Source organism: Meriones unguiculatus, chromosome 11 (assembly GCF_030254825.1).
Source record: "Meriones unguiculatus strain TT.TT164.6M chromosome 11, Bangor_MerUng_6.1, whole genome shotgun sequence".
Classification (NCBI taxonomy): Eukaryota; Metazoa; Chordata; class Mammalia; order Rodentia; family Muridae; genus Meriones; species Meriones unguiculatus.
In genome coordinates this window covers 23,835,398-23,949,949 of record NC_083359.1, presented here as the reverse complement: position 1 = coordinate 23,949,949, position 114,552 = coordinate 23,835,398, and the positions used below count along the sequence as shown (strand labels likewise).

The following is a 114,552-nucleotide window of genomic DNA, read 5'->3' as shown; positions in this document are numbered from 1 at the left end:
GGATACTTCCTAGCTCTGTGCCTCTGTTCTTTGTAAAACAGTTTCCTTTTTCAAGATATCATTGAGGTCAGGTGTGACGGTATGTGCCTCTAATTCCAGAATGTGGGCAGATCAAAAGTACTTCGTTATAGATCAACGAACAATTTGTGGCTTCAGACGCCCTTAGATGTGACCACAGTGCAAAGGTTTCGGCTCTGAGACATGAACCTCCACCTCAGCGTGTGCAGGGACCCACTGAGAGTTTTTCTTATCACTTCCTTGGGTATCATGAAAGTCACGGCCACATGACTTTAGAGAAGCCATTACCCTCCTTGGAATGCCTCTTCACTGAAATGGGATCCCAATACCCACCTCACCATAGCTTTTCAGAAGGATCAAATAAGACATCATAAAGAAATGTTTATGTAAAAGGTTGAGGTCATCTGAAGACTTACCAGGACAGAGGGGGGAAAAATGCCTGAAGGAGGGCCACTGCTGGGTGAGTGGAGAAGGGAAACAGCTACCGGAAGCCCAAGGTCCATCTTACATCACTATCTGCTTACAGTCCTTGACTTTCTGCTTCCAGGCTGGCATGTAAGAGTTTAGGAGTGTCCACTTCATCCTTACAAGTGACCAGCAAGCTGAAAACTCACTCTTCTGTCCATCAGAGCAGTGATCTCATGTGATAAAGCGTAGAGAGAGCCAAGCAGATCTGATACACTGTCACAACATACTGGAGCAGAAACCTCCTGGATTGAGTGCTGGGGTTACAGAATGTGAACTGTAATTGATGAGTTCGGGAGCTCTGTGGGTACCTCTGACAGCTGAAAACTCACGAGGGCCCAGGTCATAGGGAGTCCCACATGCCTAGGACCTTTACTTCCAGGAACTATTCCAGGTTCTCCACAATGAGTGTCGGGGAAAAACCCTCTCGTGCTTTAGAAGGAGGGGAAGAAAAGAACTATTTTGGAATAGACCCAAATATTTGGTAATGAGGCCTGCCCCCGCAAAAAAAAATGCCTTTATCAGAAACTAACCTGCCAGGGTGTTAGTTATTAGAGCTTCTACTGGAAGAGGGAGGTAAGAACTCCTGCTCCCTCTAGTCTTCCACCCAGGGGAAGGGAAATACACAGTCCTGGCTCCCTGCTGCCATCCCGTTCTGCCTACAGGTGGACAGTGCACGGAGGCACCAGCAAAGGTCACACGGCCCACTGGCACAGGCACCTCTGAGATCGGGACTACTCAGGACAACAGAGTGCTTCCTGTGCCTCGCGTCTTGATTTGATGGAACTAAAGGTCTATTCCCTGCATCCCTGCAGGGTTCTGGTTTGTTTGTTTGTTTTTGTGGGGTTTTTGTTGTTGCTGTTTTGGTTTTTCAAGACAGGGTTTCTCTGTGTAATCTTGGCTGTCCTGGGACTCACAGAGATCTACCTGCCAGGTGCTAGGATTAAAGGCGTGTTCCAACACTGCCTGGCTGCCCGCAGTTCCTTTTATGTTGCATATCATGTTCTCCTTTCAATAAATCACAAGCTAAGGCCAGGTGTGTGGGTGCACATATGTGATGCTAACATGGGAAGGATGAAGATCAGAGTCCAAAATCATCCCTGATTATCCATCAGGTTTGATGCCAGCATGAGCTACACGAGACCTGTCTCAAAAAATAAAGTAAAACAAAAACATACTAAGAGAAAGCCCAGTTTGAAGAGACTAAAATCAAATGGGTAAGGATCTGGGTTTTTCATATCAGAATTTCAAAAGTCTGTTACCATGCAAGAGACTTTACAGGGAAAAGTAGGTAATAGACAAAAACAGATAGTCGATGTGAATATAAATATAGAAATCCAAAGAGTGAAAGACTGGGCACGGGATGTAATTCAATTGGTTCAGGGGTTCCCCAGAATGTGCTAAGCCCTGGGTTCCATCCCCAGCACCCCATAAGCCAGGTGTGGTGGTTTCCAGCTGTAATCGCAGCACTCAGGATGTGGAGGGGGAGGATGCAAAGTTCAAAGTCATCCTCCAATGGCTGAGTCCAGTGAAAGGCAGTGACGGACAGAATTTCAAAATAGAAAACTCAAGAACTGTGGGACAGTTAGAGAGAGAGAGAGAGAGAGAGAGAGAGAGAGAGAGAGAGAGACTTAAAAACAACAACAACCACAAAAGTTAAGGAGAGAGACAGCTCAGCGGTTAAGAACATGGGCTCCTCTTCCAGAGGTCCTGAGTTCAATTCCCAGCATGGTGGCTCACAACCATCTATAATGTGATCTGATTCCCCTTTCTGGTGTGCAGGTGTACATGTAGATAGAGCACTCATACATATAAAATTTAAAAACAAAACAACAAAGAACAGAACACTAGCTTCCACTTTCGCCACACGGGCTGCTGCCAACACCTGAGCACACTTCTTTCCGGCCTTTCGAAAAATGTTCTCTTGCATAGCTGAGATTCTGCTTGGATGTAATTTTGGATCTTTCATTTTCTCTTCCTGAACATCAGGGCGTAAAGCCTCAACATTTCAAGCAGCTGTGTAATGATCCATCATCTGGAAATTATGTAATTTATGACATCTTCCTTCACGGTTGGACCTTTAGGTTGTTTCCAATATTTTTGCTATTATAAATAACCCACTATGAGCATGTTAGCCTATAAATCTGTGAGGGAACTGCAGAGTATGTTGTTTTTAGGATCATTTCCCAGAAATATAATTACTAAATGTCACAAATATTTCAAAGATTACATGGAGAAGTGGTGTTCCTGATAAATAGCACATACATACATACATTCTCTCTCTCTCTCTCTCTCTCTCTCTCTCTCTCTCTCTCTTAATATAAAGAATATCCAGTTTTTAAATTTTATATTCTTATGTGCACTGGGTGTTTCGCCTGCAGTATGTATGCGAACCAGATGTATCTCATAATGCATGTATGAAACATCAGAAGCCCCGTGTACCTGGAGGCCAGAAGAGGGCGTAGGATCCCTTCCAACAGATGACTGTGAGCCGTAATGTGGGTGCTGGGCATTGAACCCAGGTCCTCTGCAAGAGCAGTCAATGCTCTTAACCCTCGGCCCTCTCTCCAGCTCCAGCCATACATTCTTCACAAATAGGTGGTCTTCCAGGCGCAGAAGTTTCAAGTCAATGGCTGTACCTGTGTCAGCGTGGCCCAGGATGCCTCTAAAAGGCACAACCCTGGCTCTGAGCTTCTACGCTAACCATTGCATTCTCTCCTTTGAGCTACTTCTCAGTTTAGCTTTTCTTTTTTAATTGAGCAATTGTTGTACGCAGATGGTGGGTGCAGTGGTGTTTGTGGTACTATTGTTTGTTTACTTATTTTGTGGTGTCTGCGTGTTTGTGTGTGTGCACATGCCCATGGGTAGACTAGAGGAGGGGGTCAACCATTTTCCTCTATTCTTTTAAGAGAGGGTTTCTCACTGAACTGTGACTGTGCTGGCTGGCCAGTGAGCTTCAGGAACCTACCTGTCTCCACGCTCCTGCTAACACCAGCACTGACATGTGCAGCTATGCCTGGCTTTTTTTTTTTTCTTTCTTTAAGAATTTAAAAATTGTTATGTATATGTGTTGGTGGGAAAATGGCAAGAATGGGCAGGTGCTTGTGGAGGCCACAAGAGGGCGTCAGATGCCCTGTAACTGGAGCTACAGTTAACAAGCCTGTAGAACTCAGGAATTGCACTCTGAAGAAGTGTTCTTAACTGGAGGTGGTCTCTCCAGTTCTCCTGCTCAGGGATTTGAACCCAGGTCCTCGTGCTCACAGAGCAAAGGCTTTTCCTCATTGAGCAGCTTCCCTAGCCCCTTATACTATTTTTTTTTTTCTTCAGCTCTTCTGTTTGTTTAAATATCTTTCATAACAAAGAGTTAAGAGGGAAATTAGGAATGCAGTTTAGGTAGGAGAGAGCTTGCCTAGCATACACGAAGTCCTGGGTTCAATCCCTGACACTAAATAAGCGCAGTAGTGGGGGTAGAGGGTTGAGGATCAGAAGTTTAAGGCCATCTTCAACTACTTAGCAAGTTTGAGGTCAGCCTGGGCTAATGAGACCCTGTTTCAGAAAATAAAACTTTTCCTTTCTAGGAACACTGTGTGTTTCTCCACATTTTTCATCTACTCTTTTGCATTTCTCAATACATTTCTTTTTCTAAACAGCAGCCATCGTGTTGACAATCTCATTGCTAACAGTAAATGAAAGAATCATATTTTGCTAACTCAGGCTATGTATTTTTTTTTGTTTGTTTTGATTAATCACTCATAACAGCACCTCAGAAACTAGAGAGAAAGTTTCTCCAAGGAACTCTGAGGTCTGTCTTGGGACTCAGATTCTTCAATTTATGCTGTGTCCAGCGAGAACTGCCTTAGATGTTGCAAAGGGAGAGAAAAAGTGACCTCATATTGTACTTGGCTTCAGTCTCTCAAGCACATATGATCTTAGGAACTTGGTACCAGGTTACTACTGTAAGAACCTGCCTGCTTGGCCAGTTCCTCACAGCCTTCTTCTCTCAATGTTTAATTCTTAAACAAATTATGTTTAAAAAACTTTATTAGTGTGTGTGTGTGCTATATATGCCACTGTTTGTGTGTGTGTAGGACAACATGACAGAGTCAGTTTTCTCCTTTTACTTTGTAGGTCCTTGGAAACTCAGCTCTCCAGGCTTGGAGGTCAGTGCCTTAACCTGCTGGACCACCTTGCACAACCCCTTCTGCTCTAAGTATCTAAAGGGCACGTGTTCATGAAATATGCAGCAAACCAGTGTCAGGAAATGGAATTTTCTCCATGTATGACAAGACTTATCTTCTTGTAAGAAGAGAAACATCAGAGTCCCCCTCCTTCACACCCCCCAACTCCCATGCCTGTTGGGAGATGAGGACATAAATACAAGACATTGAAAGATGGTTGCCATCCACAGGCTGAAGAGGTCTAACCAGAAACCAGCCCCGTTGGCATGTTGATAGAGACAGTAAATTGCGCTGCAAAAGGCACGGATCTATTTTGGTATAGCACCCTTCCAAAAGTAATGCAGATTTAGGTGCTGGTAAGCTGAGTGCCCCTTTAACAATGTGGTGCTGACTCTGGAGCCGAGAAATGGGTAGAGGCTTCGAGAGCTGCGAGGAACACATTTATAAAGAGCCGAGTATGCCTTGAGGCGTGCAGAAATGCAAAGGTTAGGCGATTCTAGCAAGGGCTCAGTCAGAAAAGAATGAGTCAAAAGTGTCTTAGTTTCAGAAACCGCTTATATTATCATGTACATGAGCTGATAAAAATATAAGCATTAATGGTAATAAGTGTGATAGCTCATGCCTATAATCCCAAGCATTCCAAAGACTGAGGCAGAGGGACTGTAGCTGTACAACTCTCTCTCAGTCAGTTTCACAGATGCTGAGAACACAGAAGGGATCTCAGGATCCAGTCAGGAGATAAAGAAAGGCAGTCAGCTACCTGCTCCTCCTTGAAAACATGGGAGAATGTTCCTAAAGACACTTCAGTCTTGATCAGGCCTTGCACCACAACCCCAGGGCAGTTGTGTTTTAGAAGACAGGGACCTCTTCTTCTGCATGAGTTTAAAGCCAACCTTGACTGTTTCCATCCATCCATCCATCCATCCATCCATCCATCCATCCATCCATCCATCCATCCAATCAGTGTTGGCAACCGGCAACATGTTATGAACTGGGCTGTAGTGTTCTGTGCAAAGTAGAGACTGCAAAGAACACACTTGGGTACTGTGCTAGCGTTGCGTTGCCATAAGAAAATTCCCTCAAAGAAACAACAAAAAGGAGGAAAGAATTATTTGGACCCCTGGTTTCTTTCCATGGTCACTTGGCTTCATTTCACTCAGCACTATAGCAGGACAGAATTATGGAGGGAGCGTGGGGGAACGAAGGAGGGTCTCGCCTTCTGGCAGCCAGAAAGTGGAGAGGGAGGTCAGGATGGAGAAGATAGCCTTCAAAGGCAGGTCCCCCTGGGCTTACTTCCTCTAAGAAGGGCGGACCTCCCATTCAGAAAGATGAACCCATAATGAGGTTAGTAGCCTCATGCTGCTAACCTCTAGAGGGTGCCAGACGCTGGGGACAAGCCTTCCAAACACATGGACCTTCAGTGGGGACATAGCAGGTATGTGCTTGGCTGTGGAGCCTCCTGGGTGGAGCATCCTGGTTTCCCTATGTTGCTTGTTTAAGTGCAAGATGGAGACACAGGAAGAGACATTTTCAGGAAGAGACAAAGGAAAGGAATTGTAGTAAGAACCTGAACTTGCTGCTCTGGCTCATTCTCAGCCTCTTCTTTGTATTATAATGAGCACCATGGTAGAGAGAACTTGAGGGACTGTAGCTGTACAACTCTCTCTCAGTCAGTTTCACAGATGCTGAGAACACAGAAGGGATCTCAGGATCCAGTCAGGAGATAAAGAAAGGCAGTCAGCTACCTGCTCCTCCTTGAAAACATGGGAGAATGTTCCTAAAGACACTTCAGTCTTGATCAGGCCTTGCACCACAACCCCAGGGCAGTTGTGTTTTAGAAGACAGGGACCTCTTCTTCTGCAGCCACACTCTGGCTCTGACAGAGAGCTGTGGAGTTGAAGGGTGACCCTGTTGTTCCAGCTGACCTGGAGGCCGGACTAAATTTCCCTCCTCCCACCCATTCATATGTTGGAACCCTAGCCCCGGTGTGACTGTATGTGGAGATGGTGCCCACAAGGAGATAATAAGGTTAAATGGGTCCGTGAGGATGGCTTCTCACATAGCTTTGGCATCCTCAGAAGAGAGAGACAGCAGAGCTTGCTCTCCCTGCATACAGGGATGGGGCCAGGTGGAGACACAGATGTTTACAAACGGCTGGAAAACTTATCAGGAGCTGACCCGGTGACATGTGGGGCTTGAAATTCCAGCTTCCAGGACAGATGACTCTCTAACGCCTCGCACTAGTCACACCACCTCTGAGCCGCTATCTGCTCTTCCATCACAGCAGATGGAGAGAGTTCTTTCCAGTTCCTGTCCGCGGCGGATGGTAAGGATGGTCTCATCCGCACCCCCTACAGCGACAGCCTTGCTCACCCACCCCTGCATCATCTAGAGAGTCCCAAGCCTGACGCCTTCAGTTATGCTATCTAGCTTGGCCCAGAGGTTGGGGGGGGGGGGCGGGGGGGAAGGAACTGACAAGTGCAGGCTCCAGGCTCAGCTTCCAGAACCTCCCATTGAAATGTTTGCTAAGCAATCTTATACAGATTACTCCTGATTGACACTGTTTCTGCTCATCGTTCGGCGAACAAGGCACGTTGGTTGCATCAGGCTTTGTAGAATTGCAGATGCGGACTGGAATTGAAACCCTGACATTAGCCGTGCGACTTCGGGTAACGGACTTAACTTTTTGCAGGTCTGGTGCCCTCCCGGGAGAGAAGATGACAGAGATAATGCTCATACAGACCCCTTCCAGATGGTCAGGCTAATGATCATTGTTATTCTACACGTTGTCTCGAAGCGCAGTCCAGACTGGCCTCAAAAGCACCATGTAGCAAAGAATAACCTTGAACTTTTGAACCTCGTGCTTCCACCCGCTGAATGCTGGGATTAGAGTGGTGCACCTCGCTACTGGAATTACAAGGTGCTGGGAATGGAACGGAGGGCTTCGTGAGTCGAGGACTAGTCACCAGCTGAGATCTATCTCCAGTCTGCAGCGGGATTCATTACAAGATCATGTATCAGGGGTCCTAACACCTGGGGAATGTCAATAAAAGGAAGTCCTAGGTGTTTGCTACTGTAATTGTCTTAGCGACATTCAATTATTCACAGTTTCCATCTTCCATTCCATCCCAAACCCTAAACCCATCCCAACTCCTGCTCCCTCCTGCCGCCCTCCCCCCGCCCCCATACAGCCCAGGGCTTCCCTCCTCTGTAACTATGTCGAGGCTGTTAGGCCTGGCATTCCGTTTCTGCTCTTCTGGAATACAGTCCTGTCCTCTTGGGATGCTGGATCCTCAACCACCCCTCCTCCCGCCCCTCCCCCCTAGTAAGAAGGACTGGACTAAAGGCCCAGATTGGAGTACTGATAAGAAAACAACTCCTTTTAGCACTTATTTCTTTGCCTTGGAATTAACTCTTTCAGAGCCTGACTCCAAGAGTGGCCAACCCTGGGAGGCAGCGCTGGAAGGTGTTGGTCGGAGTCGCCCAAAGCTCTTAGCACAAAGCGGGACAGAGTAAACTAGCAACAGAAGTGGGTCTGAATTAACCCTTTCAATCCCAACCCTGTAATCTCCCCAGGCCTCAAGTGTGGTAGATTACTCCAGAAATGAGGATCATCCCTTCCCCTGGATTCCCTTCACCTGAGTCAGTGGTGATCCCAGGGGTCTTAGCTTGCTCCTCCTACAGCTGTCCGGTCCCTCCACCCTCACCCCTCCGCGTGGCGCCTCCCCTCCTCCATCTCCAGGCTGAGCCCTGAGGGGCTGGGGGCGGAGCGTCTGGGCTGTAGGCTGGGTGGCTTTTAGGCCAGCGGTTGCTTGAAAACCTCCGCCGCCGCCGTTAGGCCGGGGGCAGGCGATGGCAGGGGACGTGTGACTGCGGACAGTGAGAGGGCCACCGCTATCATGCCCGGGCGCGCGGGCGCCGCCCGGTTCTGCTTGCTGGCTCTCGCTCTGCAGCTACGCTGGCCGCTGGCGGCGTGCGAGCCGGGATGGACCACAAGTAAGTGGCAGCGCGCAGCAGAGTCGTGGGGTGGCTGTGTGTGTTGGGGGGTGGCCCCGGGGGTCTGGGAGTCGCTCTTGCAGGCCTGGAGCTCTATGACCTCTATCCCTGCGCGCTCTGCCACTCCCCGGGGCGTGAGTACCTCCACCCTCAAGCCTAAGAGCCCAGGCTTTGTTCTCATCCTGTGAGCCCAGCCGTGGACCTGGTGCTCGCACTGAGCAGTCAAAGCAGTGGATCCTCTCGCTGCTTGCCTTCCTTTCTCCATCTCTTTCCAGTTTTCCTCCTTTGAGCTTCTCTTTCCGCTGCCCTCCCGGTCTTTGCTCTGTTTTCTCACGCTTGCTCATCTCCGCTATTTTGCGCCCGCTGCTCTAGCAACCTCAGAGCATCCCCAGAGGAGCACTCCAAGCATCCTATGCACAATCGATGGGGGTGCCACTCCCTGGATCTTGCCGGGGAGGGGGGAGTGTGAGGGCATGCCAGTGGGGTAGAAAACTCAAATGCCTCCAAGAGATTAAGGTAGGGTGGTTTACTGGGTGTCTCTGGCTGTACACTTAGCATCCCTGCGTTGGCAGCGACCCCACTGAAAGACGATAAAAGGACGACGCGCACCCATTATTATGAAGATAGTAAGTTGAAGTTTACTACCGAGAAAATTGATATGTATAGGTACACCCCACACTGAAGACCTCCTGACACTGGAAACAGGGGCTCTCTTTCCATCTCGCTCAATGCCTGCCTCCTTTTGGCCCCAGTTTCCCCATCTGCGAAGAAAATGGGATGGGCTCTCTGCAGTTCCAGTTTGGACACTGGATAATGTCTGTTTCTCACAACTCTTTTTCCCAGACACCACTCCCTCCTGGGCCGCATCCTTCAGAGGCTCTCATAGGATTTTGCGGAAGGGACGGTCCCGGAGGGGCAATGCCTGGCTTCTGTCATGTTGATCCGCCAGAGCTTTAGCTTTAGCTCTGCAGCGGCTGGAGGGCTGGGCTGACTCCAGAGGGGTGCTTGCTGTACCAACTGTCAGCGTTTTCAAATCAAGCCCTGAGTACGGGGCTGGGCAGGCTGTAAACCTCCACCCTTTCGAGAACCTGATCTGAAGGTCCTCCCCACCCTGTGCTCCAGCCAGCAGGTGAAGTCTTTTTTCAAAGCTCTTGTACCAAAAGGGAAACTGAGGCACACGGGACTTCACAGAGGAAGAAGGTGGTTCTTTCTTTTGTTGGGGCTTGGGGTTTCTTGAAGAAGAGGGAGCCAGGTCCTGTTCAAGTCTGATTTTTCCAGCCTAACATGCACACAGAAGAAAGGCAAGGAAAGCACGTTTCACTGGATCCTGGGACCCCTGAGACACTCAGTGAGGCAGAGTTGCTGTAGACCTGGAAGGAAATAAAAATCTACGAGTAGTGAAATGACCTTTGATCCCCAAATGAGCTGTTGCTATTAATATTTTGCTCCCCCCATTCCCGTCTTCTATGACTATATCCTGATGAATTTTGGAAACATACCACACACAACACATTCTAAAGGTACTTCCCAAACCATCACGTCTTCCAAAACTATGATTTCAATGACTATAAGTTCTACCAAGAGACCACAGAAATATATACTTTCCTCAGAGTCAATTCCTGGCTCTCACATAAATGAGACAAAGATTTTTTTCTTCAGTTAGGAGGTGGCAGAAGCAGCTGCTAAAGCTGGTTAAAAAGCCTTAGCAGAACCCTGGCCGATGGAGGGGATTGGTGCGGCGAAGTCCCTTGGCTGAGACAGAGAACTCACATAATTGTTGGTGATCTCTCCACTCTCCTGAGGTTGCTTGAAGCTTTGTCCGTCACAGGTCTAAAGTTAATGTTAAACTTCACGGAACAGAAGCCTTCCCCCACAGGCAAATAAGAAAGCCAGAGATACCATTGAAACCATCCCTTTGTTTCAGCTCCAGGTCTGACGCTGAAAAGATGATCCCACGTGCCTCTTGATTTTCCCCCCAAAGTTGTGAGCAACCCTTCTCAGGCTGCACTGGGTTCTTAAGCTTGTTTGAGTTTGTTTAGACTTGAGATTGCTTGCAGAACTGCTCCGGATCCTGAGACCTTTAGCCATTGTCTTAGACACCAGACAGACCCTTTTGTTTAACAGTCCAGGTTTATCAGCCCTTACAGCAGGGACCATGGCTGACTTGTTCTCTTTTGAATGTTAAGCAGCTAGCATAGTATCATAGGGTGAAGAGCTCGGACTGTATTGGGTAAATATGGCAATGCATCTCTCTCTTCTGATTTCTACCAGTGTAAGTGAAAACAATGAGATTTTTTTTTTAAAGAATACTTTTGAGTGCAAATAGTAGCCATTTAAAAAGAAGTTTAGCCAATAGTAATCCAACCACTCCAGCTACCTATAACTTTCTTCTTGGAGACAGGATGCTATGTAGCCCTGGGCTGTCTTCACACTCACTATATAGCCAAGATGGCCTCGGAATGCCTAGTCTTGCTGGAATTACTGATATGGGCCTCAATGTCCAGCACAGCCATCTTTTGTATCACTAATTCGAATACTGTGGTTGGGTTAGAAGGAACAGAACATTGGAGTCCTCTGAGACATCCCTGGGATTCTTTGGATGTACCCTATTTCAGAGACTGACTTTGCTTAGGAACCAGGAAGTTCTCAAATGTTGCGATCTCCCATTCTTGAACATGGCTGTGCTGTGGTTTCCAGCTTCTTTTCTTGGGAACTCAGTGCCTACCTCCAAGGGTAGTGAGGAAAAGGGAAACTGGAGGTGAGAAGGTTGGAGACTAGGAAGTGAAATACAGTGCAGACTCTCCAGTGAGAAGGTCAAGCAAAGGCTAAAGACTTGCAAGCTAATGCTGATGGTTTGCTGGTTAGTGTGAGTGTGTGTGTGTGTGGGGGGGGTTGGGGAATGGTCAACTTCACCTTTATTCTTAACCTGTGGCTCTGTAAGACCTCTCAGGGAGGTGAGTGTTATCTTCAAAGAGAAAAATTAAAGTTCAGTGGTGACAAACATGAGTCCAGCCTTCTGATTATAGCCAGGATCTCGGTACTTCATCCCTGTCCACGATGCTATCCAAGTCAGAGCCACCTTTGTCTCCCACCAGGGCTCCTGTGCACCTCCAGCCCTGCCCACCCTGCTGCTTCTGCTCTGTTCCCGAACCCTTCCCCCATTCTCCATTCTCCACCCAGCAGGCAGAGTCATTTTTCAAAACAAAACAAAACTCATACAGATCATATTGCTCTTGCATTTTCTTCAAGACACCCAGAACCTTCCGAGTCTAGTCATAATGAAATCCAGACCATCTTCCTGCCGTTGCGTTCTTGCACTCATGGGCGTCTAACACTTAGCACATTTCTTACCAACATCCCCTGATTTACTAGACTATTTACCCTTCCTTGCTTAGCACCTTTACCCATGTCCGCCGACTTCCTAGACTATTTCCTTTTCCTACTTGTTCTTTAGTGAGGCCAAGCCCATTTCTGCATATGGCACTCTATGCTTTTCCTGCAGATTTTTGCACAACCGTCTTCCTCTGGTGCCTTAGGTTTAAAACAGGCACCCTGCTAAGTGTCTTTTTATCCTGTGGCCTGATCTTATTTTTCTCCAGGGCAGTTAAGCGCCACCTGAGAATGTCTGTTCATTTCCTGTCTCTTGCCAGGGACACAGACCTTGTTTGCCTTGTCTTTATCACTTTGTCACCAAGGCACAGTAGAGCTCAGCAGGTCTTCTGACACCTCTGTTGGAACACTTTCCAGGCAGCAATGGTGGCCTCAGAAGCCTGAGGCAGCACTTCAGCTTCCAAGCAACACCCCTTCTCTTGAGTGCCTCGGGGTGTGGAGGTCTGGGATTCTTATGATTATTCCATCTTCTGTTGGCAGGAGGCAGTGAAGAAGAAGACCCCCAGCTACAGCATGAACTCATAATACCTCAGTGGCGGACTTCAGAAAGCCCTGAGAGGGGAAAGGTAAGATGCTTAAGCTCCTCCATTGGAGAAGCAAGAGTTCCCTTCCTGAGGCCTGGGGCTCCCAAGTGTCCCCACTGGTCCCCACTTCTGCTTCTGGCCCTAACCTCTTAATGTGCCAAACTTGGGATATTTTAGTGGGGACTTTCCTTCACTATATGACCAACTCATAGAGCATTCCCAAGTCCTTCTAGTTGAGGAAACGAAAACTCTCAGTATTAATACCGACACAAATTGGGGCTGGAGAGATGGCTCAGCAGTTAAGAGCCCTTGGTGTTCTTGAAGAGGACTGGGGTTCAGTTCCAAGCACCCACATGGTGGCTCACAACCATATGTAAATCCAGTTCTAGGAGATACCCGGCAGGCAAAATACTCATGTACACAAAAAACAATAAATCTTTAAAAAATATTAACACAGATTGAGTGCAAATGTGATTTTTGTCACAGATCTTGACTGGAACTTTTGTTTTGATTATGTTTCTGTCTTTTTGATTCCTAAAGGCAGGATCTCCTGTAGCCCTAGGTTGGCCTCTAACTCGCTGTATAGCTGAATGACGTCAAACTCCTGTCTCCATCACTGGGATCTAGGATTACAGGCATATACCAGGGCGCCATTAGGTGTCATGCCCCGTTCTCTTCTGAGACATTCTTTGGTTGTACCTTAGGCTGACCTGTAGTTTCTCTACCTTCCTGCCTCTGCTTCTCAAATGCCGAGATTACAGCGTGTGCCACTTCACCCGGTTGATTTTTGTTTTTAAGCAAGAGGCAAGATAGGGAGCTAGGATTAGGTTATATATCTCAAAATAGCCTACTGGTCCCTTGGGCCAGAACACTAGCCGAATGCACAGGTGTTACCAAGACAGTTGGGACATGGCGGAGAACGGTTTTCTCTTCCATAGAGAGAACCCATATTCGGGGTGTCCTTGATTCTCATTCTGAGTTAGGGATGATAGAAAGGGAAAGGGAAATAGGATTGTTGCGTGACGGCAACCTGCTCTATGACCTTCTGCTTTACTTTTGCTTCCTCATTTATAAAATCGGTTTTAGCGGGAATAAAGAGGAACAGAGTTGTGCTGACTTTCTTTTTTGTCAGGGTCGTGCTACATGTCCTGCTCTGGCCTCTAACTTGAGACCCCTCCTCCCCTTTGCCTTCCTAGTGCTGGGATTGCAGAGATATGCTACCATGCCCACTTTGAAGGACTGGTTTCTATGATCTCTTAAGAGCCAAATGGCCTGTGATTTATTGGGCAACAGATAGGAGCAAGATTAATGCAGGGAAAAGAAGGGTCAGGAAAGACTTCAGACAATTGTGGCCTTGGAATCTGGAAAGATAAACAGATGAGAAACGCCCAGAATTCCTTAAGTTACTGTGGAGTCATACAGACATGGCCCTCAGCTTGGAAGCTTGGGCTTAGTGAGGGAACTTACAGAGAAATTACAGGACATCTTACCCTAAAAGCAAAGACAAAAAAAAAAAGCATGAACTCATTTCATCCTAAACTTGGAAAGGCTGAAAATAGCTTTAGGAAAAGTTAGACAAATTAATGGATGGCCATTCTCAGGCAGGTCTTGGATATTTCATCCACCACCATTAGTGCAGAAGAATGGATGGATACTTTTTATAGAGGCTCCTTTGTTCCTTCCAGATGTTGGACGCTGGGCATCCTCAGGAAGGACCTGAGAAACAAAGTAGAGGACAAGATCCTGTCTTTGTTCTTAGCCATTGTCTGCCCAGAACGTGGCTTATTGTATTCTGTAGACATTGTCAGCCCAGTGCCTGGCACCATAAATATTTGTTGAATGAGAGACAGAGAGAGAGAGAAGAGATGATTGTATGTTACTTGCATTGACTAATTTGTTGGTTTGTTAGGCATTACTGAACTCTAATAGAGATTATGGACAGTGCATATATACAGGACAAGCTTGTCAGATGGTATGTAGCTGGAGATCTGTTTAATTTTCCTTTAGACAGAAAGGTCCTTCTTTGTTTGGGTCCTTCTTTCAAGAAAGTGCGAACAGTCGGCCACCTTCCCATGCTTCCCAGGAGGTGTAATGTTATCTCTTTCTCAGGCAGTGTTGGAGTTCCAGGAGGCAAGCCGTCTGTCGTAGAGCTGGACACAGAAGCTTCATAGAGCTGTGAAATGCAGTTTCATTGTTTTGCTTGAACTGTTCCCTGGAAACAGGGACCATCCGATTTTGAACCTCCAGAAACAGAAGTATTTTTGGATTACCTACATAAAAATAAAGTTTAGTTCTCATGTGGCAGGTTGTGCCTCCGTAGGGGGCACAGGGTATCACTTGCACCGTGCCAACATTCTTTTTGTGTTTGGGATGTCACATGGGTGCCTGCCTCTTGGGTAAGGACTTGCTGGAGTTCTGTTGCCATGCCCTCAGATGGCCACTGGGACCGTGTGTCCTTGATTCTCAATGTGACTGGGCAGGGCTGTCACTCCAGATGTCCCCAGGGCAAACCCACAAATGGGCAACAGTGAGCACCGGCCATGTGCTCAATCAGTGCTTTAGAATCTGGGAAATGAGTGTCTTAGTGAAAGTGCATGGTCACCCCATCTGTCTCCCTGCTGCCTGGGTTTCAAATGTCCGCTCTTAAGATGAGGCAACAGGATTAATTAGGCAATGCACAAGGTACTTGATTGGAATGTTCAGATCTCATCAGAGGCCTTTGTGGTCTGAGAGTCTGAAGCCTAGGTCCTACTTGGAAACTGGAGGAGCAGGAATTAAGAAGGGAATGTAATTGGGCTGGGGGTTCTCACACACACATGCATGCAGTATACACATACATGGTAAAAGATTTAAAAAAATGGAAGTAGTGAGTATTGTTGGTTCATTTTAGACAGTCTTTTTTATTTTAATTTTTTTGGCTTTTCAAGACATGGGTTTCTTTGTGTAGCTTTGGCTGTCCTGGACTCAGCTTCAGACAATCTTTTTTTTTCTTTAGTCATTTTTTTTTTTCTGAGACAGGGTTTCTCTGTGTAGCCCTGGCTGTCCTGGACTCACTTTTTAGACCAGGCTGGCCTCAAACTCACAGAGATCTGCCAGCTTCCGCCTCCTGAGTGCTGGGATTACAGGGGTGTGCCACCATGCCCGGCCCTTGAGAGTCACTTTGTGGGTGCTGGGAATAGAATCTGGGTCTTCTAGAGAAGAGCAGCCAGTGCTCTTAACCACCGAGCCATCTCTTCAGTCCCTCAGACAATCTTATATTGCTGTGTTAGTTTAAAGATTTAAAACTCTTAGTCCAAGCTGGGCGGTAGGGGTACATGCCTTTGATCCTAGAACTCTGAGTTTGAGGCCAGCTTGGTCTACAAAGTGAGTCTACAAAGTGAGTCTAGGACAGCCAAAGCTACACAAAGAAACCCTGTCTTGAAAGATCAACAAAACAAAATAAGAAAAACTCTTGGTCTATATTGTCAAATTATTTTTCAGACAGTTGGTTTCAGTTCAAATTCTCAGTCCTAGATTCCGAAGGTGCCCACTTCACAGCATTGTAATTTACTGTTTTAGATGATCTTCATGACTTTTGATTTTGTTTAGGATATCCTATTTCTTAATGTTGTTTTCTTCCTTCTCTTTTTCTTTCTTTCTTTCTTTCATGGGGAGAGGAGAGAGTTTACCCATGACGTTCAGCACATCCTCATGCCTGTTGGCCATTCCCATGTCTTAGGTGATCTGTGCTGGGTACATGGTGTGTTGGGCCATTGGCAAATTGTTAATGTGTGAAACACACCTGATCCTGGACTTATAAAACCCTAATTTGTAGTGCTTTTTGTTGTTGCCCCTGAGGTGATTAGGGTTTCCAAATTGAAGGCCAAATAAAATAAAACAAAATATAAAAGAACTCAGCCTTCTTTTCGAAGATGATAGCCACTTTAAGAGAGAGTGAGAGCTGCCTTTGAACTAGGCACCATTTACATTCATTTACATTCATTTTCTCATCTGGTCCCTAAGGCTCCTTGAAGGTTGGTTATTACCAGCCCACGTCAGGAAAGAGGAAACATGGTTGTAGGGAGGCTTGGTAACACAACCACAGCACCCCAATCCGAGGTCTGACTCTCCAAGGAATTTACTCCCGGTTGGGAGTGAATTCACAAGGCTGTACGCACCTGTTCAGCCTTGGGCCTCAGCTTGAGTTTCTCTCCTTTGCTTCTTGGGAGAAAGCAGATGGAGAAGAGTCACGTTGTTTTGAGGCTGAGGTCACTTCAAGGCTAATGACCTTTCCTCACTGGCTTCCGGAGGATCCCTGGGCTGGCGTTGTGTCAGGTCCACTGTGGAGCCCTGGGAGCCTGAGTCCCTGCTTCCAGGAACTGACATCCTTTTCATTGTTGTTTTTAGCATCCACTCACAGCGGAGCTCAGGGTCACGGCTGAAGGGCGAGAGCTGATCCTGGACCTGGAGAAGAATGAGTAAGTGGACTTCTCCCTTCTTTTGTCTGACACAGAACAGTTAACTCACTAACTCAGTGCCAGTATGATGCAGGTGTCACAGTTGGAAAGAAAGTGGCATGGCCCTTGTGCTCACTCACCATCCTTGGTCCCTTTGTGGGACGTCTTGTCAAGATAGAGCTTTTCCTTGGTCTCTTGGCTGCTGGGAGATGGCCAGGATGTTTCACATCCTGCTTGGATTTCCTTAGACTGTATTTCCGGTGCTTCGTGGAGTTCACTGCTGGCGTGTGTGTGTGTGTGTGTGTGTGTGTGTGTGTGTGTGTGTGTGGTGTGTGAGTGTGAGGGCGGGAAGGGACTGGAAGCAGCTGCAGTCCCAGCTCCAGCCCAGTGTATGGCAGGAAGTGAAGGCGATTAGAGGGAGACAGGGAAAAGTAGCAGGCTGGGCAGGGATCTGGCACCTTTGACCCTGATTCTTTCATCTACCCAAGATTCTGCTGAGAAGTGTGTTGCTTGAAGCCTCCTGCCTTCCATGGGTCCAGCTTTTCCCTAACCTCATTCAGGCTGGGCGGTGGCCTAGTTCAGAAAAAATCTGCACATTGATCTGCCTTCCGGCATAACTGTCTCGATTCATGGATGAAGGGATGAATAGAAAACACTGCCTGATGGTGTCCATCGATTGATTTGCCCATTCTGCCTTCAGCCCCACTCCACCTGGCTTCCCAGAGCTCTTCCTGCTTGGCCAGGGACTCTGAAAGCTTTTATAATTTCCCCACCAGTGGTCCCACTTTCATCGTCCACGTCCACGTTGTAGATAAGGATGCTTGGTTTGGAGAGCTGCCCGTGTGCTCTTGGCAGCCTCCGAAACACCCTGGAAGCTGATGAGTAATGAAAGCCTCCCTGCCAAGAAAGGGCTAGAGCAAGGCCTTCCACATCCCAAAGGGTGGGAATGGCTGCTTGGCTTGGGTCTAAAGGGAGAAGAAGGGTTTATTCCAAATTTGGGCTCTTTGGACCCTTGCAGAGAAGGATCCCCAGTGCGGTGAAATAGGAACATACCCACTTGTAGAGGGACAGGGTGTTTTGTGACACTATTCTTGGAGAGAGAAGAACAAACATCTGCTTACCAATGACAGACCAAAGCAAGGTGGTCCAACTTAGTGGACCAGTAATTTTTATTGGGGTTACTTACAGTAAGGGGGGCAAGGGTTACCTAGAGGCACGGAAGTGATACAAAAGACAGCAATATCACCAAGGCCCACCCATCTTGGGTAACAGCTCATGAAAATTGGAAGCCTGGAGTTCTCTGTATGGCTTGCAGGGAGCTCAGGCGGTCTGAGTCTGGTCCAGGTGGCTGGGCTGGGCTGAACTTCTGGGAGGGCGGTAGTCCTTACTGCTTATATACTGTTGAGGGGGGAGGGACCTAGTGATTCTGGTCATTTTCAGGAACTTCCTTGAAGCCTTGAGTTGCCTAATTCCCGAGTTTAACGAGCGTCCAGCAGAAGCTGTGACTTAAAGAGCTGGGGTTGATCGTGGAGGAAATTACTACATAACACAGAGCTCTGTCCCCCTCTTCCTTCTGCCTCTGGGACACTGGCTTTCAGCACACCAAAAAGATGAGTGTCACTGCCAGGTTGACTCCTTTCCCCCAGAGCAAAACCAGCCTTTTGCTGGTTTGCTGGAGTGTCTCTTTCCTTTTATAGTCTCCGGGCTAGGCCTACCCGGCTGGCTACCTATAGTGGGATGTGCCTCCTTGCCAGGGCTTCTCTCCTACAAGGCCCAGGCAGGGGTGGTTTGTGCTTGGCCTCTCTTAAGGATCTGCTTTGGTGCCTCGCTGGCTCTGCTGAGTAGCTGATTCAGTGCTCCTGATTGCCACCTGCATGAACCTCCTACCCTTAATCTCCCTCCAGTCAGCTGAACTGATGATACTGTCAGGAGCAAATCCTTAGCTGGATGAGCCAAGCAGGGACCCTTGGGTCCTTGTCCTTTTTCTTCTGTGTTGGAACTTCTGCAGAAATCACAAGAAGTTAGAATAGGAAGAGTTATTAGGGTGGTTCTCAATCTGTGGGTCGATACCTCTTTGGGGGTTGCCTGACCCTTTTATGCCTAAGACCATCAAAAAGCACAGTTATTTACTTTACAATTCATAACAGTAGTATGATTACATTTACAAAGTAGTAATAAAATAATTTTATGGTTGGGGGTCACCACAAAATGAGGTGCTTTAGAGACTACTGAATGCTGCAGCCTCCTGTCCAAGTCTAGAAATTTCAACTCAGAAAGAGAGAGGCATTTGCCTAAGTCACCTAGCAAGTATATGAGGAGGGAAAACAGAAATCGGTTGTATTCTTGACTTGGATCTGGAGTTGTAACACGTGACCCAGGCAAGCTGTTGAAATCTAAGAGGAGATTAGTAATGGCTGCCTCATGGGGTGGTTGTGAGGCATGGATGGAGTGGCCAAAGCATATAATGTGAGCACAAGAAGTTGTAAGGTACGGTGAGTTATTTTTTAATTAATTAATTAATTAACCAACTAATTAAATAATTTTTGAGACAGGGTTTCTCTGTGTAGCCCTGGCTGGCCTGGAACTCGATTTGTAGACCAGGCTGGCCTTGAGCTCACAAAGATCTGCCTGCCTCTGCTTCCCGAGTGCTGGAATTAAAGGCATGAACAACCACCTCCTAAAATTTGTATGTGTGTGTGTGAGCACATGTGAGCAAGCAGAGGTCAAGGGGCAGCCTTAGCTCTCATCCCTCAGGAATGCTGCCTACCTTATTCTGAAACAAACTCATTTGGCTAGTCTGGCTGGTTAAAGAGCCCCAGATGCCTGTCTGTCCTTCCTCATCCCTGAGATTACAAGTACCTGGCTTTTTTACTTAGGTTCTAGGATTGAACCCTGGAAGGCATGGATTTCCTGAGCAGGCCCTGCTGTGAGTTTTAATACTCCTGAAGTGCTTGGGGTTTCTTACGGGTGCAGTCTCTTGTTTGCGCCTGGCCTGCCACTCCCAGTGAGGCCTGTGGGTCTAGATATGGCTCCTGGCCTCCCTGAGTCCACCAGAGGGGCTGGAGACTTGACCAGAATGGAAACAGCAGAGCCAAGCACCATGATCTCACCAGGTGTCCCTGGGGAAGGACTTCCTGCTATTTTCATCCAAACCGGGCTTTTTGTTTTTGCGCACGTGTTAGAGCTGAATCCACTCCAACCGCACACAACTTCCTGGTGTGTTTAAACTCCCACCCCCCACCCCCCCAAGCCCTTTCATTCATAGTGCCAGCAAGCCCAGATTCAAAACAGCTCCGGGCTGAGGTTTTTGTTTTTTGTTTTTTGTTTTTCTTCCAAGTTTTCAGGTTGTTGCACTAACATTTCTTTCTTCCAGTGGTAGCTAAGAAATCTAGGCCTTGTGCTCAGACGCTTCCCAAGCCCTGTCCCTGCCCTATTTTGGTAGAGTCTTCCGCTTGCTGCCCACCTGTTTTCACCTGTGATGTTCTGTGCATTGGTGTAGGGACTTGGGTGATGGACTGTGGGAAAAAGAGTTCTGCCAGTGCGGAGCTCTTGTTGCGGTGAGAGGGAAAACAATTAAGTGAACAGTTGGTGTACAGTGTATCAGATAATAAGGACTGTATACAGGAAGCAAAACACTGGGCTCAGGAAGAGCAGGGGGAGGGAGCTCCTGTTGATGAACAGTGGTCAGGAATGACCTTGGGGAATTTGAGGGGAGACTTGAAGGGGTGAGGTGTGATGACAGCTGAGGGAGTGGTTGCCGGGGTGGGGGGGCAGTCAAGTTCAGAGGTCCTGTGGACTGTGAAAGATTCAGCATCCCTCTTCCACTTCTTTATGTCTGCCCAAACACTGAATCCTCTGGCCTCCCAGGAGCCATGAACGAGGCTTCTGGGACAAAGGTAAGGGGAAGGATATTGAAATTTGTTTTTCATCACTCTGAGGTGTCTGGCTTTTTCCCATCAAATCAAAGTCCTCAAGCTAAATCACAGCCCGAAATAGCAATGAGCGGGCCTTTAATGGAATTCACACATGGAGAGATCATCGCCAAGAATGGTGAGGACTGAGGAGCAGGGGGAGGGGCCAGGAGATGGGACGTGGCAGGCGGAGCTTCAGCAGAGTCAGCAGCCTGGGCAACATTTTCTCCACTTTGAAGCAGCTTAGGGTAAGCTAGTGCCAACCCTGTGTCTGGTCACAGCCTTCCGTTTTTGTTTTTGTTGTTGTTTTGTTTTTCTGTGGAGTGCTGGCAGAGAAAGAAATGACACCTGTGAAAAGATGAGCACGTGGCTTCACGTTGGGTCTTACACTGAGAAGCTGTCATCACCATTTAGCAGCTACATGTTCTCTTGAAGTCTCGGCCCGTTCTTCACCCAGGACTGTAATCACAGTCCTGCGTCACAGAACCACGAGGAGGCTGAGATGCTGCGGTGTGTGTCAAGGACCTAAACCCAGTGTCTCGCTCGTGTCACACACTCAGCAAAGGGCAGCTATTATTTCTTGCTCCAGTTTGCAAATTGCACAAGCGGGACATGTGCATTGTAAAACACATAGCAGTGCCAAGTAAACAGAGAGGTGAGGGTTTCTGACTCACAGGGAGCATTCACTGCTGACTGGTAGGGATTTTCTAGACCTTTCCTGTGCCTATGAGAACGTGGTGACTGTCACGTGCAGTCACAGGGAAGCTGATACAGACTTTTAGGGTAGCTGGGGAAGACAAAAAAAAAAAAGGAGATTCTAAAAAAATATTTCTTGTTGTTTTATGTGAGTGGGTGTTTTGTCTGCATGTATGTATGAGTACCGTGTGCATGCCTGGTACCCTCAGTGTTATCGGATCTCCTGGAATTGGAGTTACAGGTGGTTGTGAACTGCCGTGTGGGCGCTCCTGAGTTCTCTGGAAGAACCCAATGCTCTTAACCTCTGAGCCGTGTCTCCAGCCTCTAACTACTTACACTATACTGTTAAATTTTTTAATACACACCTGAATATCATGAAAACTGTCCTGCTGTGTCTCAGGAGAGTATTATGATGTTATTAACTGTAACATCTAACTTTCACACTCTGCACACTTTGGGAATGTTGCATCGTTGTCAGGAGACAGTCATCCGGTCTGGTGGACACAGCGCTGAGCTCAGAGAGATGACGTGGAGCTGATGGACACACCAGCCCACCCTCCTGAGCCTCGGCCTTTTCTTTGGCAAAATAAGGTTTTTGTTTGAGTTGGACTTCAAGAGTCTTCTTGTACTATCTATTGAAAGGACACTGTGTGAGTGGAAATGTGAAGTTCCTGCTTCAGGAGGTCCCCTGTCCCTCTCCCCCTCCCCCCAAACAGTGGGCAGGAGGATGATGAGAGGCCCTGGCTCAAACCATGTCCTTGAAGTTGGTCAGTTGTTAGCTTAGGTCTCACTGGTTCAGGCAGCAGAAAGAACAGGAGGGGAATTGCAGGGTGGAAATTACAGGTTGTTTCTCACAGCCTGTAATTTGGTGGCATATATCCATAATATTTTTTTCTCTGTGACTTACTCCCTGTTCTGAGGACTGCCATTAACCTAGGGGCTGTGTTCAACCTTATGTGTTGTACAATTACATGGACTTTCCTTGTGCCGAAGTTTGTCTCATAGGAGGCAGACTTCTCTAGGGAGCTGCGGGCCCTCGCTTTCTTCCCTCTGTGGTTCTCTGCTGACTTGTTCAACCTGATTCTAAGACCGAGCTTCTGAACCAACAGACAAACTTTTGAAGGGTCACCTTCAAAAACAAGGGAGGACTGGGGATGGCGTTCAGTTCAAGGACTTGCCTCGCAGGCTATAAACTGGCCATGGTGCTGCATCCCTGAAATCCCAGCATTCCAGAGGTGGAGGAGGGAGGGTCAGCAGTTCAATGTCATCCTCACCTACACTTTGAGTTTGAGGGCAACTGGAATATGAGACCCTCTCAAAAACAAACAAACAAACAAACAAATGAGAAACAGTGGACCTGTGGCCATGCTATTTTCTCCACTTATCCCTTGTCACAACCTGAGGCTCCTCTCTTGAGGGTACTCTCCCACCTTGACTCCAAACCATAGTGACATTTAGATGTGTGAAGCCGGTTTGGTGGTGCACACCTGTAATCCTAGAACTCGGGAGGCAGAGGCAGGCAGATCTCCATGAGTTCTAAGGCTAGCCAGGTCTACACAGAGAAATCCTATCTCAAAAAAAAAAAAAAAAAAGGTGTGTGATAGTCAGGCAGTGATGGCCCACACCTTTGCCTTTAATCCCTGCCAAGGCAGGAGGATCTTTGTGAGTTCAAGGCCATCTGGAAAAAAAAGAGTGACATCCTTTAATCTCCAGGTACAAGGCTCATCAATAGAAATGGATAAATGGACATTTGTGTTATTTTATGCTGTCATTATTAAGGTAAAACTTGGGCATTTTTGAGCTTTAGGGGTTTAAATACCCATTATAGCTTTCAATGGATTAGAGTTTTAGGATTCTTAATATCCACTATGACTTTTGACAATACGCTTTCTTCTTGGCTCAGGTATTATAGGAAAGGAGATTGACTTTATTGTCCTGAAACTTTAGAGTCAGCCTAGAAAATTGTCATTTGGCATTGTTTTGTTTTTCTGTGTCTTTTCTTTCTTTCTTTCCTTCCTTCCTTCCTTCCTGCCTGCCTGCCTTCTTTCCTTCCTTTCTTTTCTTAAAGACTACGTCTTACACTATAGCTCAGGATATTACCAAATTCATGTCAATCCTCTGTCGCTGCTTGATTAGAAGCGTGAGCCACCACCACACCAGCTAGCAGCCATTTGTTATCAGCTTTCTAACTCTCTCTCTTTTCCGGTTGGCCCTGGTTGGATTGTTTTATGATAGAGGAACAGAGCCTGCAGAATCATCAGGCAGAGGATTTTCTTCAACAGACAACTCGAATTACTTACTGCCTCTCATTCCCACATTTTTATTACATGGAGTTCTTGTAGAAATATTCAGATGGGGACAGATTTCAACATTTTAGGGTCGAGGACACCTCTCTTTGGCCTGTCTGGTCAGAAATTTCATTGGTAGTTGGAAAAAGTCAGTTTCCTGGGTCAAAGAGACACTGGGAAAAGCTTAGCTGGCGTCCCAGTGCCCTTAGCAGACCTTGCTTGGCTCAGTCACATTTAAATGAATCACAGGCATATGGATTGCATTTCACTTAAAATACACACGGCCCAAGAAATTAAAGGATATCATACTTTAACCAAGTATTTGGCAGATCTCAAGTATTCAAAATGTTTTTGCAAAGCCTGCATGCAGCTGGGCTCCTGGTTCCCTGCAGTTAATCCTGTGAGACTTGGTGCCAAGGTAGCAGCTGGATGGATGGGTGGGGGATGACAGAGTTTGATGAGAGATGCCTGTGGGTATCTGAAGATTTCTGCAGACTTTTATTTTGAGGGGGGGATGGAGGGTGGGAAATAGGAAGAGCAGAACCAGCCCTACTCCACCAAAGGCAGTGAATGAATGCATGAGGGCATATGAGTTCTGAGTGCTGTGTTAGGGGCCTTGCCCTAGCATGATCTGGAAGGTTCTGTTAGGGATGTGGTTTCCCACTGCAGCTTGGAGGCAGATTTATTTCACTTTACAGTTCCCCTGTTGTGCAGAAGGCCTGGCGTTGTAGAACAAATGGAGTACCAGGGTGTCTGATAGGATCTCCAAGCAAGTCACATTCTCAGCCACAGTTGTGCACAAGCAGGCTGTCTGATCGCCTGCTGTCTGGTCTAGATGGAGGTTTATGTCTCTTTCAAGTCCATGTATTGAAATCATAACCCCTTAAATGGCATGTTAGGCATGGTTTTGTGAGGTGATTGTGTCATGCCTTCATGACTTGAGGCATGCCTTCTAAGAGTCCCCAGGAAGCTAGAACACTCTTGCTACATGAAGATGCAGCCAGAATCAGGTTCTGTGAAACACAGTTTCATAGCTCTTGGCCAATGCCAGCTATCCTAGAATTGTGAGACATTAATTCCTGTTGTTTATAAGCCATTCTGCTTGTGGTATTTTGTTGCAGCAGCCTGAGCGGACTAAGGCAGCGTCTTTTCCAAATTTCTGGAAACAATGTCTTTTCATTGTCCAAAGCTGGTCTCTGTATTAATAGTTAGGAATGGTCTACTGAAAGCATGTGGCTGCACAATCACCCAGACTGTCGGGAAGCCTTCAAAATGGAAGTGACCAGGATGTGTTGATACTGAGCCCCAGAGGCTCTGCTTTTAAGAAATAGGCAGAGGGAGATTTGATCCCAGACAGGAGGTGGTGGTGGCATCATCACATAGACAGAGCATGGAGTGATGCATAAGGCAAGGAACAGCAGCAGGCAATAGTGCTGAAAGAGGCAGGTTCTCCTGTGAAGCCTTGGTTTTGGCACGGTAATACTGATTTTATACTGATTTTTATTTTTAGTCCAATATCTGGTGTATGTCACGTAGGTTTTCAATATGTGTTAACTTCATTTTTAAGTCATTTTGTTAATGCGGTTTATGTGTGTGGGTGTTTTGCCTGCATGCATGTCTGTGAACCACCTGAACACCTTGTGGGCATGGAAGCTGGAAGAGAGTGTCAGATCCCTTGGCAATGGAATTACAGTGTTGAACCACCATGTGGGCCCTGGAAAGGGAGCCTGGATCCTCAGGAAGAGCAGCCAGTGCTCTTTACTGATGGAGACATCTCTCCAGTCTCCTGCGTTATTTACAAATATAAAGATTTGTTTTTATTCACTCTCCCTCTGTCTCTGTCTTTGTCTCTGTGTATGTGTGTTTGTGTGTTACTGGGAATTTAACTGAGAGCCTCACCTGCCAGCCCAGCATTCAGCCACTGAATTGTGTCTTCAGACTTCATTTTACCTTTTTATTTTCAGGCAGGGTTCTCTGCCAAGCTGTCCAGACTGTCTTTGATCAGTTGATGCTCCCATACCAGCTTCTCAGGCAGCTGGGCTTCTAGGCCTGAACCTACCACTTCCTTCTAGAACATACTTTCTGAGAACCTTGATGATGCAAGGCATTACCGGTGAAGAAAATGGCAAGAACAAAACACATTGAGAAACCCGTGTGGTTGTTCCTTGTCCGTCTTACCTGAGTTCCGTAACCACCTCTCCGAGGTCCACTCTGCTAGGGAGCATAGGGCCGAGGATTACTGGGAATGATGGCCAGACGGTCGTAATGGCAACAGCAGTGATGCGGTTCACTACAATGCCCCAGGTGCCTGCATAACAGGCCTGGCCTGCAGCCTTTACGTAGCTGGTTGGTGTCATCATCACAGTCACTGGAGATTATGTTAGTCCGTTTGCAAAACGGGTCCCTGAAATATTATTTCCCCTGGTGGTCTGTTTGACCCAAGTCGGTCTAAGTCAGTCAGTCAGCCAGCCAGTTTAATCTGTCTGTCTGCTTGCCTGCCTGCCTGTTTCTGTCTGTCTGTCTCTCTCTCTATGAGTGTGTGTGTGTACTGATAACGTATTTGTACACATTCATACGGTGCATGGAGAAGCCACAGGCCAGCCGTTTGAGGAAAGGTCTGTGTTCTGGAGCTCACCAAGTAGGTCAGGTTAGCCAGAGAGCCCCAGGGATCCACCTGTCTCTACTTGCCAACTGGGACAGCAAACATGTGCCCCCATGTGTAGCTGCTAAAAGCATGGTTTCTGGGGACCGGTCTTCGTGCTTGCCCAGCAAACAGTTTACCCACTAAACTACTACCCTATCCCAACCCCCAGGCCTCTTAATCAAGGAATCACTTTGCCTTCCCCAGCTAACATCAGCACAGCACTTTCACCATATCCTTCGCCTTTCCTTCTGTCTTAGTTACTGTTGCATCACTGTGATGAAACACCAGGGCCAGGGAAACTTATGAAAGGAAGCATTTAATTGCTTACAGCGTCATCAGGGTTTCTCCATTGTCCTCACATTGGGGATTCGAGTTGGCAGGTGGGCAGGAAATGGCGCTGGAGCAGTAGCTGAGAGCTCCCATCTGAACCGAGGCAGCAGGCAGAGAGAGCAAGCTGTATCAACACAGGGCCTCGTGTGGGCTTCTGAAACCTCAAAGCCCACTCCAGTGACATGCTTCCTCCAGCAAGGCCACACCTCCCAAATCCTCGCCAATAGTTCTGCTAACTGGGGACCAAACATTCAAATATATGAGCCTGGGGAGGCCATTCACATTCAAAACACTACACCTCCTCTCTTCTAATCTTCCTAATTCTGATTGGAATTAGAAGGCCAGTGTAATGTAATAGGGTAATCCAGACTGGCATGGACCAAAATTTGCTTTCTTCTGTTTTCCGTAGATGGTGCGAAGGTTAGTGCTGTCAGCTTGACAGAGTCGAGAATCACCTAAAAGGCAGGACTCTGACCACATCTGTGGGGGATTATCTTGATTGTAATGGGGTGGAAAGATCCACCCACTATGGGTGGCACCATTCCCTATGAGCTATGTTAGCAGAGGAAGAGCTGAGCAGTGGCATGCTCAGCTCTTGGAGTTCTCATGATGGAGACAGTTTCTATGGACTCCAGCTTATTTCTTGAGTGTAATCTGACTAGTGGCTTCGAGCTTCCTGTGCCTTGATTTTCTGCCATGATGGATATACCTGGCCTTGTGAGCTAAAATAAAACCTTTTCTTCCTTAAGTTGCTTTTCAAAGGGTTTTTATTTATTTTTATTTTTATTGTTTTTATTACAGCAACAGGAAGAGAAAACAAGACAAGATCTAAGCTTTGCCAAGTCCCCTAACCTTTGCAAGTCTCAGTTTCCTTATCCATACCATAGAGCTAATCGCAGTAGCTGTGCATAGAATTCAGTAACACGATGACCTTAAGGAACTTTCAGGGCCTGGCGTGCTGTGAGAGTGCAATAAATAGCCACTATTATTTGTTTTTTGCAAGGTCAGAAAAACAGTGAAGAGTGATGTAAGAGGGAATTCCCCAGAGTTGATTCCCAAAGGTAATAAGAAAAGTTGACCTTAAAACCCACTGCTCCAGGGAGGAAAGTCACTTCTGCTCTCCAGCCATGCCCAGTTTGACCTAACTCTATCTCAAATATGCATCATAACAGCCATCTCCTGGATGGGCCCAACTGTACCTCTTTCTGGGCCTGTGGAGTCAGTCCCCAAGACTCTCATGGTGAAGCCTGAACCTTCCTGATAAGGCAGTTGGGATCGGCTTACTGGTTCCAGCCATCTCTCTTCCCTGGGCCTGCAGCCAGGCCGCCAGCACAGCCAGGAAGGATGTGCACCTTGTCTTTTGTCTCCAGCTTATTTCTTCAGGCTGCCCTTCATTGGGAGCCAGGGGAAAATGAATGGGAGGAAGCTGTCAGCTGCCCCGGTGGCCTCAGATGGACCCTTGCAGAGCTAAGGGAAACTGGGGACTTGGAAGAAATTGGGAACTGTTATGGACTGTGAGGATCCCTTAATCACCTTAAGATAACAACAACTGCCCAGGGAATGAGCACTTTTGCCATGAGCTTCGTGGTTTACATAGATTTGTTTGACTCTGTGTATTTACCCAAATGGAGTCTCACTAGGCCCTTGATTTTATGACCTACTTTACTTCATTTGGAAATATCACATGGGCATTATCAAAACACTTACTATTACTTTGGGGCCAAAACTATATAAATATTAAAGTTAGGTTGTTTTTTTTTTTTAAATGAGATCATGCTTACTATATAATTTTATACTTTAATCATCTTTGTCAGATTGGCCTGTGGAGCATTTTATTGATTAATAATTGACGTGAGAAGACCCAGCCCACAATGGGCAGTGTCACCCCAAGGGAGGTGGCCCTGGGTTGTCCCAGAAAGCAAGACAGTAAGCAGCATCCCTCCACGGTCTCTGCTTCAGTTCTTGCCTTAGGTTCCTGCTTGAATTGAAGTTCATGCCTTTTCTTCCCATCAAATGTAAGCTGAAATAAACCCTTTCCTTCCCAGGTTCCTTTATCACGGCATTATATAGCAGACTAAGACATTTGTCATTAGTATTTTTCCACATTAGCCAGTTTGTGGTGGTGTGTGCATGTGTGTGCGCACATGGCTGTGTATGTTGGATGTATCGGTGTGTGTCATGTGTGTAGTATGTACATATGAGTATATGGGAGATGAACCTATGTACACAAGCAGTATGTTGAGTGTCATTTTCTATGTCTTACACACTCTAGGGTCTTTTTGCTAAACTGGAAGCTTGCTGTTCATGCTAGGCTGGCTGGCCAGTGAACTCTCGGGGTCCTCCTGCAGGCATGCATGTCTATGCCTGGCTTTTCGCATGGGTGCTGGGAATTTGAACTCAGATTCTCATGCTTGCGGACTAAGTGCTGGAACCCACTACTATCTTCGCAGCCCTATTTTATTCTTTTTAATAGAGACATAGGAGTCCACAGTGATGATGATGCATCAAAGGTTACTGTTTTCCCATTAAGGGGAGTCAGGTTTCGGATTTATTGTCACTACAAATGACACTGTGCAGTAAATAGGTTAAGAGTCTCCCAGTGTTTGGCAGACGTTTCTACAGGATTGAAATCTATCAGCAGAGTTATAAGATCACGTGGTGGTTATATTTCAAATGCCTTGAAATTTTTTTAATAAATCCTACCTCTTCAGGTACCTCCCTGAAGGCTGTACCGTTTTGCTTGTGTTTGGCTGTATACATTTCCACATGCACGTATGATCCTTTAAAATGTTTATGTGATATTATATTGACCACATACATCACAGTTGTCTTGTAAAATTAAGTTTTTGAGAGTTTAGTTGTTTATTTTTATTTTATGTGTATGAGTGTTTACCTGAATGCATGTCTGTGTATCACAAGTATGCAACCGATGGAGGCCAGAAGGGGTCGTTAGGTTCCTTGGGACAAGCATTATAGATGGTTGTGAGCCACTGTGTGGGTGCTGGAAATTGAACATAGGACCTCTGGGAGAGCAGTCGGTGCTATTAACCACTGGGCCATCATTCTCACCTTCTCCCCAAATCACCTCTTAACATTTCTTAAACTGAGAAATGATCAGGTTCACAAGATGACACAATAGATTCTTAAATACTTGCTGTCTTTTTTTAATTTTTATTTTTATTAATTACAATTTATTTACTTTGTATCCCCCCTTGTAGCTCCCTCCCTCCTCTCCTCCCAGTCCCACTCTTCCTCCCCCTTCTCCACCCATGCCCCTCCCCCAGTCCACTGATAGGGGAAGTCTTCCTCCCTTTCCTTCTGATCCTAGTCTATCAGGTCTCATCAAGAGTGGATGCATTTTCTTCCTCTGTGTCCTGGTAAGGCTGCTCCCCCCTCTCGGGGGAGGGAGTCAAAGACCAAGCCAATCAGTTCATGTCAGAGACAGTCCCTGTTCCCATTACTATGGAACCCACTTGGACACTGAACTGCCATGGGCTACATCTGTGCAGGGGTTCTAGGTTATCTCCATGCATGGTCCTTGGTTGGAGTATCAGTCTCATAAAAGACCCCTGTGCCCAGATTTTTTGGTTCTGTTGCTCTCCTTGTGGAGCTCCTGCCTTCTCCATGTCTTACTATTTCCCACTTCTTCCATAAGAGTCCCTGTATTCTGCCCAAAGGTTGGCCATAAGTCTCAGCATCTGCTTTGATGCCCTGCAGGGCAGAGCCTTTCAGAATACTTGCTGTCTTTAATTGCTTTTCTCTTTGCTGTGATGAAATACCTGGTTAGAAGCAACATGATGGGGGAAGGGTTTCTTTTGCCTCTGTGTTATCATGGTGGGACGTCCTGAGGTGAGCATGTGGTGGTCACATTTGGATGCAGTCAGGAAGCAGAGAAAAATGAATGCTGATGGTTAGCTTCATTTCTTCCCCTCCTTCTACTTTTTCTTTTTCCTTTTTATTCAGTCCAGGACCCCAGCCCATGCATCCTTAGTTCCTTGGAACTTCCTAGAAACTTCTAGATATACAAGGGAGGTTTATCTCTTCTATGAGTCCAAATCCTGTCAAGTCGACCATAAAGAATAATCATCACGAGTCAGTGATAATTAAGATGCTTGGTTAACTTCATCTCCTCTTAGCAGGGGCCATTCAGGTTGTGCTGACCTTTTCTCTTTAAGATTTCATGAACAGCGCTGAACTGAGTGCTCTTGAACTCTTTGGAAGGCACTTCCCTAACAGATAAGAACCAAGCCCCGGGAGCTTTCAAGTAACCTGTGTCTGTATGAGGGCAAATTGCCTTTGCCTCTCTCTATACGTTTACATCCCTTTTTCATACACCCCCACCCATGGTGTCCTTTAAAGCCCAAGCACCCCTACTTTATTTCAGATAGCTTCATTGATACCTACTGCATATATCTGTTTACCTATTGAAAGCAACTAGTTCGGTGTTGGGCAACTACCAATATAATCTAACCTTGAGTCATTTCCATCATTTCAGGAAGAACCCATTAACAGTGTTACAGATTGAATTTTGTTGTCATCTGACTACACAGTTACTCAGTTACTTAGCTACTCAGAATAATCTTATTTGGAAATTGAGTCACAGATGTATTTTGCTAAGATGAATAAGGTGGACTCTTTAATGCCGTGCGGCTGGATTTCTTATAGAAACGGAGTCAGGATACAGTCATGCAAAGAACTTAGTTCCAGTGACATAAGCCAAGAAATCAGAAGCCAGGAAACAGGCTGGGAATGGCTCCCTCCCTTATGTCTGCCGCCATCAGAGGGAACATGGCCCTGTTCACAGCAGATTATGGTTATATAGGTTTTGAGCTATTTAATTTGGGATGCTTTGCTGAGACAGCCCTTCCCCTTTCTTCCCCTCATCAATATGTAAGTCATAGACCTCAACGTGCTGTTTCTAGATTTGCCTAATCTGGGAGATTTATATAAGATTATTAGGTAATATGTCCTTCTCTTCCTCTCTCTTTCCTCTGTTCCTCCTTCATGTTCTGCCTCCTTCCTTTTCCCTTATCCTTCTGTCTATTCCCTCACCTTTTGACACAGTTTCTCATGCAGCTCAGGCTGTACTCACTATGTAGCCAAAGCCAGCTGTGAGCTCCAGATCCTCCTTGTCTCCACTCACAAGTGCCAGAACTATAGGCTGTACCATCACATCTGCCCTCTGTGCTGTTTCCTAATTGGGTGTTTCACTAAGATTAATGTTTTTGAGGTTTATCCATGGCGTGGTATATTTTGTTTAGTATTTTAAAAGTTTCTGTACAGTGTTCTATCCTATGGATATTCCACCTTATAGTGGCTCATTTATTTACTGGTGGATAGACTTCCCTTTTGAGCCTGAGCTAACTTTCTGCTCTTTGAGGACCTTGATTTCAGAGACCCTTGATTGGGCATCTCTATATACAGCCCTGTACTAGGAGCTATGTAGGGATTGGAACAGGTATTTTTGCCCTCTGTAGGAGAGAAAATAACAAAATAGAGTTGAGTAAAGTGCTGAAGAAGCAAGAGGAGAGAAGGCATCTCTGTCTAATGGGGTCCTAGAAAGATTCCCTGAGAGATTACTTGGATCTCAGTCTCTGAGGATGAGGGGGTGCTTTGGATGACACAGGGAGTAGGGATGGATGGGAGAGTGGGAGAAAAATTTAGGCTGAGAAGATACTCTATAAATATTTGGTCTGGATCAAGGAGAATGCAAATCTTCTTCATGTGTTGGGGTCCAGCATCCCTAAGTAGCTGTATTATTTGAGATCATTAATGATATGTTAAGATTGGGGAAGGGAAAGTTGGTTTCTCCTTCCACATCTGGGCTTCCAGATGATTCAAATGATAGACAGCTCAATATTTCATTCTTCTGCTTTTGCCTTTGAGTTGGGTTCTCGTGCCTCAGGCAAAACATATGGCCAGGTAGGCAGGTAGAACATTCAGAAAGATCTTGAGTATTTGACAGCTAGACTCTGCTCTGTGTACTTTGAAAAGGAAGTGTTCTCCCCACCTCCCATCTTTGGAATGTAAACTGAACCATGGGGCTAGAGATGAGGAGTCCAGGAATAACAAAGGTTTGAGTACAATGCTAAGATGGCACCCTCTCAGCTTGGGTGGGTGGAGTGCATATGAATGTATGGATATACATTAGGGCAGAACACAGAAAGTCCCACAATCTGCTTCTTTCTTTTCTCCCAACTCCAAGACCATGACTAAACTTTTCAGCTCTGCACCTTGGACAGATGTTTTCTTCCTTTTAGACTTTCTGCTTGGGCAATGTATCATGACTGTTCTGGGGGGTTAAAAAAATCTATGAGAGGTTAAACCAGCATTGGGGCCACTAGACTGGTACTGTGAGAATTTACATGTTATTGAGGAGTTATTTTGTTTTTAAGATAGTAAGCTTTGCATTCTTTCTATTTAGTGCGCATACATACATACATACATATGCAAGGGTATGGTACGGATGTGGGTAGTTTGCTCAATGCTAGTTAAATGTGTGTAGTGTAGTCCTTATAAGAGAAACAAAGGCCCCAAAAACTAGGTAGAAGATGTAAAGATATTTTCTGTGGTTAGGAAAGAGCAGGAGGAAGGAAATAAAGACAGGCCCAAGAGTGGGGGTTGGGGAAAGACCTAGGCATGAGTCCCTGAAGGGCCTTACAGACCTATATCTTGAAAGCAGTGGGAAGTGATAGGAGAGGCAGATAGGACAACTCCAATTACACTCCAAGTACATTTTAGGTCTGATATGGGAACAAGGTGGCCTACATGGAGAGAGGAGGATGGATTGCTGAGAGATTTGTAAGATGGAGTCACGGAGATTGGGTGATAGGGCAGATATGAGCTGAGAGGGTAGATGGATGCAAGGACCATCTTGTGATTTTTCTACTTGAGTAGTGAGTAGGACAATGGTGCCAAGTTCCTGGGTTTGTCCTTAGATTTTGGTGGGACCCTGAGTAGGCCAAGTCCTTATTCAGATCTTGGTTTTCTCACTAGATGAAGGGGATTGTTGCCTTCATCCTGATGGCCACCACCTCTGCGCTATCATAGTGAGATCTGCTGAGGAAATTGTTGTGAAAACTCATCCTGTGTCTCTGTAACCAGCACTTACCTCTCCCAGCTGTCCCTGCTTTATCTGAATGTGTGTGTGTGTGTGTGTGTGTGTGTGTGTCTGTGTGTCTGTGTGGTCTATGTCTGTGTCTTCATGGGGGAAGGATGGAATTGCATGTGCCTGTGTACTTGTAGAGGCCAGCGGTTGGTATCAGTTGTCTTTCTCTGTTGCACATTGCCACCTACCTTGCTTCTAAAGACAGGTTCTCACCAAGTTGGGAGCTCACCAGTTGTCTAGACTGTCTGGCCAGCAAGCCCCCAGACATCCTTCTGTCTCCCTGTCTCTCAGTGAATGTTGGAGATCTGAACTCAGGCCCCCATGCTTACACAGCAAGCCAGTTATCTACTGTGCCATTTCCCCAGCCCTTCCTCTTCTAAAATTCTAAGTACTTCATTTCTCAGGAGCAGGCGAGTGCTCTGCCTATCTAGCAGTAGAGACTGCACTTAGGGACCTTTCTTGGAAGAGGGGGGTGTCTCATATTGGCTTTTGTTGCAAACAGTTGTAACAAAAATAATAAAAAACCGTTGAGTGGAGCTTAGCTAGACACTCCTCAGCTTCTTGACAAAGCTGGGTGGAAGCTGGGTCTTTTTGGGTCTTTATCATTTAAGAGCTTCAGGCTTTTTTCCAGTCCCTTTCATGGCTTCCGTGTGTCCCCATGGATTAAGTCTCTACCCCTTAGGTAGTATGTCTGCAGAAAACTGGCAGGGGCCTCTTATTCTCCTCTTGCATCAGCCTTCCTTGAGAGAAGTCCAGATGGGCCAAGTAGCTATAATGGCTACATTATATCAAGCATGGCTTCTTTTTTCAAAACCTTCTTTCTGGAGAAGGGAATTCTGGGAAAAAGAACTCCTTTGGAGAGACACTGAATCATGCAGGAAAGAGTGAGCTAAGCTTGGGAGGGCTAACAGGGCCCCTGTTTCTGGAAGCTCTTTATTGTTTGACTTTACCAAATCCTAGATTCAGGGCTTACACTAGATTCTTAGGTATGTGGCAGAGCAATGCAGTTGGGAACAGTGGAGCAAGGAACTCTCAGATCACTGTGTCTAGGCCAGAACCCACTCAACCCCTGCCCTCACTTATACACAGGAATACACATCTGCATATATGCATTCTTCCCTCATAATTTTATAAACAGCTTTTTAGAGGAAACTAGAAATTGGTTATCATGCCAATTCTAAGAAGGAAGGAAGGTGGGTTGTGAAATGGGGACTTGCTGGTAAAACCTGCCTTCACGTGGCCTGTCAGCTCCTCACCGGTTGCTAAGGTTCTTAATTCAACTGTTTCGGGATGCTTTCGTGGGTCACCTGCTCTGATCTTCATCCTGGGAGAGAGGCAGGTCCCCACAGGGTAGAAAAGGTAGCTGCCTTTGAGGGCTAAGTCTCAATAATCCCCTAGCACAGTGCCCGGCACATGGCTGGCCTTAGTCAATATTTGTGGTATGAGTGGGGTTGTGGATAGAGGTCCTGGAGTACAGCCAAGCACTTAAAACTAAGCATCTGATGAAATCAGGATGTGAGGAACACGGCCTTTCTACACCCCCTTACGTGGCCTCTAATGCACAATAGGCATGAGGTTGGGTGAACAGCCTTTCTCTGCCCAACTCCCGACTTAGCTGTCACCAGTAGTGCACATCCTCTTGTGTACGGAGACTGCTGGGTTTGGAAACAAACGAGGACTGCGATGCTGATATGTTGCTTTTACCCTTTTCAGAGCCTTTATCCATAAAATGGAAAGACTTGAGCAGAGAGGCTAGGGGGTCATGATTGTTTCATTATGGTAGACGCCTTGACACACATCCTAATCCTTTACCGTGCAAAAGTTTGTGGAAAGGGTGTGGACGGCACACACTCAGTTTGGACGAGATCCAGGGATGATGGGCCCTCGGGGAGCTGCTGCTGGGTGGGGCCTCTGATGTGCATGGAGGTGTCATTACCATGACATTCAGAGGTGAGACCTGTCAGTCCTGGCTAAGTGAGAGCCAATCGCCTTGACTGCTGGGGAGTCAGCAGTCCAGAGAGATAGGAGGAGTTCCCTAAATGCAAATTATGCCACTGTCATCTCTAGAACTTGGTCCAGCTGCTGGGCAAGTTGGGACAGTAGTCTACTGTGGTCCATGAGGGCCTTTCAAGTTTTGATGCTACTCGCTTGTGTTCCGAGACACTGAGTCACGTGGGGAAGGCATAGAATAGTTCCTGCGTATTTAACCAGAGGCACCCACCTTTGAGGCAAGAGAAGTTTGTGGTCTTCAGAGACCTACTTTGTCTTTTGGCAGGGGGTCAGATACACCTGGTCCCCTCTTCCAAACTTCTTCAAAGGTCTGGCGGTGTCCTGGAGACTGCTTTCCTTCATTCCCCTGGGGCTCATTCTTAAAGCCTCTCTTCATAGTGCGACAGTCTAGTCTTCCCTCCGCCATTGGCAACCTTGAACTTCCCCCACACCCTGGTACTCCTCTCCAGCCCCTCCCCACCGTGGTTTCAGCTAATCTGATGGACAACTCCTGTGACTATTTACCAAATACTGGTTACCATGCAGGTTGCTATCAGGGAATGTTTCTTGTTTTTCTGAGAAAATTTAATTCCCCCCCTTCAAACATTCTTAACCAATGCCAGCCAGTAAAATGTCCAGGATGGGCTATGTAGGACATCATTAAACAAACCCACAAACTCTTATCAGTTAACCATTTCCGGGGCCCCTCAGGTCTCTTACCAGCAAAGCTTGTCTGATTCTAAGGCGTTGGCCCTATTTGTATAGACGGATATTCATCCTCATAGCCACAGACAAGAGAGAGGTACGGAGAGGATTTAATAAAGATCCTGCTGGCTAAAGGATAAACAGTGCTTATCCAGACATCCTTTGAGCATGACATAAAAACAACACACAGGAGTTATTCAGAGGAAACCAGAAGACACAGTGGGAAGCTGCTGGTGAAGAGGAGTGTTGTTTTAAGGCCTTGTTTAGAGATGTCCTTAATAGGAAGCTAAAAACAACATACCCATAATTTTGGCTTTTTGGTGGGTGGCACCATCTTGCTTCTTAGGGTTGCTTTAGAACTTGGTCTCCTTTCCAACAGGGGCTTTGCTCAAGGGAGTCCTTGGGTAGGAGGAGGGTTGAGCTCTTTACCATAGGAGCAACAGCCATCAGCCTTCCAGGGCCCTTCTGCTTCCTCAGAAAGGAATGCCAATGCTTGTGCGCCCCTGGACTTATCAGTACCTTATTTGGCAGTGGGGCTGAGCCTTTTGCAAATCTGTTTCCATTCTCTTAGAGTCAGACTAGACCACGCAGAGTGCTGGTTTGGAAAACTTGGTTCTGAAACGGCTTTCCCTCCTTACTTTTACCCTTTTGGAGAACCAAAAGAAAAGAGAAAAAAAAGGATACAGATGAATGTTTTTATTCTGGCTAAAATGTGAGCTAGGACAGGCTATTTCATTAGAATAACTCTTTCTGCTTTTCAGCAATATTTCCTGTGCCAGGGAGTCCTAGGCATCAACATTTCCACTTAGTGGAAACTTGGGGAATGGGGGGCTGTGGCTGTAACTTGATGCTAGAGTACTTGCCCAGCATTGCAATTGATATATCTGCTTCAGACCTAAACAATTCTGGATTAGAGAGATTTAGTGCAGTGAGAAAAGACTGTGGAGCTCCAGTTGGTAAGATACAAACTGGTTAACCCTGAAGGACAATGAAACAGTAACTTGCTTTTGGAGAACAAAAGCAGGTACCCTTTTGGAGAACCAAAATAAAAGAAAATAATACATATGAATGTTTATTTTGTCCACTCTATGAACTAGCATAGGCCATCTCATGACAACACATTCTGCTTTTGCAACAATGCTTCCAGCACCAGGGAGTCCTAGGCCTCACCTTTTACATTTAATGGAATACTGAGGTTATTTTTTTTTTCTACCAAACAGAGCTATTTGCAATTCTACAGTGTTTTACTAAAGCCTTTACATGTGAAGCTCTGATCTTACAGAGCTGTGTGAGAGTGACCCTAACTCGCCGTGAATAGTGCACTCAAAGCTAGGATGCTTTGGTGGAGTTAAGAGAGTCTGAGTCCGGACAGATTCTCTCCCCTCCCCCACAGTCCTTGTGTTACGTTAAAAGGAACCTCAGTCATCCTTGCCCTGTTTCACGAGCTGGAAGGACAGTCCAGCGCAGCTGGCACTCTATCCAAAGCCTTCTGGGTGTAGACAAGGGGTGTGTACACGATGGCCTTCAGACTCTAGCTATGAATACAGCTAGACACTGTCCTAGTGACAACGTCCTAGTGCATCTGGGTCAAATGCAGAGACACTCCCAGTTTCCTTTCTGATGGGCTAGTACCATCCTTAGATTTTTTTCTTTTTTTAACCTACACATAAAGCAATACCTATTTACTTTTAGGTTGCTTTTAGAGTTTCTAGTGTAGTGAGTAGAGGGCTGGGAAGGGAAGTCAGAAGGTTAAAAAGATAAACTGAACCTGACAGAGTGGGATAGTTCCCAGAGCCTGAAAAAAATAAAAGCATCACCTGGAAAAACTATTAAAGATGCGTATTTCTTACTGGTCGTTTGCTTAGGGAACATAATTCTCAATGGGGCCGGGTGGGTTCTGGGGATTTGTTTCTTTTTTTTTTTTTTTTTTTTTCATCCACAGTCTTGCCTGGTGTTATAGAGATAGAGAGACTGGGCCAGAGTCCATGACCTGAAGAGTGTGAGGGGAAAAATGAAAGGCAGCCACATGACAAACTTGAGCAGGATGAGGGCCTCCTCCCCCCTCCCCCTATACCAAGTGATAGGGAGAAGCAAGTCTGTGGCTCCATGTGTACAGGCACTTGGATACTGTCAGAACGGACTAGATACACCAGGGGGAAGGGCAGCAGTAAAAATAGCCTGGGAAGGAGCAGAGACACATTTGTTCGCTCTGAGCACGTGGGAAGAGGCTGTTTTTTTAAGGTAGCTTGGAAGTTGTTACCCCTTTGCACCAGTTTGCTTATCTGATGCTGGAGGAAGCCTAGCTGAGCACCAGGAGGATGCTGTGCAGATTTAGCTCAGCCTCAGCTGTACCCTCCAGAGAGGGGTGTTTAGCTAAGAGAACCATTTAAAACTTCTGTAGCTGTTTGCAAGCTTCAGGATTTGGGGCTTGGCTGCTTTATCGATTTCGGGTCACATTGAAAGATTGTGTTCTTCCCAGGAGGGCACCTGGGAGTGGTGAGGGGAATACAATTATTGTTATTGTTTCTAAGGTTGGCTTCAGAAGGTTCGTTTTTGTTGTTGTTGTTTTTAAGATTTATTTATTTTTCTTTATGCCTACAAGTATTTGCCTGCATGTAATATATATTCACAATCTGCATGGCTGGTGCCTATAGAGGCCAGAGCAGCGTGTCTGATCCCCCTGGAACAGAGTAAAGACAGTTGTGAGCCACCATGTGGGTGCTAGGAACCTAACTTAGGTCTTCTATAAGAGCAGCAAGTGACTTGAAATACTGAGCCATCTTTCTAGCCCCAAGATGGAGGTTTTGTTTAGGGCCTTTGGAGGCTGAGTAACTAGGGTTTTGCTCTTATTTAGGGCTGCATCACCAGCTGCTATTTTCACAGTAATGACTGTGAGACAGTAGAGCCCTTTCTACTACGCTCTGCCTGCCCGTGGTCTCCTTAAGGCAGAATGGACAGGGCTGGTGACTGGAGAGTACAGCAGAGATGGTTTATCTAACAGAGCCAGTGGGGGAGAGGGAGGGTGGGAATCTTGGATAGGCTTCCCCTCTTCCTGGACCTCTACTCACAAACATTTCCTGAAAGCCCTCACACATGCCAGTAGTAAGAGACAACTTCCTGCCACCATGCTGAGCCAGCCCCTATCAGAGAAATGAGAGAAAGATGGAGTTAGAGAAGGGACATCTGGCCACTCAGCATCTGTGTATGTGGTCTCATCTCCGGGAAGATGACAGCAATTTTTACCCTGAGCGCAGTGCCAGAATCTTCCTGTCTGGGTACATGGGCATATTCAGCCTTCTCTTGAGGTTATGTGGGAGAGCCTTTGAAAGCAGTGTTTTGTCCCCAGTGGTAAAATTGTACAGACGCTGATGAAACATGACCCCTTTGCTTCTAGAAGGAAGGACTTGCCTGGCCCACACCCGTAGACCATACAGGGAAATGGTTATTGGGCTAGAACTAGCCCAGAATCTCTTGCTTCTCTGCTGTCTTGCTCCTGCCCTAGAATTAGCTTACCCTATGGCTCTTCTCAGCCATATCCAAGCTGCCATAGTTGCCTTGATCATGCAACGGCATATAAATTCGGGGCCACTTTTTTTCTCTCTTTCCTTCTTTTCCTTCCTTCCTTCCTTCCTTCCTTCCTTCCTTCCTTCCTTCCTTCCTTCTTTCCTTTCTTTCTTTCTTTCTTTCTTTCTTCCCCTTCTTCCTTCTTCTCATCCTCCTTCTTCTTCTCCTGGTTTTTTGAGACAAAGTTTCTCTGTGTTAACAGCACTGCATATCCTGGAACTCACCATGTAGACCAGGCTGACCTTGAATTCGCAGACATCTGCCTGCCTCTGCCTTTGCCTCTTGAGGGCTGGGATTAAAGGCTGCCTCACCACAGCCCGGCTTAAATTCAGATTGTATGGACAGAGTGAAGCCAGTGGGTGCTGGAGGCAGAGAGGTCATTTTTAATTCAGGGTGAGAACTTTACCTACAGAGGACGTGTGGTCAGAACTGGAGTGGGGAGCTTCAGGAGCTCCCAATCTCTGGAAGTTCCTCTTGTTGAATGGCTACCTGCTAGGTTCTTATCCTAGGTAGGAGGTTTATCCGTTAGTTTGTTAATTCATTAATTCACTCACCCACTTATTCAGGATAAATGTGTATTGCCTTTAGGAAGCTAGGAGGAGCTTTTAAAGACGATAGTCCCTGTTTTCAAGGGAATATGCAGTGAGAAATCGGTTTGATTTTTTTTAAGGTCCTTTAAATGCTGAGGCATTTAAGGTCCTGTGTTGATGGAGGCTAGCTCCAAATAACGTGCAGAAAGGCAATTTTCTGAGCATGTATGCTTGAGAGCCTCTAAGTATGTGATTACCTCAAAGGCTCGGTTTGGATGACTCTCTTTGATTCATCTTAATGTTGATGCCGGATAAGTGATCCCTGCTCCCCATCCTCTCTGAATAAGCTTAGAGTGTATTTACCTCAAGGGCATTTTCTGTGGGAAAATTTACCTCTCTTCACTGGAACCCAGGGCACACCATGACATGCTGAACTCTCAACCAGCCATCCATCATATAGTCTGCAAAAATGACCCAGGAAATAGAGCATAGGGATGAGCTAATTGCTTTTCATCTTCTCTCTTAAGTGATATATGGAGTGTATTGACAGCTGAGGAGAGTTAGAGAGAGAGCAACGGGTAAAAATCCATTCATTTTTTCTGGGTTCTTCCATCATAAACCTTGTTAAAAGCAATAGTGAGAAACTGGGGATGTGGCTCAGTTGCTAAGAATACTGCCCAGTGCTCACGAAGCCCCGGGCTCAGACCTTAGCTCCCTATAAAACTGGGCATGTTGTCATACATCTGTGCCTGTAACCTCAGCATTTGGGAAGTGAAGTTGGGAGGATCAGAAGTTCAGGACCTGTTTTATGGAGGAGTTTCATGGCCAGCTCGGTGACATCCTGTTTCTAAAAGTTAGAATAAAATAAAAGCAATGGTGATAACCATTAATTTGTTGTTGTTTTGCTGTTTTTTATTTTTTTTTTTAATAAGACAGGGTTTCCTTGTGTAACAGCCCTGGCTGTAGAGCTTGTTACATCACTCTTTGTAGAACAGGCTGGACTTGAACTTACAGAGATCCGCCTGCCTCTGTCTCCCGAGTGCTGGGATCAAAGGCATGCTCCATCACACCGGGCTGGTAATCATTCATTCCTGCCCGGCTCCACTCTACCATAATTGATGTTCAGCTTGCTACCTGTATTATTATATTGTTTGATTCAGGAGATATATTGCCCTTACTCATGGGAAGAGGAAATTGAAGAGAGGGAGTGTAACCAGTAATTGGTGCTAAAGACAGCAGCAGTGAGCTGAAATAAAAGCCTCTGTCTTTCAGTTCCCAAACCATACCCCAAGCCCCTGGTATGAACTACTCATTAATTCTATCTACAGTTAACTATATCTTCTGTTCAGTAAACTTGCAAGTGGTGGAAGACACAAGCAGGCATAGCTTTGGGGCCTGTGCCCTCATGAGACTTCCTGTTGAATTCCTTCAGACCTATGAATGACTCCTCTCTGAATCTCTGGACGCTCAGGGAAAATGGGTTTGGAAGACACGTTCTACAAGTTCGCAGCTGAGCCAGTTTCCATGTGGCTGAGAGATCCTCCAGGCCAGCTGGAGTTTGTGTTTTTCTGGGTTTACACATCCCTCTTGGGTTTTTCTGCTTCTCCTCGAGACTGAATGTTAATTCCTCAGGCATCTGCTGCCTGGCTGCGTCCTGGGGTGGGAACACTCCAGCCCAGACTTTGGAGCAGTTTTGAATTAGGTTTCCTGTTTTCAAAATGAGTATTTATTTGATAAGTTTTTTTAATTGCAGCAATATGTAAGTTGCCTTGTGAACATTTGCTCTCCCCTGAGATAATCACCATTGACGACGGGCTCTTGCCAGTTGTTTTCAATACATGTGCTCTGGGTACATTGCTTAGTTTTTCATTAAAATGGACTTGGAGAATTACATATATTTCTGAAATGCCCGGTGACTAATCCCTCTTTCGAGTTTCCACACTTACATACAAACATGCATTTCTTTCTGTCAGACTTGAATTTCTCCTGTTTTGTCCCATTAAAAATCAGAAATAACTTTGCTCCCTGACCTCGCCTTTCTGGGGATCAGTTCTCTTAGTTGAAACATCTGTTTGGCGCTTTTATTTTTCACTTGTAGAGAAATGCTAGGAACCTTGTTCTGTATCTCCTAGCCTTTGGTGAGGGATCCTTAAGCTCAGCTTCAAAGGGTGCGTGACAAGAGAGAAAACAATCTCTACATGTAGAGAAGAAAGAGGGAATTTGTTGGAACGGTGACAGAGCTGGGCAGGTCTTGGGAGATCTGAGCCACAGAAAGGATGAGTGGTACCATCAGCGGCTCCACAAGCAATGAATATTCCTGTTATCTGCTCAGATCCTTGCCTTGTCACTCCATTGGCTTCGCCTAAAGCATAGGCCAGGGCCAGGTGGGATCCCTTGATTGGTAATGACAACATTACCAAAAGCCTTTATCAGAGGTTATTCTCCTATAGAAAAATTGAGGTGCCCATGCTATAAAGTTGGCATATACAGTGTTGGAGGGATCAGTTGATTTTCACAGGAGAGCCTGAGATATTGTGAACGTGTTTGTCTGTACATTTTCTCAGGACCCAGGAAAACAAATTAAGATAACTGATTTCGTATCATCAACCCCACCTTGTTGGAGTGATCAGGGACCAATTTCCTCCTGGTTTTCTCTTTGTTCCTTTGTCCCCGAATGGCCACCAGTTTCTTCTAGTCGGGGTGGCCTTTCCTGGGTCAGGTAAAGCCACTGGGCACCATCACCGGGAAGATGGAATATATCAATCATGTACAGACGTCTGCTCTTATTTTTTTCTTTCAGGCACCTTTTTGCTCCTGCCTACACAGAAACCTGCTATACTGCAAGTGGCAACCCCCGAACCACCACGCTGAAATCCGAGGTGAGTCAGATAGACGCATGTCCATCAGCTGCTGCCCTGGCTGGGTGGAAACTAATACATGGTTGAGGCAGCCCCTTCTCTGAAGGGCTTGTTTCTTTTGACTGAAGACAGAGGGCCCAAACAGAAGCAACCTCTCTGTCTCATAGATGTTCCCTGAAGCAACCTCTCTGTCTCATAGATGTTCCCTGTCCTTTGCTGGCAAAAATGGTGAAGCCAACAGATGAGGAATGTTTGAGGGTAATTGCCTTGCTTAAAATCTGTGCAAATCATTATGAAGCACGCCTGTTATTAGGCCTATGTTAACTGCCCATATATTTAAAAATATGTAAAAGGAATAATTTACTCATCATCCTGTCATCTTACCCAATTAGATGCCGATTAATCTTTTTTTTTCAAATGTAAGGCTTTTCAGAGTTTTAATTGCTGTGCATACACAAATTTATATTAACATTATACCTCTTTTAAATGTGACTGGGTTTGGTTGTTGTTTTTGTTTGTTTGTTTTGGTTTTTCCATGGCTTCTCTGGAACTCATTCTGTAGACCAGGCTAGCCTCGAACTCAGAGATCTCCCTGCCCCTGCCTCCTGAATGCTGGGATTAAAGACATACACTACCATGCCCGACTCCATCGGGCTTTTTAAAATCATGCTCTTGTCTTATTATTGGACATTTTCCCTTCAGAGTTGTTTTTAGTAGGAAAGTTCCGCACATCATCATCAAAGAGTCAGCATTCTAAAAATAGTTTTACGTCTTCATTTATCTCACCCCGCCCTACCTGTGGACATTTAAGGCAGTAAACCCTACCTGTTGCATAATTTGTTGGCTCTTCCCATGGCGATTTCTGTTAGAATTCTCAGAGAGGTGCATCTCAGGCAGGAGGAGTGAGTCCTCATCTGCAGGGCACTCTTGGAAGTGTTTGGAGGCAGCACTGCTTGTTGGATGCTGCTAGCATCTCCTGGGCACAGGGGATGCTGCAAAGTACCACATAATACATAGCACAGAGCCTCACAATAGACTTATCCAGCCACAGTGTAGCCAGAAATGCCTCTACTGAGAAAGCCTGGACCAGACCAAGGCTTCTAAGCCAAGAGATCTGATGTATGACATGGAGGAGAACCCGGAGAGGTTTCTCTGCTCAGGATTCCTCTAACGGCATTTATGGACCTACATCTCCCTGTAACCCATTCTTTAACTATCTCTGCCTTTGTACAAATGTCTAACAAAATAGACACCGTCATTTACTAGCAAGCTAGCTTAGTTTATTAGGCTCCCTGGAATGGGGAAAGTCATTTACGTTTGGATTCATCTTAGGCAATGGTTCTCAACCCGCGGGTCGCAACTCCTTTGGCAAACCTCCGTCTCCAGAAATGTTTACAATACAATTCACAACAGTAGCAAAATTACAGTTATGAAGTAGCAATGAAAATAATTTTATGGTCGGGGGGTCTCAGCAGTAGGGAAGATGAGAACCACTGTTCTTAAGAGGTCTACAGCAGAGAGGCCGGGTGGACTGGGGGAGCTAGAGGGGGATGCTCTGTTGGATTGTTGAGTATGAACGTCAGTGGGACTTCTTCCCAAGGCTTTCCTTGGTGGGAAAGAAGTTGGAAGCTGGCCAATGACAGCAAGGGTCAGACTGAGCTGGGTTGGGGAAACTGTCCAGCTATGACCTACATCTCCTCAAAGCCCCTTGCTCCGAGCTTTTTCCCTTCTTCAGGCTTCTGTTCTCTGCTTCCAGGAATAGGAACGGGCAAGGGGTTGGTTAAGTGCCATGTGGAGAAAGCCCATGGCCGTTACAGTTTCACAGAAAACACCCTCTGTATTCAGCCCCTCCCACTGCCATATCCACAACTCAAGAATGGGTCTCAGTGCACAAGTGTGCTCTGAGCTCATGCTTCCTGCGGTGAAAGCCCCCTGGGGTGGCCCCCTCAGCCCGGGAAGCTGCGGAATGCAATGACTTCATGGCTGATCCTGACTTGTTCTTTGTGCTCTGAGCTGTGCACCAAGCAGACATGTGTTAAGGGTCTTTCAGAGAAGAGCTGTGGAAGGGGATGTTCCCTGGTCCCCTGAATCCCCCTCCTTCCTGAAGGACTTACTGGCTGAAGCACATCCTTACTGAACCATGGGCCAAGATCATTGTTTTCTTCCATCTGCCACTACTGGATTCTTGCGAAGTCCCCACCCAGGCCCAGGGGGCTCCCAGTCAGCCTTCTCAGTTGGAAAATAAGAAATCAAGGAGAAATGGGAATGGAATAAACTTCAGTTGCTGTTGGGCTGAATGCTGAGGACTGTCCTCTGCCTTCAAACTTAGCAGGCATTCTGGGAATCTTATCAAGACGCACTAGCCGGGCCTGTAGGTTACAGCCCTAATCTAGGTCAGGTTACTGGGGAAATAGGCCTAGGAATGTGTTCCAACAGCAAGACTTAGAGGGTTTGGAGCGTGAATCCAGGGCTCTGGTCTTGGCTCTCACTAGCTGTATGGCCTTAATCAACCCTTTGGACCATAGTGAGTTCTTTTGTGTTGTTATTATTATTATTTTTTTAATCTCAAAAATTAGATGTGCTGATTACTGACTCAGTGCTGTGCCAGGGTAAGATGAGTCACTGATTTTTATGGGAACTTATAAATGCCATTTCTAACCCCACGTTTTACAGATGAGGGGATTGGGAACGGGAAAAGCAACTTGGCTACACTTAAATGGCAAGGCTCAGACTAGAGCTGGTCCCCTTGGTTGCTAGAGGGTAGAAGAGAATTCAGTCAAGTGGTAATTCTGCCTTGGCTGGGAATGGTAGAGGATGGGGTGCAGGGCCAAGTTGCTGGGGTTCGAGTCTTGGCTTCACCATGCCACTAAGGCTCTTTACATCCAATCTTATCCCAAAAGCCGAGATCCTTTAAGCTAAGCTTAAGTTTCCCCCTTAAAATTCGTGGGTGTATTATCTGGCTCATGACACTGTAGTTAGGACTAAAGTAAAAATTAGCAATTGTTGTCCAAGAAAGTAAGAGCCTACTGACTGTTAGCTACCAAGATTAAATGGCAGGCACTCTGGTCACATGTGCTAATGCCCTCTGTAAATTATGGAGCATGTGACAGTTGCAGAATATGCCATTGCAGAGAGCATGGGGGTTTGCACACTGCAGCCATCAACCAGAGAGCTGAAGAGGTGTAAGATTCTTCCTAGCTAGTGCTGGATTTAACTTCTCACTACCTGTGAAGGAACCAGCATTTTAAAACAGTGTTTGACCTATATCTCTGAATGCTCGACTCTTGGTGATTCCACTGTCTATGAGCCCCGCTTTCCTTATGAAGGTCTGGTTCCTTCTCCCAAGGAGGACTGGCACATCTCATTGTCTGTGCTCTGGGCATTGGGTCTGTGGCCTCACTGTTGAGTTCTAAGGACCAGGTTTCAGAACTTGATTGTTGATGAGCTGCCTCTAGTTCCCCTGGCCCATGGACAGATGGAGAAGCCACCTGACAGACTGGCCTTTGAAAGCAGTAGGGCCCTTAACTAGAACCTGGACTGTGTAACTTTGCCTATCTTCCTAAGAGCTAGGGGACGACCTTTTTTGCTCACATGAAGGTCAGAATCTGACTTGTTTAAAGTCCAGGAAACTTTGATGCCAAGAGGAGGCTGCTGCTGCTGGGTCAGTGTGAGTGGGTGGATGACTGGTGCTTCTGGCCAGTGGATAATTGGTAGATGAAAGGGCACCTGTGATCCAGGGAAGGATCCCAGGTTGAGTGTGGTCTTGGCTCTTGCTTCCTGATATGGCTGTAAGGCTCAGATGAATAGGTTACAGAATAGAAACAGTAAATGTTTCGGATTTGGGTCAACCCTTTTGGTGGGCTTTTGGGTCCCCTGAGGCCATGTTTTATCTTTAGTGAAAGAATTGAATGAAAACAGGTCCACTAATGTTTGCTGTCTATCGCTCTGGGCTAGGGGGCAGTCTAGGTAGCTCCTTTGTATACAGGGTTCATGGCCACTTTGAGGTTGGAGGCTCAAGATGTGGAAAGCCAGGGAAGTCATTTACATTGCTGGCATATTTGGGAGCCCAGGTTTAAGGTTGGCCTGGCTGTGCCAAAATGCTTTCATTTAATTATCAGGCTGTACTCAGGAGTAGAGATAAGAGGGAAGTGGGTGCTCAAATACATGGGTTTGCTGTTTGGACTGCGTCCCCTCCCCACCACACACAAGGGAACAAGTGCAAACAGTGCAGTCTGGAAGTGAGACCGTTAGACTATCTGTCATTTAGGAAAAGCCTGAGCGTTTATGATTACTACTTCATCTCAGGCTGTTGGGGAAGCCCTTTTAAAGAAACTGACATCAGGGCTGGGCGAGGTGGCACACACCTTTGAACCCAGCACTTGGGAGGCAGAGGCAAGTGTATCTCTGTGAGTCTGAGGCCAGCCTGGTTTACATCCTTGTCTGGAACAACCAGGGCTATTACACAGAGAAACCCTGTTTCAAAAAACCAAAAGAAAGAAAGAAAGAAAGAAAGAAAGAAAGAAAGAAAGAAAGAAAGAAAGAAAGGAAGGAAGGAAGGAAGAAGGAAAAGAAAGAAAAAAGGAAGAGAAAGAAAGAAAGAAGGAAGGAAAAGAAAGAAGGAAGGAAGGAAGAGAAAGAAAGAAAGAAAGAAAGAAAGAGAAAGAAAGAGAAAAAGAAAGAAAGAAAGAGAAAAAGAAAGAAAGAAAGAAAGAAAGAAAGAAAGAAAGAAAGAAAGAAGCTGACTTTATTCTCAGTTTTACCTGCTCTCTGTTCTGGCCAACACATCCATTCTGACCTCTTTAGGAGGAACGTTTTATCCTTGTTGCTAACCTTCTGTTTTGGGGAGGGCGACAGGCTTGGCACATAGGCATTCTCAGAAGCACAGTTTGTTTCCTAATTGCTATGATTTGCCTAGTGATGTAACGCTTCCCTGGTGCCGCAAACTTTTGTTTGTAGCTGTGCACATTTGACTTCTGCACCGATTGCTTGTTGTTATTGGGATAAAACACCATGACTCGAAGCAACTTACAGAGGGAGAGTGTATTTGGGTTTAAGGGTCCAGAGGGATAGTCCATAATTGGTGGGAGAGGCGGCCAGAGCAAGAGGCTGGGAGATCACATCTCAGCTGCAATCTAGAGGTGGGTGAGGCTATAAAATCTCAAATCTTGTCCTCCAGTGACATGCTTCTGCCATCAAGGCTGTCCTGCCAACCTAAGTAGCATCACCGAGGACCACCACGTGTTCAAATACTTGAGCCTGGGGTTGGGGGGAACATTTCTCATTCAAACCACCGCAGCTTCCTAATTATTAACGGCTAGCTTTCACGAGACGGTAAGCCCTAGGGACTGGAGCTGTGTGTCCATTTTCTCATTGCGTTTCTGAAGCCTCGCCCAGGGCCAGCATATGGTATACTTGGTGATGTTTATAACGATGGAGGGTTCTAGCTGGGATGCTTGTAAGGCTCTATGTATAGGGAATAGCACCAGGCTTCATGGAGCTAGGTACCCAGGAAGGAGGGTCCAGGTGTGGAGAGACTCGGGAGGATGAGCATCTTGAGCCGTGTTTATTTTTATATCTCAAGGGTACCCTACCAAAGCCCTGTGAACTTGGAGGTTAAACAAGAGAAATTGAGTCTTCATTTTGGAGGCCAAAAGTCCAAAACCAAGTTGTTTGAAGGGCCGTCCACTCTGTAAGACCTCGGGGGGGGGGGGGAGGAGCCTCCCTTCTTTTTTCTAGTTCTTTAGTTCTCCCTGGTTTGTGTTACATCACTCCAGTCTTGCCTCTGTCTTCAGGTGGCTTCACCCCTTACATCTTTCATGTCCTTTCATCCAGGAAGTATATGGGGCATTAGATTTATGACCTACTCCAATCCTTGTGACTGTGTCTTAATTTAATGACATGATCAAAACCCTATTTACAAATGAAATTATATTCTGAGCTCCTGGGTGAACATAAGAATTTTAGGAGAACATTATTCAACCCATTCCTGGGAGTTACAGAGATGACTTCAGTGAAAGACTGGCTCTTTCCTGAGGCTGCCATGTGGTATCTGAAATTCCTGGGTTCTCCAACCTAGCAGGAAGATCTTTGGCAAAGAACATCATCATTTTCATCTGTTCAGTGGGACTGGTGACGCCTGTCCTGCGTTATGTCTTGGGTTACTGTAAGAACCAAACTGAATGGTAGCTTGGAGACGTTTTGCAGGTTGCAAGATGCTGCAAAGTCAGGATTGGTAAGGAACTCATCGGTCACCCATCTCTCAGTGAGACATTAACATTGTCATGTTTATCAGTGCCATTCAACACAAGTGCTTCCTTTCTGTTCTCTAGGATCACTGCTTTTACCATGGGACTGTGAGAAAAGCAGAAGAATCCAGCGTCACGCTCAGCACCTGCAGGGGAATTAGGTAAGAGACCCTGAAGCCGCTGGGAACAACTGGTACCCTCCCCTGGAAGATGAGGAGGGCTAACCTAAAGCAAGGGCCTTAGAAAGGAGGCCACTGGCCACATATCTATACTCTGATGGGGGCCAAGCTTGTGAGGTACCAGGGAAAGCCCAGATAATCCACACATACACTGGGTTTGACTTTACCTTTCTTGACAAATTTGACTTGTTAAAACATGAGTTGTTTTGGCATGATGGCGATGCATGCCTTTAATCCCAGCACTTGGAAAGCAGAAGCAGCTAATCGCTGAGTTCAAGGCCTGGTCTGCAGATAGAGTTCTAGAACAGCAAGGGCTACACAAAGAGAAGTCCTGTCTCAAAAACAAACAAACGAGATATGAATTATATTATTTAGGAACGATAAGGCTAACAAATCAAAAGGCAACCATGGCTGACAGGTTGGCTTCAATAAAGAGCCATGTGACAGGTAACAAGCATTATTATTTTTGTATATTCATCTTAACAGGGTTATCAATGATATAGGTATGGTAGATGTGACTGGCAGGCAACAAGTCACTGTTAAAAAAAAAAAAAGGTGTGCTAATCCATGAGGGGCAGTGTGAGAAAGCGAAGTGTGAAGAGAGCAGAAGATGAGCAGGGCATGTAGCCTAGTGCAGGGAGGAAGTGCATGAGTTTGAAGAACAGGCTGAGAGGTAGCTGGTATGAATAGCTTCAGTAGACGTTGAGAGACAGGGCCCACTAAGTTCTCTTGTATCCATCACCATGACTAGGCGACAGTGGTCTGGGAATTGGGGAAGTCAAGATAGTTGGTGGCTGGACCCTGGGCTATTGGTTGGCTTATACTGAAAGGCACAGTAGCTGGAAAATATTTACCATCTCTAGGAGTTGGGTAACCAGGAGGGACCAGTTCCTCCAGGATCTGTGAGAACCTAAAAGCAAAAGCAACGAGAGACAGAAAACAAGTGACATGCCAGGAGACTCCAAGCTGAGTTTCAGCCTTCCTCCCACATCTTCACTCTATGGTAGAAGGGCTTTCGAGTTGTGTAGCAGGAAATGGAAAGTTAGGGAAAAGAGAAAGGTGTGGGGAGTAAGGAGAGGATAACTTTCAAGACAGAAAATAAACTGGAAAGTTCTAACCAGATTCTTGATAAAGGGGTGACCCTTCAATCTGTAAACCAGAACTACCTGGGTTTGAACGAAGAACAGCACGTGCCTGGTGGGAGGTGGAAGTGGGCATCAGATCCCATAGTTACAAGATGATTGTGAGCCATCATGTGGATGCTGGGAACCAAACCAGGGTCCTCTGCAAGAGCAAAGAGGTCCTAACAGCTGAGCCAGCCCTCTAGCCCCATGCTATTTTTTGCTTACTTATCTGAAAAATCTGGGCTCTTACATACACAAATTGCCTCGGTTTTAAGCACCCGTACAGCATGGGGCCTGAAATCAAGGTAGTGACTGACTCTAGAAATAACAGCAGCAAAAGTTCTGGTTGGCAGTAGTCAATTATATGCTGGGGACAAGACTATCATCACTACTAAGAGTAAACTCCCTTATCATCATCATCAAAGGGAGACTCAGGAATATGGGTTCACTCTCATGAGGTGGTTTCTCTCCCTTTTTTGGAATCAGTGGCTGCTTCTCTGATTTATTAACCTGGGTGTCTGCTGTGTACCCATGCCCCACATTGGTGGGGGATAACAAGCGTTGTTATTTTTGTATCCTCATCTTAACAGCGTCACCAGTGATAGAGGTTTAAGTGTTAGTTAGTTCTGCAGCACTTTACCAGCCTGCAAGGTTTGTTCTCTTTAACACGTAGCTGGCTCACCGCTGCCTCGAATATAGTGGAGGGCCCTTCTGAGTGCAGGTCTTGAGTCTGTTTATGAGCTGGTTCCGAGCCCTGAAAGGTTGTGTGGTGGAGCTGCCTGAGGGAATTAGGCAGGAAATCGGTTTTGGCTGGGAGCTGAGTAACAGTGGCCTCATATCCTCCGCTCAAGTGGCCTTCTCCAGCCAACTGGCTTCTCAGTGGTGTTTATAGGCTCAGCCACTGCCACCTGTGGCCAGCAAGTAAACAACGGCTGGCCGGTGGTCCCAGGAAGGAGGAAAGGGAACAAGCAGGTGTGACCTGCCTCTCCAGGCCTCTTCCTTCGTCCCTTCTGGATCTGGAGCAGTGGGAACCCACTTGGCTTGGCCTCTTGTAAATCATCCCAGCAGTCAGGCTGATGTGGAAGCTCACCAAGCTGCCCATGTGTTTCTGTTTTGCATGCTTCCATCTGGTGGGGTCCACATGTGCTGTTTTCCCAGCCCTCTCCTCCCTCCACATGCTAAGAAACCAAGGTTGTGGCCAGGCTGATTTAAGAGCTGGAGGCTTGCAAGTTGGCAGCATTGGGTCCCTGGAGCAGAGGCAGGAATGACAGACGTGTTCAAACCCAAATAGCTTCCCAAGCCCCCCACCTCCCACCCCCGAAGCCTCCTATTTCCATGGAGGGACTCCATGGCAACCACTCCTCTCTCCTGGTTAGATGCTCCTGTGCTTGGAGGAAATGGCTAGGATTTATGTAAGGCAGACTCTTCAGGCTGAAAGGAGGCAGTGGAGCATCCAGACCAGTGGCTCTCAAGCTTCCTAATGCTGTGAGCCTTTAATAGAGCACTTCATGTTGTGGTGACCTCCAACCATGAAATTATTTTGTTGCTACTTCATAACTGTAATTTGCTACCATTATAAATCATAATGTAAATAGCTGTTTTTCCAATGGCCTTAAGTGGCCCATGTGAAAGGGTCGTTTGACACCCCTTACCCCCAAAGGAGTCGCTATCCATGAGTTGAGATGTGCTAGATGTTAGGAGGGCCTCTTTTCTGCAGAGTACTCTATAGATCTGTTTATCATTAAAGAAACAACACCCTATCGTAGTAAAAATAAGTCTAAATCTTAACAAACAAACATGTTTTTCTCAATGAGAGACACCGTTTCCAGAGGTAGCCATAAGTCTCCAGTTTCTTATGTACTCTTTTGGAAATACTCCTGGCAAGAGGAACCTAGCTACGTAGTATAATGCTTTATAATTTTGTTTGGGCCCTAACCACCTTGGGAATTGGGTTATTAAGTGGCTGTGGATCTTATCAAAGACACAGTAGGCCATTTATGTTGGTTGGCCAACTTGTACTCAATGCTTGAAGTAAACAATTCAAGGTTTGCCTTAGCTCCGGGCTGTAGAGGGAGCAGCACTTCACTGCTGGCTCAGTCGATCTGGAGTCCACAGTAAGGCAGAACATTCTTGGTGGTGGAGACATCAGTCCTAAGAACTTGCCCCCAGAGGTCTTCTTCCTCCAGCCAGGCCTCCTGAAGTGTCCACAGCCTCGTTCAAATAGCATCACCAGCTGCGGACGACCTGCATGGAGGGTGTCAGGTGTCCTTACACTCCAGCCTGCCTTACACTAAAAACCCATCCTGTAAATGGTTCCACAACATCTTGCTTGCACTGATGCATCTTCACAATTAACCAAGAGTCTGATGACCATTTATGGAAAAGTTTAGTCAGTCCTGGGCTGGGATGCCTCTGACTAATCCTGTATGTGGGTCCCCATCCATTGTTGATGAAGTATTTGGGGTTTTTTTTGTTTTGTTTTTGTGTTTTTGAGACAGGGTTTCTTTGTGTTGCCTTGGCTGTCCTGGACCCGATTTGTAGACCAGGCTGGTCTCAAACTCACAGCCATCAACCTGCCTCTGTCTTCCTGAGCAATGGGATTAAAGGTGTGGGCCATCACACCTGGCAATTTTTTTTTTTTAATTCTTAAGACGATCCTTATTGGAAATTGTCATTCTGTAACTGATTCAGTTTTAGAGTTAAACATCTAGACCATCCAGGAGTGTAAGCTAAAAACTAGTGAAGGTTCTCTGTCCTGCCCTCTGCTTCCTCTACCCAAACCCATTTCTTGTCTGGGTCACTGTTGGGGTATAAATAATTGAGATGCATTGTCTGTTACGGACAGGTGAGATCATCCCATGCAAATCAGGTCAATTTTGTGGTGTGTTTCCAATTTAGGACTAAGTCTGAGGTGCACACGAATCTGTCAAATTCCCTTAATGGGTCCTTAAACTCTTAGGTACTAATGCCTGGTGAATTGAATTACAGAGACAGCTGCTCAATGATATACAATAAATAACCCTTGCAGATCTGCTTGATGGATCGGCACTGTTTTGCAGCACTTCTCTCTTTCAGACTCTGGGGCTCTCACAGCCATTCTGCCTTCCAGGCTGGCTGGCTCCTGGACTCCGGTCCTGTGCTCCAGGGAGAGAATCTGAGATTGTGTACTGGAGAACAGCCAAATGTGCACACCATGGACTGGGATGGGTTTAGCACTGCCGTTCCGGGGCCGTGGATTTGTGCTCTGACTACACTTCCGGGTGCTGTGATCCCTGTACTTCGCACCCCCATACCGTTCTCCACACCACTGCTCTTGTCTTCCCCTCGGCCAGAGCAGATTTTCTCCTGGGCCTCTGTCGGTCCAGATCTATAAGCTAAGTGCTTGGGGGAATTTGAGGGTAGTGGGGTTGGTGAGATGCTCATTCCAGAATCACATGACTCTGGAGATTAGCAGCCTGGAATCTGCGTCATGCTTTATGTTAACTCACTCAGTGACTCTTGAGCAAATGCCCCACCTGCTCTGGAATTTCTTCTCAGCTGAGACCTGAGTAGACTTGGGGGTGGTGCATGCCTTTAATCCCAGCATTTGGGAGGCAGAAGCAAGCGATTGTTTGTGAGTTCCAGGCAGCCTGCTCTACAAAAAAAGCTCCAGGGCTGTTACACACAGCAACCCTGTCTTGAAAAACTAAAAACTAAAAATTAAAAGAAGAAGAAGAAGAAGAAGAAGTATCCTTAACCCCCTGGGCTACCAGAAGGAGCAGTGTGGGAAGAAGAAAGGTGTGTGTGTGTGTGTGTGTGTGTGTGTTTGGGGTGTATCCTCCCCTGAAAGCTGTGCCTTCCTTTTGCAAGCCTCATAATAAACCTCACTGTTGGGAGGTCTTATGTGGAGTAAGCCCTCAGATGGCAGCACCATCGTGCTGTGACAAGTTTAGATTCTAGATGCAGATGGCTCCTGGCTTAAAAGCTGGCAGCTGAGCCCAGGGAGATAGTTCAGTTGGTAAATAACTTATCGCACAAGTGAGGTGAGCTGAGTTCATTTCCTAGGACCCACTCTTGTAAAAACTGGGAAAGATGGCACAGGCTTGTTACCCCAGTGCTGGAGAGATGCAAGAGGATCTCTGGGGCTTGCTAGCCAGCCAGCCTCACTTAGGTGGTGACCACCAGGCCATTGAGAGGCTTAGCCTTAAGGAAACAGGGTGGCCACTATGCTTCCCACATGCATACAGACACACACCTGCCAACAAGCAGTCCTTTAAAAAATACTTCATTATTATTGTATGTGTGCATGTATGTAGGTGTGTATGTGTGTACATGTGTGCATGATTGTGGGGAAAGGCATGTGTGCCACAGGGAGCATGTTAAGGTCAAAGAACAACTTCATGTAGTCTCTTCTCCCCTTCTATCTTAACATGGGTTCCAGGGATCAAACCCAAGATCATATGTCTAAACCTGTTTAGCCATCTCCTAGGCCCTATCTGGTGCTGACACACTCCCGAAATCTCACTTTTCTGCCTTATAAAATGAGAGCAGTGATATTGATGTATTTGGGGACAGCAAGATCTTTGCTTGGGTCATTGTATCCACACGGGCTGGAACAGTCCCTCACCTGGCTGGTGTTCTGCAGACATGCCTAATGGCTCCCCAACAAAATACTTTGTACATCATCTGTATAGTGTGCTTCTATCTCTGCTACCTTTCTTGGTGAAAATTCCCTGGTTGACAGTGAGCATTGCCTGCTTACTTTAGAGCAGTGGATATCAACCTTCTTTTCAAGACAGGGTTTCTCTGTGTATAGCCTTGGCTGTCCTGGAACTCACTCTGTAGACCAGGCTTGAACTCACAAAGATCTGCCTGCCTCTGCCTTCCGAGTGCTGGGATTAAAGGCTCCTTCCTAATGCTGTGGCCCTTTATTACAGTTCCCCACATTGTGATGACCCCCTAACCATAAAATTAATTCATTGCTACTTTGTAACTATAATTTTGCTGCAGTTCTGAATTGTGAAGTAAATACCTGATATGTAAACCCAGGTGGGCGGTAACCCACAGGCTGAGAATCACTGCTGTACACTAGTAACATGGCTGCTCTGTGAGAGGCTGGTATAGGAGAGAGCAGAGCCAGGATTCTAATCCAGGATGGCTGCTTCCTGTGGAGCCATCATTCTCTGCCTGTGGTCTGTCCCAGCAGGAACTCATTGCCATACACAGGTCTCCTTTCTGTGCCTCCTTGAAGATCCCTGCCTGCAGATTGGGAGAGTGGTGGGGAGGAGGAACCCAGGGCTGCCTCTTCTTAGACTCTCTGCTGATGTAGGGGAGGTGGATGGGCAGCTGTGTGTTTAATGGGCAGATTCTCTGGGAACAGCACCCTTTTCAAGTCTTGAGATTTGATTGAGCCCTTCAGTGATTTGTGGGTTAAGCAGGCACGAACCGCTTGCATCCTGACTGGCTGCCCGGCCTGGGTTCCTCTATATGATCTTATTTGATGATTTATATTTTTTGTTCTCTTAATGATGAGGAATAGGTTGGAGAGTAGCATCCTGGCCCTTTGCCTCCTGGGTTCCCTGTCCCCACCTCTGAGCTCTCCGTCTCTGCCAGAGCTAACATTTAGCAAATTGAATGAGCCGAAGCTCTTAGCATAAATTCTGGGTGAGCGTGCAGGGGAAGGAGTCAAAGGGACTTGGGGAGAGCCCCCAGAACCTCATTCTCAGAAAGTCCCCACTGATAAAGCTGAGGCCTAATTTAAAGTACTAGGTTTGTGCCACTTCTTTTCCATCTCCAAGTGATCCCAGAGGGGAGGCTCCCTGGTCCCCGGGACTGGGTTGAGTCTCCAAGGGCTATAGTGAGGGGATGAAGGGAAGGGGCCACCAAAGTCTGTGCTGGAAGGCAAAACTTCAGTATCCCAAGCTTGAATTTTTCAGACTGCCTACTTGAGACACTTGCTCAAGTTACCACAGAAACACAGGCAAGAACATGGGCTCCTGACTGACGTTCCTGTGGGACTTAGCGTAGACATGTGGGCCTGCAGATCCTGAGTCTCCTGGGATAGCCTGGGAACTTCTGTAGATTAGTGGATAGCTTGGAAACTCTGGTCCTAGGATTTCTGAGCACAGGTTTTGACCTTTGTTATTGTAAATAAAAATGGCTGTTGGGCTATCGGATAGTTATTATTAGCCCTAAGATTATCATGGTGGTATTATCTAACCAGCTATCACAAATAATGAGACACAGACACCTTTTAGATTTTATACTTGCCTTATTTACTTTGGGCCGGGCAGATATTTCACCTACGCTGTCTCAATGTCCTCACCATCCATCTCCCGGACCCCATCCAATGACATCCACCTTAATCCTCCTCATATGAAACATCTTCCATCCATAATCTCATAAATACTTGCTTTTATTTTTCATCTGGGCTTTTCCATGCCATTATTGGAGTCCTTTCTCCTCACCCACGTGGTTTCTTCTCTGCACTATCCCATCGTGTTATCCTTTTTCCTCCTCTCTTCCTGTCTGTCTGACTGCGGTGATTTTCTCTTGAACCCAAAAACCTTAGCCATGGCTACCCCATTCAGCCCTGCCCGGATATAGGCCATTCAATCAACCAATCAGGTACGTCCTAGGCAAGGATCGGTGTAACCAGATCTTGAGGGCCGGTAGCACATATCAGGTCAACGTCCAATAGACCTTACGAGTGGAGGCAGCTGCACAGAGTCTACGGGAGCTGACTGTCCATTAAATCCTTGACTCCAGGCAAAAGCTTCTGATTCCAGTCTCTCTGAGCCTGTTTCCTCATTGATTAAGTGAGTTCTGTGATTTTGCCAGCCTCACGGTGTGGGGTGGAAATGAAAAGAGAGTGACCTCTGCACTCTGTGCGGCACCTGGTTAGTTAGCTGTCAGCACACACAGTGTCTGAGGATGAGGGAGCTCGAACACCTCCTCAGTCATCTCCCAGCTGCATACTGGCTGGACTCACTTGATAGAGTCACTGTCACCATCACCTATAGCTGTATGCTCATGGGACACATCTTTCTGAACCATGGTCCAGGACTATTATGAAAGACAGTAAAAAGTCAGAGATCTGGGGTGTGGAACCAGAACTCGAGGCTCACCCCTGTTTTAACCCTTTACTACTTGTGTGAATCTGGGCTGGTCAGTTAATTTTGCACGTAAGTTTTCCTGTTAGTACCATGGAAAAAATATTTGTAAGGACCAGCAAAGTTGGTATGAGAAATAAAATGCTTATCAGTTTGGTGCCTGGTCCATTAAAAAGCTCAATGATTTATAGCCTCTATGGTGATTATTATTTGCCCTGCTGCCAATTCCCAGTTGACCTGTGACCTGTTTGGCCAAGGGCTTGTTCATATTGCACCAACTGTGCCTTGTGGCTGTGTTCGGCCTTTCACAGATTTCTGTGGGGGACTGTCCACTGACTGGGTGTGATATTGGCGCACACAGGATCACCAGCTGATTTATGAGCCAACCCATTATGTGGCCAGTATTGTAGCCATGAAAGGAAGCTGGGGCTGTGGGAGAGGCCTGGCCAGCTGAGATGGGAAGATAGCCTGGGAACAGGATGCCCAGGTTGCCCTGGTCTCTGCTCTTTCCTGTGTGGAGTGGGGAAGTGACTGCGATCCCTGCTCTTTGCCCTCCACCCTAGCTGTGAAGGGAACGCCTTAGGTGTCTCTCAGCAGAGGCCAGGTGGCTGCTGCTGTGTCAGCCAGGAGGCAGCCAGGAAGCTGGCAGTTTTCCTGGTACTGGAATGAGGTCAGCGAGGGATGGGGTCAGGAAAGGTCTATTGCCCACCAGAGTCTGTGATGTCTATCCTGAGAGTGTCACGGGCCCTCACTAAAGGACAAAACCTGGGTGGGCTTCCCGAGAGAACAGTGGTGGATGGAGGCTGAGTGGCCCAAGAGAGAAGCCCTGCCAATCATGCTGCCAGAGGTGGAGTCAAGGATGCCTTTGGTTTGGAATGAGAACCTGAGTGACATGCTTCCAGGGTCCTGGGCATTTGTCCTGGGCTCATCTTTGCCAGAGTCTGGGGCCCATTGCCTGGCTGTCTGGCTTATCTCTCTGTCTGGAAGGTGGCAGTTTGGAGAGTGGGGCAGAAGTACATACCACATTTACTCGTGACCACTGTTGAGCATGCCAGCAACACTAGTCACGACCTGATGGGTCTGACCAGAGCAGGATACCCGTACCCTGGGAGATAAGATGACAGAGGAGGCATTTGGCCCCCTTCCATCCTTAGACACAGCTTACTGAGAGACAATTGACCATGTGACCCACAGTTTGCAGACCTTGCTCTCTTTTCGTCCCTCTATCACAGTGTAAGGTTGGCACATCGTAGATCTCGGTAGACGAGATCACAGGGAGCTGCCCTGTGGACATCTTCCACCTCTGTTGACAGTCATGAAGCCATGGGCAGTGAGCGCTCACTGAGTCAAGATAGCCCTAGAGGCTTTATGAGTACAGCAATCTAAGCAGCTGTATCCAGTCCTTAGGAGTCTGCCAGGCTGATGAGCGTGATCATGGATCACAGAGACTACTCCCAAGCTCAGACTCTGTTCTTCACCAGGGCAGACACCTTGGCTCGCTCATGTCGCCATCCTCAGCAACCGCCATGGTTTCAGATGCATAAGAATGGCTGTCTTATGCCAACCATGCATGCAATTGTTTCCCTGTGCTTATGTATCGTGCTTCCATGGATTCAACCAACTGTGAAGCAAGTATTTTTGGGGAAAAAAAGTTTTCTTGAGCAGAGATATATTTTTCTTCTCATTATTCCCTAAATAATAAGATATATGTAACATGTCTCAGCATTTTAAAAGGTAGATTATTTATTTATTTATTTATTTATTTATTTATTGTGTGTGTACCTGAGTGTATGTTTGTGCACCATGTGTGCACAGTGTCTGTAGAAGCTATGAGATTCCCTGGGTCTGGAGTTAAGCAGTTTCTGAGCTGTCTGATGTGGCTGCTAGGATCAAACCCAGATTTTCTGAAAGAGAAGCAAGTACTCTTAACTGCTGAGCCATCGGTATCTACTTGGTTTGTTTGGAATGAAAACCTATTGAAGGGTTTCCCTGTGTAGCCCTGGATGTCCTGGAACTCACTCTATAGACTGAGCAGGAGTTGAACTCACAGAGGTCCTCCTGCCTCTGCCTCCTGATTGTTGGGATGTGAAGCATGCGCCACCATGCCCATCTCAGTATTTACATTTTATTTGGTGTTATAAGCAATCGAGAGCAGACTATTTATATATGTCTGGAGTGTCTGCAATTTTTGTTTCCTGGGGAGTGTGGATCCAATTCCCTGTGGATACCAACAAGAATTATGTGTGTTTAGATGATATCTAGAACACAGTGAAATCTCTGTGAGTGAAGGAACCATGTTACTCAGCAGATAACTCTGAGTTCAGCACTGGATGAAAGAGTGTCATATTTGCTTAGTTGTGGATGTCACTAAAAGGATAGCTGCCTCATCGGCATGGGGTGGTTGGTGGGTTGGAATGCTGGCTGTTAAAGTACCACTTACCTTTCAGGCACAAGGACACTTCTCTTTCCCTTAATCACTCAAGAACCCTGATGAGTTAGTATTTTAGGGATAAGGAGATTGAGGCTTAGAGTATCATGAGATATTTCATGAGGAGCGAGTGACCGTTGCTAAATTGAGAGCCTGGTTCCCTCACCTGCAGGACAGTGTGCTTCCTCTCATTACTGTGCTACCTTTTCTGTGTCTATAAAGTTTTAACCTGTGACTATCTTGCATCATGCTTGCTTTGGAGGCCCTTAGGAGTCCCAGCCTAAAGCCCCACAATGGACTTAGGGAGGTGTAAGTTCTCTGAGTTCCTGGGCCCTGTTTGCTTCATTCAGTGTATTTCTCTATATAGAGTCTGAGCTTGCCTCAGGCCTTCACAGAGGGGCTCATGGCCCATTGTAAAGTGAAGAACCATCGAGCATAGGAACCTACGCAAGGGGCTTTTCCAGAACCGTGAGCACTGACCGGAGATTCCGTTTCTCTTACCCACAGAGGACTGATTATAGTGAGCAGTAACCTCAGCTACATCATCGAGCCCGTCGCTAGCAACGACAGCCAGCACCGCATCTACAGAGCTGAACATCTCAAGCTGCCCCCAGGGAACTGTGGGTTCGAACATGCCAGGCCCACCTCTAAGGACTGGGCCCTTCAGTTTACACATCAGACCAAAAAGCAACCTCGCAGAGTGAGTTTTTAGCTTCCCATCGGAGCTGGCAGACTGGACTGAGCTTGTCTTATTTGTGTACCCTTACTTTGGTTCCAGGAGTATTTCTAAATTGAGGGAGAATGGGTAAGAGAGGAAAAAGCCTTTCTCTTTCTTTCTTTTTTTCTTTCTCTCTCTCTCTCTCTTTCTTTCTTTCTTTCTTTCTTTGTTTCTTTGTTTCTTTGTTTCTTTGTTTCTTTCTTTCTTTCTTTCTTTCTTTCTTTCTTTCTTTCTTTCTTTCTTTTCTTCCTCCCTCCCTCTCTCTCTCTTTGTCTTTCCTTCCTTCCTTCCTCTTTCTCTCCTTCTTAGGATTGTTGAGTGAGATACCTTCATACGAGAACCACTTTTTGTATTTAAAATACTATAAGATACCGATTTTAAAAACTGTGTAAGGTTTAAAAAAATGTCTACTTCCCCTCTTGGAATAGCCACCTCATCTGATATACAAATTGTGTTTTGTTCACACAAAAAACAGAGGTCTGTAGTCTCACACTTATTTGGGAACTGAGCTGTCAGCATGTTCCCTCGTGGGATGTTGGCCTTGATATTGCCTGTACTAGCCAGTTTGGCTTTTTGTTTTGTTTGAGAATAAAGGGTTCTATCCCAAGGCCCGTAAAGGTCTCCAGCAATAACCAGTTGCAGATGGAGGTGGTAGGCCGCAGCCAGGACTGTCCCTAACACCTACATTTAAAAGAAGTAAGAAGGTCACAGCTTATTAACCAGCATGGTTTCCCAGCAGCTCTTTGGAATGAGTCTACTGCGCTGACCTGTTTCTGTCTCTTCCTTAGATGAAACGGGAAGATTTACACTCTATGAAGTACGTGGAGCTTTACCTGGTAGCTGATTACTCAGAGGTAAGGGGTCAGTGATGGATTTCAGTAGAAAAACTCTCTTGAAAGCATCTGTCCAGCCTTCCAGCCACTTTTGGGAAACATGGGCACATTCATCTCTTTTCTAGTTTATCATATAAATTTGATCTTAAATCAAACCAAGGGCTATTCTAACCATTTTAAATAGCCAGGAAAAAAAAGAAAACAACAACAAAAAGCCATGGAAAGCCTCTCCTAGGGTGGACATACAAACACAGGAGTTCCTCAAATGGGATCTCACAGGCCTACAGTTATGATATATATGTATATATATATTTTAATGTGAGACAGTTTCTCGCAGCTCAGGCTGGACTCAAATTCACTATTTGGTGTTTTTTTTTTTTGTGAGACAGGGTTTCTCTGTGTAGCCTTGGCTGTTCTGGACTCACTTTGTAGACCAGGCTGGCCTCAAACTCATAGGGATCCACCTGCCTCTGCCTCCCAGAGTGCTGGGATTATAGGCGTGTGCCACCACACTCGGCTCCACCTGTGATTCCTTAGAGAATCTTTCAGACTTCTGTTTTACAAAGGCAGCAAGTGCCTTTAGCATCTAGTCAGATACCATTTTCTCACATGCGTATTTATTTTTATAACTATGTTGGTGCTCCTCAAATGTCCCCAGAGCAGCAGCATATGAGGCATATTAAACCCCACATTGTCAGGACGGGGTCCCACCATCCACTTTTTAATAAGACATTGGAGTGGTTTTTTTGGTGCATAAAAGATGAGCTTGGGAGTCCTGACCTAAAAGAGAGGGTAGCTCCTGAGTTCATATTCCTCAAATTGGACAGACCTTAAGATTTCACCAACACCCACCCACCTGGCTCAATCGTTTGGTTCACTTTGTTGGAAGACTTCCTGATTTCCCTATGATGTATTGGCACAGTGCTCGGAATCAGGATGCGGCCCTGAGCCAGTTTTGGTGTTTGCAGCAGAGGCACAAAACCGTTGTGGTTCTTGAGCATGACAGCCCCCAACATGGGCCGTTGGTGATGCTCAGCGCACACACAGAGGCTCTGAGGTAGTGCGGACTTGGTAGAACGCCCCTCTGACGTGGTGATGCTGGAGATGGCAGGTCGCCTGTGAAGAGAGCTTAAATGGAGAATTGTCCTGGAGCGGAGGAGTCCTGTTTCCTTCTGGCAGCCCTCCATACACCCACCTCCTGCATTTGCATTAACCAGCTGTTACCTTCCGGTCCCACACCGTGCAGCGACACAACCACAGCCGAGCACACGTTCCCGTGCCCCGGCTGCACACTGAAACGAAGCTTCCTGTCCTCCTCGAAGGTGCACAGCATGTATCAGGGGCCATGCCAGGGCCTGAGAGAGTTCAAGCCCAGGTTTGAGAGCTTGTTTTGAGTTCCAGAGGCAGGAAGAGAAGGCCCTTGAACTCCTTAAAGACAGGAGGACGGGGCAGAGGAGTAGGGGTGAAGGGCTTTCTAGGGAGGGAACGTTGTGTCCTCTTTCAGGAGAGTTTAACCTTTTAACTAACATTGGCATTGTTTTTCGTTGCTGGGGATGGGTGGGTTCTAGGGTTCTTGTTTTCTCTCTGCAGACTGATGTGTAGATGCGGGAGTAATAACGAAGGTTGGTTTCAAAGGCGGCCAGGCTCCCCACTTAGCCCTGCCCCACCCACCACCTTTACCTCTCTGTACGGGGAGAAAGCCAAACCCCCTCCTCCTGGATAGTTCTCCATTTAAGCTTCGCATCCAGTGTTGTCTGATACAAAGATCTTTGACCATTATTCCTAAGCCACAAGAGCCATTGATCAGTTAACAGGTCCTGGAACCTCCGTACATTCAGGCACCTGGAAACCCCGCTGCCCTAGTCAAAAGGAGGAGTATGACTCCTTTTGCCTAGTGGGTCCTTGATACAGGGTTTTAAAAGCCACTTCATGCGAGTCTCCAGCAGGCACAGAAGAAGAGGCAGGTGGAGATGCAGAATGATCTGCCTCCTCACATCTAGATTCACAGCAAGCCAGGGAGGAAAAGTCTCTGCTAAAGATGCCTATTTGACTATTGCAGAGGGTCGTGCCTTAAGCACAGGAGCATAGGCGTCTGCACTCCTTTTTCTACAGGACTGTGGCTTATACTTCCTGGTAGGTGAACGGATTTCCTGGTCCTCAGGGTCATGAACATCCCTCAGCTGTAGGCTTCTCATGATTCGTATTGGGGTTGCAACCCAGAATCGGCAGGCAGAAATGTATTCCTGGCAGTTGGTCTGCTAGTACAGGGAGATGAATGAAGGGAAGGATGAGGTAGTTGTGATTTGCAACCTGCTGCTAAGATACGGGAGCCCTCTCTGGGCTCTGACCTCAGGGCAGCCAGCGGGCTATCTGAGTGGGAAAGCAAATCCTGGGAAGTGAGGCTGTGGAATTGCCCTCTAGAGAGCTGTCACAGTTAAGGTGAGCAAGCTGTGGCTCTCCACCTGGGCATAGGTAGGAGCTTTGGGGATGGTCCATTCCATAGGTGAAGTGGAGAAGAGAGCTGCTTGGGTGGTTCTGGACATATTCATTCATTCATTAAGAGAACTAAAATGTTCATGTTGGAGGAGGAGAAAGAACGGCTCTAAGCATAGTTCTGTAAAGGACTTTGACAGAACCAGCAGGATGCGAAGGAGCTGGGAAAGGCTGATGTTTTGTGCAATAATTCCAGTTTCACCCCAGAAAGTGTAACATTGAGACACAGTTTTCATAAGACCATGAGTTGGAAACTATAGCCCTTGGCCCTGTGAACCCACCACACAGTTCTATGAATAGTATCCTGGAGTGAGCCCGACTCTTTGGTTTATGGTATCCTGGAAGCTTCTAAGCCACCAAGAAAAAATGGGTAGTCGTGGTCCACAGCCATGTGGTCTACCAAGCCTAAGAATGTTTACTCTGTGGTGCTTTGCAGAATAAGCTTACCAACTCTGGCTTCAGAATCTTCTGGAAAGCATGATACATTGCCTCAATGATGGTGGCCTTTTTGGGCCTCGCTGTTTGATGATGGGATTAATGTATTTGGAAGCCTGAAATCTCATCCCAGGGCTGTAATAAATATTTACTGAGTGAATGGAAATACTCTGCCACAGGGCTAGTTTAGAAGTCGGGCGGTCTTCATAATGGAAACTTCCAGATTAAACACTTTGCAAAGGTCTGTGCAACAGCGTTCTAGCATTTAACTCTGTAGGAGGTAAGGATAGCAGTGGGGTTCTTTTCTGGCGAGTGAATGATGGCACCAAAGAAGTCAAGGAATGTTCCAGAATCTATAAGAGAAGGAAATGGTGCCCTTCTCTGTACTAGAGCTGGGACTCAGCTTCTGCCAAACAAATATTTCAGGGCGTTTTATTTGGCTGTTTCTTCTTTTGCTTGTTTGGGTATTCTGGTGGATCAGGAGGGAGGAAACATAGGATGGCCTGAAATTGAACATACATAGTACATACTTAACAGTAAATCCACTGGGTGCCCAGATTCTATGTAAAAATGGCAGCAGACAGGGCACGTTCATCATTTGGCACAGAGGAAGGTTACAAATCTAAAAATCCTGATGATTTTCCTACTTCATCATTGAAGGTGAAAGAGGTCTCCACCTTCTGTACTTTTCAGACAGAAGTGGCAAACACAAGCTCTCCTCATGGGACTCTACACAGACCCATTCTAATCAAGGACAGCACAAGTTTTCTCTCCTGTGCTTGATTAGCAATGTCTGACTTCACAACAATGAAGTTTCAGAACCTTTCTCACTACAGAAGGCCCTGCCAGTTGGAATCGCGTGGGAGGCAAAACTGTTTGCTGCTGCCACATGGTCCCATTGGCAGCACGCTCTACGTGACATTTGCATGGCCATCCTCTGCAGTTATTTCGTACAAGTTCCCAGTGGGTTTCTTAGCTCTTTTTAAATTTTGTACTTCTTAAGTTGAGGGTTTACCATGTTAGTTATTTCTGCCTCTTCCACCATTGTAGCTGAAGCTCCTGAGGTCTGGGATCAAGATTGGTATGCCCTTTTTGTGCTAATCCGTAGAGTAATTCAGCAACCATTAGACAGACCAGTAATAACTGATCACATTCAGGAGAGCCTTGGAAGATGTGTGACAGTGGCTTCCGACTGGGTTAACGAGCAAAGCAAAGAGACCTGTCTCTCTTCTGACAAACCAGTGAGTTAGCCAGAGGCACTGTAATTTAAACAACAGGAAAAGAAACTACTTGAAGGGCTGGAAGAAGATCACTGGGTCTGCTCTGTTTGCTGCCCGGAGCTGGGAGATGGAGGTATCAGGTGGCCTCTCAGTCAGTTCCATTCCTTGGTGAGCTGTGGGAAGGGCCGTTGCCTAAAAATGACCACACACCAAAGACAGATGAGAGTAAGAGCACATTCAGTTAGAAGAAATGGGGCCCCAGAAAGGAAGGCCCTTGGATGAGAGCTGAATTCAGGAGGGTCTCACCTGGTTCTGTTTGTCCCGTTTAGTTTCAGAAGAATCGGCATGATCAGGATGCCACCAAACACAAGCTCATGGAGATTGCCAACTACGTTGATAAGGTGAGACCAGGTGTGTGCTTTCTGGGGGAGGGTGCAGCACCTCAGGTGGTCTGCAGGGCAGGAGGCCACATGCACCTGAGCTCTTGCTGTTGAACTGGGCACTTCTGGCTGGTCCTTGAAGGGATGCTCTGTGTCATGGATGCTGGGGAGTGGAGCATGACAAAACCCTGAGCTGTGAACCAGAAGCAAGTAACTCAGCTTCTTGGGTTGTGTTTTGTTTCCTTGTTGGTTTGCGTGAGTGTCCGGGGGCTTTGTTTCACTCTGTTTTAATTTATAAAGCACAAGCATTGGCTTAAGTCAGCGTCTTTCAGTTATTTTTATAGCTTTCTGAGGAATCCCTTTTTAAAAATGAGATCTTGTGCCCCTACCCTTGTAAAAGTCACATGGAAGCAGTTGGCTATAAATAGAAGTACCCACAGCTCTGTGGGTCCCTCTGACCTTTGTCACATCTGAAGTGGCTCTTGAGGAACATTGGGCAAGGAAGAGCCTGATTCAAGAAAGCTTTGAGGTTGTGTTTAAGGGTTCCTCCCAGGTGAAAGCCCAGTGATTCTTTGATTTAGGAGGCATGGGATTGAAGTGGGTTGGGATCAGAAGGTGGATGTATAACCTTTAAAGGTCTGTCTGGAGCTGATGTATTAAACTGTCTGAGGATCTCCTCTTCTATCTAAGAAGACTGCAAAAAGAAAATGGCTACGTTTCCTTAGTCAGGGCCATTTAAAACATGCCCTTAGGAAATTCACAGAGGTTTGAGGTACACTAAATGGAAGTATTCTATGTGGAAGCAAGTTCCAGTGAAAACCGATGAGAAGCTATTTTGCAGTGGCAGCTCCTCTCTCCACAGGCTAGCAGTGTGGGCTTTAAAACGTAAGCTTTGTCTGGCATGGTGTCTGTTCACACTGCAAATCTGGAAGGGATAACTGCTGATGTGATGGATGTAGGAGGCCCGGTGCAGGATGCTCTTTGGAGGCTGTGGATATGTGTGTGTTGCTGCTACATCACAGCATGCCAGGCATCCACAGAAGCTCAAAGAGGGCCCTGGATCCCCTGGAACTGTAGCCAAAGGTGGTTGTGAGCTGCCAGGTGTGAGTGCTGGTAACTGAACACAGGTCCTTCTTTGGTTGGTGGTTCGGTCTCTGTGAGCCCCTGTGGGCCCAGGTTAGTTGATTCTGTAGGTTTTCTAGACAGAGCCCCTTGAATGGAAAACATGTAGCATCTCATGAGAACAAGGAAAAGAGACACTGAAGAACTGAAGAAAAGACACTATTCACTATGTCTTCACAGAAGAAGTGGAAGCCAGGGCATCAGACAGGAATTACGGTTTAGAGGAATAAGTATAATAAGAGATGAAACACTTCAGTATTTAGATATCCATATTGCTTTGCTTTTAACTCCATGTATAACCTCCCCCCCACCTCTTTGGGCCTCGTTTTCTTCATTTGTTAAGTAAGAAGACTGAGCATAAGTCTTTTGTGTGTCACCACTATCACTTTTGCAATTTGTACAGAGAATTTTGTTAGTATTTTCTTAATCGGAATATTACATTTGTTTTGGTTTTTTTGTTGGCATGCCTTAGTCACATATCTCCTTTTGGGGCTTGGAGTAGGGGCAGTATTAATGATTAAACCTAAGGCCTCATGCTTGCAAGGCAAGTACTCTCTCTGCCACTGCCCTGCCTTGGGTCTCATATCTGTTTCTCCGAGGCTCTGATAACCATTTCAGGACACTGTAGAGCTTTAAAGGCTTCACTCTTGGCCTGCTAGAGGTTGGTGGATCTTAGCTGTTGGGCTGGAGAGATGACTCAGCTGTTAACGAATAGAATTTTTAAACTTTCAAGCTGGGCAGTGGTGACGCACACCTTTAATCCCAGCACTGGAGAGGCAGAGGCAGGTGGTTCTCTGAGTTTGAGACCAGCCTGGTCCACAAAGTGAGTTCCAGGACAGCCAGGCCTATACGAAGAAACCCTGTCTCAAAAAAAAAAAAAAAAAAAGAAGTATAAAAAAATAAAAAACAAATTAAACTTTCGGGGCTTAAAATGCAAATTTAGTTGCTGTGAAGGCACTAGATGAAAAATCCTCAGCCTCCCCCCCACTCCCGTGTCCCCGTGTTCTCCCCCCCGTCCCCCCCCCCCCCCCCCCGTCCCCGGCGGTCCTCAACAGCTGTGGAAACAGATCATTGGCAAGTAATGGGTGAAAGTCAAACACTGGCCTTTTCTAGAGGGAAGGATTCTAGAGACACAGTAGCCTCCTAGCTCTCTCGGCAATAGAATCTCAGGGATCCTGTAACCAAACCCTCAACCTCTAGGAAAATGTGTTTTCCCTGGGGGAATGCAGGAAGCTGATCCTCCTGCCACCTGTGTATCAGCTATTGTCCTGGAGGCCAGGGAGGTGGAGGGCTTGGCTGGCTGGGGTTAGGGATTTTCCTCCTGTACTGGTTGATTAGAAGACGCTGATGAAAAATGGAAGTAGTATGTCAGTAAACACACACACACACAAAGCAACAGATGTGGAGGGAAAAGAAAATAGGCACAGATCAAAGGTGTTGGTGGAAGCCTTGTGGAAACCTTGCAGGATGGTCCGTTCTTTGAAGCCTCTTACTTCCCTTGAACACATGAGGTCCACCATTCCCAGTGGAGTGAGGCCCATCGGCCCCTCTGAAACTTGCTGAGCCAGCTGCTTGGACTGAACATTTTGGAACTAAAACTGGAAGGAGTAAATGCATTTGCTGAATCAGGGGCCCAATCCACAGTATTCTGCCTTAACTATAAGAAAAGCCAAGTTGACTTCCTTAAAAAGCTGCTTAGGGAAGCAAATTCAGATGCCTTGGGGTTTTTCTGTCATGATTGATGTGGCGAGGATAGAACTGGGAGCTCATCTAGGCTGCAGTGAAGGAACTGTGTGTGTGTGTGTGTGTGTGTATGTTATTATATACATATTGTACAATCCCAGCTCTTTAGCAACACATGGTCACAAAGGCCCTGAGGGCATGATCTGGGTCATCCCAGCTCCGGCGTCTTCCTGCTGAGATTTTGGGCAAACTTCTTAACGTCTTTTAAGCCTCAGCACTTGACTTGATCCTGAAAAGTGCTTGAGAAACACTGAAGCCCCAGTTATTATTTTGAGCTGGGAAGGAACTCACTATTTTTAGATTGAAGTGAGATCACCCAGTGTGTAAAGGACCAGCCCACCGGTGACTTTCAAAAACAAAACAACAACAATAATAATTTTAAAAAAGCTCTCATGAACATAAAGGCCACAGAAGGATAGAGCACTTCAATATAAAAATGTGAAAAATAAATGGAGGAGGACAATCCAACATTGACCTTTGGGCTCCGTGTGTACATGCGCACACACAGGACATTTACATATGGCACAGTCACTGACACGCTAGCTAGCATCAAGGTCAGATCTAGCAAAGAACCCCTTGATGGTTGGGGTGCCACTCCCTCTACTTCTTTTTCTTCTCACCCGTGTTTTCAAAGCCAAGATACTGCAGTTTGACCACCAGGATGCATCTGTCTGAGCATCTCTCATTTCCTAGCTCCTGGAGCAGGTGACAGGGGAGCAACCGACCCATCCTCTGAACTCTGAGCTCTTAAGCTGGGTGGTGAGAGAAACTGGCCTCTCTGTGTCTTTTCAGTTCTACCGATCCCTGAACATCCGGATTGCTCTTGTGGGCTTGGAAGTATGGACACACGGGGATAAGTGTGAAGTTTCTGAGAATCCGTACTCTACCCTTTGGTCCTTCCTTAGTTGGAGGCGCAAGCTGCTTGCCCAGAAGAGCCACGACAATGCGCAGCTGATCACGTAAGTTGCAGTAGCTTTGGCTGCACAACCTCTGCCCGCCACCCGGGTGCTAAGTTCACCCTTTCCTTCCCCAGGGGTGAATGTCAGTTGTCAAGGCCTCCCCTGCTCCCTAGGCCAGATGATCAGGCATTTTCAGGCCCGGCACACATTGAGAAAAAAATGCTAAACAGTCGAAGAATGATAATAGTCTTCTGACGTGTTTTCCACCCATGTGAGAAAATTAGCCTCGCCCGTAATCAGCTGAGCAGCTGAAGCACTGGAGCGTGTATCAGGGGAGGGGGGATGACTCTTGCTCACAGCTGACAGCCTGAAACAGACATTGTCCTAGCACATCTGCTGACCTCCCAACACAGGATGCAGGTGACAGGTCCTCGTGTCCTTCACGTGCTTCTCCAGGGTCAGGGTGGAAGACCTAAGGATGAACCTTGATGCTTGGTGAGAGGAAATATTGGTCAAGTACTGTGTTGGGTTCTCACCAGCCTCAGAGAGAAAAGAATACTGATGGAGTCAGGGGTGGTGGTGTGACCTGACAGCTCCTTAAGGGTGACTGATATATATGTATATATGTGTATATATATATATATATTAGTGTTGGCCTTCCAGGGTGGTTTGAGGTGGTTACAACGAAAGGCACATAGATAATAAACTTGATTTTCCCCTTTCATAATAACTGGGATTTTCAATATTTACCTGTCCCTAAAACCTGGACTCTTGAGTGGTCACTAGAGGAGCTTCCACTCACTGAGAAAGTCTTTGTTTACTGAAAAAGTTGGCTTAAACTTTTGGGCGGAATTTTTTTACAGTAGAGCTTCCCCCAGAGCCAAGCGCAAGTTTGTAAAGTAACAAGTAGCGCTTCCTTGTAAAGTGACAAGTACTGCTCTGAAGCAAACCTTTACTAAACATCCATCCGTTCCTCCTTGCCTACTCTGCTTGGGTTCAGCTGAGAGACGGATGCATTAAACTGCGGTTAACCGAAGCTGGCTGTTGATAGAGTAGGGTCAGCATTGCAGAGCCGAGGCGGAAACAGCTTTTCCCTGCACCCAGCTGCGGTTTGTGAGTCTCCCAAGGGGACACAGCTGTTTTCTTGGTCCTAGCGTGATGTGAGGATGAAGCATCAGCCCCACAGCTGCTGTCCAGCATCCCCATTTTTTTTGGCCCCAAGACATGTGCCACTGATGGTAAGGCCTGAGCCCCCGACCACTGCTGGATGTGGATGTGGATGTGATTCACTTGGGCATCACAGCCTCTGCCCATTTTCTGTGAATCAGGAATAGGGCACAGCTTTTCAAGCCCTGCCTTCTTCCTTTCGTCTGGGCACGTTATGAAGGGAAAGTGACCTTTCTTCTCTGCTACTGAGGGAGTGAGAGGCCGTGAGGTGGGGTATCCTGAAAGCTGTCCAGTTGGCTGAGTTACCAGGCTTGTCTTCTTGGGAATAGTCTGGGAATGTCAATGGGGTCGATACGCAGCTTGGTAGCCACTCACTCCTGTCCCAGGAGAACAGCTTCTCAGGCCCCACCTGAATCACGTGTGTGTGTGTGTGTGTGTGTTTTCTTTTTCCTGCAGTGGCAGGTCCTTCCAAGGCACCACCATTGGCCTGGCCCCCCTCATGGCCATGTGCTCTGTGTACCAGTCTGGAGGAGTGAGCATGGTGAGTCTCAGGCCATACGGTAGAGTTGCGTAAGGGGACAGGGACTCCCAAGACAGAAGGGCAGTTTTGAAAAGCCAATTTTATATTTATAGCTGCAGAAGAATAAAAAAAAGCATTAAAAGGAGCAAATGTTTCAAATGAGAGTGCTAGGTCCTAAGGATAGAAGTATCCAGGGGTAAATTTTCATTCATTGTAACTTATGCTGGTTTGTAAGCAATTGTATAACTAGATCTCTAGATCTCTTGTGTATTATTCCACACCAGGGCCTGGAGAAGTAAAAACACGAACTGGGGGATGGGGAAGAACAGAGATGGAAGCCCAGGTTAGATATTGTATTGTGAAATGAGATCCTGTCTCAAGAGTCACAGTTAGGAAATTGCTGTCTTTTGAAATTCTTACTTGGCGAGAGTAGGTTTTTTGTTTTGTTTGGTTGGTTATGTAGCTGTGGCTGGCCTGGAACTCACTGTGTTGACCATGCTGGCCTCAGACTTGCTATCTAGCTAAAAATGACTATGAAGTTCTGTTCTTTCTGATTCTATCTCTTGAGTGCTGGGATGACAAGTATTTGCTTACATACCAAGTTTGACATGGTTCTGGTATCAAACCCAAAGCTTCATGCCTGCTGGGCAAGTGATTCTACTAGCTGAGCTATATCCCTAGCCCATGACTTTGTGACTATTCATTTCTAACCTAGAGTGATATAAAGGAAGCTCTCGTTTGTTAGAAAGTAAACAAGATAATAAAAGGAACACACATGTATTTAGTAAACACCTTGGTTTTTTTGAGATAGGCTCTCACTATAGAACATTGACTAGCCCGGAACTCACCATAAAAACCAGGCTGTGCAATAATAGACACTCTCCTGCCACTGCCTCCTGAGTGCTAGGCTTAAAGGCATGCACCGCCTTGCCTGCCTGGTATAAATACCCTTTTTGCTTTTGTTCTCCTGTTTGGAGTTTTGGGATGGGTCTCACTACATTGCCCAGGCTGGTCTCAAAATATCTGGGGTCAAATGGGCCTCCTGTTTCAGTCTCTTGTTAGCTGGCACTATAGGTTTGCATCACTGTAACAGTTCTACTTATTCATTTTTTTTAAAGTGTTCTGCTTTGATGATTAAGATCACACACTATACCAGGTTGCGTCTGGTGGCGTTTTCCCATGGGGTATTCTCAGAAAACAGTGAGCCAAATGTACCTACTGCTCAACTCAAGGTGATGTTCAAGAAATACATCCACAGGTCATTCATGGTCTGCAACTCTGAACTCAGGTCTTAAAGAACAGTCTTTGGAGCATTTAGTTTCCTAATGCTGACAGTGGCCTTAGATTTGTTAAGAGAGAGTAATGGAGAGCCAGAGTGCTCACTGTTATGGGGATCAATGGAGAGCTTGCAGGCTCAGGTAAGAAAAAGTCAGGCAGGCCAGGGGTGATGGTGCACATCCCAGCGACTGGGAGTCGGAGATAGCTGGTTGTCTGAGTTTGAGGCCAGCCTGGTCTACTGAGTGAGTTCCAGGACAATCACAGAGAAACCCTGTATGAGAGAGACACGGGGGGGGGGAGTGTAAATCAGAAATCAAACCCTGACCTTGAATTGAACTCTCCTCTGAACAGGACCACTCTGAGAATGCCATCGGGGTGGCTTCCACCGTGGCCCATGAGATTGGCCACAACTTTGGCATGAGCCACGATTCTGCACACTGCTGTTCTGCCAGCGCAGCCGACGGCGGGTGCATCATGGCAGCCGCCACTGGGTGAGCCAACCGGAAAGGCAGCGGTGGGGAGAAGAGTGAGGCGAGAGCTACAGGGGCAGTCTGACCCACGCAGGCCGCCTAGATGGCCCCAGTGAAACTTTTAAACTGCTTGTGAAGACAGCTTAAATGAAGTTTAGATAGAGAAGAAGTGGGCAGATGTGTGTGGGACACTGAGTTCCTCAAAGCATGTTGGTGATGATAGAACCCCAGATTGACTCACATTTTGTTAGTCCACCCTAGACTGACTCACTTTTTTGTTATAGTTATAAAATTGGCTGTAAAATTGGCTTCTACATGTTTTTGTTTGTTTTTGAGAGCGTATCTGAGAGAGTGTCTCGCTCAGTCTAATCTTGAGCTTGTAAATTTAAGCAACCCTCCCATCTTAGCTACCAAAATGTCTGGGGCTTTAAGTATGTGCTACCACACCCCTATGCTCCGTTCTTCACAAAGCTCTGATGAAGACCTATTTTGATCAGGACCACAATCCTTGGTCCTTCCTCTTTGGAATCTTTGTAGTTTACCGAATAAGAGGAGAAGGAAGCCATCCACCCGACTCCTCAGGGAATCCATGAAGCAAGGCTGCTGAGTCCCCAGCAGTTACAAGGATTTTCTAAACCAGAGCTTTTGAAAGAGGAAGGCCTATCTTATGTCTCAACACAAACATCATGACGTTCTTCAAAACTGAAGGCACTCCCTGGAAGGCTTGTGATAGAATCCTTATTACATTCCCTGCTTCCAAGGCACTATTGTTTGTTTATGCTTCCTAGAGAATGGTGTTTCAATGCAGCTTTCTTGTTTATAGCGCTAGTGTTTGCTCACCACTTCTTGACTCCTGTGACACCAGAAGGGTGATGGTGACATGTAGGTTACAAGTTCAAGGGCATATTCAAATCGCTTTGAGTTCATGGTTAAGCCCACCCCTTTCTCTGCCAATCCAGACAGAGTATCGATAGACAAATAGCTGACAGTTCCTACACACTCCTATGATGAATTTAATTCGTAAAGTACAGTGAGGAGTTAAAAACACTAACTCATAATCAACTAGAACATTTAAAACAGTGATGATAGCAAAAGTTAATTCACACTTAGGATGTATCCATTTCTGGAAGCTTCTATTTAATATTTGCAGATCACTCCTGACTATAGGTAACCAAAACCATGGCTAGCAAAGCTGCAGATAAGGGACCAGCTTCACTTTGTTTTTTTTCCACAGTAGCAGGCGACCGTGGAGCTTCTGTACAGACGGTTGTGACAAAGACCACACGTTTGTGTGGTGGTTGGTGGAGTTGGTTATCTGGAGAACAAAGATCAGTCCTTTAGCCCATGAGTAAATTAAACCCATGGTCTCAGGCTTTCTGGTCCCGTTTTTCATCATAAGAAAATAAATACCGGTCTGGCATTGAGTCGGCTGGTGTTCTGTCTAGCTCTGTCTGGAAACCTGTCTTAATGTACTTCTCACCCTTTACCTCAGCTCCCTCATGCAAAGGACAGAAATTGCTGTTCCGTTTCTCAACTGTCATTTTCATTTTTAATAAGGAAAATGTAACCACGCAGCCTGCTCATCGTCTCATGGTCCAGGATGAAAGAACTCTAAGTTCATGCATTGGTGGCTGTCCTGGCGAGGCAGAGAGCGTGCGTAGGGTTTTTCGTTGGAGCGGAGTTAGCCTCCTGGGTGGCAGGACAGCAGGCTTGTCTGGTGTGCTAATGCCTACCTTGTTCTCTGCCAGGCACCCCTTCCCCAAAGTCTTCAGCTGGTGCAACAGGCGGGAGCTGGACAGGTACCTGCAGTCAGGAGGTGGCATGTGCCTTTCCAACATGCCAGATACTAGGACGCTGTATGGAGGCCGGAGGTGTGGCAACGGGTACCTGGAAGATGGCGAAGAATGTGACTGTGGGGAAGAGGAGGTATGTGGCAGGACCATGCTAGAGGGAGGGAAGGCTCCGCATCACCTTCGGAACTTCAGGACTTTGAAAGGACAACGTGACACACAATTTCCTAGCTGCCGGCATTTCTTACACGACCACCAAAGACCCCCTGTGTGTAGGATGCAGACAGTGAGTCTGCCAGGTGCACCGTTTCTGTGGCCTCTGCAGCTGTGGTCAGCACAGACATATCCAGAATCGGGGTGGAACCCTTATGAGCAACTGCTCTTGCCACAGACCCCGGTCCTAGGGCACGTAGGTCCCCTCCTCCGCAGAGGAGCCCCTGATGGTCCTCCAGCTGCGCTGATTTTACTCTTGAGGCCACACAGCTGGGTGAGCTCATAAACATGAGCCTGGTGGGGAACCTTGAGAGAACAAGCTGTTTATCCCGGAGGAGAGAAGACTGGGAGGGAGTGTTGGAAGTGCTGTCCAGAGCGGGAAGGGCCGCCAAGGAAGGAGAAGCGGAACTCTTGTGGACAGGCCTTTCCTCCTTCCGAGCTTCAGAACGAGTGTGGAGAGCACACACCCCAGCTCTGGTCATTTTTATCAAAAACATGTTTTTCTGGGAAAAAAAGCAGAACTATATTGTTTCATGTCTATTTTCTGAAGGATGAGAAAGTATATGTTAACCCATGCCTGACAGCTGGTGAACCGCAAGTGATGTGAGGCTAAGGCGGCAGTGTGATCTATGTGGAGATGGTTTTGGTTTGTTTTACCTTTATTTAGCGTGTGTGCGTGCGTGCGTGCGTGCATGTGTGTGTGAGGGGGTCGAGTGTGGGTGTGGGTCAGAGGATAGCCTCAGAGAGTTTTCCCTTCCTCTCCTCTCAGCACGTGGAACCCAGGGATCAAACTCAGGTCATCAGGCGTGGCAGCAGGTGCCTTTACCCACGGAGCCATCTTCTGACCTTCTTTTTAAACCCTAACCCTATAACTTTCAGAATAAATGAACTAGTGAAAGAGCGAGAACCATGAACTAAAGGCCAGGGTCAGCCCTGGCCCTTCAGCAGGGGGAGTCCTGCTAGGAACAATGTGGTTGTTAGGATTTCGCAAGCTCACTCTGACCACACAATTACATTATATTACCCAGAATCACCGCATAGTCCCATCGCCAAGGATGATGCACCCGTGTCTTTTCTTTAACGGCCAATACCCGTTACCTGAATAAAGAGCTACCAAGTGATGCTCCCGTGAGGCATTGTAGGGTGCAGAAAGCAGGGCATGCCAGGCAGGCCCGCAATGGAGGTGACAAGGGCGCCCCCTGCTGGGCCCTGACTCTTGCCCTGCTGCTGCCAATCCAAAGCTACCTGTTGCCTTTGCAGGAATGTACTAATCCTTGCTGCAATGCCTCCAACTGCACCCTGAAGGAAGGGGCCGAGTGTGCCCACGGGTCCTGCTGTCACCAGTGTAAGGTGAGTGTCCCTCTCCCCCTGCCTCAGGCTTTGGGATGGCAGCCGAGTGGGCAAGGGCTGGGTTTCAGCCTGCATCTAGAGTTCTAGACACAGGGCTGGGGAGGGGGCCTGGGGAAGAACCTGTGCTTTCATGCTCACGGCTCTGGATTCAGCCCCAGCCCTGGGAGAAAGGGAATGTGAGAGAATGTGTGTGTGTGTGTTAGATTTTTGAAACTGAGAATCTCTCTTTAACTAAACCAACTGTTTTTTTCATCCTGTGCCTCATTGTGTTCAAATCACCCCATATATCTATATATATCCCCTATATAAGATATATATCAAAATATATGTACATGTATATATGTATGTATGCACACACACATACATGTATATATTAGATCTTAAATATATGATTTATTATCAGTAAATATTTGCTGTATATACCTATTTATGTACTCATATATACATATATATATATATATTTTTTTTTTTTTGAGACAAGATCTCACTAAATTGCTCAGGGTAACCTTGAACTTACCAGGCCCAGTGAGGCTTCATTTTTATTTGGACACATGAAAAAGAAAACCATGATTCTGACTGACATAAACGGCCATTTGCTGGATGACAAGCACCAGGCTGGGAGTTTTTAATGTAGGCTATCTGACTCAGTCGTCACAAAAGCCCCATGGGAGACATATCACTGTCTTGATCTTAAGGTGAAGAGACCGGGGTCCTTAATTGATGGATGATGGATTCCATCAGGACCCGGAACCGGCTCTCCATGACTCTGGAGTACTCATCACTAACATCAACACGGGAAATAATTTATTACTATTATTGATCATATAGTACTGAACTTGAGAAGTTTTAAAATCTAAATTTGATAATTCATGGAGTCTTAAAATATCAAAAAAAATTTAACAGATTCGGTGATAAAATCTGACCAAAATAGATATTAGACTAATTATATAGTCTTTATTTAAAAATTACAGGACATTCATATTTTTATTTTATCATAATATATTAATATTTTTGGTTATAAAGCTTGTCTTAGGCCTTGCTGGAGGTTATATAATACACAAATAGTGGCATATATATATTTTTTTATTCATACAGATTTGTATATATACATTGTTAGATACACACACATATACACACACTATTATAATATTTGAACTTTTGAGTTATTAATCTGAAATCTGAGTACTAGAGGAGTTTCAGAATGGAGCTGTGGCCTGTCCTACCCTCAGCCTGCCGAGCCCACATTGTGCTCATGAATTGTTCACATGCCTTGCTGAACAAGCTTGCTCCTAGCAGCTAGAGAGAGAGGGCTGGAATTATGGGTAAACCAGAACAAAAACCGTTAAGCAGGTCAGCTCTCCAGTACTGATGAAGTACACGTATGTCCTGAGGCTTCTGCCTCTGCCACTGGCCCTGTCCATCCTTGCAGCTAGCTTTCATGCACTCCCTCAGCCAACTTTTCAGCCTGAGAGTGGCTAGCAAAGGAGTCTGTCGGTTTTTTTCCTGAGAAGAGACGGTGAGTGACATGGTCACCTAGAATGAGGGGAGGGCTTTGCTCTAAGTCATAGGTGTCCTTGCCTGGCTCAGGAGAACTTGGACACCATCCATTTTGACCCAGAAGCCCCCAGGGAGGCTATGCTGGGATGTAGTCCTTCATGTTTCAGACCAAGGCCGAAGAAAAACCATGGGGCGACCTTTCACTCAACTCCAGAATTTCAAACTGGGCCTCACAAAGGTTTTGTTGTCTTCAAGCCCTGCTTGTGTGAATTTGGGGATTTTATTAATTATCTGAATCTCAGTTATCTGTCTGTAGACTGGCCTGAGGATTAGAAACACTGATATAAGCAATTGTGAGGACACAGATGCGATAAGTATAACACTCAGGCCCATGCTTGGTGTAACGGCAAGGGCGTGTTATTGAAGAGTCTGGAATCACAAGCTGGGTGTGGCAAGACATGTCCAATTCTGGCACTCTGGAGGCTAAAACAGGAGGATTGCCATGAGTTCAAGGCCAGTCAGCCTGTACTAAATAATGAGTTTGAGGCTAATTTTAAAAACAAAACGAGGATGTTGTGAATTGAAAACTTACACGAAGAGCAATTTTCTGTGTGGGTATGAGTATGTGCCTGTATCAGGGCACTGTCCTGCCACATATCATGAGACTTTGAGTGTGTTGAGTTTTACTTCTTTAACTACGTAGGGCTATCATGCGAACTAAATAAGGTCCTAACGACACTTGAGTGAAGTTGCATAAAGGCAGTTATAATGGCACGGAGTAAACTATAGATTGTTCTGTAAGCATTATTTCTCGCCTGCTTCCTCAGACTGCTATGGAAAGAAAGTGAGTTGAGTTTGTAGTCCTTGTGGATACAGTGCTGAAGGCGCCCAGTCACTGTTTGCATCGGAAGGCCGGTGATAAGTGCTGTGATACCGAGGTGACAGAAAACTGCATTCTACAGACAAGATGTGGATGAGCTCTTGGCGGAAAGGGTTGCGGGCTGGGAAGAAATGACCGATTTTTCCCTTCTCATTCCTCATCTCAGCTGGTGGCTCCTGGAACCCTGTGTCGTGAGCAAGTGCGGCAGTGTGACCTCCCCGAGTTCTGCACGGGCAAGTCTCCTCACTGCCCCACCAACTTCTACCAGATGGATGGTACCCCCTGCGAGGGTGGCCAGGCCTACTGCTACAATGGCATGTGTCTCACTTACCAGGAGCAGTGCCAGCAGCTCTGGGGACCTGGTAAGGACCCTCCTGGAGAGTGAATTCTGTCCCACCCACCACCTCTGAGCCAGTCTTCCCCACCGGCCGCTTAGCATGGCCTAGCATCTTGGCTTGGGAACACCCTCAAATACCAGCTCTCATCCTCTTAGCTCGAGGGAGACATCCAGGGGCAGCTAGGTGACGGTGTTCTTGCTGGTCCCTCGAAGCTTGTAGTTCTAACAGTGGGAGATGGATAACAATACCTCCTTCTCCTCTGCACACCCCCGTGACACAGAAATAGAGAATAGAAGAAAATGCAAAATACCCTGAAGCTACAAAAGATGTTTAGCCTCAGTCACCTTGAGGGCAAGCAAATTGTAACCACCACAAAGTGGAGTTTTTCATGTATCAGATCTCAAAGACAGCAAGTGATATAATAATAATAATGCCAACCACCATAGTATAGTATCATTGAGGGCATAAGGCAACAGATAGGACCTCTGTAGGAAGCAAATAACAAAAATATTAACGCACTTACTGCTTCCATCAATTACATTTAATTTTTTTCCCACTTACCCTTTGGTCTGAGACATTTTTACATGACACGGAGTATATAAGTATATAAAAATACAGCAAAAATTTACTGATAAATCACGAAGAATTTATTCTAAAATAATTTTCATATATGGTTTTATCAGAGCAAATGGTAATAATAAGCAAACAGGTATGTGTGTTTGTTTTTAACATAAAGAATTAAATTTTGGCTAAATAGTTGGGAGTGAAGGACATAGAGTGTCTTCATTAGTTTTTAAAGTTGACTGATGGGATTTTATAGTTGTCCCTGATGGGAACACCAACCCACATCTATATGTGTTCCAAAAATTACAGAAGTATGTTTCGGGCCCTACCAGAAATTGTTGGTCCTGTCCTGACCCCAAATCATGATTCATTCAGTAATTTTTATTGTTATTTTTTGAGACAGGGTCTCACTGTATTGCTTGCTGGCCTGAAACCTACTACATAGTCCAGGCTGGCCTCCACCTCCCTGAGATCTTCCTGTTTCTGCTTTTATCTTGGGATTAAAGGCAGGCACCACACTCAGCTAGTGTTTTGTCACTGCTGCTGTTTGTTTGTTTGTTTTAAAGACGCTCAGGTCAGTGACTCAAGCAGCAATTGTAGAAATCAAACTTCTATCATAATATTGACATTAATCTGGTGTTTATCTGCTGAGGAATGACAGCTAAGAAAACATTAAGTCTTTGTTTTCCTTAATTAACCCATTGCATAAGAGACAACATACATACAGTAAAAACATGGCCATTAATATAGAGCAGCCTCAAGTCTGAGCTGAGGGGTTTCAGTGCCGTTCACTGCTTGTGAGCAGTGTACAGGTGTGTTGAAAACCAAAGCCTCAGTGAAGTCACATGATACAGTAGAATAAGCTCTGCCACAAACACCTCGAATTTATTATACATTCTGTTTTTAATTATTTTTTGGCCATTGCACATTCAGAAACTCTATAGTGTTGCCAAATTTTTGAGATCCCCTCTCCCCCTCACATTCAAGTATGGGACTCCATAAGCCACCATTTTCAGAAGCTGGAAATAACACTACTTAGAAGCAGCCTCTAATTGTACTTGCTTGTGGATGCGAAGCTGTTTTTAAAGATGTTTATTACACTGCTGCTCGTTGTAGCAGCAGCATCCTCTATAGTATGGGCCGATTAAATTTATCCCAGTCAAATCATACAACCAAATGCCACGTGGATAAATTCTCTATACTGAATGTTATCAACAGACTAAGTAACAGAACAGAAAGAGAAGAGATAATTCTTTCATTCTTTATTGAGATCTCTCAAGAAGATGTGCCAGAACTGAATATAAGGGATGCAGAATATAGAGAAAATATTTTTTTTTTTTTTTGTAGAAAACACGCTGCTCAAGATTGTTGCTTTTCCGTGATATAGAAGAGGGTAACCGGGGTGGGTAGGAAGAAAAATTCCATATACCTCTTAGCAGTTTAATGTTCGAGGCATGGATTACTAATCTTTTACAGTCCAGAAATAGGACAGCCCGTCTTCATTAGCAAGCAGACTTAGCATACAACTGCCATAGATGTAAATCTTTGATGAGGTATTAAAACCAATCTAAAATATCTTCTCTGAGTTGGTCTTGATGAATATGGAAGTGTCGTGATATTGCCCAAGACTAGCCCTGCACCGGGAGCCTCCGGCAGGCTTGTGGAGCCTCTGGTGGGCTTATGCACTAACAGGTGTTTCTTGCACACCCAGGAGCCCGGCCTGCCCTCGACCTCTGCTTTGAGAAGGTAAATGCAGCTGGAGACACCTATGGAAACTGTGGCAAGGGCTTGAATGGCAAATACAGGAAGTGCAGCCCCAGGTGAGGACCACAGCACTGACCCTAGGGAAGGAGGAGTGACCTAGTGATCCCTGCTCTGTCCTTGTCCTCCCATGTGACTCGGTGTGGATGGCCTCATGGCCTCCAACTGGCTTTCAAACAAGTCAGCTAAGGCCTGTATGCTTGATAATGCACTGTTCAGTTGGCTCTGGGAAAGTGAAAAAGAGGAGTGGGTGGCATTGCTTCCTAGGAAGTTGATCATGGTTGCTTTGGGGATTCTCTCTTTAGAGTGGGGCAGGATAGCTGGGTGTGGTTGTTCATGCCTTTCTCTCAGCACTTGGGAGTCACAGGGGTGTGTGTAGGTGGATCACCATGAGTTTAAGACCAGGCTGCTCTACAAAGCACATTCCAAGACAGCCAGGACTACACGGAGAGACCCTGTCTTTAAAAAGAAAAAAAGTAAGGCGGGAGATAGATGGCTGTGATCCGAGATGACAAAGTTTCAGCATTGCGACATCACGACTCACAGATGGCCCTTTTGGGCTTTTTTTTTTTTCTTTCCCAGAGTGCTAAAATTATGCCCTTTTCTAAAACTGATCTCTCTGAATCTGTTCATTCCAGCCACCCACTCAGTCATCTATCTATTCATCCACTCATTTACCCACTACGATTGCAGACTTACCACATGTAGGATGCTGTATTGAGTGCCCAGAGCAATGTAATAGTTAAGGGCCCCGGGGCATATCCCCCAAGAAGTTCTCTGTCTGAGTTCTGTAGCAGTCATCTAAATGAACAAGGGGGAGGAGTCATGCCGGTGTGTAAAGAAGAGTGTTTCAGGCAGAAACAGTAGAGGGAAAACTGACAGTCTGTGGGGAATAAGGGAGAAAGGGCCATGGGTGATGAGCATGGAGAGCGGAAAGCAGGATAGATCCCGAGAGGTTTACATGTACTGCTGGAAGAGTGTGCACTCTCAGGGTCACTACAGTCAGGGGACTTGGCGTCCTACAGGTCAGGATAGAAACGAGGCGGTGACATAAGTTGGGGAAGCTGTGGGAACAAAAGGATGGAAGGTTGACGGGAGTTGAAAATGCTCGACCCCAGGAGCAATGAAGAATGGGGAGTCAGAGTGAGCCCCAGCTCCCAGTTGGAGCGCCTGGGGTGAGCGGTTGTGTGATGGGTATAAGGTGACAGTATTCTGGTCATATCCTTGAGGTTAGGACATCGAAGTTGGCTCAGGTCTGCTGAGAGACAAACGACCTGTTGCCTTTCTGGGTCTGAGTCTACCTCAGGTCTCTACTGCTGGGTGCCAGCCCCTTCTCTGGTCCTTCGCCCTACCGACTTGGCGAAGACTGAAGCTCTGCGATGCCCCAGCTTTTTCCCAGACTTTGATCCCGTCTTCTTTCCTGGCCCAGGGATGCCAAGTGCGGGAAGATCCAATGTCAGAGTACACAGTCCCGGCCCCTGGAGTCCAATGCAGTGTCTATTGACACAACCATTACCATGAATGGGAGACGGATTCACTGTCGGGGCACCCACGTCTACCGGGGTCCTGAGGAGGAGGAAGGGGAAGGTGACATGCTCGACCCAGGCCTGGTGATGACTGGGACCAAGTGTGGCCACAACCATGTGAGTTGTCCCCTAAGTCCCTGGCCTCCCTCAGAAACCAAGCATAGACAGAGATTGAGAAGCATAGGCTCTGGAGTAATAGTATCCCACCCAGAGGGGCTCCCCATCGTCACCCACCTACAGACTCTGGATTAGGCAATGGCAGTCATCACTGTCATCCATATCACTAGTGATCACATGAAACAGAAGTGGTCTAAGGGTCAGAGAAACCCAAGGAAATTAATGCCATACATCTTACTGTGTTAGTAAAATTATTTTAAAAACATAGGAAACCCATGGTATGATGCCCAGCACAGAGTAAGCTCCTGTCACAATCATTTTTAGACGTAGTGCTAAAATTAGTATATATTTATTGTTGGATAGCATATAATCAACATGATACTAGACTATAAACATGTCATAATTTTTGAATGTAATGTCTTAGTATTGCTTGTTTCTTCCCTAACCACAAAGGCGACAACAGAATTCAGTTACCCACTGTCCTGCCATTTGAGGCTCTCTGTGTTTCTCCCTATAATATATAATTCAAAGAGCTATGTTTGGGGGTTCCCATTCATCCTAAGTACAAAACTCCCATGTGCTAAGCCACCCCCATGCTCCTGCTGCTCTGCTGACGGCTGTTCTTCCCGTTGCAGATTTGCTTCGAGGGGCAATGCAGGAACACCTCTTTCTTCGAGACGGAAGGCTGTGGGAAAAAGTGCAATGGTCACGGGGTACGTGTGCAGAGGTCTGGGTCCCTGGGTGTTGGCGTCATGGGGGCATGCCCTGTGGGGGGGGGTCACAGCCCTCCTGGGTGCTGATATGTCTGCGGCCCCCTCGCTCTAGGTCTGCAACAACAACCAGAACTGTCATTGCTTAGAAGGCTGGGCTCCACCTTTCTGTAACACCCCAGGAGATGGCGGCAGCATTGACAGTGGTCCTTTACCCCCCAAGAGTAAGTGTTCTGCCTTTGTGAGAGAGGTAGAGACCATGGGGATTAGTGGTTGGCTGGCCGGAGCCTCCAACCTGTTAACATTGCAATATGGTGTATTGGGCCATATTGTCGGGCTGCATTCAGAGTTATGCTGGAATCCATAGGGTCTGGGGATTATAGGTTACATTTGCCTGTTGCAGAGAGTCCATGTTAAGTTGGCTTTACTCTCCTGATTTTCTACAGCCAAGACAGAGAGGCCAGTTGCTCCTATGGGGCCTGAGCTGAACTGCCTTTTTTTCTTTTCTTTCTTTCTTTCTTGCTTTTTTTGTAGAGGAGGGAGAGATTAATGGAGACTAGGCCATCAGATAGTCACAATTATTTGGGGGAGTAACTAGTAACTCATCCTTTTAGGGACACTTGAAATAATCACAATCCTGGGGTGCCTTGTATTGGTTATTCTGCCTCTTGTTAAATAAAGGTTAAAAGGTGGGAAAACAGACAAGTTTCATATTCTTAGGGAAAGTCTCTGGGACTCCACTCCTGCAGTTTCCAGATTTTGTCTTTGAATAATGGGAAAAGTACTTAAAACACACACACACACACACACACACACACACACACACACACGGCTAAAACTGGGAGTGTAGTTCCTGCCTAGAATCCCAGCACTCAGGAGTTTGAGAGTTTGAGGCAGGAGAATAGCTACAACTTTGAGGCCAGTCTGTGCAGCACAGTGAGTTCCAGGCCAATCTGGGCTCCACAGTGGGACCCTGTCTTAAAAGACAAAAATTAAAGCAGACAAGAAGGAAGAGCCTGAATATGTGAAACAGATTGAGGGGAGCTTCATCGATGCATTTGTACTTTGTTATATTTAAATTTATTGATTGTGGAACTGTTGAGGTGGATTTGGATCCAACTGTGAGGTCCTAAGGTGTCTGATTTTCTGGTCATTGCTCTGGGTCCAGGAAAATCATGATGCAGGCTGATTTTATGAAAATCTCTTAGCTGGAAGCTAGTGATAAATGACAAATTCTGAACTACTTCTGGGAGAATCGCTGCAGCTGAAGAGAAATGACTGTGGGAGTTTCTGTAAAAGCCAGTGGGCCTGGCTCTTTAAGCCAGTATTAGTTCCCCAATAGTAGATAATGTGTGTGTGTTGCTTGTATTTGTGCTTGTTTAAAGTAAGTCCTACAAATACAATGGGAATCAAATATCTGAAGAAGAGTTGGGGCTCTATCATTCTGCCATAGCCCGAACAGCCTCTGATTCTCTCCTTGTGTTGTCTCCTGGCAGGTGTGGGTCCTGTGGTAGCTGGGGTGTTTTCGGCCATCTTCCTGCTGGCAGTCCTCATGCTGTTTTGCCACTGCTATAGACAGAGCCACAAACTGGGCAAGCCCTCAGCCCTCCCGTTCAAGCTTCGGCAACAGTTCAGGTGGGACAGGGTGCTGTGCCCACAAGGACTCGGAGGGTCCCGTCTAGATCGTAGAGCCCCTATTGGGAAGGGTGGTGGGGAATGGTCTAATTCTGGGAAGATGAAGGAAGGGAACATGCCACCGTCTCCCCTTCTGTCCTGCTCTGTCACCACGGCAGACGTTATTAGGTAACAGCTGTCAGTGGTATCTACTGAGCCTGGTCGTCACTTGTGAGTTGTTCTCAAAAGAAAGTCCTCAGCCAATTCAGATTGGGGTGTGGAGATCTATTGACCGTCCTCCATCCAGTTAATTTATACCTTATTTCTTGAAGAGCAGGAAGCTGAGGCAATAAAGAAGGGATAGCAAGCCAAATCAGTCACAGGGTTAACTGGACAATAACCCATGAAGACAAATGATTAATTCATCGAGATATTGACAGAGCATACTCCCAAGAGACTTGTTAAACGTACTTGTGCTGGAAGGGATTTTTTTTTTCTGCCCTGAGTCTTTCTGGGTCCATGCTTAGGGGATGGGGGGGAGGGCCTGCTTTGTGCAAGGCCGGTTCCTTCCTTGGGCTTCTCTGCTGGCCAGATGTGTGCTTACTTATTATTTAGGAGATGGGTTTCAGAGGATCACCCAACTTTCCCCAGAAGAGGGTTAATTAGCTTTGTGCATTGGTCTGGGCCGGAGGAGCTCAATCCACACATACTCTTGATAATCTCCCTCTTCCCTGTCCCCTCTTCCTTGTTTTCAGTTGTCCCTTCAGGGTGTCTCAAAGTGGTGGAACTGGCCATGCCAACCCAACTTTCAAGTTGCAGACGCCCCAGGGCAAGCGAAAGGTAAGGGTGTTGCACCATTGGTTCGGATTGATTTCTCTCCATCCCCGTTAGCCTTTCTGAGAGCTTATGTGTGGCCATGGGGTTGGTAATGAAAGCCATTTTATTGGCTTGGAAGACATGCCAGTTGGTTCTGAAGCCTGAGATCTGACGGTCAGCATGTCTGTCCTAGTTTCAAATGTGGTTCTGGTCACCTCATTGGGACGCACGCATAGAGAGGATTCCTCCTCTCAGCTGTCCTGTGTCTCCTCCACACAGGTGACCAACACCCCTGAAACTCTCCGGAAGCCCTCCCACCCTCCGCCCCGCCCCCCTCCAGACTATTTACACGTTGAATCCCCACCTGCGCCATTGCCAGCACATCTGAACAGGGCTGCCAGGAGCTCCCCAGAAACTGGAGCTCAAGTAGAAAGAAAGGATTCAGCCAGGAGACCTCCCCCAAGCCGGCCTATGCCCCCTGCACCTAACTGCCTACTGTCCCAGGTAAGTGGATTCTCAGCAACTCTGGTCTAGGGACATAACAGGCCCATAACAGGCCACCTGCAGTGAGGAACATTGGAGGCTGGGGTGATGCGCTGGTTGAATTTGACCATCTTTTCTTTTTCTGGTGAATCCAATAGGCTTCCAGAGGTTTAGCAATAAGAGTAAGAAGTATCTTTGGAGCTTGGCTGTGGTAGCGCACACCTCTGATTCCAGCACTCAGGAGGCAGAGGCAGGCAGATCTCTGTGAGTTCTCCGCCAGCCTGGTGTACAGAGCTAGTTCCAGGACATCGAAGGCTACACAAAGAAACCCTGTCTTGAAAACAACAATAACAACAGGAGGCGTAGTACCAGTATAGTTCCCTAGACAGTCCCTAAGCCACATGATGCTTTTGTCCTGTTCAATTTCCACCCACTTTGTACCCCAAATTAACTTCTCTAGTTCCCTGAGCTCTTGTCCTCCCCAGGTCATTGCAGATACTGTTTTTCCTCTCTCTCTCTCTCTCTCTCTCTCTCTCTCTCTCTCTCTCTCACACACACACACACACACATCCCCTTGCTTGGCCAGCTCCTATTCACCCTCAGTTGTGACTTCGGGTAACTCTCCTATCGGAGCTTCTCTCACCTGCTTAGAGCCCTGTACCTCTTTCATCGTACTCATACCTACAAAGTATGGCTACTGGTTAGCTACCACTCACTCAAGAGCCTTACTGAGGGGTGCACCGTGATGACTCACTTACCTAAGGGGGCCTTCTGGGAGGTGACAGGTCTAGACTGTCTCCTTCTCTGTAGCATTTAGCTCTGTAGCTCACAACTTGGAGCAGTCACCCAGTGGCTTATTTGCTTACCATGTCTGCTCTGGTATAAGTTCCCCAGTGAAGACCTGGGCATTTTTTGGGCAGTGCCCCAGCATGGTAGCCTCTGTCTACCATGTTTCTTTCTTTTACTGTGGTCCAAAGGGTCCCCAGTGCCCAGGTTTCTCTGATCACAACAACCACAGGGTTCAGCTTCAGGTTTTGGAAGGTCCTAGGGCATGAGGCCCTAGGCGAGGGTTTGGCAGAGATGAGGGGGTCTCATCAGGTTAGGTCCTGTGTTGTGAAACTGCCACTCACAAGTTCCCGTGTGTGGGTGTGGGGTCAGGGTGTGATGTGCATATCCATGCAGGGGAGAGAGAGACTGCATCTAAAACTTTATGGTGCACACAGAGCATACCCAGACTCATTCCTACCTAATCACTTTAAACCCCACTCCATGACACTGAGCTATGCATGCCCCGGAATGTGCCTGCTCTCATTATCTTCGTAAACTATGACCTTAAACTGAGCATGCGCAGGGATCCATGGTTTATGAATAGTACGATCTTGCTGCTTTTGGAGGGGGTGGAATTTAGCAGATCCTCCTCACGTTCTCCTTGCTTGCTGCGAGTTATAAACCCTCCTTTGTACTGTTAAGCCTTGGCTGTGCTGATTCACTCACCAAGAATTAGGTTATGGTATCAGACGGGCCCTGCTGAGAGGCCCAGGCCAGACATCCTGATAACAACCGCCAAGGGCTCACTTGCAGTCTCTCGGCTGCTGCCTACGCCCTGCAGTCTTTCCCCGGAAGGCCTGAGTTCTCTGGTGCAATCGGGGTTCCGTCCTGTACTGTCCGCCCTCCAAGATCAGCGTCCCTCCTGTAAGGGGTAGTGCTGAAGTGGCTACAGCTTTTTGGTCTCGGGCATTTTTGACTCCTCTATCTTGAGTTTTTGCTCTGAAAAGTCATTCGTGTGGGAAAATCAACTCCGCCATCTGTCTGCCTCCCACCCCCTGCACACTCACCCTGTGCCCATCATGGAGTTCACTAGCGCCCTCTTTGGCCAGTCAAGGAACTGACTGCTCTCAAATCTCACCAGTTTGGAGGCTCAGACTGACCCTTAAAATTTTGTTTTGCCAGTCACAAAAGAAGCACATTTGCTTAAAGAAATTGAGTAGTGGGGCTGGAGAGTTTGCTCAGTGGCTAAGAGTACCTGCTGCTCTTGGAAAGGACTAGGGTTCGGTTCCCAGCACCCACATGAGTGATTTCCAAAGGAACTTCTGAACTCTGTGGGAGCCTGAACATACAGGGCATGAACTCACACATACACATAACTAAAAATAATACAAATAACCAGGTGTGATGGTGCATGCATTTAATCCCAGTACTTTGGGGGCCAAAGCAGGTGGATTGCTGTGAGTTCAAGACCAGCCTGATCTACACGGTGAGCTATAGGATAGCCAGGGCTATGTAGAAAGACCCTGATTCAAAACAGTAACGGCAACAGCAATAATAATTTATACTTTATAAAATTCAAGTAGTGGAGAAATGTGGATCTATTTTGAGAAACTTGACTGAGCTCGTTTCTTTATGTTCTTGATGTTGAATTGAGTGGTTCCTGAGTATCAGCTGCTCCAAAAGCCTGTGATGTCTCCGTGAACAGACAGAAAAGGCACCCTGTCCCTGCCTCATCTTTCATTCTCGTCAGAGTTGGCTAGAGAGAGAAAATAAAAGCCTGATAAATTATTTATGTTGGTGGTGATAAAGGATATGAAAAAAATAAACTAATTAAAATAAAATGGCTTAATGCTGCCATCACCCCCCACCATTCATTTTCATTCTGTTTTTCCGAACCATGCCCACCCACTTAGACCCCAGCCCAGGATAACCTTCTGTGTTAGTTTGCTCTGGCCCCCTTCTAGCTGTTTTCTGTTTCTGATGGCCTGAGGCAGGGACATGATGGTCTGTTTTTGTATGCACGCTCCCCTGTCAGGTCTGTTTGGCTTCTCTTGTAGCTGATTGTCCTCATTAGCTCACATTTACCTGCTTTGCTCTTTGCACACTCTCTAGCCCATGTCGCTGTATAATTTTACATTTTTCTCTCACCTCGGACATGGTGGAAGTTTCTAGGTTCCTTGGTGTTATAAAGAGTGCAGAGGAAACATCCATGCAAATCAGCCTTGCGCACCTGTGAAAACAGTCTCTAACATGGCCAGCAGGAAATGGGATTTTCACATCAGAAAATGACCCTTTCAATTTTTTTAAATTTTGATATAGGGCTTTGAATTTGTATTAATCTACCTGCTTCGCCTCCTGAGTGCTGGGATTAAAAGTGTGTGCTATCCAGATGTAGCCCATGGCAGTTTAGTGTCCAAGTGGGTTACATGGTAATGGGAAGAGGGACTGCCTGTGACATAATCTGATTGGCCTGCTCTTTGATCACCTCCCCCTGAGCGGGGAGCAGCCTTACCAGGCCACAGAAGATGACAATGCAGCCACTCCTGATGAGATCTGATAGACTAAGATCAGAAGGAAGGAGAGGAGGACCTCCCCTATCAGTGGACTTGGGGAGGGGCATGCGTGAAGAAGGGGGTGGGAGATGGGATTAGGAGGGGAGGAGAAAGGGGTTTATGGGGGGATATAAAGTGAATAAAGTCTAATTAATAAAAAGAAAAAGAAAAAAAAGACAAAAAAGTGTGTGCTATCATGCCATAACCATATCTCTAATTTTAATAGATATAGCCAGCTTGTTTTTCAAAAAGATCTTATTTTTTTTCTTAGCATATAAATACAGTAATATCCCCACAAACAGGCTAGCCCTTTAAAAATGGAACCATCCGGTATGTAAGTTATTTTGGTTTTGATCCATAAGATATTAGGCATATTTTCTTTCGAAAGGAGCCCCTCAAGTGAGACTTCTTGCTTCCTCCAGGATTTCTCCAGGCCGCGGCCACCCCAGAAGGCACTCCCAGCAAACCCTGTGCCGGGCCACAGGACTATTCCCAGGCCAGGAGGTGCCTCCCTGCTTCAGCCGCCTGCTGCTGGTCCTCATCCTCCCCGGCCTCCAGCAGTGTCTGTTCCAAAGGTGAGTCCACAGAAGGACCCAGAAGTACCAGAGGTGAAATGCGTGGCTGAGAGGGCAGTTTGCGCTCTGATGGTCCCAGCTGAGCTTCGAGAAAAGAAGTGAAAACAAACCCTTAGCCTTGCTGGGAGGTCTGTTTGGCTGTACCTTTTGTGAGCAGAGGGCGATTCAGCCTTGAGAATGAAGGTATCACACAAAAGCCTGAGCTCTGGTGGCTTCTTGGTACCTGAACAGCAAGGCCACCCTGAGTGAGTTCTTGCCTTAATAAGAAGGCTTAAGATGGGCCAGCAAGGTGGTTCAATGGGAAAGGTAATTTTTAAAAGGGCATCAGAAACAGCAGGGACCCAGCTCCATAATGTTGCTGTGAAGGTCAAAGCCATTAGTTTATATAAGCCTGTGGGTATATGTCCCTTTCCTTAATGCTTCTCTCTAGCTGCCATGTTCAGCTTAGTTTGGGGGGGTTGGGTCAGAAGGGGTGAGGCAAGAAAGCTGGCTGCCAGCCCCATTTTTCCACAAAGCACTGGGATGCTATTGTACTGAAGCTTGGCGAAAGACAGGAAGGGGTAACTTTCCAGCTTTGGGGGTGGGCACACAACTTGCTCTCACTGCAAGGGCTGATGGCCTCAGGAAGCAGCCACAGGGACAGACTTCTGAAGACCATGCTTCTGTTCCTGATTGTCACAAGCACAAGGACAGTTGCCCGAAGTCCCTCTGGCCAGCACTGAGATCACGTCTCCCCCTTCCTCTTTCTTTCTTTCCAGCTTCCTGAGTACAGGTCACAGAGGATTGGAGGCATGACTAGCTCCAAGATCTAGAAATGTCTACAAGTTTCTTGTCTCGCTTGAAGACTCCAGATGCCATGGAAGGTCCAGAGGAAAGAAGCCAGCTCGGCCATCTTGAAGCTTCTGCAGCCTTCTGGAGCCCCCTCATCCCCAGAATCTTCCTTTCTGCCCTAGTGCCTCCTGCTTCCTCTGAGGCCCAGATGGACTTCTATCCAATGGCTTTCAAATGTTGACCTGTGCAATATGCAGCCCGGGTAGGAAAGGGGAGCATATGGAGGAGGATGGGGGAAGATTCTCCCTCAGCCTACTAGCCAAGAGCTACCAACAACAGTCAGGGAAGTCTGAAGCTGGGGTCCTCCTTCTGTGCCGAGCGTGGAGACGGCCTCCTCCCAGGTCCCACGGTGGCAGGTACACATGACAGCTTCCATTGATTGGCCTCCCTCTGGGATCCCAGGCTGCACAGAGGCTGGGACTGAGGAAGCCACTGCTGAATCTCCCCACCCCGACCCCAGGGCTTGGTCGAGGTGCCTGTTCCTGATTATATGGCTGCATGTGACAAGCCATGCTCCCCAGTCCCTGCCATTCTTCACATTCCCGTTCTCATATTTACACGGGTCGCTCTCTGACTCAGACAGGTACTATTTGCAGGCAGCGTAGACAGCAGGGGGGGATAGTTGGCCTGTGCCCCCTCTGAGCCGTGATGCCAAAGGTTGCTAGGACTTTCAGAATCCCCAGTCTCCCATGTGTCACCTTCTCGTCCCCTCCTCGCCTCCCTGTCCTATGGTGCTTTGGTGGTGAACCGTGGCAGTCCTGACTTGCTGGTGACTGTGTGCTTATGATCTGCAAATCAGAATCCTGCCTCACCAGGTAGCCACTGGACTTCCTGCACTGGATCTCAAGAGCATTGAGCGGGGTGAGCGAGTGTGTGTGTGTGTGTGTGTGTGTGTGTGTGTGTGTGTAAGAGAGAGAGAGACAGACAGACAGACAGCTCTGCATGTTATTGTATTTTATGGCCTCAAGCAGGATAAGGGGCCTCCTCTTTATTTCTGACCCACATCTAAATAAGTTTCTCCAGGGCATCCACAGGTATACTGAGGGGGACAGGCATGTTTGAAAGCCTAGCCATTAAAAAAGTATGCCCAGGGGCACCAGCCCCTCTCTAGTGGTCAGCTCTGAGGTAGGACTGTTGACTATGAATGGATTACCAACCTCTTTGGAAGCTGTCAACAGCCATGGTGAACCAGATCTGGCCAGGAGTCCACCAGCTCTCTTCAACCAGGGTGAAATGCACTTCCATTGGTTCTCTTCACCCGCATGTAATCCTCATGGAAAGAGCTCTGGGGAGGTGGGATGGGACTTGGTGCTCTCTAGTTAGAACAGTTCTTACACATTTGCTGGACCTGGCCTCTGAGAGGCCATCTTTCACCCCCAAAAAGGTGCTGATAGCACTCCAGAGGGTCTTCTAGGGGCCTTCCTGCCATCCACAGTTGTTAGCTCCTAGAACCTTCCAGAGGAAGAGGTGAGCTTTTGACTCCCTCCTTACCACCTCAGGCCTCCTTGTAGCTCTTCACAGAGTAAGCTCTTGGGATTGGAGACGAGTGGGAGATGTAGAGTGCGTGGCTGGGGGAAGAAAGATCTCAGGAAAACACCTTTCTCCTTCTCAAGGTGACTGTGATGTTCACACTTTGACTCCCTGAGCCATGATCCAAAAGGTTACCTGGTCCATTTCTTACCATCAACGTTTCATTTATGTGCTTCCACAAATGCCGGTGAATACAGGCTGGGTCCTGAAGACAGTGACCATCCTGACCCTCACCACAAAGTTAGAAAACGCGCCACTTCTCTTAAACCCAACCCCATACATCCTGGATGTCATTGTGGGCGGCATGGCCTTTATCCCTCCACTCTGGAGGCAGGTGGCTCTGTGTGACGGTGCCACAGAAACAGTGACAACATAGGCTTTCTGAAATGCAAGTCTTCTGTCTCTTGAACAATACCAAAAAAAGACCCATTTCCTTGCTCTTTGGTAATCACTTTTTTTTTCATTTTCATTACTTTGATACCACCTCCATCCCATAATGTTATACTGTGAACTAGAAGGTGGCAGAAATTTTTAATTTGGGAGGGATGTTGGCAGCTACTCTCCTTACAACTTGATTCCTGGCATTCATTTCCAAAGGGCCAGGGAAGCTGCCATAGGGAGGCCCCCATTCCCTTGTGCACTGTGAAGTGTCCCATAGAGATATAGACAGACTTCAAGGGCAGAGTTTTTCCCCCAAAGGATTGTCACTTAGGAGGGGAAAAAAATATTACCACAGGGAAAGGAGGGGTTAGTTGCAACAGAAACCTTGGGTCAATGTACATCAAGTCTGTGGGGGGGCATCAAGGCTGAAAAGGCCTTTTCCTATGCATTGAAAGTGAACAAGACTAGAAATGACTTTTGAGGGCATCTCTGGGCCCACCCACTGTTGAGATGTTAGCAGACAATGAGGTAGGTCAAAGCCAAAGCTCCAGTGGGCTGAGGGAAGTTCAATTCATAGCTAGGTTTAGTGACACGCCCCTTCAGTCCCAACAGAGGCAGGTGGATCTCTGAGTTTGAAGCTAGGCCAGTCTTTAAAAAAAAGGGGGGGGGGGAGTTCCAGGACAGCCAGGGCTACTCAGAGGAAACCGTTTCCACAAAAACAAATAAAAATTAAGACAGTGTCTTTTATATCCCAGGTTGGCTTTCAACTCACTAACTAAAAAGTCAAGGATGACCTTTGAACTCCTGAGCGCTTTGCTTCTTCCCGAGTGCTAAGACTGCAGGTGGTTTATGTGGTCCTGCGTTCAAACCCAGGTGTTCATACGTATATAAGCAAACGCTCTAGCAGCTGAGCTACATCCCCAGCCCAGGCTGTAACTGTCTTTAGAAGCTAAATTAGCTGCCTGACCTAAAGCCATTTCTGGCCTGTAAACCGCAGGTCCCCATCTCTAGAAGAGGTTTAGCCTGCGCTACTTCCTTCCAAATTGCAACTTCCCACTTGCGTTCTGCCTTGATGACTTCCACAGGTAAGAGAGAAGCCCCTTTCTCCCCTTGCTTCAAGACGTTGTAGATATTAGGATCTATATTCTCTGCAATGTGACAGGTCCCTGCCACTCTGCAGTAAACCTTCTCCAAAGTGTCTCCCCTAGGCTCAGTTAATTTGCTTATGAGACGAAGAGGGTGTGAGACTTGTATTCTTAAAATTGGAGGCTAGGTCTAAAGCTAGTCATTTGGTCAAATGCATGTAATCACAGCCCCAAACGACTCCTCCACACACAAGCCAGGAACACCAACTGGAAAGGTACCCCTTCCCCTGGGAAGCCTGCTAGCCCAGCACCCCAATGTCACACTCCCAGTGCCCTCTTCTATGACTGTGTGTACGTCTACGTCTGGGATCCAGGGCAAATGTGAATTTTCTTTTTATTTGGGAGATTGTTCACAGGAAATAGTCCTCTCCTCTCTTGTCCTCCTATTGATTGTTTACAATATTTGTACATCTATGCAAAATACTTGAATGGGCCATGGTGCCTTGTTTTGTTTTTTGGGGTTTTTTTTTTTCTTCTTGTTTGTATTTAATTAAAAGAAGTTGTCATTAGGAAAAGCTACCTGTTTGGACAGTTCTTTTGTGTGTGTGTGTGTGTGTGTGCTGTTGCTGTGTCCCACTGCTTGGACCACTTAAGTCATATGACATGTGAGTTTCTCAGAAAGAGTTCCCACAGAGAACACCAATCCTTCCAGTAGGCCACAGTGAAGCCCCAGGGTTTCCCATGGCCAGGAGAGAGGACTGCCTCCTTCCTGTCTGTGCAGGGCATGGTCTGATATCGTTAGATCTTGGCTCATCAAAGGCTTTAATGGTCTTCAGATTCTAGTGTGTTCTTCTACATGTTGTCTTTAGAAGACAGATGAGATGCCCTGTTCTCACCTCCCTTTGCTAGCAGTGTGCTTTGATGAAGGGGAGAGACCTAGCGAGGGTATCCTGAGATGGGTGGGCAGGAGCAGGAAGGCCAGGTTTCGTGTGCTTCAGATTCCCTGGGCCTGTGTGAAAACCTCACATACTGCCTGCGCCTCTCACCATCATACTCATTTACCCCCAACCTCAGTTTTGAGGTTTTCTAAGATTAATCACAGGAAGTTTACTGTGGTGGTCTGAATCTGAATGACGATGGCCTCCCATGGAGAGGCATTTATTAGAGGTGTGGCCTTGTTGGAGGACAGGTGTTACTGGGCTTTGAGGTTTCAGAAGCTCAAGCCAGGCCCTGTGTCTCTCTCTTCCTGCTGCCTGCGGATTCAGATGTAGAACTCTCAACTACCTCTCTAGAACCATGTCTGCCTGCATGCATGGTCCCACCGTGAAGATAATAGACTAAACCTCCAGACTGTAACCCAGCTCCAATTAAATGTTTCTCTTATAAAAGTTGCTGTGGTCGTGGTGCCGCTTCATAACAATGAAACCCTGAGACAGTCACCTCACTGAACCCTCCCACAAATGCTAGAAGGGCTTCCTTCCTATATCACCTGGTGTCTAGGACACAGATGTTTACAATGGAGCAGTGATCTCCAGAAACATTCATTCCAACAGCATCCTTCCCCACTTGAGTGAAGGCAGATTTGTGAAAAACACAGGACAGCTTGGGCCTGGCATTTTGGAGATCAGAGACTGGCCTCCCAGCACGTGAGAGAAACCAGTGGAGTGTATTTGCTCTGTGTTCAAGGAAGATCAGCACATTTGTCAAGTAAACACACTCTGAAGGCTTTATTCTCGACCCCAGAGCCCACGCTCTCAGAACCTCCAGTTTACTGCTACTCCCAAGATCCAATGTGTTGCATTGATTTCAGTTACAGTCAGAAATCCACATTCATTAAGACCCTGGGGATTGGAGGTGGAAGGTACAGAGTGTTGATCTGCCCTAAGAGCTTGCCCAAGGCCAGAAACAGTTTGACAAGGGTGTGGTTGTATTTAGGGGATCAGATGTGAACAGACATAGGCAGGGAGCTTGCCAGTGTTACCTGCACTGAAGATCAAGTCTCCCCTCTTTCTCACAGACTGGCTCCTAACTTTACTCTCTATGGTCCTTGTGCCAAGCCCATTCTCTCTCTCTCCAGCTGCTGTTCTGTCCATGCCTCTGGCTAAATGTGAGGTCACCAAAGGTAGGCCTCAGAGCAGGTGATGGTGGAGGATTCACAGCACACTGTTTCCAGTGTGGGCAGCTAGGTTGTCAGTGGAGATAGATTCAGTCCCAGCCGGGCCAACAAGGCTGTGCCAAGCCTGAACTCCCACTTGGTCACTGAGATTCAAAGCCAATTCTACTAGCTATAGCTCAGAAATGTCTCCCCTCCTTTTTGAGGGGGATGGAGTGAGGGGATGGTTTGGGTTCTTGCTTGGGACTGAGTCAGGCCAAAAGTTACCTCCAGGTTTCCAGAGAGCCCATGACTCCCTTCAGACAACCATGACATTGTGTCTCATACTCTCCCCCACCTCCCCAAGTCGTGTCGTGGTCAACTTCTTGACACAAAGGAAGTTTCATTCTGCTAAATTCCAGCATGACAGTGCTGTTTTCTTCCCAGAGAAGGCTAGGTGACCATCAGAGCTGGACTAGGAAGCATCCCCGTGCTGTTGAGTTCTAAAGTTACAACCTGCATGTTTCAGTGACTGGTGACTTGGACAGAGAGAGGGAGGCCTGGTGGTGCCACTGGAGGCCCGGACAGCAAGATGTGACCTCCAGGCTGCTCTGCTTGGAGAATAGGCCAGTTGAAACTTCCCTGAGACATCAGGTGGTATTCACAGTAAGAAGGTCAGCCGGGGTCTTGCTTCTGTCTCCAAGAAACACCAGGCTACTTGGCACCTGCTATGCACTTTGGCATGGCGCAGCATACAGATGGCTCTGTAGTCCTCTTGCAAGCCTCATTCTTGAGCTAAGGACTTAGAAGTCCAGCTGGACAGGCCAAGTGGCATGAAGGGTTTCCTGATGACCAATATCTGAGGGCAATTCTTGAACTGGGCTACATTCAGCAGGTCAAACTCTTATCTTCTCCCTAACAACATATGGATGGTGCTGAGGGAACCAGAGGGAAGAGGCTCTGGGGACTTCCTGGCTTCAACAGAAACTGGTGGATTTAGTCACCAAGGCTGTATCTCTAGGAAGTCCTGCCACCTACCTTACAAGGTAGGGATTTTTTTTCTTCTTCTAGGAACAGCAGTGAGGTATAAATAAATATCTCAAAAAAAGATAGCCCTCGGCAAGAGATGTGCTGAAAGTAACCAGGAAGTTTTGAACTTGAGAGGTCAGGCTAGACCATTGGGTGTCTCCTCTTGCTCACATGTTCCAGGCTTTAAGAATGGATCATGAATACTTTGGGCTTCTGTTGTGGTGATGGTGTGCTGGCAAGTTCTATGTTGTCCACAAGGACATTCTTGTCTTCCAGTTTAATGACTGTGGGCTCTGGGGCAGGAGCTGGAGTTGTGTTTTTGTGCGTGTGTGGCAAGCTGATTTGGTTGATGTCCAAATCTTTGAAAGCATGAAGCATAAAAACACCCAAGATGATAGTGACGAAGCCAGACAGTGTACCCACAATATCCACAGCAGTCATGGTGTACCACTCCTTGAAGAGGACGATGGAGGAGGTCACTACTACCGTGGTGAAGAAGACATAGTAGATGGGGAAGACCAGTGAGGTGTTAAAAATATCCAATGCTCTGTTGAGGAAGTTGACCTGAATGATGATGGAAAGTCCCAGGATGAGGGACAAGATGTAGGGGAGGGGGTGCCGGACGACCGGTAAACCCTGGAAGAAGTTCCTAATGGTGACACCCAGCCCCTTGACAGCAGTCACAGAGAAGGATCCGATCACAGAGCAAATGATGATGTAAATGAGGATATTCCTTTGCCCATAACGTGGGGCCACAATGAAGATGAGGATAAGGCAAGACACCACCAGAAGGACAGCAAATATGACGAACCCTTCAGGAAGGACGGACATAAATTACAAAGTGAAGGAGGCAAACAGTATCTAGGGCCCCGGACTTATAGTCAGACACATGTGGGTTCTAGTCCCAGTTTCAGACCTTTTAATAATTCATGCAGGTTATTAAGCTCTTAAAACCTTAATTTCCTCATTTGTAAACAGGACCCAAAGTAGCATTTTCCCCTTGTAGAGCTGGGTTATGAGATAATGCATAGTCTTGCACAAAATGTTTTTATAGTAAAAATAATGTGCGTTTAGAGACGTGCCTGGCACACAATGAACAATAAGTGGTATGTATTTACATCAATCCAGGAAGCCTTGCTGACAAGCACCACTCAACTTCCTTTCTGCTGTCCACCTTTTCCTCAAGGGGGCAGCATGGAGATGGACAGAGCTCAACAAGGCATTCTACACTGTGTTTCCACAAACCCCGTGCTTGAAGCCTACCTGTGTCTTTCATCTTGGAAGCCATCTCTGTGACAGTAGTGACCTTCTCCTCCTTGGGGGCATGTATGACCATCACTGTGCTGCCAGCCATACAGATCACACAGCCCAGCTTCCCCAGTAGATTCAGGCACTCTCCCAGACAGTAGGAGGAGAAGATGGCACTGTACAGGGGCATGGGAGAAAGGGATTGAAGGGTGGTGCCTATCCAAGCCCCCAAAAGACATGTGGGGGCTGAGCAAGCACATATGGGGAACAACAGTCCAGAACTTACTCCTCTCTGCAGAAGCCGTCCTAGATTCATTCCCTCTAACCCCAAAACTTTAAAAAGTAGAAACATGTTTCTAGGGGATTTTACTGTATGCTGCAAGAGCATAAACACATGTATATCTTCTATATTTTTTGAAATGGAAACCATCCCCAAATCAAAGGTTCCTGGCTGGCTTATTGTCAACTTGACACAAACTAGAGGCATCTGAGAAGAGATGACCTCGGCTGAGCAAAGGCTCTCGTGAGATTGGCCTGTGGGGCATTTTCCTGATTGATGATTGATGCAGGTGAGCAGTGGACAATGCCACCCTTGGGCAAGGTGGTCCTGGGGTGTACAAGAAAGCGAACTGAGCAAGCCAAGAGGAGCAGCCTCCCATGTGGCTTCTGCCTTACTTTCTGCCTCTGTGTTCCTGACTTGAGTTTCTGCCTTGGCTTCCCTTTGTGATGGATTTATTTGCAAGCCCAATAAATCCTTTGCCCTCCAAATTGCTTTTGGACATGGTATCTCATCATAGACATCGAAAACAGACTAAGATAGGTTCAGAGAGCCTTTCAAACCTTTCAAAGATAGGTTCAGGGAGTCCTGCCTGACTCCCTGCTAACTGAACATAGTGTCTTGTGGTATTGTTAGGAGATGTTTTTCAACCAGGGCTTGTATACATCTGACAGCAGTGAACACACCAAAGAATACACTGCAGGTCCATGCTATTTACTCACCCCGAATGCATTTTCTGGCAATTTCTATTCCTTGCTCCATGTCTGTTCCTTGGGTCATAGAAAACGAACCCATTTCTCTTTCGCTTGCATATGCTAATATAAATCACCCCAATCATAATTATAGACACTATGTTTTAGGGCACGTATTTCCTAATAGGCAATGTGTCAGAGTTAATCTGACAACTCTGTAAATTAACATATACTGCTCCCAGTTTACAGATGAGAAAATTGAGCTCATAGAAGTTAAAATGACTCAGCAAAGTGCTTTGACTGGTAAGTGGCAAAGGCAGGTTTTGAACGATACTTTGATCTTATTGCAAAACTAATGGGTTTTCCTCTACATTAAAGAGAAACTTTATGCTTTCCAGAGTGGTTATTAAGCAAGATACTTCCAGCTCCTTTGTGACGTGATTTCTGTTCCTTCTGATCTTCTAGGTAAGGGAAGAAAATGGGGGACTGTGTAGGCTGGAAATAAGCCATGAGCTCACTTGCATTATAAAGGTGGGATTAGTTCACACTAAAAATGTATTGGCTGTATTGCCCTGTAGGCAAGCTTATGGGCCATTTTCTTGATTGATAATTGATGAGGAAGGGCTCAGCTCATGGTAGGCGGTGCCATCCCAGGTGGTCCTGGGCATATAAGAAAGCAAACTGAGCAAGCCAGGAGAAGCAAGCCCCTAACTATTTTACTTACAGTGTCCTATCTGACACACTCTTATGGGGCTTCGGCACAAACGTAAGGATTAAGTGAGTTAGTATACAGATTACATTCAGATGCTTTAATGCATAGCTTTCCTCTGTCCACTGTAGCCACAGTTTCTTGGAGCTAGTTTGCTCTACATCCATTTTATGTGTTACGGAATTTAATTCTCTGGGTATGTGTTACTAGCATTCTATTTTGCGTACGGATGAATTGAGGCTTGGCTAAGAGAATTGTAATTACTAAGGTTTGAGTTTAGTACTTGGGGAGGGTTGGGGCTGGGAAGCTGGCAAGCACGAGGATCTGAGTTCAAATCCTCAGCACCCACCTAAAAACTAGGTGTGGTGGTATGTGCCTATAATCCTAGGGTTGGGAAGCTCTAGTCTAACCAACTGGTGAGCTCCAGGCAATGAGAGGCATTGTCTAAGAAATAAGGTGGAGACTAATTAAGGAAGACAATGTGTTCTGACCTCTGACCTCCACAGGCTGTATACAAATACATGTGCATCCGTATACCACAACCCTACACACTCACATGTAGTCACACACTATAAACAAAAGAATACTAGGACCATTTTCTTAGTTCATCAAAGGGATGCTAAGACCCATGTTAGCCAGCAGTCCAAGGGCCTAGTACTCTGAATAGCAGGTTCTCTCTCTTTCTCTCAGTCCAAGGCTTGGACTGGCTTGGGGTCCTAAATGCCAAAGATAGCTGCTCCCACTTTGGTAAATCCAGGTCTCAACAGACTCAAAACAGGAAAGAGCCAGGGCTGTCAAAAGAGGGGACAGTGACCTTATGAGGACGCTCAGTGCTCCCAGAGGCGTGACAACTGTCGCAGGTGCAAATGCATAGGCCCCGAAGTTGGCAACTTCTCCAGCAGACACTAGGAAATTAGAGGAGAAAAGAGGCCAGTGTGACTCCAAGGCATCACGTCCATTCCAGATGAATCTGGGCAGAGATGGCTTCAGTCAGTGTTCAACTGTACCTAAAACCCAAGACCAGCACTCCTTAAGATCCCATCCGGATGCTGTCTCCTCGGAGACAAGGTCAGACCCAGACTCTGAGTTCTCCCACTGTAAAGATGGCAAGGCCACAGTCCTGAGCTCACGGTGACCTGAGAAGCTGCCATGTTTTGTGTGTCCTTTAGCCGTCAGTCCACACTGACAGGCTGTTAGGTTTCCTCTCTATCCTTAAAGTAAGTTCTAGAAAATCCGTTATTAAATAAAGGAATAGTTACGGTTATGGATTCTTTGGGTACCGCTTGGCCCACGGACTATTCTTTGCTACGGGAATGCAGTCAGTTGTGTTTCTTAGTTGTTATTGTTGTTGTTTGGTTGCTGCTGTTTTAATCAATTTGACACAAGCTACAGTCATCTGAGAAGGAGGAAAATGCCCCTATCAGATTGGCCTGGAGGCAAGCCTGTGGGGGCAAGTGTTTCTGGGGTTTATAAGAACATAAGCTGAGCGAGCTAGGAGAAATAAGCCAATAAACAACACTCCTCCATGGCCTCTGCTTCAGTTTTTGTCTGAGTTCCTGCCTTGGCTTCCCCCTGAGAAGGGCAATAATTTATAAGCCAAACAAACCTTTTTCTCCCCGAGTTGCTTTGGGTTAGTGTTCTAACCACAGCAATAAAAACCAAACTAAGGCAATAGTCTAAGACACGAGGCTTAGAATAGACCGAATTTCCAAGGAGCCAAAAATACTTTCCATCAGCTGGGTGTGGTAGCACACACCTTTGATCCCAGTACCCAGGGAGGCAGAGGCAGACAGTTCTCTGTGAGTTTGAGGCCAGCCTGATTTATACAGAGAGATCCTGTCTCAATAAATAAATAAATAAATAAATAAATAAATAAATAAATAAATAAAAATTTTAAAAAGTCCATCTTGCTTACAAGAACCTTTTCCATCTCTTTTTTTGAAGAGAGTAGCCAGGGCCTCCTGTATGCAGGCAAATCATCAGTAGTATCACTCTGCCCAAGGCGAGAAACAAACCAAACTTGCAAAATTATTGGTGGAAAGTGTTAGTTTCCACCAAAAAGAACTGGTCATTGTGGACTATAGAGAGGGATCAGTGGTTAAGACCATTTGCTATGTGAGTAAGAGGACCTGAGTTCAAATCTTTGGTACCCATGTAAACTCCAGTCATGGCCGAGGGTTCCTGTAGCTCCAGCATGGTGTGGTAAAGACATGTGGATCCTGCAAGCTTATTGGCCGCCAGCCTAACAAAAATGGTGAACTGCAGGTTCAGTGAGAAACCCCCCTTCCAAAACTAAAGTTGAAAGTGTTAGAGGAAGACACCGGACATCCTCCTCTCGTCTTTGCACGGACATGTGTGGGCAGAAGCATCCTCCCCCCGACACATGTGTGCATATCTCTCTCACACACACAAATAATAATAACAACAACAACAATAATAATAATAACAATGTAAAAAAAAATAATTAGGCTCTGATAGCCAAAAAGAGTAAGTAGTCAGTAAGGCCAATTTGTGAGTGTCCAGATCTAGATAAGGTAGCAGAACAATCATGTTGAAAGTGAGTCAGGCTCTTAATTGTTATGGCGTAGGGAAGTTGCGTTAGGTTCCCAAGGTCTACCAGATAGAGCCCCAAGACTGTGGCCAAGAGGAAGTGCTGCCGGTGTCCTGTATTTCAGTGGCAGCTGAAAGAACACACTTGTATCCATTAAAAAAAAAAAAAAAAACTTGAAACACGGTTTCCTGTATCCCAGCCCGGCCTTCAACTTGCTGTGAAATTGAGGGTGACCTTGAACTTCTGCTCCTCCTGCCTCCACCTCTGTAGTGCTGGGGTTACAGGCATGTTCTACCATTCCTGTTTTACATGGTGTTTGGAAGTGAGCCTGGAGCTCCCATGCATCCTAGGCAAGTGCTCTCCCGACTCTCTGCACCTGTACTATTATCTTCATAGAAGAGACTGTCTTGTTTTGGGCTGAGAAAGTGATCACTGAAAGTAAGATGGCTACAAGGAGAAGGTTTTCCCAAGGAAGCTGGCCTTGGGCTTTCAGTGTCCATAACAGAGACAGGACCATTCAATCCGCCCTTCCCTTCATCTCCATCCCAGCTATCAGTAAGTCACTATTCTTAGAAGTGAAAGAAGCCACTTACTGGTAGCAAATCCAGCCCACCACATTGGATCCTTCAGGTAGCCATAGCCTCCATTCACTATAGAAGGAAACAGACACAAAGTTAGAAGCTGGTGACACTTTGGGGGGTTCTGCTTTGACTCCCATAGCTGCGCCTCAGAACTTGCTTCTTAGCATCTATATCCAGTGGCCCCGTTTTGTGTCTGTGGTTTGGACTTGTCTTTTGAATCCAGCCGTGTGTCTAACTAATCATTTGGCTTCTCGCATCTTTTACAGATAACCCAATCTCTGGCCTAAACATGGCTCTTGTCTTGATTTTACCTCTGCTACTTGCTAAATGAAACTCAGTAAACGAAACTTTCAGAAACCAGAGGCCCTTTTCTCCCCTCCTGTATCTAGTCTGTATGGCTGGTTCTGTTGCCAAAAAACACACCACTGTCACCTCCTCCTCCATCATGTCTGGCCAGGAGAAAGCAATGGCCTTGTTACCACATACTGTGGTTCTACGCTTATCCAGGTACCAAGTTGTTTCTTGCATGGCAGCCAGTAGTTTTGAAAAATGCAGATCAAATTGTGCTGCTTTTCTTCGTGTCTTCCCATACCTTCCAATTACTCTTGAGACAAGGCCCCAACTCTTATGGAGACAAGTCGAGGCTGGGTCCTGCCCACCTTTGCAAACACCCCTGCCGCACTCTTCATAGTCTTCAAGAATGATTAGCTCTTTGCTGCCCAGGGCCTTTGCCTATGTTTCTCCCTGTGTACAGAACTTCTCTCCTTTAGTGTTTGCTGCCCGAATTCACTCCCACTCTGTGGGTCTCTGCTGCTTCTCCGAGGTGCCAAGTCTGCCTTTCATTTCTATTACTGCCCCTTTAGACGGCCATTCTCCTTCATGGTTCTTATCACTTGTAATCACATATCATCTGCTTATCCTTGGCTGTTTTCCCCTACTGCAGTAGAAGCATCAGGAACCGTGTGTGCTCTGTTCAGAGCCCACAGCACAGCCCAAGATGAACAGTATTAGAAGCCACAGTGGTAACGATGGTAATAGAAAGATCTGACACCAGCTGGGAGTGGTGGTGTCCTAGCACTCAGGGAGGCAGAGGCAGGTGGATCTCTGTGAGTTTGAGGCCAGCCTGTCTAGAAAGGGAGTTCAGGAGAGCCAAGGCTACCCAGAGAAACCCTGTCTTGAAAAACACCCTATGTTAAATGCATTTTACCCTGAGAGCTGTCTGCTCAGAAGACTGTGAAATAGTCAATTGGGGTGGGGTAGATCCTAGGGAAGCTATCTTGGTTGGTGAAGCACACCTGCTCTGTTCTCCAAAGAGCACAGCAGACTTTTCCTCAAGGTTTGCCAAACACTTGTCTAGAATGAAGGACGGGCAGCAATGATCCTTGTCCCAATTTATCGCTGCATCTCCCAGTTTTTTTCCCCTTGTCTTTTCTTCCTTGAGACAGAGTCTATTATATCCAAGCTAGCCTCGAACTCCATATGTAGTCAAGGATAACCCTGAATTTTTTATTTTCCTGCTTCTACCTCTCAATTATGTAGATTACAGGTATGTGCTATACCTGGTTTTATGTGATGCTAAGATGGTACCCAAGGTTATTGCTCTGCCAACTGAGCTATATCGAAAGCTCAGATATCCATTTTGGAATACGCATGAGCCCTGCTTAGGTAATACTGATCCAGGCACTAGAACTAATTTTGTGGGGCATGACTCTTTCTAAAGAAGTTACAGCTGAGCATCTTTAGTCTAAAACACCACAAACTAAAATACCTCAAGAATGCCAATCTTTTTGAATGCAGACACTTGAAATAGACTTGAATGACCCTCGAAATAGAAAAACCCTATACCATTCAACTCATTTTCATGAACAAGGTTATTAACCAGCCATGTAAAATGACCTTCAGTTCTTTGTGAAAGGTAAACAGGAGACACAGTGAATTTCCTTTCAGACTTTCAGACTTTCCTTCAAGATATCTCATGTATATAGAACTATCCCCCAAGAAGGAATAACAAATCTGAAATCCCAACACTTTTGTTTCCGAGCATTTTACATACACCAGACTCACTTGAACACGGCTTCTGAGTAACTATTGAGACCCTGTTCTCCTTCCTTTTCGTTTATCAAAGGTGGTGATCCAGCCTAGAACCCTGCACACACTAAACAAGCATTCTCCCACTGAACTGTTGAGCCACACTCCCCATCCATCTCTGCTGGGATGGTATGCTGGTTACTGTTTTGTCAACTTGAAATGCTCAAATAATCTGGGAACAGCGACCTTCAGTAGTGGAATTTTGCCTCCAACAGATTGGTCTGTGGGCAAGTCTGTGGAGCATTTTCTTGACTGATGTTTGATGTGGGAGCCCCGTCCACTATACCTGATACTATCTCTGGGAAGGTGGTCCTTGGTTATATGAAAAAAAGGGGGGGCAGGCTGAGCTAGCCATGAGGAGCAAACCAGTAAGCAGCCTGTCCCATGGCCTCTGCTTTAGTTCCTCCAGGTTCCTGCCTTGAGTCCTGCACAACTTCCCTCTAGGATGGACTGTTTCCTCCCTGAGTTGCGTTTGCTCATAGTGTTTTATCACAGCAATAAAATGTAAACTAGGACAGGAGGCATGCACCATCATGCCTGCCAAACTGGTACTGTTCCTGGCCTATTTCATAGATGAGGAAATTGGGGAATATAGAAACACATTTCTTGCCTAAACCTCCACTAACAGCAGTCAAGAAGCCACAATTGTAAATTGTAATGGTCTGCTTCCAAAGCACAGTGTCTCATGGGACAGAGTTAGGCAACGAACAGGTCCAAACATGAACATGTCATCTTCCCCAAACCTGTTTCTCCCTCTGCATGCATTGCAGAACACCACACCATCATCTTCCCTGTTGCTCAAGTCAGAAACCTGAGTCATCCTTGGCTTCTCTCAACCCTCCCCTGGGATCCAGAAAACATCAAAGCTCTGAGTTCCATCTCCCCAAACTATCTCTGGAATCCACAGCGTGTCTCCACATCATTGGCCTCACACACTTTCTACTCTGGGACTCCAATCCATTTTCTACCTAACAACCAGGGACCTTTTCCAAATCATAAATGAGACTGTCACTCCCTGGCCTAAAACATTCAAACTCTATAGCCAAGTGTACAGGCCCCTGCTGAGCTGGCCCTTAGCTCTCCCTGTATTCTCTGGTCATCCTGAACGGCCCTCAGTTCCACATCCAGCTAGGACTTGCCTCTGAGACTTGGTACTTGCTGCTCCTTCCACCACTGAATCATCCTCTTTCCCCTTTCCCCGCTGTCTCCTCATTACTAGGTCTCAGTGTAAGAACCAACGTCTATAGAAAACTTTCCTTCTGCACCCGGATCTGAGCTTTACATATTCCAAAATAGTCTCATAGCAACCTGTATCTTCCCCATGAAGGCACTCAGCACCACCGAGGGACCATTTCCTGTTGGCTGTCTGTCTCTCCCACTTGACCAGATGTACCACAGGGACTCTCTGTCCCCAGGTCCCACACACACTGCACCTGGTACATGGTACATGGCAGGCATGCAATAATGGTGTGAGTTCTTTACGTGGGATTTCCTTTCCTGAAGATTATTTCAGGAAATCACATCCAAGCTTCCAAATGAGCAAGACTCGGTGCTTGTGCCGCAATTTGGCTGGATGCGAAAGGGCCTCTGGGAATCTGACATGATGTAGGCTGAGTCATTTGTGATTCCATTTCACAGGAGAAGTTGTGACTTCCAGCTAGTAGCAGTGGTGGTTTGCAGCAGGGCTGACAATGAACCTCAGTGCCCACCTTAGATCCCATCCTCAGATTACAGCCTGAGAAGGGAAGTCATCCACCAAGGGCTTAGCTGCCCCTCACCCACCCCTACCTGCCCGTGGAGCCTACCTGCCCTCGTGGCCCCCGTGGCCACAAGTCGAATGAGGCCCTTCTTCTTAAGGATGACACTGCTGCCAATGAGGAAGCAGGAGAGGAAGGCGAGGCCCACACCGATGTAGAAGCCATACTTCTTCCTGACCCTCTCTTGCCAAGTGAGTGAGGTGGCATTGCCGGGCTCTTCAGGGCTGATACCTCTCACGATCTGACAGAGGACCTCTTGGGAGGAGCAGTAGAGGCTGACTATGGAACCTGGCGGGAAGAGCATGAGAAGAGCCTTGCTGAGGACATAGCATGGCTCACATATACTGGAACTGACTGCTGACTTAAACTTCATGTTTCCACTGTTCCAGAGCTACACACACACACCAGAACACAACCAAAAAAAAAAAAAAAAAAGGAAAAAAGAAAAAGCCTATTTCCAATCTTTTATGCTTTTAGCTGTTTTCTCACCAAGGACTTTATTTGCATGGACTTAGCAAATTGTAGAAACTCCTGTCAAACAGGCAACTTCTTTTTTTGCTTTTCAATAATTAATTAATTAATTTACTTTATGTCCGGACTGGAGCGTCCCCTTCCTCCTCTCCTCCCAGTCCCTCCTTCTCACCTTACTTAGCCCCATAGTCCCCATTCTCCTCAGGGAAGGGGAGACCTCCCCTGGATATTAACCAGCCTTGGTATATCTAGTGGCAGTCGGATCAGGTGCATCTTCTTCTGTTGAGGCTAGATAAGGCCTCACAGTTAGTGGAAGGAGATCGTAAGGCAGACAACAGAGTCAGAGCCCCTGGTCCTGCTGTTAGGGGTGTCACATGAAGACCAAGCTGCACATCTGTTATAACTATGTAGGGGGCCCAGGTCCATCCCATGCATACTCTCTGGTTGGCGGTTAGCCTCTGTGAGCTACAACCTGTGGGCCCAGGTTAGTTGATTCTGTAGGAAGAGACTTCTTTAATCCCTATTCCACAGACAAAGAAATAGAGCCTGTGAAGGTGTGGTACTTGCTCAAGGACACAAAGATTGTGAGGTGGTTTTAATGTCAGCTTGCTGTGAATTAGGATCACCTGAGAAGAGAAATTCACCTGAGGACTTGTCCTGCTTGTCTTAACTGACTTGGGAAGCCCACCCCAAATGTGGGCAGCTCCTTCAGGTGGCAGCCCAGGTGAAGAGGGCACGGCAGAAGGAAGATTACTTTCCTTTTGCTCACCTCGCCTTCCCCTCTTGACTGGAGTTAATATACCCGGCTTCTCCTATAGCTGATTTCTCCCCTGATGACAGAACCAGCATCCCAGGGATTCTGTCATCCCCTGAGCAACAGTTACTTTCCCAGAACCCTCCAGGAGTTGAGCAGCTGATCAGGACAGGTGAGGCACCAGCCTCATGGACAGAGCAACTCACAGGTTCTCAGGCTCTCCAGTGTGAGATGGCCATTGTAGAAGTACCATGACTTCTGAGGCACCCAGCCTCGAGGACCAAGTAACTTCCTAGTTCTTAACCTCTGAGGAGCAAGACAACTGTCATTACTACTGCAAAATAAACTGGTTTAACATATTCTTTTAATATGCATTTATTATCTAAAGAACCTTGACTACTAAATACACAGATTGTCTGGCTTCAGAATTTCAGCCTGTGGTACTGATGCCTCCCACAGAAGGTAGGGGCCCAGCTAAGTTCTCAGCCATCATTGCATGCATCCCAGTGTCCACCATAGGGATTCCCTCTCAGCCTCTGGGTTTTTGCTTTCCAGTAACTCATGAGCTTCCCTGGGGGCTTCTTCACCTTTATGCCCCTCTAGCTAGAGTGGGAAAGTTGCTGGGCAGATAGTTCATCCAGTCCCTGATCAACCTGAAGGTAACTGAAAAGTGGGCTTCCAAAGGGTGGGACCTCATCATTCCAGGACTTATTTCTGGGTCACTGGTAGGGAACCCTTTCAGGGCATAATTGGGTTAATGTTCCCGCCATCCCGTAAGGCTCTGTCTCACCAGTTTGCTTTTCTTGTCTGATTCTTTCCTCAAGTCCCAGAGCTAGCCTCTGACCTGTCTGTCTCACTGTCACAGACAGCAAGGGCAGTCTCAGGAACAAAGGGCTGACCCTAAGTGAAACACAAGCCTACACAAGTCCAGTGAAACATAGGAAAACGTGATCAAGACTCTACCAGTGCCACAAAGCACATGGCCTCTGTTCTAGAGTTTTACTTGAGGAACCTTAACCATTCAATGAAACAGTCACAATGACCATTTCAAGCTCCTTAGTAGAAGAAATTGAATTCAATGATCTTCTTAAAGAGGTATCTATAATAAAGGTGTGTCTACGGTCATACCAATCTGATTCTGTCTGACCTGTAATAAAGGTGAAGCCAAAAGTAGACCCCAGACTCATGTGATGGCTGAGTCTATGTTCAGAACCATCACACTCTGATAAACAGGTTGCCCCATGGGGTGGCAATGTGGGAGAGCCATCTTCATTGTGCCCTATGCATTCAGTCATAAACCTGTTGCACATAGCCAGAAGTGGGGAGTTTTCCTAGGAGCATTCAGACTTGGGGTTGCGCTTGAAGCTCGGAAGGTTGGTTTATCTCTCTGGTCATGCCTTGGAGGCGGTAGCAGCTGGATCACTCTCAGACAGAGCTGCCCCTGAAATTCCTCAGTTTGCCCAGCTCCACAATTATTTGCTATTGGCCTGTCCAGGTGTTTCAGGATATGGTCTCCAGCATGTATCACAAAGGTCTGAACTTCAAAGCCAAAGATCTGAGCCTAGAAGAGGACCCTCTCAGACCAAGCTGGAGTTCCTACTCTATGCCTACATGGGCCCAAATCCAAGGCCAGGGGGCTTGAGATTTGACACACCTGCATTAGAATAGCATTTTGGTGGAGCAGAATAAGGGTAAAGTTGACCTTTTGAACATGGCCCAGAGCTGTGGAGGACAGGTAGAAAAGCCCTTTAGAAAACAAAACAAAACAAAACAAAACAACAACAACAACAAAACAGCTGGTCTAAAATGTATCTCAGTAGCAGATGTATCTCAACTACCAGCACTTGCCTGGATGAGCAAGGCCATAGGTTCAACCCAGGTACCAGAAGGACAGAAAGAAAAGGAGGAATTCATTAAAAAAAATAGTGAGGGGGAGGAAGGACAGCAGAAAGTGGAGGGGGAGCAAATATGAGTAAGGCACAATTATCTGTGTGTACGGAACTGTCATAGCAAAATCCTCTATTCTGCATGCTGAGTGAAAACAGCAATAAAGTGGAAAACATCAACAACAGAACAGAACAGCCAGTCTGACCCTCTACTATTCTGCTGGGGAAACCAGGTCCCATAAAGAGAATAGATTTGCTGGAGTTGAGACTGAAATCCAGCAGGGAGTATCTGTGAGTCTTTTGCTATGAGACAGCTGTCTTTCCACCATTGGATGATGAGAAAAGTCATCATCTCAGGGCCTAACCAGACTGGTTCTACACTGCTCGATCCTGTTCCACCAGCTCGGGGCATCCTTGCCCAAGAGCCTCATCCTGGGAGTTCCCTGAGCCCAGGAAATGCAGGCAGTAAGCCAGAGTCTGCTGGCTCACCTTTGCCCTGCTTCATCAAGTCTCCCTGCTACCGGGTGGACCCAGAAGGCTCATGGCAGCCAGCACCCCTGAGCTCAGCACATCTGTGGAAGTCAAATTCTCACCAGTCCAGTAAAGAGCTAAAGAGCGAGCTGATGGTCAAAAGGAACCCATTTCAGAGTGGGTGCACGCCTGGAAAATGGGTACCAGGTCGATAGTACTTGTCTTTTCTCTAAAATGGTGTAGAACTAGGAGTGCCTGCCATCTTGAGATAAGGGATGAGGCTGAAAAAGGCCTGCCTGGTAGCTCAGGAGACTGAGGCCAGTCGACACCGAAGAGCACTGCCCTGAAGAAGGGCAGAAGTTAGGGACCTTCGGGCTGCATTTCCAATACAGGAGGAAAATGGAGAAAGTTCCAGACTGAACAGCGAACAGCAGCTACAGAGGTTCAGGTGTCTGAATCCAGGACGTGGCTCATATTCCCTACTGTGGCTCCTGGGGCAAATTATTAGGCCTGCCAGAGCCTTTGTTTATTTATTTCTAGAATGGGTACAGTGAAATTACAACTATCTGCCCTAAGGATGAAGGCCAGTGTTAGCCTGCTTTCCTAGCATGTTCAAGGCTCTGGGTTCAGTTTCCAACACTGCAGTAAAGAGAAAGAAAAAAAAAGAACACAAAGGGGAGAATTTAGCTCACAAAGTTGTCCTCTGACCTGCACAACCTCAGGATCGAACTCATGCCCATAAATACAGATCATGCATATCACACACATACACACCAAGCATATCACACATACACACCCACACAGGTACACACCTACTCATGCACACTAGCAATAAATAAATTTAAAAAGTAAAATCCACGCCCAATGGCACACACTTGTATTCCCCGGCTGAGGGGGACCAAGGCAGGAGGATCACACATTTGAAGCTATTCTGGACAATTTAGCAAGCCTCTGTCTAAATACAACAACAGCAACATAAAGATAGAACAACTGCCTTCATATTAGAGTTTGCTTCCGGGATTAAATGGGATAGCTCAGGGAAGAACGAAGGTCTACCTAGTTAAGAACGCTCCAGAAAATCAAGGGTCTTTCCCAAGCATTGCCTGAGGCTCTTTCTCTCCTTCTTCAAAAAGTGTGTGGATTTGGAACGGGGAGCTTCTCTGTTCCTTTGCTGGCTGGTTTGGGTGGCTAGGAAAGATTATGTGAGCAGGTATCAAAGCCTGCCGCGACACAGACTTCTCCTGAATTCTCTACCCCACCCCTTTCGCGGGCCACCTTGCCACAGTGCGCGCTGTTTTCCTCTCAGTCTGCTCGGCTCCACGCAGCTGCCACCGGGGAGGTGACATCTCCGCCAGACCCGGATCTTTAGGACAGTTTGGGAACCGGGAGGGAATCTGATGCTGACCTCCCCCCTTCCCCAGTTTTGCGGGCCCCAGCAAAGGGAGGGCGAGGCAAGGTGAGGAGCGCCCGCCCAGGTCCTTGCACAGCCGCACGCACGCACCGTTCTCGCAGCTGCCGTTGAAGTTGGCGACCCGCAGCTCCATGAGGACCTGGGCTGAGGGCGCCCGAGGTCCGCGGCTCCTGGGCAGGTGGCCGTGACTTGTCCTTGCGTGGATCGGGCACGGGAAGCTGCTGGGGTCGGGACCCAGGGGTGGGGAGAGTGACGCGCTCCAGAGGGGAGGGTCCCCAGGGAGGAGTCACCCTGAGCCTTGGGCAACACCAGGCGCTGGGGAATCAGCTCCAGGACAGAGGCTCGTGTCCTTCTGGGGTGCGACCGCAGCTGGGTGCCAGCCGCCCAGTCATCGGCCCGTGCCAGGGGCAAGAGAGAGGGGGCGGGTCCCCTGTGCCTGCCTTTCCGGGACACATCTAGCTTCCTTGGTGGCAGAGTTGATGCACTCCAGGATGACACAGAGGAAGCCACTTTGGGAGGTGGAAGTGTCAAGGAAAGGTCTGAGAACCTGTTTCTACCCCTCCTTTATCCTCCTCCTCTGTCTTTGTCATGGAATTACTTACAGGTCTGATCTGCGCTGTAAACTGTGGGTGACAGGAGTCCTTAAATGTTCAATACATATTGTGTCTTATGAATGATGGCAGGGGATTAGTCAGGTTGAATGGAAGGAGGAAACGAAGTGCTAATCTTTCCTTATATAGTCCTGGGAGGAACAAATTAGGACCAATCATTTAGAAGCAGATTTTCCAAAATCACTGTTTATAAGTTTTACACATAAACAATAAAATTATAAAAACATACCTGTTTATATAATACAAGTTGTGATTGAATGGCTATATGTAAGAGTGATGGAATATGTGGATAAATATATATAGTGATGGAATGTATATGTATGTACGAATACATACATATATATATATGGGATGTATGTATGTATATTAGTTAGCTTGTTTATGGTAATTATTTCATAATATATGTACATATAAAATCATCACATTGTATATCTGAAATACATACAGCTTTCTTACACTTGTGTGTGTGTGAGAGAGAGAGAGAGAGAGAGAGAGTATACATGCCATGTCACTCAAAAGGAAGTCAGAGGATAACTTCCTTTCCACTATATCCCTAGGGATCCAATTC

General features: G+C 46.7%; 2 protein-coding genes across 2 annotated transcripts; one reads left to right on the top strand and one right to left on the bottom strand.

Moving 5' to 3' along the window:
* Nucleotides 1-8,415: 8,415 nt before the first annotated feature.
* On the top strand, nucleotides 8,416-95,931 carry Adam19 (ADAM metallopeptidase domain 19). Its single transcript, XM_060363808.1, has 23 exons — nucleotides 8,416-8,657; nucleotides 12,528-12,613; nucleotides 16,958-17,028; nucleotides 43,573-43,651; nucleotides 49,960-50,036; nucleotides 61,205-61,397; nucleotides 62,204-62,269; nucleotides 66,726-66,797; nucleotides 70,434-70,600; nucleotides 72,164-72,248; nucleotides 73,857-73,996; nucleotides 75,724-75,901; nucleotides 77,239-77,328; nucleotides 79,872-80,067; nucleotides 82,319-82,427; nucleotides 83,798-84,011; nucleotides 84,647-84,724; nucleotides 84,837-84,945; nucleotides 86,218-86,356; nucleotides 87,091-87,175; nucleotides 87,431-87,655; nucleotides 91,377-91,529; nucleotides 92,288-95,931. The coding sequence occupies exons 1-23, from the start codon at nucleotides 8,561-8,563 to the stop codon at nucleotides 92,339-92,341; spliced, it is 2,763 nt and encodes a 920-aa protein (XP_060219791.1). The 5' UTR covers nucleotides 8,416-8,560; the 3' UTR covers nucleotides 92,342-95,931.
* Nucleotides 95,932-97,055: 1,124 nt separating this feature from the next.
* Nucleotides 97,056-113,987, bottom strand: Nipal4 (NIPA like domain containing 4). The gene is made up of 6 exons (XM_021646419.2): nucleotides 113,464-113,987; nucleotides 108,429-108,668; nucleotides 104,548-104,604; nucleotides 102,218-102,308; nucleotides 99,741-99,901; nucleotides 97,056-99,289 (listed from the first exon to the last, which is right to left on the bottom strand). Exons 1-6 carry the CDS (start codon nucleotides 113,504-113,506, stop codon nucleotides 98,661-98,663), a joined length of 1,221 nt encoding a protein of 406 aa, XP_021502094.1. The 5' UTR covers nucleotides 113,507-113,987; the 3' UTR covers nucleotides 97,056-98,660.
* Nucleotides 113,988-114,552: the final 565 nt, after the last annotated feature.

Coding starts and splice junctions, on each gene's coding strand:
- Adam19 (XM_060363808.1), top strand. CDS start 8,561: ATGCCCGGGCGCGCGGGCGCCGCCCGGTTCTGCTTGCTGGCTCTCGCT. Junction 8,658..12,527: donor CGAGCCGGGATGGACCACAA/GTAAGTGGCAGC, acceptor TTCTGTTGGCAG/GAGGCAGTGAAGAAGAAGAC. Junction 86,357..87,090: donor AAGCTTCGGCAACAGTTCAG/GTGGGACAGGGT, acceptor CCTTGTTTTCAG/TTGTCCCTTCAGGGTGTCTC.
- Nipal4 (XM_021646419.2), bottom strand. CDS start 113,506: ATGGAGCTGCGGGTCGCCAACTTCAACGGCAGCTGCGAGAACG. Junction 108,669..113,463: donor CAACGGCAGCTGCGAGAACG/GTGCGTGCGTGC, acceptor TCTTCCCGCCAG/GTTCCATAGTCAGCCTCTAC. Junction 104,605..108,428: donor CACGGGGGCCACGAGGGCAG/GTAGGCTCCACG, acceptor TTCCTTCTATAG/TGAATGGAGGCTATGGCTAC.